This window comes from Vulpes vulpes, chromosome 13 (assembly GCF_048418805.1).
Source record: "Vulpes vulpes isolate BD-2025 chromosome 13, VulVul3, whole genome shotgun sequence".
Taxonomy (NCBI): Eukaryota; Metazoa; Chordata; class Mammalia; order Carnivora; family Canidae; genus Vulpes; species Vulpes vulpes.
Genome location: NC_132792.1, coordinates 138607249 through 138729144, shown reverse-complemented (window position 1 = coordinate 138729144; position 121896 = coordinate 138607249). Strand labels below are relative to the sequence as shown.

Sequence of the window (121896 nt, the reverse complement as noted above, 5' to 3'; positions counted from 1 at the left end):
TGGGCCAAAGGCAGGTGCTAAACTGCTGAGCCACCCAGGGATCCCTACTTGCTACTTTTTAAAAAATGTAGGGGCACCTGGGGGGCTCAGTGGTTGAGTGTCTGCCTTTGGCTCAGATAATGTATTCCAGGGTCCTGGGATTGGTCCCACATCCGGCTCCCCACAGGGAGCCTGCTTCTTCCTCTGCCTGTTTCTGCCTCTCCTTCGATGTCTCTCTTGAATAAATAAATAAAATCTTTTTAAAAATGTATATTCTGTGCCAGGCACTTTACATAGAATAGTAATCACAATCACTTTACAAATGGAGAAACTGAGACTCAGAAAGAAGATGCTTGGAGGAGGATATACGGCTGAGAAGTGGTGAAGCTGGAAACCTATATGCCCTTGTTACATACTACCTGCTTCTCCAGCCTGGTCTCTCCACATTCTCTAGCTCAAGCCATAATTTTAGTCATATCTGACCATTTACAGTGTCTTGAACATGCCACATTCTCTCTCCTGTGCTCCTTTGCTTGGGACTTGTTTAGCTGTGCCTTCTGTCTGCTGACTTCTTCCTCTTCTTTCCTCTGGGAGGCTCTCTTGAAATGATGCTCTCCAGCTGGGGTAGGTTGACCTTCCCCTGTGCTGCCCCAGCCCCTTTGCAGCCCACTGTCACAGGACATATCACAGGCATCTTTGATGCCTAATTAAATGTGCCTCGCTCCATTAGATGGTGAGAGGTTCAAGGGCTGGGACTGTCTTTGTAGTGGGAGCTGCCATTTACTGAGTGCTGTCATGTACTCCCTTCCCTTGCTTAATTCTCAACCACCACCTGAGGTGGGGATTGCTGTGCTTGCCTCCCATATGAGGATATGGAAGCCCAGAGAGGATAAATAACTTTCCCAAGGTCATCATAAGTAAGCAGCTAAGTCGGAATCACACATAAGTACGTGTGATTTCAAGGCCCCAATTCTTTTTGCTTTGCTATGCTAGCATCAGACCTATCCATGATGCTCACAGCTCAGCTGCTGGGATAGAAAGACAGATAAATACTACCTGAACAAAGAAATTAGCAAGCTAATACAGGTTTATACGACATTCTCTGGGAAAACACACGGAAGGGAAGAATTTGTTCTCCCTCGGGGAGGAGGGGTTGGAAAAGCTTCATAAAGTTGCCAGAATGCTTGGGAACTTGTAAACTGGTTCCATAATTATAGTTTAAGATGGAAAATAGATCCCTGCATCAAATACTGGTGATTAGTTTTGGGGGCCATGGCAGCTATTTGTTCGGGCCACCACTGCTTCCAAATTGGCCCGTCAGGGTGCCAGGAATTTTGCCCAAATGCCTGCTGGTACCTGCTGAAGTGATGGCTGGTAACCAGGCAACCCGGTCAGCACATTGTTTCATTAAAATCGTGTGTGTGTGTGTGTGTGTGTGTGTGTGTGTGTGTGTGAAAACTACTTCACATAATCACAGTCTTAATCTCACATATGATATTTTAAATCTAAATGAAAACCATCCATTTTCAAGCTTATGGCTACCTGGAGTAGGGTAGTAACTCCTAATCATGAGTTCCTTGCCTGCTCCTGTCTCTCAACTGCACACATCCCTGGAGGCTGCTGTTTCTATATTCTCTCCTTCAGGGAGTTCCTCTCTTTTCTAGGCTAGAACTACTGTAAAATTCCTATAAAATTAAGCTTAAAACCACAAGCAAAGCATGGCTTTAAAACATACGATACAAAAGCTTCTTTGTTTGCTCTGGAGGAGGATGTGGGGGGAGGCACAGTGGGCAGCTGGTACCCAGATACCGATGTCGTGGCTCGGGCATCAGGCAATCCAGAGGTTTCCCTAACTGGCTCCATTTCCTAACTGTGGCCTTGGGCAAGTTACTGACTTCACCTCCTTAAGCCTACATTCCTGATCCATGAAAGAGTGAAAATAATAGTATACCGTAGCAGGATGATTGCAGGACTAATGAAATCATGCAAAAGCACTTATTGACTGGTTTGTAATGTTACCAATAAGCGCTAGTTGTAATGATAATTATTATTACACTTAACAATGGCAGGATGAACTAATCTGGGTGACAGTGATTTGCAACCTATGAAGCTCTGTGAAAATGTGAAATAGTATTATTATGGTGTCTAGTGTTGAGTGAATGCCAAAGAGCTTGGTAGAAAGAGAAACAAGCAGGAAATCAGGAAAGCTGGATCCTTTTTTTCTCTTTCTAAAGGTTTTATTTATTTATTTGAGAGAGAGAAAGAGAGTGCACAGGAGCAGAGGACAGGGTGTGGAGGGAGAGGGAGAAGCAGACTCCCCACTGAGCAGGGAGCCCAATTCCAGGACTCTGAGATCATGACCTGAGCGGAAGGCAGGTGCTTAACTGACTGAGTCACCCAGACACCCCAGGAAAGCCAGATCTTAATGCTACTCTTGCCATTAACCCTGCACTGTGCCAGTCTCTTCTGAGCCTCAGCTTTCTGGCTTGTAAGTAAAGCAGTTTGATTAGATTATCGTGAGATCAATCCCAGCTCTGAAATTCTATGATTCCATGAATATTGGAGCAAATAAGTGACATAGCACAGCTTACACAGTTTTTGGAATAGAGTGGAAGGTCAATACATACTATGTGGTTCATGCCTGAGGTTGATAAAAGTTAACCCCAACTGCAGCAATCAGAAAGAGCAATCTGGGGGAATTCAGTGAAAAGGCAAACTAATCTGCCACACCTCGGGAATCTTGGAGGACATTACTGTGGCAGAAAGTAATAATTTCTATCATCTATAATGGCAATACTAAACTCAAAAGTAATAGTTTCTATCTATAATGGCAATACTAAACTGAGACACAGTCTCTATTACCGAGGAGCTGACAAACTATTGGATAAAGCATTATAATGGTGGGGATACCTTTACACTTTCGGCATAATCCTGTATAGTGCTAATATTGCTCATATATTATTTGTCCATTGTTCTGTAAAAATATAGCTGCTTGTGTATTCACCTCTGACTTTGCTTCTCCACCCTCAGCTCTCCAGCAGCTTCTGGATGTTAAATATTATCTCTTCATGTGAGTGGTACCAGAAGGAAGAGTCATATATTACTCTTTTACTTCCTAGGAGCCCCTTGAACTGGTTTGCAGGGCAGCTCTGGATTCTTTCTTATTCTTTTCAGAGGACAGATCAGTTGAGATATGGCTGTTTGGCCTGAGTCTTCCCCAGGGCTCCAATTTTATTTTTCCTGTCCACTCTGCCCTTTGGCCCTCAATTAAGACAAAATAACCAGAAATGATAACAATAACAAGACAGTGCTGTGTGGTGGCAGCACTTCGATCAATCCATGGATAGGCTAAATATTTCTTTTGCTACTATAGCAACTACTATTGAATGCCTTGTCACTTACCTTTGAAACTCTTTGGAAATGTGGAAGTGGTTTTGCATGTAAATGCTTAAATCACCTCATTTAGTGAAGACACTTTCATCTCCCTCCAAGATTCTTCTTAAAGAGACTTTTACTATTTTTTTCAGATATCATTAGAAATGTAGAATGCCATATTGATAGATTTCCCCCAAACTCACTGATTTTCATACTCCCTGAGAGTGACAAGGATATTATGAAAACCACAATAGAAAAAATTTCCATAAAAATACTTAATCAAAAATAAAAGACCTGATGCTTAAAGATACTTCCAATTATCTGGAAAATTGATGAGATAATTGAGTGCTCATTTAACAATTTGTTAGATAAACATGTATTAAATGCCTAAAAGTATTGTATGTGCAGAGCCCTTCAAACATAAAAGAGATTAAGAAATGGTTGCTACTTTCAAGGAGTTCAATTAAAAATTGCTTGCTTTATATCTTGTACAAATACCTAATATTTTATAAAACATTTTCCATATGTAGCAACTCATTTCATCCTCAGAACAATCAATCCTTGTTTCACACTTCATAAACTTGAGGTTTATTGTTGCTCACTGTTATTTGGCAACCAGAATGTTCATTTTGATTCCTGGTTTGATTTTATGTGCCTCATGACTAAGAGTTCACAAAGCATTCATTGGAAATAAAGTTTTTTCATCTTCTTGCTGTCTAGTCCTTGTTCCTCTTAGGTTTGAGTTCCCTCCTGAAAGTGTCAAGGGCTAAAATGACTTTTCAAATTCTCTGGCAGGGACCTCTACTGCACACCTGTGGTGGGGACCTGGTTCTTGAATTCCTCTCCCTTTTTATTTTTTAATTTTTAAAAAGATTTATTTATTTATTTATTCATGAGAGACATAGAGAGAGAGAGAGAGAGAGAGAGAGGCAGAAACATATAGGCAGAGGGAGAAGCAGGCTCTTTGCAGGAGCCGGATGCAGACTTGGTCCTGGGATCACAATCTGAGTGGAAGGCAGCCACCCAACTGCTGAGCCACCCAGGCATCCCTTAATTTTTAATAATTTTTAAGAAATTAAAAAATATTTTATTTATTTATTTGACACAGAGAGAGAGAGCATAAGCAGGAGGAGGTGCAAGCAGAGGCAGAGAAGCAGGCTCCTCGTAGAGCAGGGAGCCCGATGTAGGGCTCAGTCCCAGGACTCTGGGATCATGACCTGAGCTGAAAGAAGGCAGACACTTAACTGACTGAGCCAACCAGTTGCTCTTTGGATTCCTCTCTTACCCAAACTTCTAGACCAGAATTCAGGAGTACATTGCTACTTCATTTTTGCTTTCTAATTTCCCTTTATTCCACTCCTGATCATTCCTTCCAGGTCATTTGCCATCTTGGACTATTTTCTACCAAAAGGTTGAAAGAATTGGGCAATTCTGGATTTATCCTGTCCCATGCTTTCATGTAGAGAGGAGGAAACTGGGGCCCACAGCCATCAGTTGTAATGCCAAAGCCACACAGATAGGTGGTAGAGCTGGACTTGAACCTGAGAGGCTATGTTTTTTGACCAGATGTCTTTTAAAGGCATCAAGGTGTGTTTAAAAGCCATCTATCAAATGATATACTGCTCTTCCTCCTCGGATTAAGAGCTTCTTTTACCTTGCTAATATGTAAACATTTGGTTATTGTTACAACAGAAATCTACCCAGTTTTATAATGTTTCACAGATCCCATGGTTGTGTTTTTTCAGAGTATACCTGTTCACCAAGGAATTAAGTAGTGACTGAGTCTATTACTGAGCATCTACTATGTACCAGGCATAACAGAGGCATCAGGAATATAAAAACCACCAGCTTTGGGCCTGCCTTTAATTGAAAGTATTCTTTAGATCCGTGTAAGATCATTCAACTGTGGATTACTAGTAACCAAATAATTTTAGTGTAAATAGTCCTGCAAATGTGAGAAAAATTAGTAACAAGAAGAACTGAGCTCCGGTAAGGTGTTGATGCAGTCCTTGCGGCCTTTAACCCGAACACTTAGGATTTCGCAGTGCAGAGGACCCAAGAAGTGCTATTCGAATGTCACCAACCGTGGTTTTATTTTTATTTATTTATTTATTTATTTATTTATTTATTTATTTATTTATGATTTTATTTATTTATTCATGAGAGACATACAGAGAGAGAGAGGCAGAGACACAGGCAGAGGGAGAAGCAGGCTCCATGCAGGGAGCCCGACGTGGGACTCGATCCCGGGACCCCAGGATCATGCCCTGGGCTGAAGGCAGGCGCCAAACTGCTGAGCCCCCAGACATCCCCACCAACCGTGGTTTTAAAAGTCTCCTGGGGGATCCCTGGGTGGCTCAGCGGTTTAGCGCCTGCCTTTGGCCCCGGGACGTGATCCTCAAGTCCCAGGATCGAGTCCCACGTCGGGCTCCCTGCATGGAGCCTGCTTCTCCCTCTGCCTGTGTCTCTGCCTCTCTCTCTCTGTGTCTCTCTGAATAAATAAATAAAATATTTAAAAAAAAAAGTCTCCTAAATTGCTAGTAAACTGTCAAGAGCGCCGTTCTTGTCCATCCCGGCCGGTCTATTCCCTTGATTTGCCTTGTTTCCCCTGCAGCGGCTCCACCACCGGCCCCCCCCCCCCCCCCCCCCCCCCCCCCTCCGCCCCGCGCTCTTGCACGCTCTTCCGCGGTCCCCGGGGGCCGGGCCACCTCGGGCCACCCGTCGCGTGACTCCCCGCTCCGGACCATGGCGGCGGCGGCTTGGGGCCGGCGCCTCCCTCGGGCGTGGCTCCGCAGCTGCGGCCCCCACCGCCCCCGAGCCCCAAGGGCGGCCGGGGCTCCCCCAGTGACGCGCCCCTCGCTGTGTTGCAGGAGCGCGGGCCCGGGCCGCGGCCGTCACTACCGCGCCGCACTCTGCGTGGAGCCCAAGCAGCCCCTGGCCGTCGAGGAGGTGGGCCCCCGGCCTGTCCGGCCTCACGAGGTAGGGGGGGCCCCCGGGACCCCGGGGCTCGCGGTCACCCTGCCCGCGGCCGCCACGCACACCCCACCCGGCAGGCCGCGTCCTGCTCGGAGTTCCCGAGTGCTCGGCTAGGGGGCGCCCGGGAGCCCCGAGCGCAGCGGCCTCCTTTGCCCCCCCACCCCCCACCCAAACGTCGGCCTCTTGCCCAAGGCCCCAGAGCTGTTGCCTTAGAAACAGACAATTCTGAGTCGCACACGACTTCGCGTAAGCACTTGCAGGGGGTTGCTTCAGTACACATAAATGGACCCCATCCTTGGCTTCCGCTTCGGTGTCAGCATTTAATGATCTGTCCTCCCTCCTCTCCCAGACCAGCCTGTCACGTCTGTCCTGTACTTCTGAGTATGTGCCTGGTGCCCTCCTCTGTTGTAGTGCAGGGATTTGGGGTGGGGGTATTTAGGATCGTGGCCATTTCCAGTGAAATGTGGAGGTCACTTTGGCCCTTCCGGGTAACCCCTCTGGTGACACAGTGTCACCTCGAATGGAGAATGAGAACCTCTGGCAAGGTCAAGCAAGCAGTGAGCCTCAGTGTCAGGGGTCCCTGATGAGAGGGAGCCATGCAGCTTCAGTCCTGAAGTGTCACTTTGCTAGCAGGGACCCTGTTGTGAACTGGATTATTTGAGCAGGCATATGATGGCAGCCGGTCTGCTTCCTGGGATTCGTGTGCTGAAGGAGGGTCATTCTTGAATTGTCCTTGAATCGAGGTGCAGCGGCTTGAGGACCTGTGTGCGCCACACATGTGTGTCATGCACACAGGGTGCACAGGTTGAAGGCTGGGCTTCTGGGTTCTGGTATTTGCCCAGGCACTGCCTCGTAGGAATTAGCTCAGGAGAGTTGGGTCTCTGTGAGTTTACTCACCATCAAATCCTCATGCTCTGGAACGGTGCCTGGCACATGGCAGACACTCAAAACATCGCTGAATGGATGCATTTTGTCCATAGAACTATCTTCTCACCAACATGGCTTCTTCTGTACTAAATTGGGAATGTAAGCAAACAAATAAATGAATGTCAGTGATTCTCTCTCTCAGCCTTCGTTTTCTCCTGTTCTCGGCCCTGTTCTCCCTCTTCAGCCTGTGTCACAATCACCTGGGGCTCGTTAGAACAGATTGCTGAGCTTTGTCCCCAGAGTGATTCCATAGATTGGGGTGACGCCTGAGAATCTGAATGGCTAGGGAAACTCCCAGGTGACACTGAAGCCAGTGGTCTGGGAACCAGACTTTGAGAACCACTGGCTTCCAGGGTCTAGAAAAAGTGCTGGCTACACTGTGCAAGGCTGCCTCTGCTCTGGCATGGGCCTGAAACACAGAAGCTTGAGACCTAGAACTGGCCTCCAGGATGGTAGCTGATCCCTAGAAAATAGCTGGTCACGTTACCCCTCTGCTTAAAACATTTTATTTTATTTTATTTTATTTTATTTTATTTTATTTTATTTTATTTTATTTATTTTATTATTTTTTGCTTAAAACTCTTTAATGGCTTCCCACTGTTCCTACTGTGAAGACGCAGAGCCTCAGTAAAGACTACACCCCACTGGATGGTGTGGTCTCTGCTCTGTAGCCCTAGCCCTATCTCTTTCACCTCTTTGTGCTCTAAGCTCGCTGGTTTTTCTTTTGTGCCTATCACAGGACTTTTGCACATGCCATCATAACAAAAGGCCAGATGACCCTATTATGCACTTTCATAGCACCATGTATTTCTCTCTAACATTTTGTGTAAGAGTTGTAATTTAACACACAAAGCATCACAGTTACTTGGCTGATGTCTGACTAATCCCATCCAAGTACTAACCAGGCCTACCCATGCTTAGCTTTCGAGATTGGATGAGATCGGGTGTGTTCAGGTGGTACGGCTGTAATCTGATGTCTGTCTCTCCCACAGTCTTAGCTCCATGAAGGCAAGAACCTTGTCCATTTTGCTTCATGATTACATACTGGCACTTAATTCAGTGTTTGGCATATAGTAGACATTCAGGAAATATTTTGGTGCAGTTGAATGAACTTCGTCCCCACAGACATGAACTCTGCTTTGTTGCGGTTTCCTTTTTTTTTTTTTAATTAAGGATTTTATTTATTTATTTGAGAGAGACAGCAGAGCAGAGCTGCAGAGGGAGAGGAAGAAGCAGGTTCCCCACTCAATAGGGAGCTCAACGTGGGACTTGATCCTGGCACCCTGGGATGACCACCTGAGCTGAAGGCTGAAGTAAAAGAGAAAGCACCCAGGCACTTTCTGCTCTTATGTTTCCTTTGCAGGTCAGGGTTGATGTCCATTTCTGTGGAGTTAATTTTGCTGATATTTTGGTCTGCCGTGGTCAGTATCAGGAAAAACCCCAACTTCCTTTCACACCTGGTGAGTATGAAGGGGCCAAATGACTGGTTGGGAAAGAAGCTACAGAGTTTTCAGAACCGTGTGCTTCATCACTGGTGATGCTTGCCTGTTGGCAGCGATGCTTCGGCTTTGTCAGCCTCGCCGCTAATTAGAAGCACTGGATTGTGAGCCCCTTGAGGGAAGGTTCTATGACTGTGTCGCCCCTGGTTTTATGCCCTATCTTAGCATTGTGCCTGGCTCCTAGTAGATGCTCAACAAAAACTTTATTTTATTTTTTAAAAATATTTTATTTATTTATTCATCACACACACACATACACACACACACACACACAGAGGCAGAGACACAGGCAGAGGGAGAAGCAAGCTCCATGCAGGGAGCCTGATGTGGGACTCGATCCCAGGTCCCCAGGATCACACCCTGGGCTGAAGGCGGCGCTAAACCGCTGAGCCATCCGAGCTGCCTTCAACAAAAACTTTAATGATGCATAAATGAACAAATGAATTTTTACATATTGTGTTCAGCAGAGTTCTGATCAGAATCCTTGGCCCTCGTCATTCCCTTACATACCTTGTTAGTGCCTCAGTTTTGTTTTTTCACTGAAGGGTCATAAACATCTGTTTGCAGCTAAAACTCTCAGTCCTCACAAACACATTCCTAAAGAAACCGAATATCAGAAGATCAGAAAGAAGAAAAAGAGTTTATACATTTCTAGCAGTCCACTGTCTGATTTTAATTATGCCCAATCTGATTACATTTAGATCTCAAGTATGCGGACAAATGACTGCTTTTTGTTGCTGGAATTTAGTTAAAGAGAGATATAAGTATAGCCTGTTGTGTATATAGTACATGTATATTTTATACAGACATATACTATTAAGGATACAGTGATTGCAAAATAGTTGCTGTGTTTTGGCCTCAGGGTGTTTGGTTGTGTCTCAACATTTGGAACCATTTCCCTCTGTATTTGCTGACATGCTGGATGGGGAGAAATGTCATACTCAATTGAGTTATTCCTCTGGCAGCTCAAGTGGGAAATGTATGATCGTTAAATTCAGAAATTTTGGAGGTGAATAGTAAAGAGCGGACATCAGTTCATCCAAATTGAACCAAGAACTTTATGGATAAATATAGTTCATCCCCTTGAGGGCCTCATAGTCCACAAGAGGAGACACAGAAACAGATAAATGTAATATGATGAATGTTGTAATTGGGGTACTGTAAAGAGCCCAAGGCCCCAGTGAGCAGGATCAAACTTACTTGTGTATCTGTGATTCTGTTTTTGCCCATTCTTGAAATTTTCAGTTGTGTCTTGGTAAGAATGGGACTGCCATAGCTTTTCAGGTTGTGATCATTAAATCTTAAGTTCCGGGCAGCACCCATGGTCCAGCGGTTTAGCGCCGCCTTCAGCCCGGGGCGTGATCCTGGAGACCTGGGATCGAGTCCCACGTTAGGCTCCCTGCATGGAGCCTGCTTCTCCCTCTGCCTGTGTCTCTGTCTCTGTCTCTCTCTCTCTCATTCTGTGTCATGAATAAATAAATAAAATCTTAAAGAAAAAGAAATCTTAAGTTCCCTTTCCTGTGTTATGGGTAGGATGTTCTTCCTTGAGGGGTGGGGGGACACTAAAACCATCTCAGCTCTAGAAAACGGATAGAACGGCCTGTTGATCAGGCTTTTCCTGCCTCTGTGGAGCTGGGCTTTCTAGATAACCTAGTGTTTAAACCATTTGTTTTAGGAATGGAGTTTTCTGGGATTGTATTGGAGACAGGCACAGATGTCAGCACAGTGAAAAAGGTAAATGAGTGGAAATCTAAGGAATTGATGTGTGTGTAGCTATGAGACATGTGCTAACCTCATCTATAGCCAAAGGATCTTACTTCTCTTGGCCTTTGCCAACAGACACCAGAGGGGAAACCGAGATGAAGGGGGAAGAAATGAATTCTGAATTGGAGGAAGGAAGCCAGTGGAAGTTCCTGGCTTCGTAAAATCTTTTATTACTAAAGAAGGCAGTACCTTAGTCTTCAGTCACTGAGAGGATAGAAAATTCTCAAATTTCAGCCTCTTGTGAAAAAAATTCTGGGATTCTAATTTACTTCAACTTTTTCCATACTCTGTCCTGTCCAGAATGTGCTCATAACATCTTGGCAGCCCGGTGGGGGTATTGAGAAAATGGTTGAATTATTTACCAAACATTAACTCTGAATAAGTGATTATGGCAAACCTATGTCTTATGGGGTCAGAGAGAAAGATTTTCTTTCTTTCTTTTTTTTTTTTTTTTTGATTAATTTGGGAAGAGGTAAATGGCAAGGCCATGCATTTGAACAAGCCCTTAATGGTATTTTCTCTTCAGGGAGATCGAGTTATTGGCGTGAGTGGCTTTAATGGTATGGCTGAAGAATGCATCATTGACCAAAAGGTATCCCTAGCTCTCAATATTGATGCTTGGAGATTTTTTTTTTTCTCATTTCTTTTCTTTAATCTCCACCTAGCTCTCATTCCTTGTTACCCTTCTCTCCCCCTTCTTTGTATTTGTTGTCTTTGTGTTTGTTCCTCAGCCAACACTTCTTTCAAATGCTAAACCCTTTTCTGTATCCGTGTGACAACCCTGCACAGAGCTTTGTTTGTGTGGAGCGGTGTGACGAAGAAGGGCATTTTGTTTTCTGAGTCCTGGAGCAACTGACTGGCTGTCCCATTGAAGTATAGGTAGTTTTGGTAGAAAAACTGGTTTGGGGCATTGAGCTGGATATAATAGGTTTCTCCCGGACGTGCAGCTTGTGAAAGAGATAGTCCTGGGAATGGAGCCAGCCAGGGTGGTGGGCTAGGGTTGCGCAGGATGTGAATGGCGGCCCCTAATGGTGAAGAGTACACAGTTTTTCCCACAGTTTTATTGAGGTAAAATGTCCATAGAACCATCTCTGAATGGGTTCCATTCTCTGAAACTTGATTCCTTCCTAAGCCAGATACTAGCCTTGGGATTTGTGAAGACCCATACACCCAAGTTTTGAACTCTGTCACAGCTTGCTTGGTTTTGACTTCCGGTGGCTTTTGGTTCCTGACAGGTTTGGTTCATTGACGTATCAGTCACTCAATCAGATCGTAATATTTACTGAGCAGCTTTTTTCTTTTCTTTCCTTTTCTTTTAAAGATTTTATTTACTTATTCAGGATCACAACCTGAGCCAAAGGCAGATGCTCAACCACTCAGCCACCCAGGTGCCCCTACTGAGCAGCTTTTATGAACAGGTTACATGTGCTTAATCTCTAAATTACTCTTATCTCTTTTTATAGACACTGTGGCAGATTCCAGAAGGAGTCTCCCTCCGAGAAGCCGCTACCCTGCCTGTATCCTATGGCACTGCTCTTTTGGCTCTGGAGCATCGGGCATGCACTCAGCCTGGGTAAGAGGCTGTGTAGACAAGCCAGAGCTAGATGGTATCTCTTTCTGATATCAGAAGTGCCCAGCAAGACCTTGCCCCTACCTTTCCCCTCCCTGACCTTTATTTTTTAACTTTTTTAACGATTTTATTTCTTTATTTGAGAGAGAGAAAAAATATGAACTGGGGGGATGGGGCTTGGGAAAGGAAGAAGAGACTCCCGCTGAGCAGGGAGCCTGATACAGCACTCGATCCTGGGACCTGAGATCATAACCTGAGCCGAAGGCAGATGCTTAACCTATTGAGCCACACAGGTGCTCCTCCCCTCCCTGACCTTTAGCTCTTGTTCAGCTTGGGTGAGGAAAGGCCAAAGGAAGGTAATGACCAGACGGGTCTGGTGACAGCGGGGTTATCTTTTTGTCTGAGATGGAATGGTGGACTATGAAATTGGCCAATATGAATTTGGAGAAATACCTCTTTCAAACCTGGCCACTCTGGAGATCACCTCCTAGAAACTCTTACATGTGAGAGAGTTGGTTTATGTAAACTTGTTTCCATCTGGTTTTATTTATTTATTTTTTTTTTTAATTTTTTTTTTTCCATCTGGTTTTAATGGAATCCTATGGTATTTGTTCTTGTGAGGCGTGACTGGGTGTGCCTACCGGTGGTATTTCAAACTCAAAGGTGCAGTGGTTTCCTACTTCACCTGAAATATATGCCTTTTGCCCTTTTCAGAGAGACTCAGAATTGCTCCAGAGAAGTGACTTTAGTTGAACTGTGGCCATTCCTTGATCACCACCATCAAAGATGCAGCAATGTTTAGTATGAGAATGATTTTAGGACGGAATTTCTGAAGCAGACATTGGAGTGGTAGCTCAAAGGAAGGGTTGCTCCTGGCATGATGAAGAGGTTCCCTAGAGGGATTAAGGAATATTTTTCCTAGGAAGTCTTCAGCCCAACCAAATTCTCACCAATCAAGCAGTCACAGACATAACCCAGCCCTAACGTCTAGAGAATGGGTCTCCATGAAATGTTGAATGAAATGGCCTTTAAGTTCTCTTCTTGCTTTAGAGTGGTCATGAAATCATATGATTGGATGATTTTTGAAGGTTTCTGAAGTAATGCCCACCTTTCTCTGGCAGAGAAACTGTTTTAGTGACGGCAGCTGCTGGAGCCACTGGCCTTGCGGTGATTGATGTGGCAACGAATATTCTTCAGGCTAAGGTACTTGCATGGTAGGGTCTCCATTAAAAAAACCCACAAAGCACCACACCTCCAGTTTTCAAACACAGAATATATTCATTTGTTCATTCATAAATATCATAGGTAAGGCACTGGGATATAAAGTAATCCAGAGTAGGGTCTTGCCATCTTATTTGCATGTGGACTGGTGAGGGGACCTGGGAGTAGATCATTCATCCTTCCAGTTACTAGAACCTGGTGAGAGCTGACTTGCTTCATGGCCCCTGCAGATTCTGTTCCCTTTCCCTATAATGCTCTTCTGAACTGTCTCCCCCTGCACTTCAAAAAAAATTTTTTTTAAATATTTTATTTATTTATTCTTGAAGACACAGAGAGAAGCAGGCTTCCTGTGGAGAGCCTGATCCCAGGACCCCAGGATCACACCCTGAGCTCAAGGCCGACTCTCAGCCACTGAGCCACCCAGCAACCCCTGCTGGACTTCAAACTTAAACTCAGATGTCATTTCTTCAGGGAATTATTCTTTATCCTATAGGAGATGTTAATCTCTCCTCCATCCCCCTGCTCCCCCACTTCCCCAGCTGTTTGTAGGTGGTCTCCTAGCATGCTATACATCTCTCTTTCGTGGTATGAACCTCAGTGTGTGGTTTATCTTTTACCTGTGTCATGATTGGATTAATGTCTCCCTCCTACTCAACTGTAATCCCACTGAAGGCAAGGACAATGTCTGCATGGCGCATTACGGTAGTCCCAGCAGCTGGCATGGTACCTAGACCATAATAGGCACTCAATAACTATTTCTTTTCTTTTTTTTTAAAGATTTTTTTTAAAGATTTATTTATTTATGATAGACACAGAGAGAGAGAGAGAGAGAGAGAGAGAGAGAGAGGCAGAGACACAGGCAGAGGGAGAAGCAGGCTCCACGTGGGTAGCCCGACGTGGGACTCGATCCTGGGACTCCAGGATCGCGCCCTGGGCCAAAGGCAGGCGCCAAACCGCTGAGCCACCCAGGGATCCCCTTTTTAAAAAGATTTTATTTACTTATTCAGGAAAGACACAGAGAGACAGAGGCAGAGGGAGAAACAGGCTCCATGCAGGGAGCCTGATGTGGGACTCGATCCTGGAACTGCAGGATCATGCCCCAAGCTGAAGGTGGATGCCCAACCGCTGAGCCACCCAGGCACCCCGGAGAAATAGTTATTGAGGCACGATCAGCTTGGGGCATGATCCTGCAGTCCCGGGATCGAGTCCCACATCAGCACTGGGTATTATGCTATATGTTGGCAAATCGAACTCCAATAAAAAAATATACAAAAAAAAAAAACCCAAACTATTTCTTGAGTGAAAGAATAAATAAAGAAAGACCGAAATCTCTGCAAGGACATCGTTCTGAGGTGGTAGGTGTCAGATAAGAAGGATTTCTTAGAGACAGCAGACATTTAAGCTGACTTCTGAAGGACTGGTAGCAGTTGAATAGAGGAAGGAAGGAAGGGAAGGCCATTTCAGTGGTGGGAGGGCATATTATCAGAAACATGGGATCTTACATGATGCGTTCCCTGGAATTGCAAAGTAGCGTCTATGGAGCAAAGGGTCTGTGGGAGAATGGTGGAAGATGACTCTAGGGAGGTGAGCAGAGACAAGATCAGGAGGTACTGAAGGATTTGAACCCTTAGTGGAAGCTATCAGGAGGTATGAAGGACTTTAAACAAGGAGGTACATGGTCATGTTTGCATTTTGCCAAGTTCATTCTGGTAGCAATGGGGATGCAGGATAGGGCAAAGTCAAGGGTAGTCTGGAGGCAGTAGGGCAGTCTCTTGGAGCAATCCAAGCCAGTCCAGTGGTGATGATACTTGACCCAAAGCACTGGAAGCGATGAATTGAGAGATACTAAAGTAGAAGAAAATAGAGAGTTTGATCCTAATACAGTTGAAGGAACAAGGAATTTGAAGCTAGTCTGACCTAGGTTCAGATTCCAACACTGCCTCTAGCTTAATTGCTTCGCTTTCCTCTTTGGTACAATAAACCTTTCCTCATATGGGGTCGTTGTGGGAATATTGAAATTACACGTGCAATATGCCTGTTAGAGGGCATGGCATGTTGGTAAGAATCTCTTAAAAAGGATTCCTGTTATTATTAGACATTGAGTGGGAAGGAGCAAACTAGGTTAACTTGTGGATTTGCCATTTATTGCAGTTGAGAACACAGGAGGAAATGGTGAGCTCAGTTTAAGTATTAAGTGTGAGGTTTCTGTGGAACATGCAGTTGGGATATCCAGAAGGCACCGAGATACCCAGGTTTGGAGATAATTGGATTGCTCTGGAATTTCTTCAGGTGGTGTCTCTCCTGTTTTGCATTAAGTTCTTTTTGGGAAGGGCATATGAGTTCTGAAAGCAATTTTAGATACCAAGAAGCTCTCCATGGAATATTAACACATTTCATGTCAAAGCAAGGGCTTTTAGCACCTCTCAGTGGGGAGACCAAAATTAGTCTCATTGTCTAGAACTGCTGACTATCATTCCTAGGAAGATAAAATTGCACCATTTGTTTTGAATAGTGATAGTAGGTTAAGTAGAGAGAAAAATTGACTTCAATTCAGATATTAAAATTAATCCAAGCTGTATTTTCTTGAGTAGCCATAATGGTTTATGTGTGTGTGTTTTTTTTTTTTTTTTTTTAAGATTTTATTCATTCACTTGACAGAGAGAGAGAGCGAAAGGGAGCGAGCAGAAGCAGGGGGGAGCAGCAGGCAGGGGGAGAGGGAGAAGCAGACTTCCTGCTGAGCTGAGAGCCCGATGCAGAGCTCCATCCCAGGACCCTGGGATCATGACCCTAGCCGGAGGCAGATGCTCAACCGACTGAGCCACCCAGGCACCCAGCCACCCAACCATAGTGGTTTTAAGCAAAAGCAAACAACAACAAAATAATAAAAATAACTTTAAAAGTGTCATCATGCCGCCCACTTGGAACAGGTTATTTTGAGAACAACCTCTATTCACAGCATTTCATATTGCTTTCAAAGTGCCTCCACACCAATTATCATACCCCTGATCCTGACAAACCCCTGGGAGAGGAGTAATGTGTTTATTATCCCTATTTCACAGATAAAGAAAGTGAGGCACCAGGGGATACAATGGTTTGTGGCAGGTCTCAGTGGCGCCCTTGTGAGAATCAAGATTGGTGTCAAGTCCCTGACCCTAGCCTGGTGTCTGCCCTCTGTGGTGCTGTGTGAAGCTACTTGAGGGTTCCTCTGGGGAGTACTTGAGGGTGGCTTTCAGTTTCAGATAGTTATGGGTGAGTTTGCAATCTTCTAAGGGCACTGATGGTGCTGTGTGTTTGAATGCAAGTTCTCAGTGTCACCTTGGGGCCAAACTGCTCAGGCTGGTGGGTGCTATCCAGTAACAAGGTACCTCTAGGCAGTGCTTACGTGTTTGAAGCTTTTCTGGAGGCTTCCGAACCCCACACAGCCTCACAGTCTGGCCCATGGTCATCCTTGCCAGGCGTTAAGCATGGTTTTCTCCCAGGGTGATGGAATGGAAAAGCATGGGCTCTGGAGTCCGGCAGCACCACTGGGTTTGAATGGTTTTCTACCACCTACTTCCTGGCTAATCCTGAGTTAATTACGTAACCTCTAGGTCTGTGTCTCCATCTATAGAATGGGAGTAATTATACCTCCCCCATAATGTTCTATGAGGCTTAAATAGAATAAATGATTGTGTATGTGCAGCAATAGATTCAATTTATCTAACACTTTGTTTTCCAAATGCTTTACGGACAGTATTGCATTTGCTTTTTAAAAATAAATCTTGCTTTACGGACGAGGTAATTGGAGCTTAGGGAAGCTGGTGGACAGCACAGAGGTTAAAGGTATGAAGTCTGGAGATGGACAACCTGGGGTTGGGTCCCAGTTCTGTTTCTCATTAGTTGTGTGATGTTGGGCCTCCCATTAGTTATGTGACCTTGGGCAGGTTCCTTAACTTCTTTTGCTTTAGTTTCTTCATCTCTAAAATGGGGGATGCTAATAGTGTGTGTATCTTTGGGCTACTAAGACTAAGAGAGTTATTAATATATGCAAAGCATTTACAATAGTACATGGCACATAGTAAGCTTTATGTAAATTAGTTCCTATTAAGTAATTTGTTGTAAGTGACACTGCTAGTTAGTAGCAGAGCCAGAATTTTAACTCAGGTCTTTCTAACTTCAAGATCTTTCCACTGAATTGTTTTTACCCTCTGGGAAGCCTTCTGAGATCTCAAACTAGGTTGGATACCTCTCGTTTGGACTTCTGCCACCACCTGTACTTCCCCACCATCACACTGCTGTATCTTGCTATCTTGACTCATAGCAGGTACTCAATAAATGATGGTTTAATCTATTTTTGGGAAAGACTTTCTGATTATCTCCTGAACCATCTCCCAGCTAGACTCATTGGGGTTCCAGGATTCCTGGAAATGTGGATCCCATGGCCAGTGGGTGTGGAGGGCCAAGTGTGATGGTGCTGTGTGTTGGCCCTGATATGTAGGATTGGGGCTGGTCCTAGGGCAGCAAGGTCACACTGTTTTTTTTTTTTTTTTTGTCACACTGGTTTTGTTGGTTATTCCCTTTGGTTGAAAGCTGGGTGGGTAGGATGAGCCTCTCTTGGTACATATCCTGGATCACCAGAAGCTTTGTGTTCTCTATGCAGGTGATAGCTGCCGTCGGAAGTGACGAGAAGTGCCAGCTTGTGATGCAGAAGGGCGCGCAATCCGTCGTGAACTATAGTCAGGGCGGCCTGAAGGAGGCTGTGAGGAAGCTGGTGGGCAGTGTTGGGGTGAATGTGGTCATCGACACAGTGGGAGGAGATGTCTTCCTGGAGGCACTCCGCAGGTGCATGTGATGGTCTTTCCAGAGGGGGCTGGACCTGGGGGTCTGCTAAAGCCTTTTCAGACCTGTCTTCCTTCTAGTCTTACTTCTCTTCCATTTTAGCTGCTCACTTTTCTTGTAGGCATTGGCTTCAACGAGAACAGCTGAGTGGGAGGGTGAAAAGGAATAGAAGCAGAGGGAAAATCAGGAAATGCTTAAATATAGAAAAACAAGATATCCAGCTGGAAAATATCCAAAAAATGACTGCAGACTCTCTGGTTGGCAATATTGAATGCTTTAGAAATTATGCACGTGTTAAATTCAGCTATGCCAGCTCCCATTAACTACTTTATATATATATATATATATATAGTGTGGGTAATTCTCGGGATCATTGTTCAGATGTTAGAATGACCTGAGTGGCAGGCCCTGGTTCACTATGCACCAAAGTACAGACTCTTTCTTTCTTTCCTTTCTTTCTTTTTTCTTTCTTTCTTTCTTTTTTCTTTCTTTTTTCTTTCTTTCTTTCTTTCTTTCTTTCTTTCTTTCTTGTACAGACTCTTGATCTCACTGCTTTCAGAGGCAGCCAGCAGTGTAGGTATCTCCTTGATTTGTTTTATTTAAAAAAAATCATTAGAGTTTTAGTGTATCTGTTGTATCCACACCAATTCTCATTCTGTCTTTTTTTTTTTTAAGATTTTATTTATTTATTTGAGACAGAGAGAGCACAAGTGGGGGGCAGGGGCAGAGAGAGAGGTATAAGCAGATTCCATGCTGAGCGGGGAGCCCAATGTGGGGCTAGATCCCAGAAACCTGAGATCATAACCCTAGCCGATGACAGACACCCGACTGACTGAGCCCCTCTCATTCTGCTTTTAACCAGGGACTCCAGAGTGTTCTGATAATACTAGTTTCATTTCTCATGTCATCCTGGCAAGCACAATTTTGTGGTTTATCTCAGTTTAAAGTGGAAAAAACAGAAGCAGAGAGAACAGCTTTCCTACGGAAGGGACCCAGTTGGCTCTAGGGCCACTGAGCATCACTGTACTGTGCTTGGTGGTACTGTAGAATTGTGGTACTGTGCTCAGAGAAGCAAAGGAAGGATAACGTTGACTCAGTGGGGAGCCAGGCCAGAGAATTGCTAACTCTTATGCTCTTCTTGCCTTCTGGGTAACGGGTAATAGTGTTATCACAAAGGCTTCTTGTTTTTCTCTAAAGAAGAAAAGCAAAAGGCAAAAGCCAAACAAGAATACATATATTCTTTATCAAAGATGTTTACAAAATTATTTTATTTTTTTAAAAGATTTTATTTATTTATTTATTCATGAGACACACAGAGCGAGAGTCAGAGACACAGGCAGAGGCAGAAGCAGGCTCCATGCAGGGAGCCCGATGTGGGACTAGATCCCGGGATTCCAGGATCACACCCTGGGCCAAAGGCAGGTGCTAAACCGCTGAGCCACCCAGGAGTCCCTACAAAATTTATTTTTATAACTTCTTACTTAGTGTGAAACTGTATAGTGCTTCTCATGGTAGGTTGCAGAAAACTTGCATGAATTTTTACAGATTCTTCAAAATTCTCTAGAGCAGCACATAACTTAAGGAGTCCTAAAGTAAGTCTTTGTGTGAAGCACATAATGCTTCATGAAAGTGTCTATCTTCATTCCTGCTTCTGAAGTTCGAAATCTTACAGTGTTTGTAACTCGCTTATTTCATTTAGCACAATGTCCCCAAAGTTCATCCATGTCATAGCATGAGACAGGATTTCCTTCTTTTTCAAGGCTGAACAATATTCTATTGTATGTATATAACACATTCTGTTTATTCATCTATCAGTTGGTGGACGTTTGGGTTGCTTCTCCCTCTTGGCTATGGTAGATAATGCTGCTGAGAATGTGGGAGTGCAACTATGTCTTCAAGGCCTTGTTTTTAATCATTTTGGATCTAGACCCAGAATGGTATTGCCGGATTATGTGGTAGTTCTATTTTTTTTTTTTAAGATTTTATTTATTTATTTTAGAGAGAGAAAGAGAGAGGGTACACTTAGGCAAGCAGGAGGAGGAGCAGAGGGAAAGGGAACAAGAATCTGGAGCAGACTCTGGGCTGAGCAGGGAGCCTGATCCCATATGGGGCTCTGTCCCAATACCATGAGATCATGACCTGAGCTGAAACCAAGAGTCAGATGCTTAATCTATTGAGCCACCCAGGTGCCCCTGGTAGCTCTCTTTAATTTTCTTTTTTTTTTTTTTTAAGATTTTATTTATTTATTCATAAGACAGAGAGAGAGAGAGAGAGAGAGAGAGACAGGCAGAGGGAGAAGCAGGCTCCCTGCAGGAAACCCAACGTGGGATTCGATCCTGTGGCCCCAGGATCAGGCCCTGGACTGAAGGTGGCGCTAAACTGCTGAGCCACCCGGGCTGCCCTCTCTTTAATTTTCTGAGGAACCTCCATACTAACACTTGGTATTTTCTGTTGTTGTTGTTTTTATGGTAGCCATTCTGATCAGTGTGACTATACATTGCTAATTTTTAAAATAATTTCTATTCCTTGTCCTTTCTTGCCTCAGCCTGGCATGGGAGGGCAGGATCGTGGTGGTGGGTTTTGCTGGAGGAACCATTGCTTCTGTGCCCGCCAACCTTCTGCTCCTGAAGAATGTCTCAGCCATGGGGCTGTACTGGAGCCGATACAAAGAGCAGAACTTTCCCATCTTCTCCAGAACCCTGTCCTCAGCTCTTCAGTACTGCCAGCAAGGGCGCATCCAGCCACACATCGGAGCAGTTTTTAAGCTGGAGAAGGTGAGATACTCTGAAGGGATATGATGTGGCTAACGCCAGGACATCTCTGGTGTCAAGTTACTGGATAGTTTCTCTCTGGATTCCATAAATCCTCCTTTTATGGATTGAAAAGGTACAAACACGGTGCAGAATTATGGGGTCTCACAGGCTGCAGGGGGACAGGATTTCTCCTTGTCTTCAGGGTTGTGTGGCTGTTGCTTCAGGCCTCATGAGCCACCTGGGAAACTGAATTTGCACCGGCCATAAAGGAGCTAGATTTCAAGGGCTCTACCTCCGTCATTGGTTTCTTAAACAGAAGGACGTGATAGAACTTTAGAAAATAATTTACCCGTGTTTGTATGAACTCTGAACTCCATAACATACAAGTCTTAGAAGGAAGCATTTAACTTGACCTTTGATTTTAGAAAACAGATGCTTTAAAGTACAGCCAGATGATCTAAGCTGAGGTTCTGTGAACAAAACACTAAATCATGCCCCGCGTCATAGGACTGTAATTCATCCATTAGTCACCGTAGTTAATTTTGTTGGCTATGCACTCCCTTTCTTCATTCCCTCTCAGCCCCATTAATGTGGCTTAAACTTCCTCCAAAGTGTAATTGCATATGCAATATAGTTGTAAATGTGAATCTGTTAGGCATTCACTGTGAAGTCCTTTTTTTTCTTTTTGGTTTCATTTGTTTAATGCTCAAAAAACTGTTTTGGTAACTCCAGTCAGCTATCCTTGGGCGCAATGTTTTATTCATATGCAGATTCGTGGGGCCTGGAGCTGAGCTGGCAGTGCCAGACTTCCTTGCTCACCATGGCTTCCATTTTTATGTTTTTCTCTAGGATGGGGCATATTCTCAAACCTGGTTTACTTTCTTCCTCCTCCTCTTCCTCTTCTTCTTCTTCTTCTTTTTTTTTTTTTTTTTTAAGATTTTATTTATTTATTCATGAGAGACACACAGAGAGAGGCAAGACACAGGCAGAAGGAGAAGCAGGCTTCCTGCAGAAAGCCCAGTGTAGGACTCGATCCTAGGACCCTGGGATCACACCCTGAGCCAAAAGACGCTCCACCACTGAGCCGCCCAGGCGCCCCTGGATTATTTTTCTAATCACTCACGTTGAAGTTCTCTCTTCTCTTAAACATGAATTAGCTATTTAATTACTGACTCCCTGTCAGCTTCTGTTTGCCCTGCTCCTTTCCATTGACTGCTCGGAATGTAGGGTTTTTCTGGTCCTTCCCAGCCTGCTGACCTTCCTGCTGTCACCGGGCCCTCTGAAACCATTCTCCCTAACGATTTCATCTCATTCACACACCCTCTGTTGACTATTTCTTCTCTCTTTCTCTCTTTTTCCAGTTTGTAAACTACTTAGAGGAAGGTAGTAGAAGTGGCAGCTCCTATACATTTAGGTGCATACTGAGGGTCAAGCACTCTGTCATCTATTTTCTCATTTCATCTTCATAATGCTCCCTTGAGGTACGAACCATTTTTATCATGTTTTATAGAGGAAGAAATCAAGACTCGTGGAGGCTAAGAAACCTGCTTGGTATTATGTAGTAAGTGACAGACCTGGAATCCAGGCCAGGTGGGTTTGACACCAGATTGGGTGCCTTATGGCTATATCGGACTCTCCTCAAACAAGCCAGGAAGTTGCTTCTTACAAACCTTATTCTAGAGTATAAAGTTTGTCCATCTATCAGAGAATTGTCTATGTGAAAGAGCTATCTTACAGTTAAAACAACCAAAAACCTTGAACTTTCCAAGCACTACCAGAATTTATATATTTTGTTCTTTTACACTGAAGATGACTAAGGGCACCTGGGTGGCTGAGTCGGTTAAATGTCTGCCTTCAGCTTAGATCATAATCTCAGGGTTCTGGAATCAAGCCCCAGGTTAGGCTCTCTGATCAGTGGGGAGCCTGCTTCTCTCTCTGCCCATTCTCCCAGTTGGCTCTCTCTCTCAAGTAAGTAAAATCTTTAAAAAAAATAAAATGAAGATGATTAAATGAATGTAAATAGTTAATTTCACTTAACCTGGGTAATATTTTTCATGTAAATCAGTTAACGTATTAGAAAAAACTATCAGAACCTGCCTAGACTCAGAAAATGACCACTGTATATACGTAAACAAGTATATACATATAATGACCAGAGATACCAGTGCTTTCTAGCTTGATTTTCTCCTGAATCTATGGGCTTATGGATTTGACCTTGATAGTTGATATTATCAGTAGTATAGTATGAGTACATACTTTGTACCATAACCTACCTAATAGACATGAGGTATGAACTTCCATAGCACTCAGTGCTTTTTCTTTGCCTAATTGTCATTGTTCAATGCTTGTCATTCCCATAGACCATAAACTCCATGTGGGCAGGGGCCATGCATCTCCTTGTCTCCAGATGCTGGCAGGTACTCATGTATCTGTTGAATGACTGATTAAGAGTAGGGGGCTATCAGGTCAGACCACCTGAGTTCAGATCCTGACCCTAACACTTGACTGGCTATGGGCAAATTGCTCACATCTATGTGCCTTAGTTTCCTCATCTGTAATGGGGGCAGTGATAAACTCTGTCTACTGAGGTCTTTGTGAAGATCAAATAAGATAACACATATAAAAGTACATAGCAAACACTTAATATATTGTTTACATTTTTTTTTAAATTTATTTATGATAGTCACAGAGAGAGAGAGAGAGAGAGGCAGAGACACAGGCGGAGGAAGAAGCAGGCTCCATGCACCGGGAGCCCGATGTGGGATTCGATCCCGGGTCTCCAGGATCGCGCCCTGGGCCAAAGGCAGGTGCCAAACCGCTGCGCCACCCAGGGATCCCTTAATATATTGTTTAAAGCAAAACACCTGGCCATGATAAAATACAGAGTTGAGCTTTTTCAGTTCGCACGAAATGTAACACATTTATGTTAACATTTCATGGGCAGGAGTAGAGAGACAGTCTTTAGATTTTGAATTTTAACTAGAATTTATTGTTTTCTGAAGTGTTGCATCTGTGCCATGATGGGTAGGCCATGAATGAGCCCCGTGATCTGTTCAGGAGATGGCCTTATTCAGATGTGCCAAGTCTGCTTTCTGTAGGGAGATGCTCACACACGTCTCAACTAGACATACTACTTACTCCTCAGAGATCTGAACTTGTTTATCATGTAAAGGTCAGGTGAGGTCACTACGTGAATAGATTTGATAGATAGAAATTGTTTACTTAAGTTTCGTGAGTGTATCTGTGGAATATTCTTTTTTTTTTAAATACTTTATTTATTTATTCATGAGAGAGGCAGAGACACAGGCAGAGAGAGAAGCAGGCTCCCTGCAGGGAGACCAATGCTGGACTCAATCCCAGGACCCCGGGATCACACCCTGAGCTGAAGGCAGACATTCAACCACCGAGTCACCCAGGCATCCCATTCTGTGGAATATTCTTAAAAATTAAGTTACTTTTTAAGTTTAGGTAATGTATTAATTTGAATCCACTATTCCATACCTATTTTCTGGGGTTCTCCATACTTGCCAGCGACACCTGTCCCACGCCTTGGCCACTTGTCACACTTTTCTACAGATGGCTCACATACTTATCCCTGCTGTCATATAGCCAGACCCTTTCCCTAAGACTCATCTCCTAACACTTGGTGGTTGCGTGCTTTCTCTGGCAGGAGGTCCCATCCTAGGCAGGGCCTCCACTGTGTCTTTCAGCGGGTGGGAGCTGCTGCAGACCTGGTGCACAGTTCTGATCTTAAGGAAGCGCTGGCTTCCCCAGAAATTGGATGTGGAGGTCTGGGTAATGCAACTGGGAAGTTGTAGATAGAGTTTACTGCATGGGACAGGATTTGACAAATGAAAGACAGGAGACAAATTGCTGCCTTTGTTTCTTCTAATAGAGTATGTTGACATGCAGTGGGTTCTATATGACCTCTCTGGAGAGGTCCTCTAGCTGTATGTCCCCCCGGAGCTGTGACCAGTTCAGGATCAGTAACACACACCTCCTTCCTTGATTCACTTCACCTTTTCCCTCACCCTTGTCTCCCTGGGATTCCAGTGAAGCATTAGGGCATAGATTTTTTTTTTTCTAAAGATTTATTTATTTGAGAGAGCAAGCAGGGAGAGGGCCAGAGGAAGACAGAGAATCCCAAGGAGACTCCCCACTGAGCACAGAGCCTGACCTGGGCTCCATCCCACAACCCTGAGATCATGACCTGAGCCAAAATCAAGAGTGGGACTTAACCTACTGAGCCTAACCAAGTGCCCCTAGGGCATACATTTTGACTAAGCTCTATTTTCTTTTCTTTTCTTTCTTTTTTTAAGATTTTATTTATTTGACAGAGAAAGCACAAGTAGGGGGAGTGGCAAACAGGCAGAGGGAGAAGCAGACTCCCTGCTGAGCAGGGAGCTCCACTTGAGACTTGATCCCAGGACTCCGAGATTGTGACCTGAGCTGAAGGCAGATGCTTAACTGACTGAGCCACCCAGGTGCCCCTAGGCTCTATTTTATTTATTTTTATTTTTTTTAAAAGATTTTACTTATTTATTCATGAGAGAGAGAGAGAGAGAGAGAGAGAGAGAGGCAGAGACACAGGCAGAGGGAGAAGCAGGCTCCATGCAGGGAGCTTGATGTGGGAATTGATCCCGGGACTTCAGGATCACACCCTGCCCCGAAGGCAGGCGCCAAACCGCTGAGCCACCTAGGGATCCCCTAGGCTCTATTTTCTAAGGAACCAAGGCTGACACTTAGTTTTGAAGATTTGTTTACATTTGTGTTTAATAACACATGGCTTGAGATTTCTTTTTTTAAATGTTAGGTTTATTGAGATATCGTCTACATTTGGTAAAATTCACTCTGAGCTTTGACAAATACATGTATTCATGTAACTACCCCACTGCAGTTGAGATATAGAACATTGCCATCACTCTGAAAAGTGCCCTTGTGCCCCTTTGTCATCAATCCCCTTCTCCTATCCCACAGCCCCTGGCAACCATGGGTCTGTTTTCTCTCCTTGTAGTTTTACCTTTTCAGAATGTCATATAAATGGAGTCATATAAGAGGTAGTCTTTTCAACCTGGCTTCTTTAAAACCTGGCATAATACTTCCGAGGCTCACCCATGTTTGTGCATATCAATAATTTGTTCGTTTTTTTTTTTTTCTGTACTGCTGAAGAGTGTTTCATTGTGAGGGTGTTCCACAACTTATTTTTTCATTTATCAATTAATAGTTGCTTGATTAGTTTTTTTTAGTTTTTAGTTTCTGGTGATTATTAATAAGTCTTCTATAAACCTTCATGTGCAAGTTTTTTATAGACTTTTTTTGTGTGTGTGATTTTAGGACTGGAGTTTCTGTGTCATGTACTAAGCATAGGTTTAACTTTTATAAATTTGCATACATTTAGTTGGCTTTATTTACAGAGCGGTTTCATTCCTCCCAGTCTCTGATGGTGTCTAGCTAACGTCATTAGGTAGAAATGTCCATTTAAAAGAAATCTATGCAGAATCCTACAAATAACAGATATCTATGCTCCTCAAGAAGAGGCTTGACTGTATCCACAGCTTTCTCTCCTTGCCTTGTTACAAGTGCTTCTGGCGCTGTCTCTACTGTCCAGGTTTTGAAGACACAGCCACTACTATTGCATTCCTACCAAAGCCGTACATAACATGTGGGGTTTCTATTTTTCAGTGTATTCTGAATGAAAAACTGATGCTCCAGCGTACATTGTTTATTTGTACACTTAAGGATTTTATTTGTACTGATTTGCTACTATAGATTTAACTTTTTTAAAAAAAGATATTTATTCATGAGAGACACAGAGAGAGAGAGACAGAGACACAAACAGAGGGAGAAGCAGGCTCCATGCAGGGAGCCTGACTGGGACTCGATCCTGGGACTCCAAGGTCACTCCCGGGCCGAAGGAAGGTGCTCAACCGCTGAGCCACCCAGGCATCCCTACATTTAACTTTTAATAAATTACCAACTGCATATCAGAGAGGTGGTATTACTCTGCATTTCCACCAACAATATTAGAGTCTAGTTGTTGGGCATCTGTCAGAACTTCATACTGACAGATTCTTTTCCTTAACTTTTGCCATTCCAATAGGTATTTAGGGGTATCTGATTGTGGGTTTAATTTGCATTTCTCTATTGAATAATGATCTTGAGCATCTTTTCATATGCTTATTTGTCATCTGTATCTCTTTTTTGGTAAACTGCCTTGACTGACTTTTAAAAGATTCAGATCAACTGGTATTCAAGCAGTGACATGATGAATATAATTCAACTGTGACTGTGTATCACTAACAAAACATTTTTACCTTTTAAAAACAATCCCACTCAGTCCCAGGTATATTCATTCATTCATGAGTTTGTTTTATTTATCAACATTCACTGGGTACATTCTGGATGCCAGTCAATAAAAACTAAGACTTAAGGAATTCCTTTGTTTAGTCGGGAAGCTCTCAGGACAGGGTTATGATAGGGGGAAGAGCTGGTTTCTAAGGAGGCGTGAATCAGCACGGATATATTTAGGGAGCCATAGCTTACTCTGATTATTCCTCCTTGATAAGGTAATTAAAAATTCCAGCAGCGGCACCTAAAACAAAAGCAATATCCTCACCCGTCCTCACATTCCGGGTTGCATATCTCCAGAGACAAATTTAATTATAGCTTCACCCACTGCGAGGGAGGGTTCTGGGAACCAGTCTCTGGATGCCTCTGGGGAGCAGTATGGAGCAGCTTCCCTCTCCGTGGCACAGCCTGTAGAAAACAGAAGGAGCAAAATGTCCCCAGGCATCTGAATTAGCTTTCAAAAGAATCTGGTCTAATGCCCTGCACTTTCCTTCTCAGTTTCTCACTCAGAGCCTTATCACACTTATTAAACATCCAGTCCTTAAGGGCACTGGTTGTTTTCCCAGCCCAGATAGAAACCACAAGGCAGAAAGGGGACAGAGTTGGGTTATTTTTAGAAGCATCTACAGTCACAGTGGAAGTGGCAAATGGACATAGAAATAACAGAACAAAAAAAAAAAAAAAGAAAAGAAAAGAAAAAAAAAGAATAAGAAAAAGAAAAGAGAAGAAAAAAAAGTAAATAACAGAACACCTGAAAAGCAGGAGGGAGAATCACGGATGTTCAAAATTATGAGATACCCAAATCATGGAACAAAAAGTTTATGCTTCCCACCAATATTACCCTCCAAAGAAGTTAGGTAAATGTGTGCTACATTTTTATAAACATTTACATGCAAAATGTTTAAAAAGTAAGCTCTAGCATTTAAAGGGACAACTTTTTTTAATGTGAAGATTTACATCTAGGAGATTCCTTATTTCTCTAGGATGCTGGGTAAAAGAAGTGTCACTATCTTGAATCATGCTTGCTTTCCAAGTGTTTTCTGTCTTTGGGCTGTGACAGATCTCTGGGAACAAGTGGCTTCTACCTGACAGGGAAAGATGCGGCTGTGAGTCACCTGGAGCTGTGCCTCCGAGTGATTGTGATCGACAGGGCAGGGACGCGTGTTTCAAACCATGTGTCTTAGACCTCTTTCACCTCCTTGGAGTGTGTCTAATTTACATGGATTGGAAAGGTCTCTGTAAGGTACAAAGACCTGCAAGATAGATGTTTTTGAAACCAGAGATTTCATGCTGCAGAGAATTGATTTCTTTGATTGACTGATTGGTTTCTCTGTTGATTTTTATTTGGTTACCTTTTTCTATGCTTTTCTGGGGAAGGATTTCAAGTGGGGAGGGTTGGTTATTCATATTCCTCATTTCAAAGCACATTTGCTTTGCTGGACCTTTGTTTTTACGCGTGTGTATTTCTGGAGGTCTGTATTGACTTCTTCCCTTTATCCTCACTGCCCACTACCACCCTCTGCACTTCTTCCTCCCCGCCAACTTGTTCTCTATGATGTGTTTGGTAAATACCCTTGGATTTATATTTCCTTGTAAAACATAATGTTTTTGTGTGCTAATTGATTTTCAAGCTACACAAATGATTTAACAGCATAGGGTTGTGCTGTAGGCCTTATTCTGTTTCTTCATTTCTCACTCAGTGCTGTCTTTTTAAGATCCACCTGTGCTGCTGGTGCTGTATCCAGTTCATTGCGTCTCACTGCTGCATTGGGGACTGGGGTGTGCACCTGCCATAGTTTACAGATCTGCTTCCTAGTGATGTACTCTGGGGTTGACCTGATTCCCTGCCGCCATAATCAGCACTCTAATTCACAGGCTCACAGTCAGGACTTGTGCAAAGTTGCTTTGGGAGTATTTTCCCAGGAGTAGGGTTGTTGGGTCACAGGATGTATGCATACTTAATTTGACAGCAAACTGCTCTCCAGGCTGACTTGACCAGTTTATGCCCGTGCCAGCAGTGCATGTGGATTCTTTTTTTGCCACCCTGTTGCTATGTAACATTGTCCTACTTTCTAATTTTTTCCAAACTAATAGGCATAAAGTGGCATCTTGTGATTTTAATTCGCATTTCCCTGATTTCTAATCAATGTAAGATTTGGTAAACATTCAGGTTTAGCAACTTAAGCCCTTCATGCAGTTTTCTACAGGGCTTCCTGTCCCTTTCTAGTGCAGAAGTTCCTTTATAATCTGTAATTCTCAAATTTTACTGGGCATATGAATCACCTGGGGATCATGTTAAGATGCAGATTATGATTCGGTAAAGGTGGCTGGGGACTCCAGATTGTGCATTTCTAATAAGCTCCTAGATGACGCAGAAGCCTATGGTCCTTGAACTGCCCAAGAGTAGCAAGGTTCTAGATGTTAGTTTGTGACTTTGCAAAAGTCTGTCCTTCCAAATTTGTCATTTCTCTGTCACCTTTGTCTATATTTAATGTAATGAAACACATCGATATTTTGTCTTGTGGGTTAGTGCTATTTGGGACATGTTTAAAAAGTCCTGTCATATCTGGGTGCAGAGTGATCTTCATCTCTATTTTAAATATTGCTTTATTTTAGAGAGAGAGAGAGTGAGTACATGAGTGGAGGGAGGGATAGAGGGAGAGAGAATCATAAGCAGGCTCCCTGCTGACCATGGAGCCCAACGCAGGGCTTGATCCCAGGACCCTGAGATCATGACCTGAGCTGAAATCAAGAGTCTGCCTAACAGACTGAGCCACCCAGGCACCCCTCTCTACTAACTTTATACTTTTATTTCACACTTAAGGATTTAATCCATCTGAAGTCACCTCTGTATTGGATATAAATCAGGTAACCAAGTTTTATTTTTCTCCTTGTAGTGAGCGAGTTTTCCTGGACCAGTAGTTCATTGTTTCTCCATTGATTCATGTGGTGCTACCTCCATCTTATTTCAGGTTCCCAGATACACTCTGCTTTCTTTTCTATTTCCTTGATTCAGATTTCTGTTCCTATAATAGTATCATACTGTTTTTATCTTTGTAGCTTTGAAGTATATTTTAATATCTGGAAGGGTCACTATTCTACCACAGTTGTTTTTTAAATTTGATTTAGCTCTTTGGGAATCTTTATCCTTTTAGATAAATTTTGGAATAGATTTATTTAGTTCCTAAAAAATATCTGGCTGAAATTTAGAATGGAATTGGATTGACTTTATATATTAATTTGGGGAGGGATATTGATATTTTTGCAATGTTAGGTTGTTTCATTTGTGAGCAGGGATATATTGCTATTTATTCAGATCTTTTCAAGTTTTTAAATCTTAAAGTTTTTCTCCATAAAGTCTTGTGGATCATTCTTAGTTATGTTAATTATAAGTACTTTACTGTTTTTGTTGCCTTGGAGAGCACTATTTTATTTCTGTTATATTTCCTGGTTGATTATATTTGATACAGAGAAATGTCAATAATTTTTGTTAGTTGATCTCATCCCTCACAATCTTGCTGACTTTTCATATTTGCTTGTCTGTGCTTTGACTAGTTTTTCTACGTAGATTATTATGTTGTATGCAAATAATGACACTTCTATTTTCCTCCATTCTTTTCTTTTTCCAATTTTAATTTTTTGCATTTATTACTTATTAAGAATCTGGAGATTTGGGGAACTTGGTTGGCTCAGTGGTTGAGCATCTGCCTTTGGATAAGGGTGTGATCTTGGGGTCCTGGGATCAAGTCCCACATGGGGCTCCTCATAGGGAGCCTGCTTCTCCCTCTGCTTATGGCTCTGCCTCTTTCTCTGTGTCTCTCATGAATAAATAAAATCTTTAAAAAAAAAAGAATCAAGAGACTTTACTTTTTCAGCAGTTTTAGGTTTACAGAAAAATTCAACAGAAAGTAAAGAGCATTCTCATGTATTTCTTCTATCACCCAGTTTCCACTAGTGTTAACATCTTGCACTGGTGTGGTACATTTGCTATAATTGACAAACCAATAGTGATACATAATTATTAACTCTAAGTCCACAGTTTACATTAGCGTTCCCTCTTTGTGCTGTATAGTGGTATAGGTTTTACCAAAACAAATGTATGTCATGTATCCAACATTACAGTATCATATGGAATAGCTTCAGTGCTCTAAAGGATCCCTTGGGCACCACGTTTTCACCCCTGCTCTCTACCCTGACCCTTGAAGGCCCCTGATCTTACCGTCTCTATAGCTTTGGCTTTTCCAGAATGTCATATGGTTTGAATCATATAGTATGTATCCTTTTCCGACCGGCTTCTTTTACTTAACAGTATGCACTTAAGGTTCTCCCATGTTTTTTCGTGGCTTGATAGCTCTTTTTTTTTTTTTTTTTTATGATAGTCACAGAGAGGGAGAGAGAGAGAGAGGCAGAGACACAGGCAGAGGGAGAAGCAGGCTCCATGCACCGGGAGCCCAGAGACACAGGCAGAGGGAGAAGCAGGCTCCATGCACCGGGAGCCCGATGTGGGATTCGATCCCGGGTCTCCAGGATTGCACCCTGGGCCAAAGGCAGGCGCTAAACCACTGCGCCACCCAGGGATCCCAGCTCATTTTTTCTTATCATGGAATAAATCCCATTGCCTGGATGTACCATAGTTTGTTTACTCATTCTCATTCATCTCAGTTGCTCCCGAGCTTTGACCATCTTGAATAAAGGTGCTGTAAACATTTGTGTGCAGGTTTTTGTGTGGACATAAGTTTTCAATCTATTACCTAGGAATGTGATTGCTGGATCCCATGGTAAGATTATGTTTAGCCTTGTAAGAAGCTACCAACCTGTCCTTCAGAGTGGTTGTACCATGTTGTATTCCCACCAACAATGAATGAAAAGTTCCTATTGTTCCACATCCTTGCCAGCATCTTGTGCTGTCAGTGCTCTGGATTTTAGCTCTTCTGATAGGTGTGTGGTGGTATCTTGTTCTACTGTGCATTGCTCTAATGACATACGATGTTTAACATCTTTTCATGTGCTTTTTACTATCTGTCTTTAATTGATGAGCTGTCTGTTCAGATTTTTTGCTGCTTTTTAATTGGGTTGTTTTTTTTGTTGTTGTTGTTGTTGAGGGTTTTTTTTTTAATATTTTATTTTGAAGTCATTCCCACACCCAACATGGGGTTCGAACTTACAACTCTGAGATCAAGAGCTGCACATTCCATTGACTGAACCAGCTAGGGAATCCATCTTATTGTTGAGTTTGAAGAATTCTTTGTATATTTTAGATACAAGTTCTTGATTAGACATGCATTTTACAAAGATTTTTCTCCCAGGCTGGAGCTGGTCTTCTCATTTTCCCAAGTGTGTTTTGCAGACAGAAGTTTGTAATTTTATGATGTCCAACTTAAACAATTTTTCTCATGCTTTGGTGCTCAGTGCCAGATCCAAGGTGCCTTGGACTTTTTTCCCCTGTTTTCCTCTGGAAGTTTTATAGATTTGCCTTTTCCATTTAGGTGTAGGATTAATTTTAAGTTAACTTTTGTGAAAGATGTATAGTGTCTTGATTCTTTGTCGTCGTCGTCATTTTCTTCTTCTTCTTCTTCTTTTTTTTTTTTTAACATATGGAGGTCCGATACTTCTAGCAACATTTCTTGAGAAGGCTTTCTTTTCTCCATTGAATTCCCTTTGCTCTTTTGTTAAGGATCAGTTGCCTATATTTGTGTGGGTCTATTTTTGGACTCTAATCTGTTCCATTGATCTGTTTATCTATTCTTTTGCCAGTATCACACTGTCTTGATTACTGCGGCTGTTTCTTAATTTATGTTTTATAACATTATTCTTCTAAAAAATAGGATTTGAGATAGATTGCAACTTCAGTTACATTGGAAACAGGACAATTTTAATAAAAAGATAAAAGTTGTAAAATATTAAACTATTGATTTTTCTGGCAGTGGCTGCATTCTTTCAAAAACTAGAAGACAAAGAAATATTGCAAAAGATTATGGACAGGCCTGGAGGCTTTTTACCTGCTGTCATTTATCTGACATTATTGAAAATTATACTTTCGACCGAAAAATTCTGAGGTTGGGTTATTCATAAATATTATTGTTTTCCTTTGAGTTTGTGGTGATTAATTATTTAGTTAGTATTGCATAGTTAGCTGTATATAGTTCATTGGAGACACATCTTAATATTTAACGATTTTAAGATTCAGACTACCAACAAATGCTTATTGCAATATGCGAGTGTGACCACTTTTTTTTTTTAATTTTTTAGGTCAATGATGCCTTCCTTCATGTGATACAGCGCAAATCCACGGGCAAGGTGCTTATCTCCCTTAAATGAATCCTTGCCTCAGCAGCAAACTCAGCATGTCCAAATCCAAATTCATCATCTTTCCAAAATACCTCATTTCCCTCCTGTGTTTCTAAAGGTGTTACCACTTTCCTTATTAATCCAGGTTCAAAGTCTTTTAGAGTCACCTTTGATTCTGTTTTCTTATTCCTTGTAATTAGTGTGACATATCCTTTATTGTCCTAACTTGGATGTCTGAATGTGAAAGGATGCTATTTGTAATTAAACCAGGGAAGCCAGGGTCCCAGGCAAAGCAGGCTGTATGGTCATCCTGTTCATAATGCATCAATGGCCAGGTTCTGTCATCCCAACCTCTAAGAGAATCTCTCACATCCATATCCTCTTTCCCATTCTGCCTAATTATGTCTCATTTGCTAATTCCAGTAGCTTCCTAACTGGCTTTAAACTACCGCCCCACTCCTCCATCTTTGTTATACATTGTTGCCATGGTGACCTTCCCAAAGGACAGCTGTGACTGTTTTTTGACTCAAAACCTGCAATGGCTTCCCATTGTCTACATGGTGGAGTTCAGACTCTTCGAGCTAGCCTTTCTTTATGCCCTTGATTGTGCCTGCTCTGCCTCACAGCCTTATGTCACACAACACCTTGGCCTCTCTGTACACACTTACAGAGATTCCTGCCAATCCTCCTTTGCTCTGCTCAGGCGGTTTCCTCTACTTCCTTATCTTTGTCAAACATAAGCCCTCCTGACCTCCAAGGCTGGCCTGTCACCTCAGGAGGGTGCTCAATTCTTCCCTTCCACCTTCCTGTAGCTTTTCTCTCAGGATTTGTCACATTCTGTCTTGCACCAAAAGGAGCAGTTGGTCTAATAGAATGAACACAGGATTCTGTATCTAAGATGTGGGTTTGAATCCCAGTCTCACCAGTTCAGAGGTGGTTACCGAAGCTCCAGGAGCCTTCATTTTCTCACTGGAAAGTAGATGTTACAGTATCTACCTCATAATGTTGCCATGAGCCATACATGCAGTGATTGGGCAAAGTACCTGGTGTGTGGTAATCTATTAGCAAATGCTAGTCACTTTTCCTTCTTTTTCTCCTCTCCCAATGTAGCGTTAAGTTCCTCGAGAGTAGGTACTGTGTCTGATTCACCTTTGTATCTCCCACAATACCTAGCACAGTGAGTTACCCTTATTAAACACTCAATAAATTGAATTAATTTTAAATTATATACAAGTCTAAATTGTGGGAATAAGTTAAGAATATGTTACCTTGGTAACAAGCCAAATGTCCATCCCAGAGGAATGGGTATACCGAATGTGGAGTAGCTAAACAATGGAATATTATCTGGTCTTTAAAAGAAAGGACATTCTGACCCATGCTACAATATGGATGAACGTTGAAGACACTATGCTAAGTGACATAAGCCAGTCACAAAAGGATGAATATGGTTTGATTCCACTTACAGGAAGTACTGAGAAGAGTCAAATTTCTAGAGATAGAAAGTAGAATAGTGCTTGCCAGAGCCTGGGGGAGGGTGGGCGACAAAATGGGGAGTCAATATTTAGTGAGTACAGAGTTTCAGTTTGGGAAGACAAAAGTTTTTGAGATGGATGGTGGTGATGGTTGCATGACAATGCGAATGTACTTAATGTCATTGAACTATACATTGAAAAATGGTTAAAATGGTCATTTAAAAAATCTTATGTATGTTTTACCACAATAAAAATGTAAAAAAAAAACCCCACAACATATTACCGTCACACCTAAATGAATACATTCAGGGAAGAGAACAGAGAGTGTGAATAGAGTGTCCAGCTTAGGCTGAAATAAGCTCCAGTCTCTGCTCACAGTCTCTGGTCTGTGGGGTGAAGCCCTCTACACTTGTTGATGCCAAACTTTGTTCTCTACTCCTCCTACTCTGTGAGTGATATTCCCAAAAAACAAGAGTATGGGATGGTGATAAAAGAGATGCCTGACACCACTACAGGGATAGGTGTACTTTTACTTATTCTTCATGATGTTTTATTCCAATAAATGTGGTAAGAGGCTTTGTTTTCTGAGAAGTACCTCAGGCCATTTGGAAACACCTGTCTTCTCAGGATCTCACCAAAAAAGCTTCTGGAAGAATTGAATTGTAAAATAAGGAGTGAACATTTGGGGAAAGAATTTGAAACTCAGAAAGTAGCAGAAGGAGGGAGAGGGGAAAGCCCCCTTGGGTCTCTTGTGGGCCATGTGGTACTTCTGTGAGGGTCAGAGCCCATGCTGCTCCTCTTCCACACCTTCTGGGAGCTGTGTGCCCTGAGGTTCCATTTAATGGTAAGCCTCTCCTTATGCTTCCCCCCAACCTTACTTCTTCTTAAAATGAGCTATTTTGTATTTAAATGAAAGTTGGTTTTCAAAAATATCGAGACACCAACTCTGAGGCCAATTTTAAAATTTCCTGACATCCTTTGGGATAATTGAAGACATGCTGGACAGACCCCAGGAGAAAAGGGAGACAAATCAGGATTGGGACAAGTGCACAAGCACAGCCAGGAGCTACCTTTCCCTCTATTCAGAGCTGATCAGTTGGTGTCACTAGCAATAAAGATCGATTGTCCTCAGCCCACTAATGTCAAAATGACTTAGATTGAAAGAGGCAGTCATTAAGGTGAGTGAATTTCATCGGGTTTAACAAGTATTGGTTAGAACCTCTAATGACCTGCTCTCTGCTTGCCATATTCCTGCTTCATTGGAATGATTTGATTTGAAAGCATTTGACTCATATTTTAGTCATCGTTTGGTTTTTCCACCATCTGAGCCATTAGTCTGAAAAAAGAATCAATGCGGCTCCAAGTGACAGCACTTATTCTATATTCACAGACTCCCCAGCTCTTCCTTGCAGGCTGGCTGCTGGAGAAATCACTCCCACGCACCTACCTCTTCTTTTCCACTAACTGTGGGTCTGTCCACCTGCAAGCACTTCTCTCAACAACCCGAGTGAGGTTTTGTGCTATTAGCCATGGATTCATCTTGTCTATACATTGCCAGTATATTTGCCCTTGCTCCTAAAGCCACATAGGTTGTGGCTTTAGGAAGCTATCTTGTCTTTAGAGCTATGGCAAAGACCAAAAAGATTTGTTATTTAGCAAGTGAAGAGAAATAAAGGTGTCCTCACATAACCACTTGTATTCAACCAAAAAATTAAACTCAGGAAAATGTACGCTCTTATTTCTTTCACTTACTTTGTTTCTCAGATTGTTTAAGTGAACCAATAAGCAGTGATTTTTCAAAATATTTATTGTTTATGAAAGTCATGTGAAGGGAAGCAAATTAAGCAAACAAATGCTGGCATGTCTCATTATTCTCTTCCTTTGGCATCTTTGCCACAGCTTATTGCTGGATTGAAGCTCTGTTCTGCAAGTATGCTGGCTTCTGGAACTTTGCTATTTTTGAGGAATCCCATACAAAGTGATTATTATTGTTTTTATTATTATTTTTTGCTGTAACTAGAAACCGTTTCCTAAACTTTAGTGAATTGTCTCATTTTTAAAAATGGTATTGTTAAAATCATGACATGAAAAATGTCAAATCAACAAGCAGTTTATGGATAGAAATTATTCTGTTTTTCTCTAGCTTGTCTTATTCTCATTCTCTTATAGCAGTTTCCCAATGGTCTTGCAGGCCCTTTAAACACATACACACCTATGCATACATACAGAGGTAGTTTTTTTCTTTTTAGAATTTATTTATCTATTTATTTGAGAGAGCGAGAGCTCAAGTTGGGATAGGGAGGGGCAGCAGGAGAAGGAGAGAGAATCCCAAATAGACTTCACACTGAATGTGGAGCCTGATGTGGGGCTCAATTTCATGACCCTGAAATCATGACCTGAGCCGAAACTAAGAGGCAGATGCTCTTAGTTGACTAAGTGCCACTTAGGTGCCCCCAGAGGTTTTTTTGTTTTAATTAATTAATTAATTAGAAAGAGAGAGAGTATGAGCAGGGAGGAGGGGCAGAGGGAAAGGGAGAAACAGGCCCCCTCTAAGCAGGGAGACCAATGTGGGACTCGATCCCAGGACCCTGGGATCATGACCTGAGCTGAAGGCAGATGCTCAACTGGCTGAGCCCCTGTTGTTGTTTTTAAAATAAAGGCATACATAGATTTAAAAAATAACTGATCATAGTATGCACAGTGTTGTGTAATGTACGGCTTTTAATCAGTAATATGTCATGAACGTCATTCCATATTAGTAAATATAGATGTCTCATTCTTTTTTTTTTTAAGATTTTATTTATTTATTAGAGACAGAGAGAGAGATAGAGAGAGAGAGAGAGAGGCAGAGACACAGGCAGAGGGAGAAGCAGGCTCCATGCAGGGAGCCTGATGTGGGACTTGATCTCAGGTCTCCAGGATCACACCCTGGACTGCAGGCGGCACTGAACCACTGCACTACCGGGGCTGCCCAGATGTCTCATTCTTTTTAACAGCTGCTTAGTGTTCCATAATGAGGATGTATATTTATGCAACCATTTCCTTAGTGGTCTTATTCATTTATTCACCTTGATGTAATAAACATGGTTGTGCCTCTATGTGCCAAGCTTAGCACAGCACAGGGCATATATGATGGTGAACAGAAGTTTACAAATCTAGTAGAGGAGACAGACATTAATTAAAACCACAAAGCCATGTCAAATTAGTGCCCTATAAAGTATAATGAGGGAATGTAACTCAAGGAGGTCATGAAAGGTATCTCTGAGGAAAAACCCTTGAGACTGAAGATGGAGGCTTCTAGAACATTTAATTCTAGGAATTTAAGTAGGCAGGGAAGAATCTTGTAGGGCCAGCCATGTGGCAAATGAAAGCCTGTGAGTGAGAGGGGCAGACAGAAGGGGAGTGGGGCTGGAATGGGAGAAAAGGAAGCAGGTGTTATGAGATGAGGCTGCTGGCAGGCCCAGATAAGGCAGGGACCTGTGAACCAGTTATGGGTTTGTGCCCTGACCTTAAAAAAATGTGATGCCATGAAGTGCTCTAAGCAGGGGTGGGGTAGGAGTGGCATGACCAACACAGCATTTTGGAAGAATCCTCCTGGCTATGGTGGGGAGAGAGTATTGGAGAGGAACAGACCAGCTAGGAATCCATAAAAGTCCAAATGGAAGAGGAGGCTATCTGGGACTAAGGTGCTGATGAGGGGAAGGAAAGAAATGGAAGGATAGAGAGCTCTGCAGAAGGTAAAAGTGGAAGAACTTGGTATTAGATTGGATATAGACAGGATTGGTGGAGGACAGAGGGAGGAAATGTCAAGATGATTCCTAGCTTCCCAGATAGGTACTTGAGAAGAAAAAACATCAGAAGAGAATTGGGTTTTGGCAGTGGCAGGGGATGTGATAAGGTCAGAAGATGAGGTTTTGTACATACTGAGACATCCAGATGTCAACTATGCAATTTTATGTATCTGCTCAGTGCTCAGAAGAAAGGTGTGGCCTCTCAGATACAAATTTGGGTGTCATTTGCATGGAGGTACTATTGATGCCTGTGATGAGATTGTAGAGGCAGCATGGAGAGAGAAGGGAAGAGGGTCCAGACCAACCGCAAGCATCCTTCCTCTCAGTGAGACTGTATTTTTTTTTTAATTTTTATTTATTTATGATAGTCACACACACACACACACACACACACAGAGAGGCAGAGACACGGGCAGAGGAAGAAGCAGGCTCCATGCACCGGGAGCCCGACATGGGATTAGATCCCGGGTCTCCAGGATCGCGCCCTGGGCCAAAGGCAGGCGCCAAACTGCTGCGCCACCCAGGGATCCCAGGACTGTAGAGTATTTCGTGACTGCATGGTGGACCACTGAAAGAGAGTTAGTTTGAGAGGGATAGTTTGGTGATTTAACATAAATCACAAGAGGTTATCAGGAAGGCTGTCTTGCACAGTGGATAAAGCATCATTCTCTCAATGGAGGACCAGTGACTCAGGCTCTAATTCCAGCGGTTTGACTTTGTGCTAGACTCATCTTTACAATCTTATCATGTCAAAAATGAAGATCATGATATGTTTTTTCTACCTTGCATGGTTCATGTGATGGTCAAATAAGATCATGTATGTGAAAGCACTTTGTGAATTGTCGTTCTCCTAACAGATTGGGAGGTTGTCTAGTACCTGTGTGTTCAAATTCATTTCAGAATTGAAGCAAAATGTATCTTTTTTCAGCATTTGTTGGGCTGACATGGAGCAAAGGAATGGTTTGATTTTTTAAAAGCATCTCTCAAATATTTCTGCACTCTATTTTAGCTGAAGTCATTGTGCTCTTTTATATAGAATAATGGACAAAGTGATGCACGCCTGATGATCTGATGTACCTCAAAGACATACAGAAGCAGACAAGGTCTAGAGAAGGACACCTAAATTGATCCAGAGGGTAGAAAGGGTTCTTTTGTGAGGGATGATAAAAGAATTAGGGCTCTTCATTCTGGAAAGACACAGGCTGAGAGGGGAAGATGATTGAAATTTTTAAAATAATGAAAATCATAGGATAAAAATATGAACTTATTAAATCCCAGAGCTAGGGACAACTTTATCATTTTAAAGAAATAGTTTTAGGGCAAAGTAAAAATAGCACTTTGTTACATAGGAATAGTACACATATGGAACTTACTACTCTTAAAGATTGCTAGGATCAAAATCGAACATAAGAGAAAGATGTGTATTGGAAGATGGATTCATAGGAGATTATAAAATGAAATTAAAACAATTTGGGCGGTGCCTGGGTGGCTCAGTTGGTTAAGCATCTTCCTTCAGCTCAGGTCATGGTCTCAGGATGGAACCCTGAGTTGGTTTCTCTGCTCAGTGGGGAGACTGCTTCTCCCTCTCCCTCTGCTCCTGCCCTCTCTCTCAAATAAATAAATGAAATCTTAAAAAAAAAAAAAAACCAAAAAAACAACTGGGTAAATCTCCCTGATCTTGGAGGATGGCACCATAGAGCATGGCCATGAAGTTTTCCTGTACCCATCTAGCGTCCTTGTCCAGATCAAGATTCCTGAGTGGATGTGCCAGAGAGGATAAAGCATAGAGTTGGAGCTCAGCTGGCCTGGCTGCAAGTCTTACCTCTCTGACCCTAGGGAGTCACTTCTTTTTTTTTTTTTTTTGTACCTCAGTTTCCTAATCTGCAAAAAGAAAAAAAAGGTAATATCAACATTGAAACCTGCCTAACTATTGTGAGAGATTCAGCTGAAGGGATGTCTGTGAAAGTGTTTTGTAGTTGGTAAACATATTCATATGGGCATGAGAATTTCCACTTTTATTGTTGCATTGCCAATTCCATTTCCTTTAGGTGGGTTGCCCTTCACCTTGTCCTTCCTGAATCGGGCCTCATTAGGGAGCAGTGTTTCCCAGCTCAGAAAAGAAGAACTCAGAGGGCAGGGACAATCCCTCGTCCTTGAGGAAAGGGGACAGTGGGCAGATTGCTCTTCTTTCACCCCCTTTTCCTCTCTGAAGGTGGAGAAGTAACGATAAATAATAGGTAAGGAGACCTTTAAGCATCTTTCTCCTTTGGATGTTTTGGGTAGTAAGATGCCACCTAAAAACTGGGGTGTTCTTGCCTGGCTCAGTTGGTAGAATATGCGACTCTTGGTCTCGGGGTTGTGAGTTTGAGCCCCATGTTGGGTGTAGAGATTAAACAATGAAATCTTAAAAAAGAATTGAGAACAAACAAAAACCCTGGGGTGTTCCAGTGACTTCGAGGGTTCTTGCAGATCTTAGGAAAACTAAAAAAGATGAGGACAGGGCCGAGTGAGAAAACCATGAGGACTGTTTTTTTAATAGCATCTATAGGTTTAGAATTTAAGGGAGAGAGAAAAGTAACGATTCTGAAATTTCCTTTCAAGACGGCCATTGCAGTTGGCTCTGCCGGAAAGCCAATGGAGAGCTGGAGGGAGAGTGTGTCTTGCCTGGAGGGTCTTCTGGATCTCATGTGTATCCCTAGGGAATCTGACTTTGGCAGAGGAGATCCAGGAACAGCAGGAAGAGAGAACTGATAACAAATAACCTTCTTTTTTAAAAAAAGATTTTATTTATTTGAGAGAGAGAGAGAGAGAGAGAGAGCATACAAGCAAGGGGAGCAGCAGAAGGAGAGGACATAAGAAGAGAGAGAGGGGAAGCAGACTCCCTGCTAGGCAGGGAGCCCAATGTGGGGCTTGATCCCAGGACCCGGGGATTGTGACCTGAGCCAAAGGCAGACGCTTTAGGCATCTGAGCCATCCAGGCGCCCCATCAAATAACTTCTCGGCAAATATGAACTACTTTGCCTGGCTTCCAAGCACTCCACCATACAACCTCCCCTGACCTCATTTCCTATAAGTCCTAGTGGAAGGAGAAAGGCCCACAGCCAAGACAGCTCTGGATTTGAATTTTGGCCTCAGCACTAATTAGCTGTGCAGGCTCAGCTTCCAGTCCACAAAATGATGGTAATAGTAACCCCTCTATCCTTGAGTTGCAGTGAGGTCAAATGAGGTTATATTTGTGAAGCACTTAGTCAAGAGCCTGGCACATCATGGGCCCTAAATAAACATCGGCTTTTGTCATGATCTATCAGTCCTCTCCTCTAAGGAGATGGATTGTTAGATGATGAGCTCCGTGAATGTGGGGACCAGGATGGGCTTTGCTCATGTGTGTCTGGTGCACATACACAGCGCCCAAAGAAATGAATTTCTTTGCACCAGGCTCCCGTCATTCCCTTTCCATGCAAGTTATATCCATTCAGGACCCCCACTGAAGGCTCATTTCCTCTGTGAAACCAGCTCATTTTCATCTTGTTCTCATAGAAACTCCCATAGCACACAATGTAGCTTTAGAGAGCTGTGGATTTGCATCGTTGTCTCATTGCATGGTTTCTGTTAGTCTTAGCCTCCAACGATGTTCAGCATTTAGTGAACATTTGCTATGATCAGGGTCTTGGTTTATACATAGATACAACTAGCAAATAAGTTCCTTAGTCTCAGGACCTTTATCTGACACTTTCCTCCCCGCCTGGAACCCCGTGTAGGAAAGTGCCCTTCTCACTATTCTTACATGCTGCTTTGGGCACGTGACACAGTGGGACCTTTCACTTTGAGGTCCTGGGAGACATATTTGCTGGCACTTAGGGTTTCTTCATTCCTTGTGTCTTTGAGTTGATGTGAAAGCTGTGCAGGGGGGTTATATTATGGCTCATTTGTCTCAAAAAACATAAAGCAATACCCAGAACATTTTTATTTCTCATAAGAGCATCATTCACATGTCAATCGGTGCCACTTTCACATTATAGAGAATAATTGCTTTCCTTTTGTCCTGAAATATGCAAAAGCTGGTGGTAGAAGCTGGACGAGGTGCATTGAATCCCTTTCTCCATTACTTCTTTGAAAAAGAATCAAGGGCAATGTCTTTTTTGAAGGCAGGTCTGGGGAAGTAGCACCAGCACCTGTACATCTCCTGCCTTCAGTCTTTGCTCCTGTCTCGGGTTTACTTTCTGATGTAGATTCCAGGCCACCGTTCTCAGTGCTGATGGAGCCAGGAACCACCGTGACCCACCAGGGACGCCTCCCTGCAGCTTCGAAGTCAGGGGCTATAACCTAGCTGTTCCCATTGAACAGCTCCCTTTTGACTTCAGCTTGTAAAATTTCTGATACTTTTTTTTTTTCATTTTTATCCTCTCCTTTTCTTTAAAGGTTATTTTTAAGTTAAAAATAACCATAAGGAGACCTTGTGATCCTCTTCTCACTGCCCCAGATATTTTAAGAGCTGGAGGAATGACAGCAGCTCATCATCTGGGGATACAGGCTGGCTCTCAGGAGCCAATTAGCCAAATGTAATAATAAAATATTCATCCTATTTCCCACACATAAAACACTCTCCTTGTTTTCTTGCCAATCCAAACTCTACTCACCCTTCAATGCATTGTACACAAAGCCATGGACTTGAGGATAAAAGATTGGGTTCAGTCCCTAACTTGGCACAAGCTGTCTGACCTTGAGCAAGTCGCTTTACGTGTGAGGACCTTGGTTTCTTCCCCTGGAAAACTGAGATGCTGACTGCCTCGGAGAGTGAGGATTGAAGACTTTGGGTCCAGCCCAGTGCCTGGGGTACACAAAACAAATTCCCAGGAAATACTTATCAAACTCCAGAAAGCCCGATTTGAGTAACCCTGGAATCATTAATTTCTCCTATTTGGAGATTTCTGTATTACTGAGCCTATCTATGCCATACAATTTAACAGTTAACTGGAACTTGTCTTTAATATGTGGCTCTAGTGTTTTCACATCCTTAACTGGTGGATAGGTTCTTTGCAGGATGGTGCCACACGTTTTATTTTTCTTGTGTCAATGTTGCAATAATAGGTACTTAGTCCTTGATCATTGATTGATATACATCATCCATCTTACTAAATTTGGGTTCTGTAGCATACCAGAGGTTATTTCCTTTGTCTTTATCTCTCCAATTTCACTGCCTGATGCTAATAGTGAGATGGTAGGAAATCTTTTAGGCTTTCATTATCTTGTCAATTTTTAGCTTCTCATCAAATGTGTGCTATTCATTTGTTCAGGATACTGCTGACCTGCCATAAACACAAAGTTTTTTGAATTGCTTATCCACTATAAGGATGGGTTTCCACTGAATCAGCTTTGTTTTCTCACTCAGACAGAGTTGAGGACAGCCCACCAAGCTACATATGTGTCTGGTGAGACTTCCCTTTTTCTGCCCTGGAACTGAGGTCTCTAAAGCAGGCCTATAGCTTGCCCTCTTTTGTGGTGACAGGCTCTCAGTGCATTTAAAGAGTTATTTATTTGGTAGAGAGAGCGAGTGAGCAGGGGGAGAGGCAGAGGGAGAGAGAGAATCTTGAAGCAGACATCCCACTTGAGTGTGGAGCCTGATGCAGGGCTCAATCTCATGACCCTGAGACCATGGCTTGTGCAGAAATCAAGAGTTGGCTACTTAACCAATGGAGTCACCCAGGTGCCAATGGCTTTAATAGCAGCCCCAAGAGCACGTATTCTTTGGGTAAGGACACTGCCTCAGCTGTCACATCACCTCCATGAATGGTTGTGGTTCAGTTGTGTACCCCCAACAAAAAGGTGTGTTGAAATCCTAGCCCTCAGTACCCATGACTATGACCCTTTAAAAAAATATTTTATTTATTTATTTATTCATGAGAGACATACACACACACACACACAGAGGCACAGACACAGGCAGAGGGAGAAGCAGGCTCCATGCAGGGAGCCTGATGTGGGACTTGATCCTGGATCTCCAGGATCACACCCTGGGCTGAAGGCAGTGCTAACTGCTGAGCCACCCGGGCTGCCCCCCATGACTATGACCTTATTTGGAGATAGGGTCTCTGTAAATGTAATCAAGTTAAGAAGAAGTCACACTGGATTAGAATGGCCCTAACCCAATGATTGCTATTCTTATAAGCAGAGAGAGACTTGGACACAGAAGAGGATGCCCATGTGAAGACAGGCACAGAAACTGGGGTGATGCAGCCATGAGTCAAAGGCTGCCAGGGGTTTATGGGGGCCACCAGAACCTAGGAAAAGGCAAGGACAGATTCTCCCCTAGAGTCTTCAGAGGGAGCATGGCCCTGATGATACTTTGATTTCAGACTTCAGAACTATGAAAAAATAAATTCTTATTATTTTAAGCCACCAAGTTTGGGATAATTTGTTACAGCAGCCTTAGGAAACTAATACACTACCTAAGAGTCTAAATATAATACAAAAGGGAGGCTTTAATTAAAGACAATTACCCATCTTCCCCTACAAGGCCTTGCTACCAATCCCATCATATCTTGTGATTACCCTTGTGATTCCCTCAATCCAACACTCCTGGGCCTCCTTCCCCACATGGCTCTGTACAGATCCTTATTTGGCTTTATCTCCCACCCTCTGACCCCCACACCCTCCCACTATGTCCTCAACCTCTTCTCTGAATGTCCCTCTCACCATTCTGCTCAGACTGATACCCGGCTCACTCCTCAGGACGTGGACATACCCCTCAAAAGTCCAGGGCTTGATGGTAGGGCAGATGTCGCTTCTCCTCGTGGCCACTCCTGGACCATTGTTCATCCCTGAAACCTCCCCACCAGCTCTGAAGGACAGGCCATCCATTTTCCATAAGCCTCTCACGTTGGGACAGCCAGCAGTGTGAGGTCACTCCTTCAGTGCAGCCTGGACCCTGCTGCCTCACGTCCATGCTTGTCACCACTCCTCTGTCCTCACTCGTGATGGCTGGCCTGCTCAAATCAGTGAGCCCCAGCCCTGGCTGCCCTTTAAAATAATTTGGGAAACTTTTAAAAAAACCTCAGGCACTGCCACCCCTACCTCCCAACCAGTGGAGGAAGAATTAGAGGATCAGAGGTCTGTGTGTATTTTAGGAGCTCCCTGGGTCATTCTAGGACATGGCCAGGTTTGAGACCACTGGTACAAGTGATCGACAATGCCCTTTCCCACCTCTGCCAACTAGTCTTTCAGTAATGCTCTGTGTTCCTCATGAGTGTACTCGTCCTAATACTAGTACTAGTACTTGTCGATTTCTGGCACCCCTCTCTGGCCGCAGCCTTCTGACTTGCAGCTCGCTCCCTCTGGAACCCCACTCCAGCCATTGTTAGGTCTCACTAGGTCCACCAGGCCATCATCCCCATACCTTGTCACTGTGCATCGTGGCTCTCAGGCCTTGCCTTCCACCTCAGCCGCCTGAGTCCATGGAGTAAGCTCAACTCCGTTGCCTCTTTCCCCTCTCTGCCTTTACTTGGCAGCCCCCCAGGTCTGCTAACACACTACTCACCTACTCGTGTTTGCATCTAAGCACCAAATCTCCAATGTGGCTGGAGAAAAATGCACAGCAGGCTTACTGGTCTTAATTTTATGAGCTCACAGCTCAAGTGGATTCACAGTGCTGCCGGGCAACGCTGTCTCATTTCTCCAGTTAATTCTCTTCTCTACTCTTTGAGAGGCTCTTTCACACTTTTCCTCTCCAAATCAGCTCCCTCCAGCATCCAACTTTCGCACTCCTCTGTTAGGCCAACCTCATTGCTATCTCAAGACATTTGCACTTACTGTTCTCTCTGCCTTCCACACTTTTCCCCAGATCTTGTCGTAGAACACCCCTCACTGGATTTATCTCACCTTCTCAGGGAAGTACCCCTGCCTCTTCTATCTAAAATAAGCCTCCCACTTTGACCCTGACACTCCATCCTCTGCTCATTCTTATTTTCTTCATAGCACTTACCATCTTTTGATATTACATGATAGATTTATTTTTGTTTGCTTATCTGTCTCCCTCACAAGCATACAGGCTTTATGAAGGCAGTTCCCTTCTTTGCTTATTGTTTGTTTGTTTTAAGATTTTATTCATTTACTTATTTGAGAGAGAGAGTGAGGGAGAGCACGAGTGGGGAGTAGAGGGAGAAATAGACTCCTCAGTGAGCAGGGAGCCCCATGTGGGGCTCGATCCCAGAATCCTGGGATCATGACCAGAGCTGAAGGCAGATACCTAATAGGCACCTCTGTTTTTTTGTTTTTAAGATTTTGTTTTTAAGTAATCTCTACACCCAACATGGGGCTCGAACTCATGACCCCAAGATCACGAGTTGCACACTCTACCGACTGAGCCAGCCAGGGGCCCCTGAAGGCAATTCCTTTCTGATCTGCTGAGTTCATGTCTAGATCCCCAACACCAGGTACAGTGCCTGGCACACAGTAAGCTCTCAATGAATGAATGAGTGAATGAATAAACAAAAGAGTGGGTCTATGTTGTATAAATTTGAATACTGACTTGGAAGGGTGTGGAAACAGTCTGGTTTGATCAGTGCTAGCTGTGGGACACAGAGTGCATTATTATTCACTCTCTCTAAGCTTCCATTTTCTTATTCGTAAAGAGGGGAGCATCTCTCAGTTGGTGAACAAGCGGAGATACAGGGAGAGTGGCATGCGGGGAGAGTGCATGGAATAAATAATAATAGTAATAATTAAATAATAATAATAATTAATATTATTATAAACCATAGACTGCAGCACTTTTCTAAGTGCTTTACCTGTAATGATTCCATTGCAGTTGACCCTTGAACAACATGAGTTTGAAATCCACTTATCTGTGGATTTTTTTGGATAAATACAGGTCAGTGCTGTAAATGTATTTTCTTTATGATTTTCTTAATAACATTTTCTTTCTCTAGCTGACTTTATTGTAAGAATATGTATTGTAATACATATAACGTACAAAATATGTGTTGACTGTTGTTGGTAAGGCTTCTGGTCAGTGGTGGGCTATTAGTAGTTAAGTTTTTGAGGGGTCAAAAGTCATATGTGGATTTTTGACTGCACAGGGGGCTGAGGAGTGGGCACCCTAACCCCTGTGTTCCTCAAAGTTCAACTGTACTCTTCACAACAACCCCTGAGGTACTTAATACTAACCTCATTTTACAGATACAGAAACTGAGGTCCAGGGAAGGGAGATTCAGTGATTCCCCTGACATCAATGGATCTAGAGAGTGGCAAAGCCAGGACCCCAGCTTGATGGTGTGGCTTTGGAGCCCATGCACATAACTGTTGTGACATACTACCTCTGCTCAAAATCTTTTTTGCATAATCTCTCCTGGGGAGTTCAAGATGTTTTCCCATCACTTGGCTCAGTCTTGTGGTGGGTAAACATAAGATTTTTGGTCTGCTGTATATAAGTAATTTAATTTAAGGGACAGAGCTTACAGTTCTTTCAAGCAGAAACATTTGTACTTGTTTTCTGCCATGAATTTTGGTTTAGCAAAGTCAGAGCCAATACCTCCAATCTGCTGCTGATATTTGAAAGAATGTGCCTAGGAGACCCAAAAGGTATGTATTTGGGACATAATAGTCATTGCATTTTTCCACCTTTTATTCTGTTGTTTAGTTATATACAGATAGGTCTATATAACTTCCCCTATTTACCCAAGATGTCTGAGCCAAGGAAACCGCAGGTTTATGAATATATGGATGTATGCTTTTTGCACATTTTCAAAATGTGTATTTTTTAAGTTGGGGAAAATGAGACTGTAGGATTGCCTTCAGATCAGGGTCATGAGTCCTGTGTCACTTAAGGCCCAATATGGCAATAATAGCCTGAACAATAGAAGTATTCTCAAGTAAGAAAGCTCATATTTTGAATATTCTCATCTATCTCTTTTAGCACTGATTCCCCCCCACCACCCCCCGCCTTGAAATTACCTTACATTTCTCTCCCTCTCCTGATCTCTTACAACATTTACTACTGACATTCCACATTTGGCTTATATTTACATTCTGCTTTTTATGGATATCTATATGTATCCTTCATTTCATATAGTTGAAAGATTACTATCAAGATAAAAGACAGTAAACAAATTGTGAGACAAGATGGCAAATGCAGTTGGTATTTAACTATCCTTTGCATAAATCTAAGGAGGTGCTGTTTGCATACGAAGCAAGAATATGGTAATTAGGAGTGTCTTCTCCAGTTGTGACAAGTCATGTTAGGCAGGCTCTATTCTTAATATTTATGGCATAATGTTGTGGAATGATCTCTGAGAATCAGAGACCTAATTTCTACTTGACCTTGGACAAGTTATTTAACCTTTCTGACTCTTTTTCTGTCTAAAATGATGGGTGGAATTAAAAATCCTTCTAGGATTAAAAAAATTTGGACTCTACTGTGGATTTTTGTATTTGAAAGTGAAAGAACATTTCTTTTTAAAAAGTTGTTTTTGGGGCAGCCCTGGTGGCTCAGAGGTTTAGCACCACCTTTAGCCCAGGGTGTGATCCTGGAGTCCCGGGATCGAGTCCCATGTCAGGCTCCCTGCATGGGGCCTGCTTCTCCCTCTGCCTGTGTCTCTGCCTCTCTCTCGCTCTGTGTCTCTCATGAATAAATAAATACAATCTTAAAAAAAATAAAAACTTCTAAATTATAAAAAAAAAGTTGTTTTTAAGACAATTGTATAATTCAGCAATTTTACCTAAATCGCTTGCTTTTGGGATCCGTGGGTGGCGCAGCAGGGCCTGCCTTTGGCCCAGGGCGCGATCCTGGAGACCCGGGATCGAGTCCCACGTCGGGCTCCCGGTGCATGGAGCCTGCTTCTCCCTCTGCCTGTGTCTCTGCCTCTCTCTCTCTCTCTCTCTCTCTATCATAAATAAATAAAATAAAAAAAAAATCGCTTGCTTTCCTCATTTAAATTTGAAATCAGGAGATTCCCCAGTTCCAGGGTAATAAACACAAACAATATATGCCTTCTGATTCATCCATATATCTACTTGCTACACAGCCCTTGTGGTGATGGGACGTCTTGAATTTTCTATGATTTCTCCAGTTAAAAAAAGCTCTGTGTTATTGTTTACATAATTAAGATAATTTAATATCTAAATATATTCATATATTCTCACTTCATTTTAATTCAGAAAAGGTGGACAGTGACTGCATCACGACTTTTTCCATGTTTTAATTATGTAAAATATGTTGGTTATTTGGTCACTGATCAATAAATGCTCCTTTCCCACTTTCTGGCTCTGTTACTGAAATGTGGGGATTGGTTGGTCAATTCCAGCTTCTTTCTTTTTCTCTACTGGCATGTTCCTAAGTGATTTCTGGCCACCCCTATGCACATCACCTGAGAGTATGGATCACAGCACTCTCGGCAATATCTCTGTGCGTGTGCTCTGGAAATTCCTTCTGCACTACACATCACAGAAGGGTGAGGAAGTGAGCCACCACCTCTGACATCAACCTCAAAGAGAGGAGGGCTGTGTGAGGTCTGGGTTAGAAAGGTGTTTTATATTTCTGTTTGGCATGGCTTGTCTGTTCCAGAGAAGCACAGAATATCTTTAGAATTCTTGAATGTTTGGGGGACACACAGAGAAAAAAAAAACACCCCAAGTCTATTTAAGATTCAGCACAGGGGCTGAATAGTTCAGCCTCATAATAGTTCAGGCAAGATACTATTTGTTTTTATACAACAGAAACAGCTTTATTGTTTCTTCTGATTATAAAAATGAAAAGTTTTTCCTTGAAAAAAATTGAAGCATTGGGCACCTGGGTGACTTAGTGGGTTAAGCGTCTGCTTTTGGCTCAAGTCATGATTCTGGAGTCCTGGGATTCAGCCTCGAGTCAGGCTCCCTGCTCATCCGGGAGCCTGCTTCTCCCTCCATTCCTCCTCCCGCTTTGTGTGCTCTCTCTCTCTCTCTCTCTCTCTCTGTCTCAAATAAATAAATAAATAAATAAATAAATAAATAAATACAATCTTTAAAAAATTGAAGTATACATAAAATGATGAAGACTGAAATTAAAGTCAGAGGGCATTCCAGCACCTGAAGACATCTAATGAACACTTTTTTTTAAATAATAAATTTATTTTTTATTGGTGTTCACTTTGCCAACATAAAGAATAACACCCAGTGCTCATCCCCTCAAGTGCCCCCTTCAAGTGCCCGTCACCCATTCACCCCCACCCCTTGCCCTCCTCCCCTTCCACCACCCGTAGTTCATTTCCCAGAGTTAGGAGTCTTCATGTTCTGTCTCCCTTTCTGATATTTCCCACACATTTCTTTTCCCTTCCCTCATATTCCCTTTCACTATTATTTATATTCCCCAAATGAATGAGACCATATAATGTTTGTCCTTCTCCGATTGACTTACTGCACTCAGCATAATACCCTCCAGTTCCATCCACGTAGAAGCAAATGGTGGGTATTTGTCGTTTCTAATGGCTGAGTAATACTCCATTGTATAATAAACCACATCTAATGAACACTTTTTAAACTTAACATGTACTTCTCCTTAAGCACACACATCATTCACATACAGATAGTTTTACAGGAGTGACATAAGCAAGGCTGCTTATCATGAAGTCTTTAAAAAAGTTACTTGTGGCCCTTATTCATTGCCCTTACCCATTCTCTCCCTCAATCAGAGGAAGTATTTTAACTGCCTGATATGTATCTTTTGTACTTTTGTCTATGTAGATACATACTCATATAATTATATATATATATAATATATAATGTTATCCCATTTGGGGTTATTAAAAGATCTCTTCGATGAAAGGGAATATATTATCCCATATTATATATATATTGTATATATTAAATATTAATATATTAAATATTATATATATTAAATATATATATATTTTTTGGCTTGGTTAGTATGCCATAGAAACCCCTCCATGTGAACTGCTACAACTCTTAATGTATTATTTGTTACTAGATATTCAAATATTCCAAGACATAAATGTCTCCTAATCTAGTAAACCAGTTTCCTATTCATGAGCATTCACTTTCTCATTTTTTTGGAAATGAGATCTACTTTTTTTTTTTTTGAAATTTACTTTTTTGAAATGAAACTCATCTCACTCCAAGCTCATGATTTCTTAATGAACTAAGATCTATCATACGGATTCAAAGTCTCTAAATCTCACCCTTTCACTTTCTAACCCCGACTTCTTTGGTCAGTTGTTAACTTGCTGATCATGATTGTTTATAAAGTCAACCTGATAATCAGACACACAAAGGAGTATGTGTGGTTTCTCTCTCTAATCTGAAGTAGTGGCTTCTTTTATTAAGACCTTCTCATTATGGTGGTCAGATCATGTTTCCAGCCTCAGGATCCACACAGAGAATCGTTCCGTTGGGAAACTGCTGCTCAGGCAGAATGGTTCTGGGCGGCTGACGTGGCATCACGGTTTACAGTGTCTGCCAGCTGTGAGTAACAGCAGTCATGATGGGATATAGCAGCAGCAGCAGAAGCAGCAGCAGCTCCTGAGTTAGGGGCAAGAGATGTAAGTACTTATTTTCACCATTAACCAAACCAAAGTCAAACTGAAGAATGCTAAAGGGGAACACAATTCCCACCAGAGACTCTTCTAGCAGATTCGGTGAGAAACATTTGGTCTCAACCAGAGTAGAAAGGCACCAAACTGGCACATGGTTTTTCAGCAAAATGAAGAATCTCACAGGGTCTTGTTTTACAAAACAAACTTCAGCTGTGGCTGATGCCACGTTCCCACCCCTTAAAGTACCTGCATACTGCCGTGGGGGCTGTCCCCCATGGGATGGCATGTGTTGCTAATGTGCAAAAAGAACCATGGGATTTCAACTTACATAACAATTTTAGGCAGGTTTGATTATGGGAAGATGAAAAGAGCCTCAGCAGTTACAGTGTCTGGGGGAGAGGAGAGAACCTCTTAAATATTTTAAGGAGGATTCAGGTTAGTTAAAGCCGACGTGGAGGCAACGTGGAAACTTCTGTGTTCTCAAGCTCTGACTTGGGGTGTGGTGTCTGCCAACCCAATGACAAATGAAACCCTGGCATGGATCTTTTAACCAGAGGTGGCTCTACAGCCCCTGTTCCCAAGGCTTCCACCCTGGAAGGCATGTCCGGAGTCTCTGGTGTTTCCGAGTTCATAAACCAAGTGTTTATGGGTTGGTGATTTCTCTTTCTTTCTGTTGAGACCTTTAACTCTGATGTTTAGCTCTGTGTGACACCTCATGAATGACCAGTAGTGGTCCACCCTGAGTGTGGTTAACTGACCAACAGATATTTTTGCTTGTCACCTCTATGCTGGGCTATCTAAGTGAATAATATGGAAGAGGTTCCTGGCCCTGTGGAGTTTGCTGCCCAGCAGGAGAAGCAGATGTTATGAAAGGATGAATGAACAGTAGGTGGGGAGTCAGGAGACCTGGAATCGGGTCCTGGCCTTGATCCCAATGAAGCAGACGGCACTCAGGGCACTTTGGTTTACGTGCTAGAAAATGAATGGGTTGGAAAGGATAGCCACTTCAGTAATTGATTCCTCACCCAGTGTGAGTTTTTCCCTTACTGAACAGATTTTCACACGGCCTTGAATTTGTTCCATATCCCATTTGGGAATGGGGCAGTATGGCAGGGGCAGAGGGGGGTTACTTTCTTTATGAAACATACCTCACATATCACCAACCAGGCTTCATCAGATTGTGATTTTCTGTAACAGAAACTTGAAGGACAGTATGATGTTGGTAGGAGAAAAGGTTGCTTCCAAGATAGAAGTCCTAAAGGTAGCAATTGCATACAGACTCATCTTAAATATCTTGAGTTTCTATTTTCAAATGGTTATTGATTAGAACAAGTACCTTTCCAACTGCTGCTAAGTTTTCAAGGGACAAGATACAGAAGTCGGACACTAAGGAAAATGAAAATTGCTTGAGATAGGTGTGACTCTCAGGCTGCAGCTTGAAAGAAATTAAACTGAGTAAAAAATAAGCCAGGCTGTGGCTTCAAACAGAATAGAAAATAACCATTAAAAAGAAGAAGAAGAAAGAGAAAATAGAAATACCCATCATTTGTGACTGAGTGCTGCATCCTCTCATCGTAGTGTGTGCAAGAAACTTATCATGCTCATTAATTTTTGGCTTTGAAAATTGTGGGAGTTTCATTGACATACTTTTTAATAGAATGATGGATAAAATCAATTCCTTTTATATAATTAGTATGCTTTTTTTTTCCATCCTTGCTTAGCCTAGCTCACAAAATTATCCACACGGACACTCAAGCATCCCTTGCTGCCCTCTCCCTTCTGAATGGCATAAATGTACTTCCTGACCCCTCAGTAATCCCTTCTCTTAGGCTATGAGCTCCATATCCCTTGTCCTGGGGGACCATGTCCATCAGTCATTCATTCCTTTTTTTTACCCCATCTCTTCTGTCTCTCCTCTAACTGGATTTCCACTGTAGTGTCTCCCATTTATATCAGTCAACCAACCAATCAACCAGCCAACCAACCAACCAACCAACCAACCAACCAATCAGCCAATGAAAACCCTTCATGGATTCTCCTTATGTCCTATCCCTTTTCAGACCCATTTCACCAACTCTATGGAATCCAGGGGATGCTTTCAAGTTCTTATATAACTTGATCTCTTACTATATTTTTTCTCTTTACCTCTTCCTCTTTATTGACACACTCTCCTTTCTTGACTTTCTTTTATTTTTTTCTTCCAAGATTTCATTTAAATTCAAGTTCGTTAACATATCTTGTAGTATTAGTTTCAGGAGTAGAATTTAGTGATTCATCACTTACCTATAACACCCAGTGCTCATCATAACATATGTCCTTAATGCCCATCCACCATTCAGCCTTTCACCCCCCTGCCTCCCCTCCAGTAACCCTCAGTTTATTCTCTATGGTTAAGAGTTTCTCATGGTTTGCCTCCCTCTCTGTTTTGTTTTGTTTTTAAAAACAATTTTATTTATTTATTCATGAGAGACACAGAGAGAGGCAGAGACATAGGCAGAGGGAGACGTATGGGAAGCCTGATGCGGAGCTCAATCCCAGGACCTGGGTATCATGACATGAGCCAAAGGTAGATGCTCAACCACTGAGCCATACAGGTGCCTCTCCCTCTCTGTTTTTATCTTATTTTATTTTTCCTTCTCTTCCCCTATGTTTACTTGTTCTGGTTCTTAAATTCCTCTTTTCTTGACATTCTTGATGCTGTTCTAACTTACGCCTTCTCAATTCTCATGAACTTGTCTTTCTCTGACTTTTACCTTAAGCTATTATTATTTTTAAAAAATTTTAAAGTCTGTGCTCTTCTTTGACAATCTCATCCACATCCATAATTTTAATTATGACTTGTGTGCTGATAACACCTCAATCAAAGCACATAGAAATCTTCAGGAAAGGAGCAACGCATAAACAAATAAATCCCACCCACCACCAATTTGAGTTCCTGCAGGCTTCCCTCAGGAGCTCCCAACTAATTCACTGCCTGAGACATCTCTGGTACATCGTCCTGCTGGCAACTCAACTTACTGTGGCCACCTGAACTTTCCTTTCCACACAACACCTGCTTCTTCCAGTCAAATACAGTTCAGTCTTGATCAGGGACATGACCAGGCCAGAGCTGTGTAAATCCAATTACCCTCTAAATTTCCTTTATTTTGCTTCCTTGTTCTCTCTTGAATCTGATGCCTATTGCCTGCTCACATCTGCCTTTCCGCCAGCACTTTAGTTTGGCTTGCATTGGCCTTAACAAGGAAGGTGTTGGCAACTGCTTTTGAAGGCTCACCCTGCCTTCAGTCTGACACTCCCCAGAGCGTTCTTTACATGGCAACTTGTGGGATTTAAAAAAAAAAAATGCTCCTCATGGTATTCAGCAAAAATTCCAGATCTTCATGATTCATTTCCAGCTTGGCCATATGGGCTCCTCTCTCCCATTCCCCTGAATGGGTATTAATTACCCTCTAATCTGATTGAATATGGTGGGCCACCAGAGCTTGCCCAGCTGAACATTCCCTCTGTGCCTTTGTACTTGCGAATTCCTCTTCTGGAACCATCCCCATGTCCCAGTTCACCCTGTCAAGTGCTGATTATCCAACAAGGTTCAGTGAGCATCTCTACCTCGGGAAGCCTTACCTGAGTTGGCTGTCCTTCTCAGATTATATATTAATATTTGTAACATTTATCACATTTTATTAAAGTGGTTAATTTACTTTATTTGCCTTTCCGGTTGGTGGTGAAAATCTAAGAAACAGAATTACGTCTTATTTCTGTATCCCAAATGCCTACAACAGCATGAGGCACATAATTGTTATTCAATAACTGTTGTTGAATGAACGAATTGTGGACAGATGGCTGCCTGCACCTCCAGGTTGGTATTCTATTATCTCAGTCAACTCAATGGGAAACACACTTCTTTCTCAGTCATCCAAGCGTCAGTTCGAAGAGGATGCTTCTTGGACATGTCCCTGGGCACATGCTAACTGCCAAATGAATCACTGTGGCCAGAGAGCTGTGAGACTGTTACCATCCAGGTATGAATTCTGTGTTGATTCTTAGAACGAGGGAGGGGGTCAGTCCCATACATGCTATAGAAACAGAGAAGGCAGGGAAGCTCATCAAAGAAAAACTGATGATTTATTACCAGAAGCCAGGGGATAGGATGGTGGGCGGGCAGAAATAGCAATGTTCACCCTAGTGTGTGCAAACAATCCAGGTGTTGGGGAGAGCTGGGGCAACAGTCTGCTCTGTGAGGCTGGCTGAGGCAGCTGGGACATCCCTTCAGTCTCAGCTCTTATCACAGCTGTCTGAGGCTGCCCGAGCTGCTCTGACGTTAATTCCATAGACTGGCTGGATTATAAACAATGGAAAATTATTCCTCAGTTTAGGAGGCTTGGCAGTGTAAGATCAAGGTGCTGGCAGATTTGGTAAAGGTCTGCTTCCTGGTTCATAGATAACCTGTGTCCTTGTGTCTGTGTCCTCACATGGCAAAAGGGGTGAGGGAGCTCTCTGGGGCTTCTTTCATAAGAGTATTAATCCTGAGGCACCTGAGTGGCTCAGTCAGTGAAGTGTCTGCCTTTGGCTCAGGTCATGATCCCAGGGTCCTAGGATTGAGCCTTGAGTGGGGCTCTCTGCTAAGCGGAGAGTCTGTTTTTTCCTTTCCCTCTGCTTGCAGCTCCTCCTGCTTGTGCTCTCTCCCTCTCCTTCAATCAAAAAAATAAAATCTTAAAAACGAAAAAGAGTTCTAATCCCATTCAAGAGAGCTCCATCCTGCGACCTAATCACCTCAAGGGCTCTATCTCCAAATACTACCACACTGGGGATTAGATTGCAACATGTGAACATGTGAATTGTGGGGGGACACAGGCATAGTCTTCAGCAACTTCTCTTTGTATTCTAACCTCTGACCACCCTGCACATAAACCCCACTGATGATATGCTGAGTACACAGGCCCTCCTTTACCCCCGAGCCCTTATCCTATCCATCCTTCTGTGGGGAACACATTCTCTCTTGCTCTCCTTCCCTTCCTTCTAGGCTAATATAGTCAGTTTCTCACTCATTTCTTGGTTATTAAGTAGGAGTAAGGACTTTTTTTGGGGGTTCTTTCTGTGTAGTCTTTCTGCCTTTTTTTTTTTTAAGATTTAATTTTTTATTTGAGAGAGGGAGAGAGAGGGAGAGTGAGCAAGAGTGCAAGAGCAGAGGGAGGGGGGAAGCAGATGCCCCCCTGAGCGGGGAGCCTGACCACACAGGGCTTGATCCCAGGATGCTGGGATCATAACCTGAGCCAAAGGCAGATGCTTAACCCACTGAGCCACCCAGGTGCCCCTAGTCTTTCTGCTTTATTAGAGAAACTATGTAGAGTTAGCTTACATAGGAAAAAAAATTTATTACAACAGATACTGGATTAATATTTGTCTAACATATCATTTGTTGAATGATGGGAATAATTTTTTTTTACTCTGGGGTAACGCTATATACCCCAGTTTCACTTAATGACATCATTCATTCAATAAAGGACATTTGGACCAGTACCAGGTAATGGTGGCATAATGTCAATGTCATGGGGCATAAAAAGTATTGCATCTTTAGTGAGAAAGGAAATGTTCTCAGGAAGCTTGTACAGAAACAACATCACAGAAGCAATGTTGGGAAAGGCATTTAAGTATTTACTCAGCATGCCGAGAGTCTCCAACATTTGTTTATGGGATCCTCCCAGAAAATAATGAACTTTGGGCCATCTCCCTTGTGATACCTGCAGACATCTCTGCTTAGAAAAGAAACTTCTCCATCATGTTGACATACCCTTCAATGTCCTCCAGAAACTGAAGTTCAAACTTTGTTTTTTGGCATCGTAAGTGGCTTCTATGGAAATTGCCCTGATGTGCTAAATTCAGCATTAGAACAGCACTCCTGGGGATCTTTGCTATATCTGCAGTCACTTATTCCAAACTGAGAGAACAGGGATATGAGTGCCACTAAAATATGTGTGTGTTTACTGACGCTCTGCACAAGCATAGGCTATTTCTGTCCACAGAACAGTGGGCAGAGGAGGAGAACCAGCACCTTTATTGACTAACAAATGGGACAAGGAGAAAATACTGAAATTAATCTTTGAGTTCTTATTTTTTATGAATATATATATATACACACATATATATATATCGGATTGAATGACCCTATTTACACTGACTGCATTGAAGATTATAACCATTGTATTCTCATGGAATAGATTTTTAAATAATTGCATTTTTGCCTTAAATGTGCCACAGGGCTCTTGCTAACCAGTGTGCTTTTCTGAACAAAGCTTTGACCAGAAGTCTTGTGGTTGATTTTCCTCCACTTGATGACATAATGACACTGTGTGAGTTTGCTGAAACCTCTTACCCTTTCTGGTTTGGTTTTTATTGTCTCCAAAGGGACAAACTCTTTACTGATGCCACTGGGTAGTGAAGACCATGAGCCAAGGATGGGCATCTCTGGGGAAGACAAGCTATGAATGTAATGGATAACCATGATGAAAGAGATGGCAAAATAAATGGAAACCAATAACCTCAGATTAGATTCTAAACCAATAATAAGGAGCAGCTAGGATTAAACACTAGATAGGAACTGCAATGATGAACACTCAGCTCAGTAAGAACATATGCCCTGAACAGCCCAGAAGCTAAGTCTACCGCTATGCTCTTTTAAACAACAATGTCAACAATAAGCATTTGTCAAACACTTGCTATGTGTAGGTGCTGTGCTAAGTGATTTTCCTAGGTATGCATGCATTTACTCATCAAATATTAATCGAGCACCTATGACATACCATGAACAGTACATTATCTCATTTATCCTACAACAACCTTGTGAGGATATCCATTATTATACAGTCATTTAACAAATAAGAACCCTCTTCCTGAGAGGTTAAGCAACTGGCTTGAAGTCTCCCGGCTGGTCATGGAGATACTGGGGCTCAGATTCAATTCAGAACGCCAAGCCTGAACTCTTCACTGCTGTTCTGTACCATACTCATGAGTTTGGCTTGTCACACCTTTAACAGAATGTAAGGAACCTAAAAGAGGAAAGGCAAAGTGGGTTTTTTAAAAACCCACTTCCCCATTTAACAGGCACTTTGGTGTCTGGTGTCTGTCTGTGTATCATTTTATTTCACCCACATTACAGCCCTGTGAGGTAATTTCTAGACTTCATTTAAAGATGAGGAGGTCTTCTATAATATCTAGAAGATATGATATTTAATATCTTCTATATTTAATATCTTCTATATTTAATATCAATGATTCATATATACTACCCCCCCACCCCGCCAAGGCACATGGCATGGGAAATGGCATAATTAAAACTAAATACAAATTTCAGTTCCTATTTTCTTTTCCCTGGGCCTTTGCTGCTCAAAATGATTGAGGGAAGGAAATTTTATAAGGAAGTATCAACAGGACTGGGGCTATGTAATCTGGGGAGGAGAAGGCTGCTGAACGCCATGATGACTGCTTTCCCCTATTCAAAGAGTTCGAGAGTTTGAGTCACACATGTGTGTTATACATCAGGGTTTTTTGTTGGCTCTGAAATATCGGGATGTCTTTTTGTAAGGAGACTGAGGATCCACCTTCACTGGACAGCCAACACTTCCTGCCCCAGGTAAACAGAGAGAGAGTTGCTGAGCTCCTGGGTCCCTACAGAGTCTTATGTAATAGAGAATCTGAAGCCAGCAGGAGAGTTTGGAATGGCACAGGTCTGTAAATGCAAAGAGCTGAATACAAGCAAGGACTTGGCCTAAGTCTCCTTGGCTTAGATACTGCTTCACCTGCAGGGATGGATGCTTTCTAGAGATTTCTTTCCAACTCATCAGTTATGTGTCTGAACGTCTGCTCTTGTTCAGAATGAGTCTCTTCAACATTTCCAGCAAATGGTAGGGGTGATCTGGGGGGTGCAGGGTACATGCGTGTGACTATGTGAGTGTGTGTGTGTCTATTTGTCCCATTGCAAGTATGAAATTTCTTTGAAGTCTCATGCTTCATAGTAAAAATTAATACACATTTGAATTTTAGTCCTTAATATTCAATCATACAATATTAGTGTCTAAAATTAAAATACATTTTAAGATTGCATATACAAAAAAACTGGTGCTTATCCTGTGGCATCCTCCATTGTCCCTGGGGCTGCAAGTACTTTGGTGTGACAAGCACAGGGCTGTACTTTATCAAAGTTTCTAATTCTGATGATCTCACCTCAATCCATTCTTTTTGTCCTATGTGGCATTTGACATAATTTCTCTATTTTCCCCTGATCTCCTGGCTCAGTGGGCAGCCCTGGATGAAGAACCTGTGGATTTCCCAGCAGTAATGGATACTCAGTTAATCCCTTACTGATGAGTTGCGCAGAACTGTTCTTAGAGGCACTGTATTAGCGTTTCCAGGGAAATAATAGTTAACATTTATTGAGCATTTACTATATGCCAAACACTTTGGAAGTACTTATCTAATTATATACCCTTATATTAACTCTGTGAGGTCACTTCTATTATCATCTCCATCTTACAGATGATGAAAAGGAGACATAGGATAGAACATAGAACTTGCCGAGGTCGTGCAGCCAGCAGATAGTGAAGCTGGAGCTGAGATTCACTCCCAGGTAGGCTTATTTTGGGGCCAAATAAGTTGTCCTGCTCCTCTAGGGAATTTATGTCCTATTAGCCTTGCTGGCTTAGAGGATGCTCTGAGGATATTACAGCCCTTTGTTTTGTTTAGTGGCGTGTGAGTCACATCTGCCTGTTGGCACTTGATGTGAGGTCAGAAGTCACAGCAGCATCCATCTGCCACCCATTCATCCTGGTTTGGGGGCATTGATAAAATGCAGGGGGGTAAGGTGAGGGGAAGGTGGGTCACCTCTGCCAGCCAGGGCTGATAGGGAAGAATGGAGTCTTTTTTTTTTTTCTTGAGTGATGTACTTCTTAGCTCTTGGCAGCAGAGGTGGATGCGGGACGGGCAGGTTTGCAGGCAGCCAGGTAGGTGGCATTTCAAAGTGTTCATACACAGTGTTCTTTGGCCCTGTAGGAAATCTGCTTTGTGCCCTAACCTTTACTTCTAAGGCTGTGGTGAGAGCAACAGTCCCCGGATTGGCAGGGTGGCTTATGGTGTCTGTGCCAGTCTAATTGTCTCTGGGCCTCAGACCATGTTTTCCTGGCACACGAACTTCCTGATAACTGGTACTTCTGACTGGCACATGCTGCTCCGCATCTTGCCCGACGCCCGGCTTACCTGAAGGAAGGGGTCACAGCCTTGGCAGCCAGAGACTGGCCGAGGCCACGAGCCCCGTATCTCCAAGGCTGACTCCAAGCGGTGGCTTTGCTGGAGTCCAGAGGCTGCTCTGCACTAAACCTTCACTCTCTGACTTATTCTCAGAAACAAAGACAGGAGATTCTTTATTTTTATTTTTTTTTTTATTGGAGTTCAATTTGCCAACATATAGCAAAACACCCAGTGCTCATCCCATCAAGTGCCCCCCTTAGTGCCCGTCACCCAGTCACCCCCACCCCCCGCCCACCTCCCCTTCCACCACCCCTTGTTCGTTTCCCCGAGTTAGGAGTCTCTCATGTTCTGAGAAAGGAGGTTCTTGCTGACGAAAAGAGGCTCAATGTCTCAGAGTCTCAGATATGGTTGGAAATGCAGGTGTGGGTGTCATCCGTTCATTCCCACTGTGACTAGGAGGTGGTTTTTTTTTTTTTAATTGTGATTTAATATTCTTTTTTCCCCCATCATCCCATTGGAGCGTGTCTCTTAAGTATATGCAGAGACCTCAGCTTAACAAGGTGAGCAGATTATTTGCACCTGTTTCTGTCTCATCTATGTCCCACATGCCCTTTAACCATTCTCTGGCCAGTCCCTTGAACTTACTGCTCCAACATTCTCTTTTCCTTTCTCTAGAAACTCCACCTCAATGCTTGGTTCTATGCTCAGGATGTGAAAACTACTGGTTAGAATCGAACACTGTCAACTTAAGGTATCCACTCGTCTGTAAGAAAAATCTTTACCGAGCCTGTGTCATGTGTCAGGCACGGGGCTGGGCACTGCAAATGCCCCATGGAAGAAAGTACAGCTAGTCAGGGCACCTGTGGAGCTTCAAGCTCATCTAGGTGTCCAGGAACAGCTGCATTTCCAGCCCGCTTTTTCCTCTGAGCACCCATGCCTGTGAAAGCCCACTCCCACCTTCGACATAGGAGTCAAGACTCTTACCAAATGCTCCCTGCTCTCTAGCCAGTGGAACGTGGCAGTCTGTTCAACAGAGGATTCTCCATAGCTGGTGCCTTTATGCATAAGTGTGTCCCCATCTGTGCCCATCTCCCCCTCCCTACCCCTTTCTCAAGGAAGAGGGGTTCCTCCTCTTAGCTAGGTTCACTTTGTGCTCCTATACTCCAGATCCCATTTAACCAGGCTCTTTGGGGATCTGTGCCTTCAGGAACTGTGCTTCTTTTCTGTATCTCCACGGGAATCAGCATGTAACTCTCTTTTGTCTTGTCTGCACTGACCCGGATCTTCCAAGCCGAGGGCCCCATGGCAGCCCCAGAGATTGCCTCTGTTCTTCACATCTGGGCTTCTAGCTGGAGGGATTCTCCCGGCAGTCTCCTTTTCCTTTCCATTCTCTGCATAAGTGACTTTTGTGTCGAAATCCTCAGTCCCTTGTCCATAGTTCTACTGAAACTGTTCGTGTTATGATCACCAAATTTCCTGGTTGTTAAATTCACTAATGTGGAGAACATTTCCACTTGTTGCCTTTCTCAACATTTCCCTGAAGTTTGGCATTGTTGACAACTCTCCTGTGTTTGAAGCCATCACCTCACCTGGCTCCTAGGACACCATCCAGCCCTGGCTCTCCGCCCACCTTTCCAGCGCCTCCTTATTCTCCTTCATGGCCTCCTCTTCTGTATCCAGCTCTAAGGTGTTGGAATGCCTCAGAGCTCCTTCCAAGGACCTGTTTTCTAATTCCCAGCATTTTTAAGGCAATACTACCCATGCCTGTGGCTTCAATCACCCTGCCTCCCTCCTCAGACCCCTGTCTTGAGCTCTAGACTCTCAATGTCTACTACTTCCTGACCTTCTTACCTTTGCCAACAGGCCCCTTAGTTAGCAAGTCAAACACAGAAGGCATTGTCTCCCCACCAAACTGGCTCCTCTTCCAAGATCATTATTTCCTCAAAAAAGGCAGAGTGGTCCCCTCTCTACAGCCTGGAAGCTTAGAATGTCCTCCACTTCTCTTTCTTCATTTTCTACATTTAACAGAGTATCATTTCATACCGATTCTATTTTATAAACATAAATACATATATGTGTACATATGATACACACACACACAGAGTCTCTGTATGTATATTTTATTTCTCCCCTCTCCTCCATGTTTGAATGTCTACTGCTCCACTGGAATGAAAGATTCTATACAGCATGATTATATGTTATTTATCTTTATCTCCCATGCATGTGACAACATGGGCATATAGAAGATGTTTATTTTTTGAAGATTTTATTTATTTACTTGACAGAGAGAGAGCACAAGCAGGCTGAGCAGCAGGCAGAGAGAGAGAGAGAGGAAGAAGCAGGCTCCCCACTGAGCAGGGAGCCTAATTTGGGGGATCTCAGGACCCCAGGATTATGACCTGAGCTGAAGGCAGATGTTTAACAGACTAAGCCACCCAAGGTGCCCCAATAGTGAATGTTTAATAAACATTTGTTTAGTGAATGAATGACTTCTGTAATCTTTCCAGAAGAGCAGACTGAGCATGGTTAACCAATCTTGGACACTTTAGGGAGTTACTATCCCATTTTAGCATAATTGTTGCATATGGGTACATAATTTTTGCTGACATGACAATGACACATTTGGATAGAGTATTGGTTAAAAATAATGTTAGTTGATTTTTTTCTTTAAAAATAACATGTTAATGGTAGGAAAGTTAGGAAATATGGACAAGGAAGAAGAGAGAAATAAAATATCCATAATCCTGTGATCCTGACAAATAATTACTATTAACATATTGACATAGGGCCTCTCAGTCTGTTTGCTAAATTTTTACTTTTAATTAAGGAATGGGGTCAAGCCTGGGGTATGTCTCAGCCACTGGGCTGTCCCTTGCAAGAGTAAGCAGTCACTAAATCATAGTGCTCACAGCTTCATGGCAAATCTGACCTGGATCTAGGTGGTTGTTCACATCCTTCAGCATTAGTCCGGTGGGGAGAAATTAACTACATTATTAGCACTGATGATGCTTACATTAGACAGATGTCAAACCTGGGTACTTATACCCATGTGAAGCAGGACTTCTATCAGTGGCCTGGCATTTGGATGGGGAACAGAAATTAGGAAAGGAAATTCACATAAATTAGCAAGTAGCCCAGGCTCCAATTCCAGTGGATAGTTGGAAGGAAGAGCAGGAATCAGGCACGAGGACAGGACACCTGGGGAAGGGGGTAATGTGAAGATTGTAGCTGTTCCAGCATGAGAAAGCCTATGGGATCATACGAGGGTATTGCCACCAGGACTTGGGGTGACAGGACTAATTTTATCTCACTTCCTGGTGGAGATGAGTTGCTAATCATGTCAAGTTGGACAGATTTGGCTAGAAAAACCAGGAGGAATTGAGCTGCTAGGTTGAAAGATTTAGTAACTTTAAGTATGTGGGGCCGGGAAAGGCAGAGATCGATAAATCCCAAACCTTTGCACCAGTGAGATCCCACCACGATCTATTTCATTCCATGACCCATATAACTGTTGTATGCCATATGTTGATAGAAAATAATTAAAGCTAATTAAAATTAATTTTGGTTGGTGAGCATTTGAAGAGTTTCATAATAACTCTTGAGATAATTAGAGATGCTTGGGGATGTCACAAAAGGAGCATTTGGAATAACTGGGCTAGATGTTTAAACCAGAAATGTGCAATGAAAGCTAGGAACAGAATGGTAATTCTGTAGTTGAAAGCACACTGAATCAGGAAGGAGGACTTTGGGGTTGTCCTCAGTATGCTGCTAAGATGGCCCTTTGAAATCACCACCATCTCCTTGCTTTGTAGCATTTGAGAGTCTCTGTGTAAATCCTCCCACCATGGTGGATTCCAGATTACCGATGGTTTAACTACTGGCTCACACAGTTCCTGAATGTCTAAGAACCAGCTCTTGAGAGCTCGGTGCAAGGTAACTCCAGCATACCACGGTAATCCTGACGGAGCTTCCAGTTACTTTTGTGGTCTTAGGTAAATCAGTTCATTCCTTGGGATATTAGTTTTATCATTAGTTAAGTGAAGTCACTAAAATAACCTCAAGGTCCCTTCCAGAGTTAACATTCCAGTAATGTAGCTAGCTGGTCTCTAGGCAAGACTGGCATCATGTCATAAGCCACAAGAGTTACCTCAGGTTTTCACGAATGTTATTGTGATCCACTGGGTCTGTCATAATCAACCCTCTTCTGATTCCTGCTGTAATGTGTGTCTCCTTTTCTACTGCCTCTTCTCAGGAGGATTAAAAATGGCAGTGCAGCCAATGGCTTACCACGAGGGGGAAGAAACCATTACCTCGGTCAGAGAATTCTACACCCAGCTGTCAGGCCCTAGGCATCTGTTGAGGGTCTGAGACAAAATCTTATAGTTTAGGTACATTATCTTCTCTGACCATTAGACCCACCTAATGCAGTCTTCTCTGGAACAAGTAATAACATCATGAGAGGTTAATTTGCTCCGGCTCTTTGAAGTCAAGGACTGTGTCTTTCATAGTTATATGTCTCAAGCCCTGACACTTAAGAGGCCCTCATTAATGTTTGTTGAAAGAAATAAGTGATTTGCGCCTTTTTAGAGCAAACTCTGAATTTTATCCCCCCAACTCCAGAACTTTATTGAGCTATAGTTGAAATATAATGTTATATAAACTTAAGGTATATAACATGATGATTTGCTGAATTTTAAAATAGTAATTCAAAAGTGGACATAAGCTTCTCTATGTTTGCCTGAAGAAATGTATTTCTTAAATGTGAACAATGATTTTCTTTTTGTAATAGAAAACTACTCAGTGCCTTCAGTTCAATATTGGCCATTAAATTTGCCTTCCATCTGTTGCTACAATTGATGCGCAACTAGAACCCCAGCAAAGAGAAATATGAATGAGAAAACCCCAAACCAGACAAACCAGGTGTTTACTACCCACCAGTGAGTGCTTGCCTGCCTCCACCAGTGGAATTAGCTCATCTTTTTTGAAAGGGAAGGATCATACTTATTTATAGAGCATATATATTTCTAGATCATGTGCCACTTTACCAACATCTAATCCTCATAGTGACTCTCAGAAGCTAAGTATTAGCCTTCCTCTTTTATTTATTTATTTATTTTAAAGATTTTATTTATTTATTTATTTATTTATTCTGAGAGAGGCAGAGGCACAGGCAGAGGGAGAAGCAGGCTCCATGCAGGGAGCCCGACGTGGGACTCCATCCAGGGTCCCCAGGATCAAACCCCGGGCTGCAGGCAACGCTAAACTGCTGTGCCACCAGGGCTGCCCTTCTTTTATTTTTTTAAAAAAGATTTTATTTATCTGAGAGAGAGAGAGAGAGAGAGAGAGAGATCATGTGGGGGAGGGGAAGAGAGAGGGACAGGGAGAAGCAGACTCCCAAAGGAGCGGGAAGCCTGATGTGGGGCTCGATCCCAGGACTGTTGAGATTATGACCTGAGCCGAAGGCAGACATTTAACTGACTGAGCCACCTAGGCACCCCTCTTAATCCTCCTTTAGAAGGTGAGCATTAGAGCCAGCAGTGACAGAGCCCTGAGTCAACACCCCAGAGGTGGTGCACCTCTCCCTGGGCCAGGCCGCCTCAGGCTTTCTGGATTTCCTCCTCTTGCTGTCTCTGTTCCTTGTTTGCTCTGGGATTTGGATACAAGCAAACCGGGCTCAGTCAGTGACCAGGCAAATAGAAGTACAAGCCTCCAGCAGGTTCTGAGCAAATTCGCAAAGTCAGGCCTGTCCCAGACGGAGGTAGTTGGGCTGGACTTTGCCCTAGTGAATCAGCTCCATGGAGGCTGGGCAGTTGAACAGGTAACTAACTGGCTGTAGGTCTGAAGGCCAGGTAGGTCTTGGTAGATGTGGCACACGGACTTTGACATTCTCCAAAGAGGAGAGAGACAGTCTCGGAAGGAAGCTGTGCTGAAAGAAGATGGGAAGCCACCGAGCAGGTGTGCGGGGACACTATCTCCCTTGCTTTCTTTCTCTTGGCTGTGCTGTACTGTCACATTAGGAAAGACAATTTCACCCTTGCTGGGGCTGGGGAGGGTCACTTAAGTGAATGCGAAAGTGTGGCTTGTCGCTGTAGATGTGATGCCTCCACTTTGAGAATCTTGGGTGCTTTTCATTTGGTGTCCTTAATTATAACCTGAGGTCTAACCTATGGGAGTTGATATGTGAGCAACAGAATAATGTGATTTCAGTGGAGAGATAGGGTATTGTGTCTTTGTGGTTGAAGGAGGGCTGTCGAGTGAAAACATCTGGGGACAAGGCAAAAGAGGCTTTCTTCTTGTTGAACTTTCTTGCATCTGAAAGGTAGGAGTTTTGTGGACCTTCAGGAAAGACCGATGTCCCCCTTCACTGTGTTGGAGCATTTGGCTTTTGCTGGGATTTGCTGGAAAAGGCTTTCAGTGTACCTGATTGTTTTCAAGGGAGGGGGCTGACACAGGAAGGAAGGTACGAATTTTTCTGAGCTGTAATTGATCTTGAGGTGGAAGGTACTTCTGCGCCTTGCTCTTCTCATATGTTCTGCTTACAGCTCTTGGCTCATAGCTGTGGACCCTGGATCCATGGCATTCAAGCGGAGTGGTATCTTGATTTCAACATATACCCTTTGACCTTTTGTTCTGATACAATTTTGTTTTTTTTATATTAGGCTGGGAGTTTCTGGAGTGGGAGCAAGTTAACTGTATTTTATCAAAATCTTTCAACCTAAAACAGTTCCCAAGGGAGAAAAAACATGGGGTCTGACTGAGCTAATATATTTCTCCTGACATTAGAGAATCCCCAAGTCACCAGTAAGGTCTGATGTGTGCTTTCTCTTTGGAGGCAGCTGGATGCAGGTGCTCCTCTGTGGTACAGGGCAGAAGAACTTGGAGGGCATCATGTCTTCAGAGGCATTTCTCATGTTGAAGAATAAGAGGGGAAAATGAATTTGACACTGGGAGAGACTTCCAGATTTTAAAATTTCTATCCAGGAAGATTACTGAGGCATGGCTGTCTAGTTTATTGTGAGAACAATCCCAAACTTGACCCCCTTGGAGGATGGGCAGGCATAGCCATATAATAGGGCCTCATTCTTCTAAGAGGATAATTTAAGGATTCAGAAAAAATGTCTCTCAAGGTCAATTTAAACTTCTTTTTGTTTAGGAAATGTCTTCATCCATTCATGCTGCCCTGATCTTGTCTCTGATAATACTAACTGCCATTAAATTGAGCAATTACTGTATACCAGGCAGTGTACTGGGCACTTTTTTTTTTTTGCAAGTTATCACTGACTTGACTGTAATCCTGCAAACTTGTCCTTATCATCCCTGTTCTGTATCTCAGGGAAATTTAGGCTTGAAAAAATTAACTAGCTAATAAATGGCAGAGTTAGGATTTAAACTCTGGCATAGCTCTAAGCTCACCTATTTCTCTGACAGCAGAGCACCTCCACAGTAATGGTTGAGTGAATAATTGCTGGTGGGATAAATGAACGAACATGTATTTAATTGCAATTCTTTGATAGTGTTTTGGAGCTTTATATCTGATTGTTCTGTATCTCCCCTGCCTCTCACATCTATTGTTGCTCCAAATATACTTTTTAATTTTTAAAGCAACATCAATATAATTGTCTAGCCTGTTATTTACTTCATGTGTCTGCTTGACATTTTTCCCCAGATATCTCTATTAACAGTGCCTGTGTGTTTTGTTTTAGATAAAAGATTTTGAGGACCGTAGGTACTTTTTTTCACAAGAACTAATCAATCATCATGTTTGGAGATAGGCCTAAAATGGTGATTTTTTTTTTTTTTTTTTGTCTGCAGGAAGATAAAATAGCTACACAACTCACTAAAAACACGAGAGAAATTCTGAGGGTCAGGGATGGAATTCTGGGCTCCCCAGTGGCCACCTCAGCCACAGGGGAGGGCCACGGCTCCAGCAAAGGATCCAGACCGTGGGCTTCGGAGAGACGGAATTCATCGGCCCGTTCCTCACTTTTGGCACAATGGAGAGAGGTATCACCAGTGGCAAGATCCCCACAGGAGCCCCCTGCCACAGCAGGACCCCAGGACAGACCGCCAGCAGCCCCGTTATGCGTCCAGGCCTGGGGAAAGGCATCAGCCTGTGTCCGGGGCTGACTATTACAAAAGTGGTTATCCCAGCCAGTTGTATTCAAGGTATGGTTCTAGAAGCTGGAATTCACCCAACTCACCTCACTTAAGTGCTGTAGCTTGTTCTTTTCCTTCTTCCTTTTCCTTTTATTCCTGCTCTTTTTCTTCTAGTTCCTTCTCTATCCTAGTACATTGACTTAGTTATAAACCCTTTCCTCTCCCAAATTGGATTGAGGTGACCAACAATAATATTTCCCTCCTCTCTGTCCCCTTGTGGGGCTTCTTAAAGAGGCTATGACAGTGTGACTGGGTGTTGGGGCCAAGGCAGCTGGCAGAAAGAATGGTGGATTCAAGGCAGTAGATGAGCCCTTCTTACTCTGGGATGGCAAAAAGGTAATATTTATAGATTACGGAAAGGTTTGTCCTGGGAATTCCTCTAAAAAGGTCTTTTCTTTTCTTTTCTTTTTTTTTTTTAAAGATTTTATTTATTTATTCATGAGAGACACACACACAGAGAGGTAGAGACACAGGCAGAGGGAGAAGCAGGCTCCATGCAGGGAGCCCGACATGGGACTCGATCCCGGGTCCCCAGGATCACACCCCAGGCTGTAGGCAGCACTAAACCACTGCACCACCAGGGCTGCCCTCCTCTAAAAAATTTTGAGTGTTGTGAGCATAGACACCACCAGCTGGTGGTGGTGCAACAGTGCTTAGGGTGTGCAACAGTGCTTAGGGTGTAATAGACACACAGAAAAAATATGCGTTGGATGAATACATGGGAACATTTTAAAAAATGAAATCAACCACAGAGAAAGCAGATAGAACGTTGCAGTCTCTAAGTACAGAACAAAGAGGTCTCTGAGGTAATTCTAGGGGAATCTGGAATTCCTGTTCCTGAATTCTAATTGTTAGCAGAAGATTTAATATTTTATGAAATATTGGAAGTCATCTACGTTCCACTTCAGCTTTTCCAGGTGGGTGATAATTTGCCTGCCTACAGATTTAGGCTTGAAATTATGACAGTTATTGTAAAGCATCGGTTCCTATGAGATGCTAAAGAATTACTAATTGATAAAGAGACTAATATGACATTCCTCTCCCCGATCTTTTTGTATTGTTGAATTCTCGAAGGAAGGTATGTTAAGGACAGAGGCAATAAAGGCAATCAGATTCAAGAGAGTCCAACATGACTTCTTTATCTCACTTCCATCTGTACATAATATGCATGGGAATTACAATGGCATATTTGGTACTTACACCTCATTTCAGGAGAGGGTATTCTAGGATAATATTAGGGTAGGGGCACCAGGGTGGCTCATTTGGTTGAACATCCAACTCTTGATTTTATCTCAGGTCATGGCCTCAGGGTGGTGAGATCAAGCCCAGCATTGGGCTCCACATTCAGCTCAGTCTGCTTGTCCCTCTCCTTCTTCTCTTCCCTCTACTCTCTCTCTTGCTTTCTCAAACAAATAAACATATAAAAAAATATTTTTTAAAAAATCAGGGCAGGGTTTTCTAAGGTAACATCATGTATTGTTGGATGTATTGGAGGAGTAGGGGAATCACAGGGAAGGAGAATGAGACACTGGTTATGGTGTTGCTATCAACAGCCCAGGCTTGTTCTGAAACAAAAGCCCTGTGCTCGCTTCGGCAGCACATATACTGAAACAATGGCCCTACCGGTGCTCTGATTCTGGATCTTCTGTTTATAGGATCTAGAATGAAACTGTAGTTTTATTTTATTTTATTTTATTTATTTATTTATTTTTGAAACTGTAGTTTTAAAGCGGGTTCTAGACAGAGGTGACAGTTGTGTCTTATGAAGGTGTCAAGTCCTCCACTGGTTTCTCACCTTACCACACCCATCCTTGACTGGCTGGCTTTCTTTTTGGTATTTTAGGGCGGGCATTGAGGATCCATATCAAAGCTATCATTCTTCAACCCTAAGGGAAGAACATGCTTATGGACATTATTACTACCATAGACACCCGCAGCAGCTACAGGAAGAAAGAGGTATGGAATAATCTCCGAAGAGCTTTTGGGATGGTGCTCAGAGCCTCACCCTGGCTGTCATGCTTGGCTGACATAGAGCCCCTCACTTGCTTCTTTCTTGGCCATGTGAGGCCACAGCAAAGATACTACTGCTAGATGTCTTGAGGAGAAGAGATAGAAAGGAATCATTTTTCTTCGTACATGTCAGTGATAGTGCTGTATCTACCATTACATTTTCAGTATTATGGACAGTTTGCACTTCAATCACAGTTTTTTCTTCCACTCCTCCTTATAGCCAAGATTATAGTCTCTGTCCAAGGAACAGTGAAGGCAATTCTTGACAATGAAGTTGTCTAGGGTGTGATTGGGTGTGATGAGTCTGACCATCAACGACCATGACAGTGGCAGATATGCACTCACAGGAATTTATACCCTTTACCAATAGTAGGGCTTTAGGGATATGCTACTGGTGCTTCTGACCTGCCAGCCAAGGGAAATCTGTTTCAACACAGAAAACACACACACAGGATCCCGATGGTTGTACAATTGTTCTGAGTCATGCTACTTGGATCAGGGAGGACTGAGGGGCATCCTGTTGACTTTCATCATTAGCTCTCACTTCTTCATTTTATCCAATTTGGCAAATATGTTTTTATACCTACGGTGTTCCAGTAACTCATCTTCACAGCTGGCGGCTGTCTTTCTAAACTTTTAGGAATAGGAAGTGACTGTCTTCATTTTGCTTCCTCTGAGGGTGCAGTGCCAAGGCGAGAGAGTCCTTATATCTGGCAGGAAGATCACCGAGATCAAAAGTACCTCAGTGAGCATCAGCATGAAAACCAGAATAGTCCGTAAGTGTGAAAGGAAAGGCCAGCTCAACATGGCTCGGCCAAACTCAGACTAAGTTGGGCAAGTCTTATGGCATCCCAGTGCTTGTCTCTATCTCTAGAATGCTGTCTGCTGGTTGTGGAGTAGCCCAGAGTGGCCCAAGCCAGCTTTAAGTAGAGTCTTAACATTGACAGGAGACTCCCAGACTTGGGATCACCTGAGTTCCTGTTGAGGTTGCATAAAGTCCACCCTATAGGAAGGCCTTAATTCTAGGTTGGCCTCAGAGCAAACATGGTCTTGCAGAAGTGTTCAGTTGGGTTCTGGCTGAGGCTGGGGAGTCTCTCCTCCCCCCCATCCCCTGGGATAAGGAGAGCAGAAAAGAGTCTTTTGCACAAACATCTGTCCTGGTGCCCTTAGGCCTGGTGCTTTTACCTTGTACAACCAACTGGCCAACCCAACTGCTCTGATGTCAAGTCAGTTCAGGCTGTAAGGCTGCAGGGACCAACCCTTCTCTGCGGGCTTTGGAGTTACTTCTAGTGACTGTGCTAGGGGACCCAGGAGCTCCTGTTTTTCTGGAATCAATAGATTGGGGGAGAAAAGGGAGGATAATGCTTTTCCCTGTGGCACACAGGCCAACCCTAAACTGCCCATGCTTCGCAGCTGAACAGCCTCCAGGAGAGAGCAGCTCAGTTTTGCTGGCTCACCCAGGAACCCCCTTACCTGCTCCTGTCATTTTGCTTCAGATCCAAGAGTCAGAACCCTTATAAAGACAGCCCTGCTTCTAACACTGGACAGGAGAGGCCTGGGGACATGATTCTGAAGAGTCTGCTAACTGGAACCCAGAAGAATGAGGTAATCTGAAGTGACATGGGGGCTGGTGGGCTGTGACAGTACATCACAACTGACACCAAAGCCGTGGCAGGGCAGGGGGCCCTTAGGAGGGGGGTGTCCGGTGACCAGCAGTCTGAGGGGTTCCATCTGCCCCTCTCTGCAGAGCCTCCTCCTTTTTCTGCCTTCCTGTTTCAATCTACGGGTCTGGGGCCCTGATCTGTCCCTTTTGCATTTTTGTCAAATTGGCTGGACCAGGAAGTGTCACCCAAGTCACTCCGAGGTGCTGAGCAAAAGGAGAGGCTGTCACCAGTACCCCAGGGGACTGGCAATTTAGTTTATTCAGGGAGTGAGGAATTGCTGGAATCTTTCAATTCGGGTCTGAAAAGCAGAGTTGAAACCTTTCTTGACTCTTCCAACTCTCTCCTCTGAAATCCTACTGGGTATACCAGCCAGACCACAAAATGGAGTTCTTAAATTTTTTAAAATAAATTTTTAATTTGAGAATAATTTCAGGTTTATGGAAAAGTGGTAAAAATACTGCTGAGACAAGCTCTTGATTTTTGACAGTCTTATATTACTTTTGTTTCCATGATGAGATCTGTCTGCTTTTTGAGAACATTTTCTTCTGTATACCTAACACTTAACAGGGCAGGGCACATGCTATGTAACATATGCCCATAGGAACAGCAGCCAGACATGAGAACAGCCCTTTACAGCTTTGCATCTATTGTTTCATCCTCCTGGGATATAAGTTCCATGAATTTCTTGTACACCTGTGTCCCCAGGGAAAGCACAGTGCCTGGAGCATAGTAGGTGCTCATTAAATAACGGTGAATGAATACATGAGTAAGTACTTGAAATCTATAGGACAAATATGATTATTTTTTCAAAGATTTTATTTATTTATTCATGACAGACACAAAGAGAGAGAGGCAGAAACATAGGCAGAGGGAGAGGGAGAAGCAGGCTCCTCTCAGGGAGCCTGATGTGGAACTTGATCCCTGAACTCCAAGATCACGCCCTGAGTTGAAAGTAGAGCTTAACCGCTGAGCCATCCAGGAGTCCCGACGAATATGATTATATTACAGATGGGAGTCCTGAGCTCAGACAGCTTAAATCATTTTTCCAAGGTCACAGCAGGTATTGACAGAGCTGGGATTTGAAGATTTATTTTATTTTTAAGTCATCCCTACACCCAGAGTGATGCTTGAACTCATAACCCCAAGATCAAGAGTCACATGCTCTACTCACTGAGCCAGCTGGGTATCCCAACAAAGCTGGGATTTGAATTCAGGTCCCCTGGCCTCTGTGCCTACACCCTTTTCTTTCTTATTCTTTTTTTTTTTTAATGATTTTATTTATTTATTCATGAGAGATACAGAGAGAGAGAGAGAGAGAGAGAGAGAGAGAGAGGCAGAGACACAGGCAGAGGGAGAAGCAGGCTCCATGCAGGGATCCCGACGTGGGACTCAATTCTGGGTCTCCAGGATCACACCCTGGGCCACAGGCAGGCGCTAAACCACTGAGCCATCCAGGGATCCCCTACACCCTTTTCACTAGGCCATGATTCGTTGATCAAACGCGCACTTCTGTTCCCTGCAACACATCCACATTAGATGTATTTATTTGAAAGTTTTGATTTTGTTGCTTTGAAGGAACACATGGGAGGTCCATCTGTCTGAAAGTGCTTCTGATTCTTCCCATGTGTTTTCATTATCTTTAACTTCCAGCCACCACTGGCCGACGAGTCCAACCTTCTCCAGCAGCATGAGTCTGGCCTCACCTCCAGCGCCTACGAGCTCAGTCAGTATATAGGAGATGCCTCTGAGCTGTACAACCCCATGGCACCAGCAGCTTGGAGTCCAGTTCAGGCTGGTGGGTACTGAAGTGATCTGAGCAACTGGTTAAGTCTGGTGAGAAGAGGGCTAGTTGGCAACCTCTTGGAAAGTCACCCTTCCTCTGTACTTCCAAGAGTGGATCATTGCCTGCCTCATTTACTTATGCAAGTAAATGCTCTTCTCTCTCCTGAGCAGAGAGGCCATTTTGGCTCTATTTTTACCTTTTCTCTTGTACTAGAGATTGCATCATAGGCGATTCTTAGAAGGGAACACGGCTTCTAGCCATCAGGGTCAGGCTGGGAGAGGAGACACTCAGAAATACTTTAATGTAACAGGTGAAGAAAGTGAAGACCAGAGTCAGTTTGATAAAGCAAAGGCAGGCCACAAAGCAAGGTTGTTTTGTTTGGATGTAGGACATGTCATGAGTACTGGGGTTATGAGAGCCAGAGTCCCCAGTCTCTTGCCATCATGGGGGAGTCTGGGCCTGGTGCCTTACCATTTGGACCAAACCATTGAATCCTTACCTTGTATTTTAACATATTCTGAGAGGCTTAACTCTGACTTGGAGCATAGGCTTCTTTTAATTACCCCACCCACCCAGAGTCTTATCTTTGCCCAGGTGGAATTTGGGTAGAAACACGTCTGTGGTGTACTTCTAAAGATAAGTAGTAGCAGTAATGCTAACAGGTCCCCCTGTGTCTATTGGTCAGAGAATGTCTCGGCAGCACGTCCTAAGGAGCCCATGAAATTCTACATCCCTCATGTGCCTGTGAGTTTTGGGCCAGGAGGTCAGCTGGTGTATGTGAGTCCCAGCTCCCCCAGAGATGGACAGACGGCCCTAGTTGAACTGCACAGCATGGAGGTAAACAAGATTCTGTGTTGCAGAAAGCTGGCACTTGGCTTTGTTTCGCTTTGCCTGAGCCTGGGCATCTCCGGGAATGGGATGCTCTTGTGGGGAACTGGGCCATGCCCTCCATGGATTGGGGCATGTATTGTGAAGGAAAGGGTAGGAGTCTTCTCTCAAAGAAGTGATACTAGATTTAAGTTTCTTCTGAGATGCTATTAGCTCACTTTCAGCAACCGGAGAACTCACTTTAAACCTCCTGTGTTCTCCACAAAGCACTGAGCCACATCCCAGGACCACAGCCACGGGTTCTGATATTGGACTTCACTGACAAGAATTGGGTGGACGTGGTCTTGAACGCCAAATCTGATTTTTCGTTCCAGATTATTCTTAATTATTCTGAGGAGCAAGAAGAGCTGAGGACTTTCTCAGGACCCCTGATCAGGTAAATTATCTTAAGAGCTGCCAAGTGAGGGCTTTTGAATCTACAAAATCTGCCTGCCCAGATCAGCATTTTGGGGATTTGCTCTTGGCTTCCTTGAAAGAAAATATCTATCCCCTGTGGAGCAGAATACCCTGTGCAACAAGATAGAGACAAATGTGGCCTGATCTCTTTTGACAAGCAACTGGAGAGTCGAGGAGCAGAAAGAAAAATTAAGATTAAAAATCTGAAAACAGTTCTATTTTGCAGGAGCTACAGAGTAGGAGGTTTTTGCATTCTGAGTACTGAATAGATACTGGTAGAAAGGTGGTGCATAGCCTGGGAAATTATAGACAAGCGGATCAGAGTGGGAAAACGATTCTTGCCATTTTCTGGAGAAATAGCGCGGTGTGTGTTCCTGGATGGTGTGCAAGTCTGCCCTCTGTAGGATTGAGCTAGTATTGCTTTTAATTTCCTAGTCCTATTTCTTTTTCTTTTTAGCAAACAATATTATTTAATTGGTAACAATGGAAGAGAACAATAAATGACATTATTATAATAAACATCAATACATATTTGTTATATATATGTGTGTGTATATATATACATATACACACATACAAGTTGAGTGATTCAATATTCTAAGTCATAAAAATGTCCTAGTCCCATTTCTGATTGATATTCAGGACATGCTACCCTGGAGAGAGTCCTGGCGGGAGTCAGAGGACCCGGGTCCTTGACCGGAGCATCCTACTAAGTAGAGGTCCCATGGTGGACAGATCAGTTAGTCCTCCCTCAGCCTTAGGGCTCTCTTTATGTAACACCTCTCCATCTGCTTTAAGTGTAGGAAAGCTGTATGTATATCATCGCTACTCTATAAACTTGTTCTTATCCTGAAACTTTCCCCTCCAAGAAAAACCCATAGTATTATGACAGTTTCTTCAAGTAAGAGCGTTGAATCTCTTTCATGCAGGCATTCGGATGTGGGGTAGAGCACCGAGCTGGGGGTGTGGACACTAGGGGGCTGATCTAATTTATTGCATGACCTGGAGCAAACAATATTACCCATTTATTGAGCACTTTAGTATACCCTGTAACATTTGCTAATTCCTTTTATATGGTGGTGGGGTCTTTTTTTCTTTCATTATGCCTATTTTAGGGGGAAAAGCAGAGGTTCATATGGGATAAGAACCTTATATAAGCTGAGAAGTGGCAGGCTGGATTTAAACCCAGAGTTGTCTGACTCCAAAGTCTCTGGCCTGCTGCCCTATGCCATCCCTGGGCCTTAGTTTCTTCATCTATAAAAGGGAGAGGGACAACGAGAGACTCTCTGAGGTCCCTTCCTGTTTTACAAGGAAACTACAGACTCAGGCTTCTCTCTCAGCCACCCCCTCCCCCGGCTTCTGCTAGCACCCTCACAATGCAGGAGCCTGTGGTCCTGTGCAGGTAAAGAGTCTGCCCTTCACTCTTTGCTCCCTGAAATCTCTCCTTAGGGAGGATGTACACAAGGTGGACATCATGACATTTTGCCAGCAGAAAGCAGCTCAGAGCCGAAAATCAGAGACACAAAGGAGCAGAGATTCAGCTCTACTGTGGCAATTGTTGGTTCTCCTGTGTCGGCAGAATGGGGTAAAGTATTACGGCTCTGACAGGTGTGCAGGTGCAGGCTGCATTGAAATTTAAGTCTTCCCTGGATAGAGAAGATTCGGCTTATGGCGTGATTGTAATGGATAATGTCAAAGAAGCAACAGATGTCCCTAAGGGAAGAAGTTGCTCAGATGTTAACCCCGTTTGCTATTGATAACCTTTTCCCTGTCCTTCTCCACTGGCCTGGGGTTATTGTGCAGTTGGGGTTACTGTATGAACCACATGATACACCTACAAAGGTATGTGTATTTCTGGTCATCTCTGTGGCTCCCAGAAGGCAGAACATATCATGAGAGTGAAGCTGAAGTTTGAAGTAACAACAATTCAAGAAAGGACGGTCTTGTGTTTGCATGTTGGCCTCCTCACGGAGAGGGCAGGTGCATCGGCGCCTGGGCTGCCACCATGAGGGCGATAGGATTCTCCCTCAGGATGACCCTCTTTGCCTTTCAGTCCATGGTGGGGTCTGACATCGCTGAGCTGCTGATGCAAGACTGCAAGAAGCTGGAGAAGTATAAGAGGCAGCCGCCGGTGGCTAACCTCATCAACCTGACCGATGAGGATTGGCCTGTGCTGAGCTCAGGGACCCCAAACCTGCTCACCGGGGAGGTTCCCCCCAGCGTGGAGACACCTGCACAGATCGTAGAGAAATTCACTAAACTGCTCTACTACGGAAGGAAGAAGGCAAGTGTGGCCCCTCCAGGCTTGTTTTTAAGAAGTAACCAGGCCCCCACCCCCAATTATAATGAGTAATATTCATCCATTTTATAGCACTTAAGACGTTCAGAAAAGTACAAAGAAAAAATTATATAGTTTTACCATTTAAAGATAACATCTGTTAGGGACGCCTGGGAGGCTCAGTCAGTTAAGTATCTACCTTCAGCTCAGGCCATGATCTCAGGATCCTGGGATTGAGCCCTGCATCTGGCTCTCTGCTCAGTGGAAAGTCTGCTTCTCCTTCTGCCCCTCCTCCCACTCGTGCTCTGTCTCTCAAATAAATAGATCCTTAAAAAAGATAACATCTGTTAACATCTTGATATATTTACTTTTGGCATTTTTCCATGCATATATATTACAAATAAAATTAAATTACATATAAAATTATTTCTATCTGTTCACTTAAGATTATATGATGTAATACTACCATGGCATTAAAATGTACCATTTAAAAATGTTTCACTTTATGAATTATAATATTTTATTTATCTAATTCACTGTTTTTGAATATATAGGCTATCTACAATGCTGTCACCCATTATAAATTATACATTTTGAACATCTTGTTATATAAATCTTTGACTTATCTTCTTAATTTTTAGGATAAATACCTAGAATGGAACTATGGGTTAAACTTGTAAAAGTTCTTTACATATGCACTAAATTAGCTACCAGAAAGTTTGTTTCCAATAGTGTCCCCACCAGCTATAGCTAATGTATGCCTACCAATATTGAATACTTCAATTCAACAGATGAAGTGATGCCTTGTTTATTTTTTGATATGTAAATTAGATAATAATAATCTTTATATTATTTATTCAAAAAATTTATTTGAGATGTATTTGAAAAAATTCTGGGATATTTAGTGTGTATGATGTGATGATTTGATATACAAATATCATTGGGTATCATTTTAAGTAGTCTCTATACCCAGTGATATATATAACATACATAGTATATTATATATACTATGTACATTAATATTATACATATTATATATATAAAATTATAAAGTTATATATTATATTATATATACATTTTAAGTTTTATTGATTTAAATAATCTCTACACTCAATGTGGGGCTTGAGCTCACAACCCTGAGATCAAGAGTCAGATGTCCTTCAGACTGAGCCAGACAGGTGCCCAGACAGTAAATGCATTTGGTTTTGTAGGTCAGAGAGTCTCTGTTGCAACAGCTTAATTCTGCTATTGTCGAGTAAAAGCAGCCACAGATGATATGTAAATGAATGGATATGGCTGTGTTTTATTTATGGACATAGATTTTGAAATATATATAATTTTTGTGTATAATGAAGTATTCTTTTTAAAAAATTTTTTCCCCAATCATTTAAAAACAGGAAAAGTTATCCTTAGTTGGTGGACTATACCAAAATAGGCAGTGGGCTGAATTTGGTCTTCAGGCTATATTTTCCTGACCCCTGCTCCTTATAACATGTAAATACTACCTTCATTATTTTTTACAGCTCCATAGATTCCTAAAGATAAATGTGATTAATTTAACTAAGCCTTGATAGATTGACATATAGATGATTTGCAGTCTTTTGCAATTACAAGTAACACTGTAGTAACAACCAATGTCATTTTGCTGTATAAGAGAATATACCTATGATTTCTAGAATAGTTTCTGGAAATGGAAGTGTTGAGTCAAAGGGTATATGGCTTGGAATTTTGAGAAATAGTGACAAATTACCTTTTTAGAGGTTGTGCCAATTACTCTACTGGCAATATTTGAGAGTGCCTATTTCTCCATTCTCACCAACTTAGTGTTTCCAAGCTTTTAGTATGTGCCAATCTGAGAGGTTAAAAAATATAATTTAGTGTAGTTATTTTCATTTCTCTTATTATAAGTGAAATCTAATATCTTATAGTCTGTGAATTTTTTTTGTCATGGATTTTCTACATTTTTCTGTTGGATTTTTGATCTCCAATTTATTGATTTGTAGGAGCTCTTTACTTTTTAAGGACTCTCTCTATAAAACTACTTTTTTGGGGTGATATTTAGAAAGGCTTTCCTACTTCAAAATTAAATTTTGAAAATAAAGTTCAAGTACTTTTGTAGCTTCACCTTTACATTTGAATCTTTACTCTTAGTTTATTTGTATGTGATGTTATATTTTATTTATTTTTTAAAAATTTTATCTATTTATTTTAGGGAGTCCGAGTGGGGAAGGGACAGAGGGAGAGAGACAAGCATACTCCTCACTGAGTGGAGAGCCCAATGTGGGGCTTGATCCCAGGACCTTGAGATTATGATCTGAGTTGAAGTCAAGCACTTAACCTACTGAGCCACTCAGGCACCTCAGTGATGTTATATTTTGAATGAGTACAAGACATGAAACTCAGTGAATATCAATGGGATCATATGATAGCCATCCCCTGTTCACTAAATAGTAGGGACCTACAATTTCAGCAATGATTTATTTGTTCAGTAAACATTTATTGTGCAGCCACTACTTCTAAGGCATTGGATCCAGTGGGGGACACAGAGATAAATCAGTAATAATCTCTTTCCTTAAGAAAGATTAAATAATAACATAACAATAACAAAAGCAAATATTTAAAAAAATAATTTCTATGTATCAGGCACTTCCTTACCATCTTACATGTATCATCTCATTTATCTTCATAGAGGCCCTGTAGGTTAAGTTCTTTTTTTTTTTTTTTTAAGATTTTTATTTATTTATTCATGAGAGACAGAGACATAGGCAGAGGGAGAAGCAGGCTCCATGCAGGGAGCCTTACGTGGGACTCGATCCTGGGTCTTCAGGATCACACCCTGGGCTGAAGGCAGGAGCTAAACCACCAAGCCACCCAGGCTGCCCTGTCAGTTAGGTTCTATTCTTGTTTTATGTACTTGCAAATGAGGAAAGTTACTGAGTAATAAAGCAGCCTGATGTCTGAGCTCGGGCTCCAATCATCCCCTACACAGCTTGTTTCCTTAGACCCAAAGGTGAGCAGGGGATAGAAAGAGTATTCTGGGAGTTGAGAGCGGCTCATGAGCTGGAGACCAAAATATCTCTCATATCTTTATCAATATTTGACTGGTGCCTTGTTTCTGGCACTGTGTGAGATTAATATCAATGTAATTTCTCAATTTCTTCACTTATTCTTAAATTATATTTTTGGAGATGCAAATTTTTGAACAAAGTCATGATTCCCAACCAATTATTAGTAATTCCCTTTAAAAATACTGTTGTGAAATATGAAACATATGAAAAGAGTAACTCAATGTCATTTTTCCTTGTAGCAGATGTGAGGCTGAACTTCCTAATGGTGGTTGTTTAAATTTGTTCTCTCTCTTGAAATAAGATAGTGTGGGAGATATTGAGATGATCAAAGAAATTTGCACCTGGAGGTGGAGTTACCTCATTAGTGACTTCCTGTCCAGAAATCACATTATTTTTGAGGACTAAGGAAATTATTAATACCAGGTCAAAACCTCAAATATAAATTAAGCTCTTATTAAATAATTCTGAAAATTGAATGAAAAGATGAGTGTGAGTGTGTCTGGTATGTCTGTGTTAAAATTTGCAGCTTCTAACTGATCTCACCAAGTTAATGGTGTTATTAATTTGGCATATGAATTTGGTAGTTAACAAACACTTGATAGTTAACAAGCAATTAGTTATACTATTAGGTGGAGCAGGTTAACCACTACATATACTGTCCTAAACATAGTAGCAGCTTCTTTCTATTCACATGGGAGTCCTGGGCAGGTGAATGGAACAGGGGGGCATCCCTCCTCCATGGAGTAGTTCAAACAATCAGCATGGAGGAGGCTGTACCATCTGAGCATCTTCAATCCAACCATCCAGATGGGGAAAAGGGCATGGAGGACTAGGCGAGGGGTTTCTACGAGCCAGACTGTGGAAGTGGCACACATCACTTCCATTCCTGTTCCACAGCCTGGAACTCAGCCACTTGCAGGTGCAAGGGAGGTGGCAAAATGCAGGTCAAGAAGGGGAGCATGTTTTGCTGGGGAACTAGCAATATCTGCCACAGTTGCAAAAAAGAAACTGTGCCCCCACAAATATCATCTTGCTGCCTGTATTTTGAGGCTCAGTCCTTGGGGTGAGGTGTTTAGGTTCATAAAAGCATCATGTGATATCCGCTAAAGAGATAAGGCTAACTGGAAACTATTTGAGGGGCAGCTAATAGCATAATGGATTTGATTAAGTGAGGGCTGGAGAAGGGACATCTCAGAAATATGTGCCAGTTGGAGCCCATTTACCCCCTGATTTTTGTTCCACTCGCAGATGAGGCTCTGGGTCTCCCTGGGAGCCTAGCCTCTGTGGCTCAGGGGTAGCAGTACCCAAACACCGTTGTATTGAATGTGACATGTTTTTGTTTTCAGGAAGCCTTGGAGTGGGCCATGAAGAACCACTTGTGGGGCCACGCTTTGTTCCTTGCCAGCAAGATGGACCCAAGGACCTACAGCTGGGTTATGAGTGGGTGAGTGAGCTGGGCGCTGACAAAGGAGACCACTGGAGCAGAGACTTCTCCCCCAACCCCCAAGGGAGGGGGTGGTGGGGAGAAATGCAGGATGCTCTGGGAAACCCCTACACCAAGCATCCTTCCAGTTTCTCTTTTCTGACCCAGATGTAGGATATCCCTCCTCTAGGTTCTTATAACCTAGACATAGACACGTTCTTTCTACCTGCTTGCTAAATAAACATTTTAATATTTCTCAGAGTGTGAGTTTACAAAAATTCCATAGGTTTCTACAATCTGGCAGTTCTCTTTGGGAGAGGCTATTCTAGATAGTTCCATAGGTGAGGGAATAGGTGACCCCTTCTGGTGAACTGACAGGGGCTTAGTTAGGAGCTGTCTACTGTTTAGTCTTGCAGTGGGGAATGTGGGTACTGAGAGGAAGGTAAGGATATGGGGAAACAGGAGCTGTGCTAGGAACAGGTTTCATAGGACTGGGAATTGGAGGCAGCAGCCTTCATCTAGGGCAGAGGGACATGATGAGATTGAAGGGATGTTTGGTCAGAGATGCTGGCACACCGAGACCGGGACGACACAGGATGGGAGGTTGACTACAAGGCCAGAGGTTTGGAACAAGAAGGATTACGTGGAGAAGCTGGGTGTAGGGGCGCTGGAGAAGGGTTTCTGAGTAAGCCCGTTGGGCTGTAGCCAGATCCATGGGAGAGCAGGGACAGATGTAGGGGGGAGGTAAGGAGGGCTGGGGGACCCTCCTGTAAGGGGCAGGCTTGGATCAGACAGTGAGAAGGACAGTCCCTCAAAATGTTCATCTTCCTGTGTTGGTTGAAGCTGTGAAGCTGTGAAGCTCTCAGCTTTAACTCAAGTTTAAATTGGCCATAAATTGGCTGTCGGGCAGTTGGCTGGGAAGATCACACCTCCCTTCAAGGCTGTCACACTCCCCTTCTGCACCCTGGCGTCCATGGATTCTCTTTTCTACCCCAGTCCTCAGTCTTCGCAGGACTAGGAGCACCTCTGCGCATTTCATTATGCTCAGCCTGGTGAGGAGCACTGGAGTTTTATTATGAAAAGCACTCCGAGCTCCCAAGGCAAGGGTGCTATTAAATAAAAGACCGTGTTCTGAGGGATGATTTTCCTTTGGGTTTTGGAAATGAACATCCCACAACCCCACGTTAGAGCATACATCTCTGCAATAGTTTTTTGCCTTGGGCCATTGATTTTTGATGGGGCCCAGTGAATTGTGAAAAATCTCTCTTACTGAGTGTGCTTAAATCTCAAATCAGCGATAGAGCTTATTATATCCTTGTTAAGCATATCCCACGGTTTGTCATCAGCAGGATCATTTCTGGTCCCTGTTCTACGCCTCTTTGGTTACTGGAAATGGCTATTTAGTGCTTGTGAGGAAAAGCACTGCAGAACCAGGCTCGTCTTGAGCCAGAGCAACCAGCTCTGAGAGCTGTGGGCAGGGCACGAGGGGGCTGCTTCAAAGGAGTAGAAGTCAGAGTGGGTGATCTGCTGGGCAGGGGGCCCCACAGAGGGGAGGTTTGGGTTAACTGCTGGGGTTCTCCAGGGATCTATTAAATGTTGGGGTATCATTTTCATGACAAAGAAAGCCTAGGAAATGGTTACTCCAGAGTTAGGGTGTCAGTGCCAAAGATCAGGAAATAACTCCCAACAGTGAGCTCAATGTGGGGTGTATGGTGGAATGAAGATCTTGCCAAGCCCCCCAGAAATGGGATGTAGCAGAGGCACAACTGACAAGCAAAGAGAAATCCATGTTCCAAAAGAAGCTGCTGAAATCAAATAGAAACATACGGGAGTTTTGCCCCACTGGCAAGAGGTAAAAGGCTCTCTTGGCTTGGCCACCATTAACGGTCACCTCTCTCTCTGCAGCTTCACCAGCACGCTGGCTTCCAATGACCCCCTGCAGACCCTCTTCCAGTTCATGTCGGGGAGGATCCCCCAAGCAGCCACGGTACTCCTTCAATACCCCAGCATCCTAGGGCATTAGAGGGTGGGGAGCGCTTGGGAATGAGGTGATGACTTTAGCAATTTTTATTTTGAACTTTTTTTGGGGGGTGGGTGGGGGAGAGAGAGAGAGAATCTTAAGCAGACTCCCCCTGAGTGCAGAGCCTGATGCAGGGCTCGATCTCACCACCCTGAGATCATGACCTCCCCGAAATCAGGAGTCAGACTCTCAACCAACTGAGCCACCCAGGTGTCCCAAAGGGTGATGACTTTAAACTAAAAATAAATAATAATTGTTTGTTAATCACTTATCGTGCACTTGGCCCTGTGCTGAGCACTTTGCTTCATATCGTTTCAGTTAATGCACAGAGGTAGGAATTCTTATCACCATTTTGCAGATGTGGAAACAGGTGCAAAGGTGTAAAATGACCCGAGATCACAGAGCTTGGAGAAGCGGAGCCAGGACTGGCTCAGGTCTGTCTGATTCCAAAGCACGGCTGCCTGCTTTGCATGCATGCATAGCGAGAGAGCCCAGTGTTCCCAGGCTTCCCGGAGCTAGGTTGCCCTTCTTTCCCACCACTCTGCACTGAGCTGGCAAAGCTGGATATATTCGATTTTACATGCTGTCTAGAGTTGGATAGAGCTCAGAAGTCCCAGACCAGTTTGATGGTTTTCCTATGAAAACAGACTTGATCTTTTTGCCCCAAAGAATCCTTCTTTATCCTTGAAGACAATAACTTTACTGGGATTTCTCTTAGTGTTGACTGTCTGGGTCAGTCATTTTTCTTGGCGCAAAGCATGCTCTTTTAATATCTACATTCATATTGTGCAGTTCAGGAAAGTTTTCTTGAATTATATCTATCTTCAATATTTGTTTTGTTCCATGTTCTGGTTTTCTTTCAGGAATTCCATGTATGCACACTTTCATATATCTATGAATATGTACACATACAAATGCAGATTATATGTCCTTTTCTCTTTAATTAAAAACACTTTTTTGTTTTCTTTCCTTCCTCCTTCCCTCCCTCTCTTTCTTCTTGTCCTTCTTTTCTTATTTCCATCCTGTGTATCCCTTACTGTTTTTTCATCAATGTCTCTTCATTTTTGTGCTCTTGCCATTTTCGTCTTGATTTCTTTGACTTTTCTTCCACTTCTTCCCTGAGTTCTGAAGGTCACATTTACCTCTTCCTGTTGTCCACAGTCTCTCTCTTGGGCTCTTATAACTCAGCTTTAGGTCCTTGCTTCATAAGAAACTGTTTCGTTATTTTACTTAAATTCATGATGAAATGTTTGGTGATACTTCTTTATTTGTTTTGTGGTAAGAGTTTTCCAGTGAGTATTCTTTCTACTTTCCATTTATTTTTTCATGTTACCGCCCTTCTTTTATCTGTATAATGAATTTGTACAGATTTTGTGCATACTACTTGACAGGAGTCAAGTCTTCCCTGGGCCAGCTGTTTGTGGTAGGTTTGTGATGGGGAGGGGCCAGGGCCATGCTGCAGGCTACCTGGCATTTTCTGCATGATAAAGAGTGTTCAGTGGGTATCTGTGTAGGCTTTGATTCTTCCCAGGCCAGCGGAGATGACTGTGGGATCTTTTCCTTCTGGAGTTCTCTCTCTGCTTCCTTCTAAACTCACCTCTTTTCAATCTCTACTACTTTTGGCAGCTTTTTCTTATATTTCGAGGTTGAGTTTTTGCTAACACCTAGTTTTAATGAAAATGGACTCCACATTTTTGCTTTTTTTGTTCTTCTTGCTTGGGGACAATTCTTAGAAAAGAAAAGAGAAATGATGAGTTTCATGCCCCATCGTCAAGCCCACTGGCTATATGGGAACACAGAGTGCTCACAATTCAGCTGAATGGCTGTGCACAGCTATGAAATTGCATCATGTCATGAAGCAGGAAATGATGTAATCAATTTACGGTCCATTGGGTCTCCCTGTGATGGTAGAGTTAGCTAAATGCTCCCTGCTTTTAGGTGAGAAAACTGAGAAGTCAGAGGTGATATGCCAATGCACATCTTAGTGCAAACACTAAGTATTTGATCTTAGTGTTTGAGTTTCCTCACATCGTGGCATCCAGTAAAAGGCCAGTCTTTACTTACTTGGAATGAGTGGGAAAAGCATGGCAACCAGAAAACACAGATGTGGGCTTCTATCATGGGTTAAACCAGAGTGTGCTCCTTGCTGCTCTGTGGGCTTGGCCTTCTTAATCTCAGAATGTCAGGTTTTCCTATCTCAGAATGCCAGGTTTTCCTCTTTGTGGGCATTTTGATGCCTCACCAATAGAGTTATTGTGAAAATTACAGGAGGGAGAATATCTGAACACATATCAACCACCATGCTTGACCCACTGAAGTTAGTTAGGTATTTGCTGTCTCTCGAACACTTTTTCTCTCCATAGATCTGTTTTACAGTGGGTTTTTTCAGATCACCTGGGGGAAGAGACAGAAGAATGACTTCTAAGTGTTTGTTCTTTTCAGCAAGGATTTTTCTTTTGCTCATTCTTTTCGCTCCAGCAAGAAAGGGCCTAATTACATGGGGATGATAATAGTACCCAATGCATGTGATTGTTCACAGGAGAAACATTTAGCACCAGGTATGGTTCATGGTCAGAGTGCAGTGAGTGAGAACTGTTCTTCTTGCGATTGACTATCATCATCCCCCTCATTCATGTTGCATCACCCAGATAAACAAAGAGTAACCACTAAGTGGAGTTGGTTAAAGCATCTTTTGTTCCTTGGGATAATTACAAAGACCAAATAGTTACGAATTGTTCTGACTTCCAAATCTTTGTGATTACTGTCAATCTCTTGCTCTACCCATTCTATGTAACAAACTAGAAGATGGACTGACTGGTCTGCAAATCACCTCTTTCCTTTGGCTGGGTTTTCATCTGTGTGTGTGTGTGTGTGTGTGTGTGTATTTGCACCTATGTGTCATTTATAAAGAGCAAACTAAGTGCGAAGCACTATGCTATGTGCTTTTTTACCTAGCTATCTTATTTTATTGTCAATACTAACCCTGTTAGGTTGAAATGATGATCTCTACTTAAGACATGAGGAAAAAAGGTTTGAGAAACTTGCTCAAGGTCACACAGCTAGTGAGAAGCAGGACTCCAAGGGGTGCCTGGGTGGCTCAGTCAGTTGAGTTGCCCATTCTTGATTTCGGCTCAGGTCATGCTCTTGGGGTCATGAGATCCAGCCTCACTTGGGGCTCTGCGTTCAGCAGGGAGTCTGCTTGAGATTCTCCTTCTCCCTCTGCCCCCCACCCACAATACCTCACCCCTGCACATACCTGCTCTCTTTCTTTCTCTCAAATAAATAATAAATCTTAAAATTAAAGAGAGGCAGGACTCCAGTTGAATCCAGGGCCTGTTTGTTTCTGTGATGTTATATTGTTTTTTTATTGATATTTTCTGTCCTGAAATCCCCCTATATTCAAGAGAAGGGAGGCCCAAGCCCCACCCTTTGTGTGGCGTTTTTGGCTCTGTATGCACCCTACTGCCCCCTTGTGGAGCTCTGCTGCCGCTGCATTGTCACCAGAGGGAGGAAGCATAGCCCTCAGCTGGGAACAAGATGAATGGGGTCTGGGTGCTGGGCTGGGCCACCTGGCCTGTCTCATTCTTCAGGTGGCAATTGGAACTCGACTTCTAGGGTTGTTGTGAAAGTTAACTAAGGTGACGGGTGTGTAAGGCCTTTGTAAAACCAGAAAACACAAGCCATTTGGAAAGTTATTAAGGGGCTTAGGGCTCCCCTGACTCCTAACGGGCTAATGTGGATGCTTCCTAGGAGTCAAGGATGTCTTGTCTCCCTTCTCCCACTGAAACATCAGGGTTTGATTGTGTTTTTCTGGGTTTTGTCCCTCGCTGTTGGGATGGGGTGGGGCAACCAGGAAGAAATGTGAAAATCAGGAAGTGATCAACAGTGTCATTTTATTTACCTGTTTCCTGATATTCCTGTGGATGTCCCCATGAGCACGTGTCTGTGTCCCTACCCATCCTGCCAGGAGTCTGACCCTTTAAAAGGAGATCTTGAAATCAACGAAGGGCAGCACTGCGGGCAGTGCACGGGCACATCCCCAGAACTCCAATCTGGGAGACCAACCACTTTTCTTCACCTACATCCTGGCCAGTGCTATCATGATCATTTGTCTCCCATTTTGCCTGTTGTCTTTCAGTGCTGTGGGGACAAGCAGTGGGGAGACTGGAGGCCTCACCTGGCTGTGATTCTGTCCAATCAGGGTGGGGACCTGGAGCTGCACCAGCGAGCGATTATCACCATGGGGGACACCCTGGGTAAGCAGAAGCCCGCCCAGCCGCCCTCGTCTCCTCTCGGGCATCTCCAGGCCAGCTTTAAACATCTATCCCAAAGCTTTAAGGCGCTATGCAGGGCCTGCCTGGGTCTGTGCCCTCCGTGTTTGGGGAACTCCGGGGAAAGGAGCATCTTTCTTGCTTCTCCATTTCCCAACATTTTTGCTGCAGGCCAATGCAGGCCAGGCCCCTGAGATTCGAGATTCAGGTTGTGCTGCCATAGGAAGCAACTCTCAGCAGCTGGCTTTCTATCCCTGGTCAGATCGCCCTGAAGATGGAGTTAACACATGGGGAACCTCGCCGCCTATTATGGTTGGTTGCACGGCGACCCAGCACAGACAGGAAACTCTATTTTTGCCCGAACTACCCTGGGGAATTGTGTGGTTTGTGTTCTCTCTCAGTGAACGTGGCCTTATAAACACTTTGGGGTTATCGGATGTTCCAGATCAGTGGTTCTCAAATTTGGTCCAGGGGAAGAACATCCAGAAATCATGACAGTCTTTATAAACTTTGTGACATATCGCTCTGTTAAACCTGAAGTAGCAGTACGTGGGGTTGTGGGCCAAGTCGGCTGGCAGGCTGCTTGGCACCGTTAGAAAGGGGGGCAGGTTTTGTTTAGTCCTTCTTAGGTGCCAGGCACTGTGCTGGGTAACATACCCAGTACTTAATTCAATTTTGAGGTCATGGGAAATGTATGGGAGAACATTCTGGAAATGGGAACCCGTGGGTAATTATCATGATTTTTGTGAGCTCTGGGAAAAGTTTCCTATGTTTGATTTCTGCAGGAGAAGCATTAGTGCCCCCAAGAAGCTGAATTTAAAAACTGCTACTCCCCACGGCCCACTTCTTTGCTCAGGTGTATGCACCTGTTCCTTTTCACTCCCAGGAAGGGACTAACATGTTTAGTAAATTCCTCATCACAAATACACGAGGGGAACAGGAATTAGTGACCTATTCTGGCCAAAGAGAACTGAAATGGAATGTCTGAAGCCAAGAATGTGGGTGGGAGGGGGGTTGTGGTTTACTGCCTCTGACTCCTGAGCCCTCCACTCCTTGACTCCCATGAGGACTCTCCCCTGGGCACCCTCCCCCACCAGCCTGCCGTGCCATCTCTCTCTCATCCTGCCCAGAGAGTGGGCCCCCACACGGCATGCTCCATGACTGGGGCTGGCTCTCCTCCTCCTGCAGCTGGGAAGGGACTGGTGGAGGCAGCTCACTTCTGCTACCTCGTGGCTCACGTGCCCTTCGGTCACTACACCGTGAAGACTGACCATCTGGCCTTGCTTGGCAGCAGTCACAGGTACGTGGTCTTCTGGGGATGGGAGTGGGAAGGATGTTTTCCAGGGGATTGGTTTAGCCCTTGCTGGGTTTCACGTTTTCCATTTTCCTGTGTGAATTTCAGCTACAGCTTCTCCCCTCTTCTGGGTCTTTTCAATGCAGGGGTCTGGGCAGGGAGGTGCCCAGTGGGTGCTGCATCACACCAGCAGGGGGCCTCAGGCCCCAGTCCTGCTCCCCAGAACTGTGCTCCTGTGCCTTTGGGGTGTATTGTGCCCCTCTGACCACTGGGTGGCACCCTGGCTCCATGACCAGAGGTCACCTCTTCTGACTTGTCTGAGCAGTCAGGGCGGCTTGCCTCTGTGTTACCCAGCCCTGGGCCTGTCTCAGAGTCGGCCCTGGGCAGAACTGGAAATTGGAGGAAGTTTATGTTTACTCCTTACACCCCTACACTGGCTTGGTGCACAAGCTACTCCAAGTCCCACCTGTTACTTATTCTTTGCTGGCCATCACATTGGGCTTTTCACGCAGAAGGATCTTAATAATCCCATAGGCAGTAAATAATATGGACAAAAAGACCAGCTTGCTTCCTAGCAGTCCTCCATGTTTTGGGTCTCTCTTCTCCACACCCTGGTCATAGTTAAGATTTCCTAGGCTCTCTTACATGGTGCCAGTCATTTTATTTGCACGATTTCCTTTAATCAATACAAAGTTACCCTATCAATAAGGTATGTTTTAAATCTTCTCTTTGTATAGGAGGGAAACCAAGACACAGAGAGGTTAAATAATTTACCTAAGATAGCACAGCTAGTGTGAGGTCACCCTGGACTTGGAACCCAGACCGTCAGGCTGAGAAGCCCTTACATTTATTCATTCATTCATTCGTTCGTTTATTTTTAGTTTAAATTCCACTAGCCAACATATAGTGCATCATTAGTCTCAGAGGCAGATTTCAGTGATTCATCAGTTGCATATAACAGCCAGTACCCTTCACCCAGTTACCCCATCGCCCACCCACCGAAGCCTGTTAACTGTTGTGCCAAGCTGCCTACCTCTAGGGAACGTACAGTCTTACCGCCAGCTCTCTCCGATCGAGGCCTTTGATGGCATATAGTTGGCTTGTCACATCCCATCTGTGCCAAATGCGGCAGTAAATGTGTATGGGTTAATCCGTCTCCCTCTTATACTTGTATCGACCAAGGGCATTTCTGGAGGTAGCCAGGGGTGACCCTGATTTCAGAGACGGAGCTTTTTGTTGGGGCATGTGGAGGGGTCTGGCAGCCCCTTGGATCACAGTTGCTCAGCCCGCTTCCTCCTTGGCTGAATGGACAGCCAGCATAGGGACTGCCATTTGATTTTTGGCCCCATTCCCGGCCACGCCTTCCTTTATCGGGGCTCTTGGGGTGCCGCATCACTCCCTCTTCTCTTTTGTTCAGGCCAGGTGTGGCCTCGTGCAGGTGCGCGGTCTAGGCCTTCAGGGCACTAGGTTAGCTCTCAGCATCTTTAAGAGGAGCACCCAGTGCCCCTCCGAGGTGGGAGGGGGAGCAGCTTGCCTTAGGGGACCCTCCAGCAAAGAAGGTGGAGGAACCCGCCTTCCTGCCATCCCTGCTCCCAGCCCGGGTGGTGCAGGACACCGTTCCCCGTCCCATCCCCAGCCTCAGGGAGGTGGAGCGAGAGGAGGCAAAGCACTCACTCCGGAGGAGGCCGAGTGTCTCTCCAGGCGGCCGCCGGGACCAGCCCAGGGCAGAAGCCCCACCGTGGATGGGGCAGCTGGTGTCGCCGCCAGGATGTCCCCGCCCCCCTCCTCAATTTCTTTTATTATTATTCCCTGGTTGTAGTCAAGAGTTTTTGAAATTTGCAACCACCGAGGCTATCCAGAGGACGGAAATCTTCGAGTACTGTCAGATGCTGGGCCGCCCCCAATCCTTCATCCCTTCTTTCCAGGTAACGGACCCAGGGGAGCCCGCCGGCCGCCGCGTTTCCAGCTGTGCTCCTCGGCACGGAGGGCGGGGCCGGGTCCCCTGCGCTCGGGGCCCCCGCAGCTCGGGCGCAGGGTGCGGGGCGTGCCAGGGCCCTGGAGGGCTGCCTTGAAGCGGCCGCCCTGCTGGAGGCCCGGGCCCTCGCCGGCCCGGAAAGCGCGCGCCCTGGGGCCGCGCTCTGCTCCCCTTGCCCCGGGCCGGGCGGGCGGCCTGCTCGCTGCGTCCCCTCGGCCCCGCGCGCGCTCCCCCAGACGCCCCGGCCGCGCCCTGCTTCCCGCCCCGCAGGGCTCTCGCCGGCAGGGGGCGCGCGGGGCTCGCGTCTCTGCTCTGCGGCTCGGCTTGTGCCCAGCACACACACTCACACCACAACACAGGCACACACCCCATAACATGCACACACACTCACACCCCACAGCACACACACTCACCCCATAACATGCACACACACTCACCCCATAACATACACACACACTCACCCCATAACATACACACACACTCACACCACAACACATAGGCACACACACTCACACCACACAGCACACACAGTCACCCCGTAACATGCACACACACTCGCACCACAACACCTAGGCACACACACTCACACCACACAGCACACACACTCACCCCATAACATACACACACACTCACACCACAACACACAGGCACACACCCTCACACCACAACACATAGGCACACACACTCACACCACACAGCACACACACTCACACCACAACACATAGGCACACACACTCACTCCCCACAACACACACACTCACCCCATAACATACACACACACTCACACCCCACAGCACACACACTCACCCCATAACATACACACACACTCACCCCATAACATACACACACACTCACCCCATAACATACACACACACTCACACCACAACACATAGGCACACACACTCACACCACACAGCACACACAGTCACCCCGTAACATGCACACACACTCGCACCACAACACCTAGGCACACACACTCACACCACACAGCACACACACTCACCCCATAACATACACACACACTCACACCACAACACACAGGCACACACCCTCACACCACAACACATAGGCACACACACTCACACCACACAGCACACACACTCACACCACAACACATAGGCACACACACTCACTCCCCACAACACACACACTCACCCCATAACATACACACACACTCACCCCGTAACATACACACACACTCACACCACACAGCACACACACTCACACCACAACACAGAGTCACACACACTCACACCCCACAACACATAGTCACACACACTCACACCCCACAACACACACACACATCCACAACACATATACTCACATACATAATCACACCCCACAACACACACACTCACCCCATAACATACACACACACTCACCCCATAACATACACACACACTCACACCACATAGCACACACACTCACACCACAACACATAGTCTCACACACTCACACCCCGCAACACACACACTCACCCCATAACATACACACACTCATACCACACAGCATACACACTCACACCACAACACATAGTCACACACACTCACACCCCACAACACACACACTCATCCCATAACATACACACACCCACCCCATAACATACACACACACTCACACCACACAGCATACACACTCACACCACAACACATAGTCACACACTCACACCCCACAACACACACACTCACCCCATAACATACACACACACTCACACCACACAGCACACACACTCACACCACAAGACATAGGCACACACACTCACACCCCACAACACATAGTCACACACACTCACACCCCACAACACACACACTCACCCCATAACATACACACACACTCACACCCCACAACACACACACACACCCACAACACATACACTCACATACATAATCACACCCCACAACACACACACACTCACACCCCACACCCCACATACTCACACCGCACAACACTTACAGTCACACACACACCCCACAACACAGTCACACACACACCCCCCAACACACACACACTCACACCCCACACCCCACATACACACTCACACCTCACAACACTTATAGTCACACACACACACCACAACACATAGTCACACACTCACACCCCATAACACACACACTCACCCCATAACATACACACACATTCACACCTCACAACACACACACACTCACATCCCATATACACACTCACATCTCACAACATACATACACACACATTTACACTCCACACCCCACATATACCCTCACACCTCACAACACATACAGTCACACACACTCACACCCCACAACACAAGGCACAAAACCAAACCTTGAAAATGACTGAATTAGTTATGATAAGGGAAGTGACCCCATTAGTATCTTCTTCCAGTGTCTTACCGAAGACTGTCCTTCCCCAGCAAAGCCGTGCCAGAGCAGCTCCTTCCAGAATAGTCTTCTCATCTCTCTCTCATCTCTTTGGTCATCCCACCTTTCCGTCACCTCTGGGCTGAGGGTGAGGAGATTAGTGAGTTTTAGTAAGTGTGCTTTAGGTGCAGGCATTGTGCTCTTGTGTTTTTAGAGGATTGTTTCTCATCCTGTGAGGTGGGCACCATTACCCCCATTGTGCAAACGAACAGCAGCTCAGAGGAATTCCGTGGCATTGGCTCACATCTCTTGCGTACCATTTGTTCTAAGACCTTTATGTGGTTTATCTAATTGAATCTTTACAACAACCCAGGGGTAAATTGTATTATTAGCCCCATATTATAGTGAGGAAACTGAGGCACGGGCAGGTGGGGTGACCAGCCCAATTTGGCACACCAGCGTGGAGCTGGGATTTGACCTTGGACCTGTCTGGTTCCCAGAGCCTCATGCTCCGTCTTGCTCTGCCACGTATGCTTCTGCGAATCCTTGCCAGCCCTACGCCTGAGTCCTTTCTTCTTGAATATGTCCCCCCCTCTGGTGCCTGGTCCTAGGGTCTGCACCCACCAGGGTCTCCAGATGGGTGGGCTTCCTGGGAAGAAGTAAGTTGTCTGCGCATTTCCATGGCGACTGGGTCTCCTACGGAGACTGCGCTGATGTGACTCTCATCCCTTTCTCAACAATGCAGGACCTGCAGGCTGGATTTGAAATTGTGCCCATAGCCAGATAGAATGCCCCAGATAGGATGGCACGAGGCCCTCCTTGATATTTGGATGGCAGAGTTAGCGAAAGCTGGCAGTCAGCTGACTTCCAGGAAGTCTTATCTACATTTCTCTCCTTCTGTCCCGGCCTGGGTGGACGAGTCACTGGCCCTGTTCCTCTTCACAGGTGTATAAGCTCCTTTATGCTTCCCGTCTGGCAGATTATGGCCTCGTGTCCCAGGCCTTGCATTACTGCGAAGCCATTGGCACGGCCCTCCTTAGCCAGGAAGAGAGCGATCACCCTGTGCTATTAGTGGAACTCATCAAGGTGAGTTTCTCAAAGGGTTCTCTGCAGGTGTTTTATCTTCGGTGTTCAGAGAAAGCTATTGTAAAGCAGCTTAGACTCTGCATCCCATCTCTTTTGAACATGCTAGAAAATTGGAGCCCATGGCTATCTTTGACCACATATGCATGCCCAGGTGTGATAAGCAGAGTCCTGACACCGCACAAAGAAGCAGGCAATGGGCGGAGGGTGGTGGGATCGGGAGCCTGGAAACCAGGCGTGTGCTCTGCCAGAAACTTGTTCTTGCAACTGCTTTTCTGGGACAGTAAAACTGCACGTTACGGAGAACCGTTCTAATTATAAACTCTGGACTTAGAAAATATAGTTTAGTGATTAAAACAGGAAATGATCCTTATTAAAATGCTTTTAAATGCATGGAATATTTTATCACATGTGGGATACGTTTTAAAAAGAAAACAAAAACAAATCAACTTTTAGTTCCTGGGGAAGAAAACAATCAGGCAAATAGTTGTTCCAATTAACTAAAGAAAAATCCATTAGCTGGAGAGTAAAACAGCAGCCTACTGTCAATTCTTGCTTTGCTTTAGATGAGTGTTGGATTCTGTAGCCAACCAATGTGTAGTGCCGGGCCCCCTGGCCCTGGAGTGTCCGCCCGCAGGCCGGCGGTTGCAGCGAGCTCAGGGACCCAGAATAGGGGGCCTGGGAATTTTGGGACTCAATGATGGAGTAGAATTTTGCAAGACAAAGTAGTCCCTCGACCATCCCTTGGAAGCTGGTTTGAATTGCAGACTTACCCCAAAGATACAGATGCAGTGAAATGCTGGGACACACTGCTTAGCAGCAATGTCCACAATAGCCAAACTGTGGAAGGAGCCTCGGTGTCCATCGAAAGATGAATGGATAAAGAAGATGTGGTTTATGTATACAATGGAATATTACTCAGCAATTAGAAACGACAAATACCCACCATTTGCTTCAACGTGGATGGAACTGGAGGGTATTATGCTGAGTGAAGTAAGTCAGTTGGAGAAGGACAAACATTATGTGGTCTCATTCATTTGGGGAATATAAAAAACAGTGAAAGGGAAAAAAGGGGAAAGGAGAGAAAATGAGTGAGAAAAATCAGAGAGGGAGACAGAAGGTGAGAGACTCCTAACTCTGGGAAACGAACAAGGGGTGGTGGAAAGGGAGGTGGGTGGGGGTTGGGGGTGACTGGGTGACTGGGTGACTGGGGGGCACTTGATGGGATGAGCACTGGATGTTATGCTATATGTTGGCAAATTGAACTCCAATTAAAAAAAAAAAAACAAAATAAAAATGAAAAAAAAAAAAAAAAAGAAATGCAGACTCTTTGGCCCTACTCAGAATTCTGGGATCAGAATTAGCATTTTAACAATAGCCCAGGCGGTTCCTGGGAGCACCAAGGTTTGGGAAGCATTGTTAGAGCAGACAGTTGCAGGGACGTAAAGCTGGGTAACGACAGTTTCTTCTTATATATCTTATTGACCATCTAACACCAAGATGGATTAATTGCTTATTTATGTTGCAATTTTGGGAAGGTAGCTGCTGAATTGGCCACCCGTCAATTAATTATCCTTTGTAATCTAATTTGCAAAGGAGTTAACACTGTCCTTCTCTTATTCCCTTATTGCCTCTTTCCCCATGTCTCTTTCTCCTTGTCTCCTCTCTTACCTTCGCCCCTGACCCGGCTGGAAACCTGGCACAGCTAGCAGAGAAACTGAAGCTGTCAGACCCCTTGGTTGTAGAGAGACGCCGTGGAGACAGGGACCTGGAGCCAGACTGGCTGGTGAAGCTGCGCAGGCGGTGCAAGGAGCTAACGGTGAGTGGGCTGGATCCGGGCCAGGGGCTGAGACCTTTGTTTCTCTCTTTGCTTCCCCTAGGACCCGGTAGCCAGGCACTGACCTTGGCAAATCCCCAACCCTGTGGTGAGCCGTGAAGTCCCCCTGCACCCACGAGGCACAGGTTGACCTGGGAAGGGATGGCACTCAGCCTCCCAGCCACTGCTCCCCTGACTCTGGTGGAAATGGTTTCCTGTGTCTGCCTGTGACGCCCTGGGGCCCTCTTGCCGATCTCCCTTGCCACCCTTCTCTGTGGTCCTGGAAGATGCATTTTATGACCATTAAAGCTTTCATCTCTCTGTTAGGAACAATGGATCACAGTGGACCTGTGTCACTTTCATGTAATGTAGGGCAATTGCTTAAAAGATTTCCAGGCCTTTCGTTTTTGTTCTGACAAGTGCAAAAGCTGCTGGCAGTAATTGTAACATAATTGGAACAGGGCTACCTCCATTCTCTTTCTGCCACCGTCTCTAAAGACAGGACAGGGTGGCCTGACTCCCACCATGCCCCGTGCACATGGGACCCTGGGCCCCACAATTTGATCCCTTCCACTTTCCCTTTCTTGGGGAGACGATGGATGGCGTTGGTTTCCTGGTCCCTGCCAGCTCTGAGCAGGGCTGAGGCCTGGCTCCTGCTCTTGTGCCTCACCCAAGAGCTCTCGGCAATCAGGTGAGGCTCCCCTACCTCACCACTCCCTCTGAAGTTTCCTTTGGGCTTAGTTTTTTTTTTTTTTTTTTTTAAAGGTTTTTACTTATTTATGAGAGAGAGGGAGAGCACACATAGGCAGGGGGAGAGGGAGAAGCAGACTCCCCACTGAGCAGGGAGCTCAATGCAGGTTTCGATCCCAGGATTCTGGGATCATGACCCGAGCCAAAGGCAAACACTTAACCAACTGAGCCACCAAGGTGCTCCTTGGGCTTAATTTTTAAACCATTGTTCCCTGTTCTTGCTTTTCTTTGTGTGGCTTAAAGAGATTTTACTTTATTTCGAATAGCACAAGGTAACAGGAGATGCTGCGGATCCTCATTTTGCTCACTCAGACACTTCGGGAGCCAGAGAAACAGCAGGTACCTGTGCCAATGACCTGACGTGTGAAGGGCTGACCCTCAGGACCTGATCATACGAGACACAGAAATGAGAAAACACTCGCCTTGCCCTCCCTGGAGCACGGCCTTGCCCTCCCTGGAGCACGGCCTTGCCCATATAAATCTGATCGGTTGGTCCAGGCACCTTCTTTCCCTACAGCTCTGGCCCGCATCAGGCATCCTGACCCTTTGAAGTTCCCTCATTATGGGAGTTTCTGCCTCACGTTCAGGCTTTCACACTCATTGTAGCGTGTTGTGATCTCACGGTTTCGCCAGCCCTAGTAGCTTCTTCCCAGCTGAATGTATTTCTTGAGGCCACAGATGGTGGATGTGGATTGTTCATACTTCATGTAGGTGTTGAGGACATAGGAAGATTGATTTTGAGCTATCATTTTTGAGTTTTGAGCATTCAGTTTCTACACACAGGCACCATACATTTCACGATGTTTTCTTTTTTTTTTTTTTTTTTTAAGATTTTATTTATTTATTCATGAGAGACGCAGAGAAAGAGAGAGAGAGAAAGGCAGAGACACAGGCAGAGGGAGAAGCAGGCTCTATGCAGGCAGCCTGATGCGGGACTTGATCCCAGGTCACCAGGATCACACCCTGGACTGAAGGCAGGCGCTAAACCGCTGAGCCACACAGGGATTCCCCCATTTCACGATGTTTTCAACACATCCCTCCTTTCCCTTCAGGCTCCTTCTGGGCATTGGGTTGGGGAGAAAGTATTACCCCCAGATGGTTCTGTGCCCAGCTACCCCCTTCCTATGGTGGGGTCAGGACAGGGTTTCATCTCTTTACTTCTAGCCCTTTCCCACCCTTTAGCACTTCCTTCACGGGTGAGCAAGGGGAGGGCAAAGAAGGCAGGCCTTGGTTTCTGTTTCTCGACTTTGCTGCTCTGTCATGGAACCTGTGAAGGTCAGGACTGGAAGGGAACCAGGCTGGGAGTTTTTGAATGATGTTTCTCCTAGGAAGCAGCTATGTCTCTTATCACCCAGTTGAGCATGTGGGTCAGCAGCACCCCAGCCCCGTGACCTTGGGCCGATCACAGCCCGTGTCTAGACCACGGTCCATCTCATAGGCCACATGGAGGAATGCAGCCACGCTCGCTTCCAGGGCCAATGCTCCAACTCTTTAAAAGCAAGCCCATCATGTCTGTGGTCTGATTCAGGTTTTAACTGGAAGCTATGTTTCAGACACCCAAATCCGTTAGGAAATCCTTTTTTAAAAATATTTTTTTATTCATGAAAGAGAGAGAGAGAGAGGCAGAGACACAGGAGGAGGGAGAAGCAGGCTGCCTGCAAGGAGCCTGATGACCAGAACCCTGGGATCATGACCTGAGCCAAAAGCAGATGCTCAACCACTGAGCCACCCAGGCATCCCAGGAAATCCTTTAAAGGAGAAAGCTTATCCAAAGAGTGTGGTGTTAAATGAGGCGATACTATCTCTTCTCCCAATATGCTTGTTTAAGGCTTGGAGATCATACACGGTAGTGAGGGAAATCATTTTGTAAACTCTAAGTCATAAGCAGTGAGAGATGTTACATCACACTCATGGCAGCCACATCAAGCGGGCTATCTCTGTGACTTCTTTCCAAAGGGGGCATGGGCAGGAATGGTCCTGGTGTGATGGGTCCATTCTGATGCCACATTGCAGGTCTCAGTTCCTCCTTTTGCTCTATGTCCTCAGAAAGCACTTTCTACCATGATCTTTCGGGACATCCAAGCGACTCAGAAGCCCTTGGGGACGGCTCAGCCTTGTGGCCAACACTGGAGCAGATGGGCCCAGCCCAGCCCAGCCCACAGCAGCCCTTTCTCTACCAGCCCGGCTCCCACCCAGCAGGAGGAAGTGTGGGGCAGATGGGTGTCCCAGTGCCTCTTTACTCGGTTGCCGGGACCAGTGGTAGCCTGGCAGAGGTAGTAACTCCTGGAGTAGGAACCTGGGAGGAAACCCAGCAGATGCACCCACCCCCTGGTAAGAGCTGTCAGGAAGGCTGGAAACCTGGGGGCGGGGGGGGGGGGTGCGCTTTGAGGGGAGGAAGGAGAAGAGAGAGGTGGGGTCAGAGCCGATAAGCCCTGAATGGTGGGTGCGGCCCCACGGAGGGCCTACTACTCAGCAGGCCTGGGGCTGGTACTTTGCATGCCCCGGAGGGACATTGTTTCCTTCCTTTGTGGTCTGTCCACTGGGAAAGCATAACAAGGCCAACAATAGTTACTGTCCCTCCTCTCAATGCAGAGTCCTTAGAAGAGAGGAAGGAGAATGACAGGGACATGAAGCTGTCATACTGCACCTGAGAGCTCACTGTCAGGGGTTGCTAGCAGAGACCCACTCTTCCGTCCTGCCCCCAAATGAGGTGATGGGAGACAGAGGGGCTTGATGTCAGGGCCCTGATGAGCAGGGCTGAGTGATACCAGGGGAGTGCTGGCAACCAAACAGGAGGATTAGATCTTAGACCTTCTAAGATAATGTCCTGTCCAGGACAGGAGGCTCAAATGGAGGGGAAGGTCAGGAGGATCCCTGTGATCTAGATCCGTGTGGCCCTGGTTTCCAGGATTCTGAAGGAATGGACTTGGTTCTAAGTAGAGGTCAGGTGACCAGCATGCCTTGGGGCGGCTGGGATCGAGAGGGTTGTGCATGTGGACTTGGCGTTTACGTGACCCACTCGGGATCATGGGCTTGGACCTCCAGCTACTTTGCGATTAGAAAAGCTGACTGCGTCCCCTTCCTTCCTCAGGTTAGAAGGAAAAAGCACAAGCTCCAATCACTGTATTTGTTTGTGTTTTGTGTCATAGTAGAGAACACGGTATCTCAAGGAAGTTTCCAGCATCCTGATGGTCAAAGGGTCGTTTCCAAACCGCAGGTGAGAGGACAAAGCACAGCGGATGCCAGTGCCTACTCTGATGCTTCAGGCTTTCTCCAGTGGCCCAGACTTCTTAGCCTTCCTCCACCTGGCTCTAGCTGTCCCTTCCACACTGCACCTTGTTTCTTCTTGTTTCTTTCTATGCCACATCTTGGTGGTGGGAAGGGGGGCCATGTTCTTGTTCATATTCAATCCTACCAGCCAGTGTCCATGGGGCGAGGGGCGGCAAGGCTGAGTTTCCTTTTGGCCTTAGAGACCTCTCATATCCACTCCTCACCTTGCACCAGGCCCCACCACGCCCCGCCCTGTCATGGGAGACTCTGGATGTTTATGTCTTTATTGTAATTTTTACCTCACTGTTTTCTCAAGAAGGATCAATGGCAGCTGTGTCTTTTCTCCTCAGTTAGGCTAGAAGGCCGTGGAGGATGTGGCTCTGTCTCACTGATCAGGCTAGCAGCTTCCCAATGGATGCACCCTTCTGCCAACAATGGGTATTTGAGCTTTGCCTGGCTTGAAGGGTGCATTGTATACCTTTGATCACATAAATAGTGGCCACTTTGTATACATGTCTCAAGTAGTAGGTGCTGCAGGACCTCAAAAACTTCCATGCTTTCCTTGTTTTTTCTGACTGAAAAAGTAGTACATTATTGTTATAAAAAACTTAAAAAAGAAAAAGCATCATAAATAATCACATATCACTCATGTTTCTAAATGTGTATATAAAATTTTATTTCATTTTTTTAACACTATTAAATGAGGTTTTCCATATCATTCATAAATGATTTTTAGTTATTTTTTTATTTATTTTTCAAATTAATTCTTTTTATTTTATTTATTTGAGAGAGTGAGAGCAAGCGAGCACACGAGCAGAGGGCAGAGGGCAGAGGGCAGAGGCAGAGGGAGAAGAAACAGGCTCCCTACTGAGCAGGGAGCCCAACGTGAGGCTCAATCCCAGGAACCTGGAATTACAACCTGAGCCAAAGGCAGATGCTTAACTGAAGGCAGAGTCACCCAGGTGCCCCACAAATGATTTTTAATATTGATAGATAAAGTCCATTGTGTGAAAGCACCATCATCCATCCATCCATTCATTCATTCATTCACAAATCCCAAGTTCCTACAACGAATGTCCCCAGCATGATCCCTGGGGACACCCAAAAACCAGACCAAGCTTGCTCTCATGCCCTTCTGTTTAGTGAAGTTGATGGCAAATAAACAACTGTGTGCATGCAAGGTTTTACTTTAGATGGGGTGGCCAGGGAAGGTACCCCTGGGGAGGCCTTGATCAGAGGTCAGAATGAGGGCAGACAAGAGCCAGGGGAATGGGCATGTGAGGTGGAGGGAATAGCAACAGCACAGGCCCTGAATGGGACCGACTTGGTGCAGGGAGGAAAGAGCAAGGGACCCATTGTGTGTAGAAAGTGGGGAGAGTGGGCTGAGAAGCAAGGCCAGAGCTGTAGAGAGAGGCCGGATCACACAGGGCTTCCTAGGCCTCAGTGAGGAGCTCCAGGTTTCGTTCATCATTCCCACATGGTTAAACATTTCAAGTGTGTCTCTCTTCCTTTTCTCTCTTTCCTCCTCTCTCTGTGAATTCCCTTCCCTTCCCCTCGTGTATAAAACCCAGTGGTGGGCATTCTAGTGATGGACGCGCAAGCCTTGTCTATTTCTTGAATTATGCAACCAGGAAAAATTCCTAGAAGGAGAGTCCGACTGCTTAGGTTTGGATCCTCGCTCTGCCATGTACTGGCTGTGTGGCCTCAGACAGGTTGTTTAATCCGTCTGTGTCTTAGTTTTCTCATATGTAAAATAGGATGATAATAACCCACCACACAGGACTGTTGTAAGGATTAAATGAATCACTCTACATAAAGTGCTTAGAATAGAATTTACTACACATTAAGTGCTAGACTCAAAAATTGAAGCTTTTTCAATTTTTTGGGAAAGTATTTTCCAAAGGTTGTACCGATTATGCTTTTTAAAAAAAAATATAAAATGTAAATATACTAACATTTACATCACACAAATATCGTGTGATTCTGCATATAGGAGGTACCTAAAAGAGGCAAGTTCATGGACAGAAAGAGTAGAGATTACTAGGGGTTTCTGAGGAGGAAAAATGAAGAGTTAGTGTTTAGTGGGCACAGAGTTTCTGTTGAGGTCAATTAAATGTTCTGGAAATGGAGATTAGTGGTGGTTATACAACATTGTGAATGTACTAATGCCACTGAATTATACACTTAAAGATGGTTAAATTGGTGAATTTTATGCTATATATATTTTACCACACACACAAATCTAAAGGCCCATGGGCATATTTTGCTTCCCACTGGTGCATTTTGCAGTTGATCGTGAACAATTTCTCTGGGAATGAGCTCTAGGATGAGTTAGGGTCGGTGGTTGGGTGTGTGGATCCCTATGGGGTGTTTCCTATCTCACCTCTTCTCCACCAGGAGCCTTCCACATCCTCTGCTCCAGGCCTCAGCACAGTTCTGGAATGCTAACGCGGGGAGGTAACACTGGCCTAAAAGCCCATCAGATTAGGGATGACACAAGGACTGGGATTGGGTTCTGGCCTTGTCTTGAGGCCTTCAGCACATTATTTTGCAGAGCTAAGCCCTCTTTCCTCATCAGTAAAATGTGATCCTGTAAGGCCATCCCACAGATTAACTGAGTGGGGCTGGTGACAGAGAACATGTGACTTGCCTTCATAACCTGTCAAGTGCCATAAAAACGTTAGTTCTTATTTTCTTTAACTCCAGGAGCCACTGATTCCCAGATCACGAAATACTTCTGAGAGTTCCACTTCTTCAGTCAAGGAGGAGGAGGAGGAGTCTTCCGATGAGGCAGATAAAAAATCTTCCCAAAACCCGACACAGAAAGGAAAGCTAGGAGATGTGAAAGAGAACACAAAGGTGGAGGGTCTCGTTCTGTTGCCGCTGTTCCCTTTCCAAATGGTGGTGGTGGGGTGGGTAGGGTTGGGAATCTGGGCTTTGGCTGGGCCTCCACCGTCATACTGGAGTGGGCCTGTCTCCTAGTCAGTGGGAGAAGCACACCTGGAGGCCCTAAATCTCCTTCTTTCCCTTCCAGAGCTCAGGGTTTGGCTGGTTCAGCTGGTTTCGCTCGAAGCCCACCAACAACGCATCTAGCTCTGGAGAAGACTCATCCGACAGTCCCAACTCTGAGGTAAGTGTGAGGGTGTGAGGGCAAGGACTCTTCCTCACTTGTGGGCCCTTTGGAGGAAGTTTCCTCAGAACCTCTGAGGCCCCGAGCTGGCATCTGGCAATCGGCAAAGGCCAGCTGGGTCTTAAAAATCAGGATGGAGAATATTAATTTTAGGAGGCCAGTAGTTGATTATTGAGTAGAAGAGTGGCACTAGAGTTTTGGGGTGGCAAGTGGAGTTTCGGGGTGAGTACCCAGCAGCAAGGTCAGAGGTTGAGGCAGCAGTTGTGGGCACTGTGGGAATAGGGGCAGCCGGCATTTGGTAACAGTCAGTACCCCTAACACGGCCTGTCTTTCTCCACTATGCAGGAGACCTCCAGAGCATCTTCTCCCCCTGAGGCTGGCCCCGGCCTCTCACTGACCTCTCTCCCAGCGCCCCAGTCTCTGCCAGGCACCAGCACCTTGTCTGGGGCCACAGGTAACACCAACCTCATGTCCTTTGGGCTGTCTGTGGGCTCCCTCTGCTCCTCAGGTATTGGGGGTGCCTTCTAGAAGTGGAGCCTCCTCCGCCCTGAGCAGTGAAAACGGCTCTGTCTGACTCATTGCTTTCTAGGCGAGGGTGAAGTCGGAGGATCAGCATCCAGTGCGGGAGCAGCCGAGGGCACTGGGAGTGGAGGCCTGTCTGGGCCTGAGGTGAGCAGCCCACAGGCTGGAGCCTGGGGCCCAACCAGATGCCTGTGTGTGCCAGGACTGAATATTCAATGTGGGCTGGAGGTGCCATCCTATGAGGGACTCATGGGGAACTGGAGAAAGCTTCTGTAGTAGTCCGCCAGGGCCATCATGACGAAATGTCACAGACTACAGCTTAAACAAAGTTATTTCCTCACAGCTCTGGAGGCTGGAAGTCTGAGGCAGGGGTTGGCAGGGTTAGTTTCTCCTGAGGCCCCTTTCCTCGGCTTATAGATGGCCATGGTTTTCACATGGTTTTCCCTCTGTGTGCACCTGTGTCCAAATTTCCTCTTCTTATGAGGACACCTGTCATAATGACTTAGGGCCCTAGTGACCTCATTTTACCTTAATAACCTCTTTATTTAAAAAATTTTTTTTCAAGGTTTTAAAGTAATCTTTACACCCAATGTGGGGCTTGAACTTACAACCCTGAGATTAAGAGTCACATGCTCTACTGATTGAGCCAGCTGGGTGCCCCCTTAATCACCTCCTTAAAGACGCTACCTCCAAATACATTCGGGAGTACTGGGGTTACAATTTCAACATAGGAAGTTTCAAGGAGACATAATGTAGCCCATAATGACTTCTCCAGGTGAAGTCTAGAGAATTGCCTCTTTCCCTGTCCCAGAGTTCACCAGTGTCTTTGGCAAGGACTGTAAAAAGTTCTTGATGAATTGTCCACATGGTATGGATTTCATGCCGACTGCCAGGAAAACATTTTTATTTTCTTATGGTTGGGTTAGAGCACTCTTGTAGTATTTTAGGCCTTTCAGAGAATATGATACTACTTTTTATGATGCTACCAATATAACTGTGGCTTTTTCTTCTTCTGAGCTTTAGGCATTGCCTCTGCATTGCCTCTGCATCGCCACCCCAGACCCAGGGGTTGGCGGTGTCCACTTGAATCATGTTTGTTTGCTTAAATTCCCCAAGGTCTATCAAGAAACCCTTTTCATCTGCATCCCTTGACCAAAGTTAACGCTCAGGGAAGCCCTTGATGTTCTGGAATCAGAAGCGGTGATTGATAGGGTTTTTCTATTATTTTCCATCACAGGCTGTTTCCTCTGAGCTTTATTTCAACCCTGGTGTTCTGCTTCCCCCAACCCCTTTGAAAGGAAGCGTTCCTCTCTACAACCCATCTCAGGTACCCCAGGTAAGGGATCCCTGAAGGAGAGAGGTTAGGAGTACAAATTTTGGATGAAGGCGATCCAAGGTTTCAATCCTAGTTTGCCACTTACTGTATGTGGGCTCTTGAGCAATCACTTACCGTCTGTAAGACTCAGTTTCTACATCTGGAAAGTGGGGTAGGCAGTAGCTACTTCAAAGTGTAGGTGTGAGGATTAAATGGGAGCATGTGTGTGAAGGGCCTCACACACACAGAAAATGCTCAATGTCACTTATTAATACCACTCTTGCCCTTTCACAGGTCTTGAGTCTTTGAGAGACACATAAGTATTGGTACCAATGGTGTGGAGATACCATCACTCCATCCTGGGGGTGAGGGGATCATTGCAAACTTTGAGAAAAGCTACACTTCCTGCTCTTCAGTGACTTGGGGCAGACTGACTGCTCTCATGTACTCATTTGGCCTCTCCTCTTCATAAAATAGAATTTCTTTTGCCATATTTAAGAGGTGAAGGTGTTGGGTGAAAGTAAATAATTAGAATATCACTACAGGAAGCCAAATGCAGCTTGAGTGTTCTAGACTCAGGATGCCCTAACTCAGTCCAACCAGCCAGCCCTAGATGGAGTCCTTCTTGGGGCTAAAATCTCATGCAACATTTGTTCTGTTCCAGCTCTCCATGGCTACCAGCCTGAACCGACCGAATCGCCTAGCTCAGCGCCGCTATCCAACCCAGACATGATGAGAATGGTCACCCATCCCAGGCTGGTCTCCTTCCTTGATCTGCAGCCCCTCTGCCATATTGGGCCCCCCAAAAGGGTCATGCTGGCCTATTGCCTCTACTAGGACAGGGTCTTCCAGGACACAGCTCAGTCCAGTCTCTTAACATTAGCTTCAGAATGATGGCTGGTACTACACGGGCTGGATGGAAAAGCTGGGTAGAACAGCAGACTGGAGGGGAGCAGAATGCCATGGTGGGAGTATTCAGGGTGACAGCCTCAGATCCTCAGGAAAGTCAAGCCTAAGAACCCCTCAGCTGGAATCAATGATAACCCACTGGGCTCTGTGGCAGGCAATTATTCGGGGGAGGTGCCCAGAGCAATTTCCATGACTAACGTTGACACATTCCTCAATCTTAGTTCTAGACCAATTCACGGCTCTAGTTAGCAAAGTTTATATACTGAAACTTGATTATTGCTTCCCGTCAGAACTCCCTCCTCAGTGACATTTCAGCAGTTTCCCTCTTGGTCCTAGTTTTGTGCACATTTTTATGTGCTTCAGATTAATTATATTTCTCTCACTTTCTTAGCTGGTCCTATTTTTTCACATTCTGGCATCTGGCTATCAAGTTAGATTGCTGTAGGCATCATATTGTCATGGTAACTACCGAACCTAATGATGCAGATGGATGGAACATCAGTATAATAAATGATGGGAAATGTTTCCTAAAAATTCACCCCTTCCTTAAGAGAGGAGGAGGAGTGCCTGATAGTGTTAATACCACCCTTCCTACCTCAGGCTTTTGCAAATGGATGTTTGGAGGGTCAGTGCAGCCAGAGGGAGGAGGGGGACATCTTGGAAATTTCCAGTTCTCTTTTCAAACCCAAAATAGGGATGACTCTTGCTGTTTGTCAGATTTGCTGCAAATTGCTCCTCACAAAGAACATTTTTTTTCTATCTGTAATTGTACATACAGGTTTTGTACTCTAATGTACTACAGTTCTGATGTGGATAGCGATTAAAACAGATGATTTTATAGCAAATGCTTGTCTCTGGCTGATTTTTGCAGAGGGAGAGAGCACACTGAACACACTCTTCCCTGAAGTGCTTCTAATAACGGTTTCATTGTGTGATAAGGTGCGTGCAGCTGGAAAGAGCCCTTTGTTAATGGAGAATCTGGGGACTGATCCTCTTAACTTCCAAGTCTACTCTAATGTTATTTTTTCAATTTAGAAAATATGGACAAAAGCGCCTCTGATGCAAATCAGTCACTCCATTAACTAAATACTGCATTTTCTGTTCTCTGAAAAGTTTATTCGTCTCTCAGATTAAATTAGGAAATGTATGCATAAGTGTTTTTTGGACCAAGAAGGCCCTCGGTAAATGCCGTTTCCTTACTTCCCCTAAAAGACAGCTGCTCCTGCCATTTGGTGTGCTGACATCCAGTGGTGGCATGATGGTGGCAGCGTGTGAGTTTCAGAGGAACCAAGTGGTTTCAACTTGGATCTCAGTGGATTCACAGTTCATCTCGTAACCTTGAGCAAGGTTATGTAACTGTCCTGTGGTTTAGTTCCCTCAACTATAAAATGAGGATGCTAATTACGATAGTAGGATAGTCCCTACCACGTAGGGACATCCAAGAATTAGTCAAAGTCTTAGAAAAGCACCTGCTACATGCTACCACTAGATGAGGGTTTTTCTTTCTTTCTTTCTTTCTTTCTTTCTTTCTTTCTTTTTTATTTATCTGAGAGAGAGAGTACATAAGGGAGCACAAGCAGGGGGAGCAGCTGCTGGAGAGGGGGAAGCAGACTCCCCACTGGACAGGGAGCCCAATTCAGGACTTGATCCCAGGACCCTGAGATCATGACCTGAGCCCAAGGCAGCTGCTTCACTGACTGAGCCACCCAGGTGCCTCTATATATACAAATGTTCTTAAAAAATTATTAGTAAACAACCTAATAGGTACAGTATAGACTGCCTTGTTGCCTACCAAATTAAACTCTGGGTCTTTCATTCACAGTATAGGTAATGGAACAGTAATTTAAAACTACTTCTTGGGGCACCTGGGTGGCTCAGTCAGTTGAGCGTCAGACTCTTGGTTTGGGCTCAGGTCATGATCTCAGGGTTGAGCCGTGCATCAGGTTCTGTGCTCTGTGGGAAGTTTGCTTGAGAGTCTCTCTCCTCCCTTTGTTCCCCTCTCTGCTCACAGGCACTCTCTACTAAATAAATAAATCTAAAAAAAAAAAATCCCTACTTTTCAATAGGTGTCCTTATTACCAAGCTACTTTCTCTTCCTGCATCTTATCTGCCACCAATGCTAAGTCATGTGGCTTAGTGCCCCTGGGAACAATGACAGAAGGTCAACCCCATAAAAAGAACCTCTTTAGAGGAGAGTGAGGACCAAAGAGGAAGGCAAAGAATCAGATGCCTGGGTACTCACTTCCTCCTCCCATTGGAATAATTCCTGCAAAATCAATGACTGAAGCATCACCAGAGCCAGCGCTGAGCTGAGTTACTTCCTAGGCAAAGGGATATGCAGCAGTGAACAATGTTTCTGAGGGCAACTCAGGGGGCTTTATGCACTAGAAAGGGAGGAGGTCATGATATTTATGCTAATTCTCGATTGACAGCTCGTGCTCTGCAAAGTCAGGCACATCCATTAATCTGTATATGGTTGGCTAAAACAAGTCCTGTTGCTCCTTGGGCAGGAGACAGCCCTCAGCTGGGTGCAGGAAGGTCTGATGAACCGGTCACTCAGAGTTCTTGGTTGTTTATCAGCTTTTTTTAGTCGTGGTGATGGTGGTGAGTTTGCTAAAGGTCCTGATCGTTTTACAGCTTCAGCTGGCAAAAGCCAGTTGTGAACAAAAGTGAGTGCAGCTGTGAGCAGGTAGCATTTGGTTTTCTTTAGAAGGTGAAAGCTTGGGGGGAGCAGAGCAGGTTGTGAGCAGAGCTGCTGGGATGGGGAGCCTGAGAGCACGGGGCTTGGGGTCCCTCCCTCATCCTCAGGGAAGGCCACCTGGCCAGCCGGCCTGGAGGAGCAGTGGGCCTGGCAACCTCCAATGTGGCTGGAGAGTCATGGCAGCTTGGCCTCTGGGATGGCCCTGGCCTGAGACAGAGCTGCTAGCTCCCTGCAGCCTGGTGTACGTGGATGCCTGCAGAGAATGACTGCGCAGTGTCCCTAAGGGTCACGGGGAGCCAGTTGTACCCCAGCAGATCCAGGTCGGGGCTGGGCCAGAGCAGCCACCCGCGCCCTGTCAGCCGTAGGCCTGCTTTCCCACCACAGGGAGCCATGTGGGGAGAGAGAACAAGCCGAATTCTCTAAGGGAAGCCTTTACCAACAGACACTGCTTGAAAGAGAAGAGCCTGAGACATTATCAGTTGGCAAGTTTGTTTTCTCCTCCTCTTCAATGGGGTGTGAGCTTGGAGGAAGAAACGGAGAACAAAGATGCTACATCTGCCTTAAACTGAGTGGTGAGATGTGCAAACTTGAGATCCTGGAATATACGTATAATTTAATATTTATATGAAAACACTTAAACTTAATGTTCGGTAATTTGGAAGAGAACAAACCATTAAATTCCATTTACGTGTCTTTATCACATATCACCATTCCAGGCTTCCGTCTAATCCCCTTATATGGCTGTAAAATTGCAAACCAGTCCAGCTTCCGCAGCCACCTATACATCCTCCCCTTTCAGCCTTAACTCAAGCTTCAGGTTGCTCAGGATCAAAGCCTCTGGCTGCAAGCGTTTCTTCCCCCTGGAAGTCTTTTTTTTTTTTTCCTCTTTGCTCTCTTCCTCTGGGTAACCAAGACGGAGAGCAAGAGACTGCATCCACCTCTTCACTAAAATCAGAATATTTTCTTCCCAAGAGGAAATATGCAAAACTGTCTACTGCTTGAAGAGAACAATAGGTATGTAATTAGGGTCTGGGCACTCACAGAAGTTCTCCGGGAGAGTGGAAGGGAAGAGACTTTTCTCCTCTTCTGTTTGCCATCGTAAGCTGGAAATTGCAAAGAGGGTGATCTGCACACCTAGGATGCTTGGGCACTCACCTGAGTTGGCCACTAAACGTGGTCCCCAGCGCAGGCGGCTCTCGTGAGTACTTGAACAAGGCATCATCCTTTCGGGGTCCTCCAGAAATGGTTTCATAATGAGATGTGAAGTTATTTTGAGTGAGGATTAACAGCGTATTAAAATGTTTTATTACAATCTCGCTAAGTAGAGGAATCTGCTTTCCGTACTTTCTTCCTTTTTGTATGAATCTCCAGGTAATAGCTCTTCACCGGAACTAGGTGAGCAGCAGCCCAACTGGACTGACCTAATGCTTGTTCCTTGAGAGTGAGGTGCTTTCCTGGTCTTTATCTATCTTAAGAGCCGATTAAGTATCCAATTTTTAAAGAATCCCAAGATAGGGGGATTCCACGGCTGCCCTTGAGGCAGCCCAGACTTTCACACCCTTGAACATTAGGAAATTATCCCTAATACTTTATGCCCAAATCACTCATGTGGCTCTTTAAGATACTCGGCTGGTCCTCAGCAGAGATAGGGAACAGCTGCTTCCTACCACCTGTGCCCAGAGCTCTTTCACATTCTGGAAGGCCATTAAATCCAGTCTGAGCTTATGAAATGAAGGTTCACAAAATGGGGTTTTCTTGCCTAAAATTGGGGATATAACTACCTAAAAGCTTGGAGTTTCCTGGTAGTTACAATGGCCAGGCATCCTGAATTCAATAATAGTAATAGTATTGGGTACTTACTTGCGTCAGGTACTGTGGTATGGATCCCACAAAGTGTCTAGTATTATTGTAACATATTATAGGTGGGGAATCTGGAAACTCCAGAGAAATTAAGCAATTTGTCCAAAGGCACACAGTTGTAAGGAGGGAACTGGGGTTAGAATCCAGGTAGTCTGAATCAAGTGCTCCGAATTTGGGTTTTTAGCCACATTGTCCCTGGACACACATACATACATTTATTTGCTCTATTATTCATCAAATATTAATTGAATGATGTTTCAGGCACTGTACTGCTTTCCCAACAAAATACTTTTGACACTTAAACTACTCATTGTCTACTGAGGGAGACAGACACATAGACATAGAAATTACTACATAATGTAAGAACTTTTACCCTTAAAAACATGTTCAAAGAACTTAGTACTTTGATATCCCTTAATAACGTAGGGGTTTCATCTATTGATATAACTTAGGGGCTTAAATGTAATATGTTCTAATTGTACCACCTTTCGTAGGCTAAGATCAAAGGTCAGTTCACTGCTTGTGTATAGGAGAGCAAATCTGTTAGCCAGGTTTTTTTTTTTTTAAGATTTTATTTATTTATTTGACAGGGAGAGAGAGAGCGCGCACGTGCGAGCGCCCCAAGTAGGGGGAGTAGCAGGCTCCTGGTTGAGCAGGGTGCCCCTCATGGGGCTCGACCCCAGGACCATGACCTGAGCTAAAAGCAGACACCCAACCGGCTGAGCCACCCAGGCACCCTGTTAGCCAAAGTTTAAAGTGGCACTTAGGGTAGGTGTGCAGGAAGTCTGAAGGAACAAGAGAAATAGTGCACTGGGATCACAAGGACCATGGAGCATTGGCATCTGAAAGAGAGAATCTGATTTAGACTTGCCAAGACTGTGGTATGGATCCCACAAAGTGTCTAGTATTATTGTAACATATTATAGGTGGGGAATCTGGAAACTCCAGAGAAATTAAGCAATTTGTCCAAAGGCAATTTGTCCAAAGAGTCCCCTCTGGCTTCTTCCTGCCCTTTGCAGGATTCTGAAGCAGGAAAAGACTGAGTATTGCAGGAGAACTCTGCAGAGAAGGCTGCCAGGTGGCGCATGTGTGTGATTTTGCATGTGGACATATACAGGGCACCATCCCGTGAAGATGCCTTCTCAATTTATCTCTTCACCTAGGCTCCACCCCCACCTTTGATTTCCTCTTCTTCACAATTATTGTTTACTCCCAAGAGAGGATTATTTAGAAGCTTCTTCATTACACATCATCCATGTGGCTGGTACTATGTAGATGCCCATGCAGTCCCACTTACTAGAATAGGATGTAACAGATCCTGTGTCAATAAATACAGGCATTTGGCTAGAAAATGTTAGCTAATTTTTTATGTTCCTGCAAACTGGGTTCTTGGAAATCTAAAGTCTTGACTTTTAAAACTTGTCTCTGAGTTCTAGGAGCCCATTTGGGAATGTAAAAGATGATCACTGTTTCTTGATTTAATTTTTCACCGTTCTTATGTTCTACAATCATAATTTAGGATCACAAGGAGACTTTGTTGTCCTGGAACAGAAATAATTCGAGTTTTGGGCTTCAAGGTTTCATTGCCATTTCTTTGGGTATTTAAATAAATACTCAAGAAGTAAAGAATTAAGCAGGGCCTCCTGGTTATGACTTCTTTTTAAAAATAGGAGACATCAGATTTATAGATTTATTTATTTATTTATTTATGTATTTATGTATGTATGTATGTATTTATTTATTTATTTATTTGAGACCCAGAGAGAGAGGCAGAGACACAGGGAGAAGCAGCTTCCCTATGGGGAGCCTCATGCAGGACTCGATCCTGGGACTCCAGGATCACAACCCGAGAAAAAGGCAGATGCTCAACCACTGAGCCACCCAGGCTAAGTGACCAAGGATATAAAAGTCATGACTTTTTAATGTAAGTTTTCAGCTTCTTCTCTTAGCGGTTGGCAACAACTCCTATCCTTCCTTCCCGTAGCCCACAGATGCTGTTTGCTATCCCGGTAACGTATGTCAGTTAATATCTTGAGTCAGGATCCTGCTGCATGTACTTCGTGGAACAGGTATATTGCCAACAAGTTACAGATACGCTGACATTTGCTAAATCGGTTTTTAAATGCACTAGAGTAGTTTGCAATTTAAAGGTAGTTGGTGTTACGCCACCTAAAATAAAGAATTATTTGCGAAGGAAACAATCACTCCCGACTTAACACTCTGTAGAGGCTGACTTTGTAGTCTTGGGGAAGGCATTGTAGCAAGCGTAGGAAGACTTTCAGTTCTGGGCTCACAACCCACTGGCTAAACTGGTGACTTGACATGAGTTAATTGAATTTCTCAACGTCCCCAAAATTCGTAGTCGAAAACTCTGATCACCCATCCGATGAACATTATTAAGGACTTCCCATGGGGTAGATAAATGAAAGTCAAGTACTAGCTCTCAGAATGCACAGGTGAGTTGGGAGGCTAAGTGACCAAGGATATCCCAGGATAATTGTTGCCTTAGGTGCTGTTGGTGTGTGGCTCTGATTCTGCCTCCCAGGGAGGTGATGGGGAAGGTTCTGGAAGAGGCAACTTTATCACGAAAAGACCCAGCCCAGAGAGGCTGATCAATTTTCCTAAGTCCCTTTAATTAAAGTTCTGATTTCCAGGCTGATGAGCTTTTCCTTTGAATATGAAAACATAATTTAAAATGTAAAGCTTTTTTGGGGGCACCTGGGTGGCTCAGTCTGTCTTCAGCTCAGGTCATGATCCCAGGGTCCTAAGATGAAGTCCCGCATGAGGCTCCCTCCTTTCCAGGGGAGCCTGCTTCTTCCTCTCCCTCTGCCTGCTGCTCCTCCTGCTTGTGCGCTCTCTCTCTCTCTCTCTCTCTCTGACTCGCTCCCTCCCTCTAAAATTAATAAAATCTTAAAAAATAAAATGGAAAGCTTTTTATTATTGCATTAGGGGTGTGTTTGTAATAATAAAAACAATAATAATATTTCATGCTAGGCATTGATGCAAGAGTGTAAGTTTACGTGTGTTTTTCATTAAATTCTCTTAACATACAATGAAGAGGGTATTTTGTAGAAATGAAGCACAGAGTTCCAATAACTTGTGTGTAACGTTGCACAGCAAGGATGGAGCTGGGAAAGCATTGTGCTTGGTGCCTCTTCTTTAATCCTTAAAACAACTCGAAGAGGTAGATTTATTAGCCTCACTTCCTAGGGGAGGAAGTAGAGCCTCAGAGGTTAGTAACTTCCTTGAGATCACACAGTTCTTGGAGGAGCTAGGATTTGAACCTAGGTCATCTGGCCCCAGAGCCAAGGCCCTTACCTCTTGTTTACTTAGTTTAAGATGCTTGTGCCTGTTTTGCAAACCCCAACAGGACTACTGAACCTTGTTCCCAGCCTCAGCCAGGGGGAATCTCTGTTCCTCCGTTTCCCATCTGCAACTGAGGGATATTACTCATTATCTTGTGTCTATTTTCTCCATTAGGCTTGAGACTTCTCAGGGACAGGTGAGTAACTTACTCATCTTTAGATTTCCTGCACCTTGCATAATGCATATATGCCTTATAAGGGCTCAAAATTCAAAATAGACCTGAATGAATAATTTCCCATCATGAGAACCTCAAAACTGTTTAAGAAAATACCCCCAAATGACTTCTGGCCTAGAGGTTGCTGTATGGGGGTCACCTTACTGTTTGAATATGATCCATCTCTTAATCTCTAGAAGCTGAGATAGGGCCCAGTATATAGTAAATGTAAAAAAGAAAAAAATCTGTGAATGAATGAATGGTTTTGTAGGGGAAGCCAGGGGCACAAATGAGAGGATCATTGCAGCTTTTGAGAAGCTGTCCACGGGAAAGATGATAGATGTTTGGAAGAGGGAGCCTGGCGCCCCTTGCAGAGACCCCCAGGCAGGCAGCCTTTGTGGCAGCTGACGGAAGAAAGGTGCCCCCGCCTGAGGTCAAGGCAAGTGATGTCCTGCATTTACAAATCCTCATTTGATCCTCAGGGGTGCATAATTTTGGCAGAAGCATTTCTTGGTTTTGAAAGCTACTTCACCCCTTTACAACCTGTGTAATTGCTGTTGGAATGCTTTGCCCCGGTAGTATCTTAATTAGGTCAGATATTATACCAAGGGCTTTAACTTAATCCTCCTGCATCTGCAATTCTAAGGTCCCATAATCTTGGCACTGCCAGGAAACATTCACATTTTCTAGATGTGGGACACGCTGACCCAGAGCCTGTTTTTGCTCTCTTCCCCAGGGGTGGGGGTGCTGAGGGGACCCAGGAGAGCTAAGTGAAAGGAGATGTATGTGCCAAAAGAATCGCCTAAATTCTTCTAAAAAGAAAATCCCATTTCTGAGTTCCCCTGCTCCAAGCACTGCTTGGATATTGCTTGGATAATTGCAGGATCCAAGGCTCTTTGCGTTTAGTTAAATTATATACTTTCGCACTCTGTGCATTAAAAAAAAGCCACCTTTTTATTATCTGCTTTTTACCAAGCAGAACATGCCCCTAGAGTTACATCCTTCCTCTCCCCACCATGTCACCCAATAATGAGAAGTAAGCCATTTGCCAAGAAAACAAACACAATATAAAAATTACACAAATACATAATCCCCAACCCAGAAGGAAAAGAGCAGCTGCCAGCTGGCAGTTTAATATTTATCCAGAAGAGAAGGTCCCCAATAGGCCGTAATTCCTCCGTGGGACGGGGGAGGTGGCGGGGAGGTCAGTGATTAGAATCACCCGAACAGGCCTGGTATAAATAGGGATATGGTGGAAATCACATGGGCCAGCTCAGTGTGGCTGTCCCCACCCCCCCCCACCCCCATTTCGGGTGCATTCGGGAGGCACCCAAGGAGACCATCAATCTGTCATGTGAAAGGAGAGATGAGGGTGGGGAAAGGAGGTAATTGGAATTGAACTTGGGACTTTCCCTCCAGTGGGAAGGGTAGCTAGAGAAATATGGAGCAGAGCCATCCCCAAGGTAAGGTCGATTGGGGCTTTTGCCCCGGCCTTGGGGAGCAGTGTGGTGAGAAATGAAAATCTGCTCTGGCTATAACATTTCAGATCAGCCTCTTTGCTAACTCCTGATCTCATCCTGGGTTGGGATGAGAAGTTTACTCCTCCCGCCTGAGAGATGCACTTTCCGTGGCCTCAGTTGACTCAGGGCTCATGCTGATTTATATATAACTTGCATCTAATTCCTTAATCAAATGCTCTTGGAGTGAATAGAAATTCCGTTATTAGAAATTGTGCAATGCATGAAAGCTAGTCAATCTTCCATTTTATTGATAAGTTGGAATTTTAAAACAACTATACCCGTCGGTATGATGGTTCTTTCTAAGAAAGAGGCAGTTAACGGAGCTGTGTAAATCAGAAGTGTCCTGAAACTGTGGTTGGGGAGACATGATAGGGCAAAATGTCTACCAATAAAGTGGAGTATTACAGCAAATTACCCAGTTTATACATGCAGGCAAAGCTTCGTTTCTCATGCCATGTTTGAGAGCCAATAAAGCTTGCAAATGTGATGGGAGACACTATTTCTGCCTCTGTGCAGCTGTTTATCAGCAGCTTTTTAACACATTTTCACATATTAATGAGGTGGCATAGCGGTTCCAGAATTAGAACAGTGGGATGTATCATTGTCTGCCTTATCTGAAGAGATGCCTGCTGTCGGCCTCGTTACCAGGGTGTGCACAATGGAAATGGAATTTTGGTGGGTCCTGCGTGTGCACATGGTCCCTCCTTCCCCATGCCCCCAACCCCCCTCATCTCTGACTCTGCCAGAAGAGGCGCTGGCACTGGGATTGGCTGTGTTGCTGCATTTTGCAACTTTGTCTCCTGGTTTCATGATGTCTGTGTCAGTAGGGCTGGAAACTTCCTCTTTGCTTCCTCATTTCCTAAAAGACCCTGGCATTCAGGAGGTGATCCATAAATGATGAATGGATGAATGAATGAATGAAATGAATGAGTGGCTAGCTAGATAGATGCAAGTGTGTTTTCCCCAACTGTACTTTAAGAAAGAGAAAAAAAAGAAGCGTCCCCTCAGTGCCCACCCTCTGTAGGCACAGTTTACCTGTCACAGTGGTTCAAGAAGTAGACAGCACGGCTTTCCTCGTATTTTCATATGAATGGCAAAGTGGCAAATGAGAGCTCTAAGAACTGTCGGAGGCATAGGGAGCACTTAAGGCAGAGATTCCCAAACACAGGCCTGGAGCTGTGGCCGAAACGGTGCAAGGTTTTCACCAGCCTTCAAAGAAATGAGAAAAACAAGCACAATGTAGCGCGTTTGCATAGAGCTTTATGAATTTTCTGTTACATTTCTGCGATTAGGTCTTTCTACATTATTTGACATTGAAATGCCCTTTCTCTTATAAAGTTATGGTAATAGACAATAGCATTAAAAAAAATGGGGATCCCTGGGTGGCGCAGCGGTTTGGCACCTGCCTTTGGCCGGGGGCGCGATCCTGGAGACCCGGGATCGAATCCCACGTCGGGCTCCCAGTGCATGAAGCCTGCTTCTCCCTCTGCCTGTGTCTCTGCCTCTCTCTCTCTCTCTCTCTCTCTGTGTGACTATCATAGATAAATTAAAAAAAAAATGCCTTTACTTGCCCAAACCAAAAGTTCCTGAGTGTCTGACTTTTTTTTTTTTTGGTTGTGGGGAGGGGAAGTTTAATTGTTCTGTGAAATCCAGAAGTCTAGAACCATTGGTTTAACTTGTCTTTGTCCCTTTGAAAAAAAATATTCACTGAAATCATCTCATGGCCTTAAGTGAGATGCCAGGCTACTTAAAAAATTGGCTCATTTCAGCAAATGATAAGGCAAGTCAAGTACTAAAGTATCTCTCTGTCTTCTCTCTTTGGAGCAGGGATCCAGGCTGGGTCACAGGAATCTGGTAGTAATGCCATCACTAAGCTATAGGAGATTTCTTTCTTTCTTTCTTTCTTTCTTTCTTTCTTTCTTTCTTTCTTTCTTTCTTTCTTTCTTTCTTCTTTCTTTTTCTTTCTTTCTTTCTTTCTTTCTTTCTTTCTTTCTTTCTTTCTTTCTTTCTTTCTTTTTTAAGATTTTATTTATTTATTCATGAGAGACACACGGAGAGAGAGAGAGAGAGAGAGAGGCAGAGACACAGGCGGAGGGAGAAGCAGGCTCCATGCAGGGAGCCTTGATGTGGGACTGGATCCCAGGTCTCCAGGATCACGCCCCGGGCCAAAGGCAGGTGCCAAACCACTGAGCCACCAAGGGATCCCCAATTTATTTTTTTTTAAATAAAGTTTTTATTTATTCATGTAAAAAAAGAGAGTGAGCATGAGGCAGGGAGGGGTAGAGGGTGAAGAAGACTCCCCGCTGAGCAGGAAGCCCAATGTGGGGCTCCATCTCAGGGTCCTGAGATCATGAGCTGAGCCAGAAGCAGATGCTTAACCGACTGAGCCACCCAGGTACCCCACAGGCAATTTCTTAGATCCAGGTCAGTCACTATGACAGAGGAGCAGAGGCCAGGATACTAATTTCTAATGCATTCTTTTCTGCTGCAGATGTAGCTGCTGCTTTGCCTTTAGGTGGGTCCTATATGAGCCCCGACTGTGCAAATGCAGAGCACCTCTCTGAGCAATGAGGATTCTAGTTGGTGTGAATTATGGGAAAAGAAAGCTCTGCACAGACACAGACACAGGAGACATCATGTCTCCTTTCTCCAAATTCCCAAAGCTCTCACTGTCCATGCCACACAGCATAGCACTTGGTTTTTATACTGTCATCTCTTGTGTGTTTATTATTCTTATCTCTCCGAAAGCCTAGGAACACATAACTCAAATCATGTTATTAATTGAGAAACTTTTTTTTCTTTTTTTGAAAACACAATCTTTTCTGGAGGCTGTTGGCCACTCGTGGTCCTACACATGATGGAGATGTGAGTTTCTGTTGACCTGGTTTCCAGCCCTGGCTCTGTGACGGATGGATGACACTGTACGAGTGAGTGCTGAATCTCATATACCCCAGATCTCTGTCACTGAGAGGGAATGACAGTACTGACCTGCCTCACAGGGAGAAGTGTCATACGCATTAACTGCCTAATGATGCTAATGCTCTTCGAGAATATAAATGTGAAACATTATCATTATGGTTAATGCTGGTCTTCAGTTTTTAAATTTTTTCCTCAAAGGGGAGAGGCAGAAAGATTATTTAAAGAAAGAGTGAATAGAAGGCTACAGTTTGTGCTTAATTCATGAGTGACTTTGATCAGAACGGCATAAGCAGTGGGAATGCGGTCTTGAAGTCCTGAAGGTAATTATTTTTACTTCAGGGCATGAAGTCTTCTCTTTCTCCTCCTCCCATCAGGGAAAAAAGAAAGAAAGAAAATGCTAGGGAAGCTAATGCTCTTAAAAAATAAGATGATTGCTCTATGTCAGGTCTAGAGATAGTGTTTGCTAAAGCTCCTGCTACAGAAGAAGCCCAACCGAGTAGACAGGGACTGGCACAGAGCTGGCCTCTGCCTCTGCCATCTCGCCATGGAAGGAGCCAGAAGCCAGAGAGGCTACAATGATTTTGTTTTTTAAAGTCCCTTTAGTTTCTTAGAATTTTCAGAGTAAAAGGAGAGCCAGTAATCCCTATTTCCAGTGTCCTTTCTACTTGTGACAGACATTCATGGTTCCCCAGTTGTGCGAGTTTCCTCTTGCTGCTGTAAGAAATGACCATAAATTCAGTGGCTCAAACCAACAAATTTATCATCTTACAGGTCTGGAGGCCAGAGCCTGGTGGGTCTAAGGGGGCTAAAATCAAGGTGTTAGCAGGGCTGGTTTCTTCTGGAGGAAAGGAGACTGTTCCTTGTCTCTTCCAGCTTCTGGGGGCTGCCTGGCTTCCTTGGCTTGTGACCACATCATTCTGGCCTCTGCTTCCTTTATTACATGGCCTTCCCCTCTTCTCTATCAGGTCTCTCTCTTAATCTCCTTTTTTTTTTTTTAAGATTTTATTCATTTATTCATGACACAGGGGGTGTGCAGAGATACAGGCAGAGGGAGAAGTAGGCTCCATGCAAGGAGCCCAACGTGGACTTGATCCCAGATCTCCATGATCAGGCCCTGGGCTGAAGGCGGCACTACTGCTGAGCCACCGGGGCTGCCCCTTTGTCTCCTTCTTAAAAAAAAGAGTATTTGATTACATTGGGCCCACCTGGATAATTTAGAATAATCTCTCATCTCAAGATCCAGGCCAAGAAAATGCCAAGTGTAAGAGTCCTGAGGTAGAGCATGTTTAGTGTGTGAGTAGCAGTCAAGAAGCCAGCATGCTGGGGGTGATGCAAGGGATGGGGGCAATAGGAGAAGAGCTCAGAGAAGCAGATGAAGGCAGGTGGCTTAGGATGTCTCTGACCTCTACTCCAAGTGAGAGGAAAACTCCTGATGGGTTATGAGCAGAGGAATGACTGACATGACCCTACCTAATACTTT

General features: G+C 44.2%; 2 protein-coding genes across 11 annotated transcripts; both read left to right on the top strand.

Moving 5' to 3' along the window:
- The first annotated feature begins 6057 nt into the window (after positions 1-6057).
- LOC112921844 (quinone oxidoreductase-like protein 2) lies at positions 6058-34746 on the top strand. Its single transcript, XM_026001240.2, has 9 exons — positions 6058-6333; positions 8621-8717; positions 10432-10490; positions 11047-11112; positions 11984-12093; positions 13212-13293; positions 17951-18132; positions 20675-20903; positions 33480-34746. The coding sequence occupies exons 1-9, from the start codon at positions 6100-6102 to the stop codon at positions 33546-33548; spliced, it is 1128 nt and encodes a 375-aa protein (XP_025857025.1). The 5' UTR covers positions 6058-6099; the 3' UTR covers positions 33549-34746.
- Positions 34747-52177: 17431 nt separating this feature from the next.
- Positions 52178-108741, top strand: SEC16B (SEC16 homolog B, endoplasmic reticulum export factor). 10 transcript variants are annotated; one of them, XM_026001242.2, is made up of 28 exons: positions 52231-52307; positions 56211-56320; positions 60831-60921; positions 69351-69704; positions 71539-71651; positions 72391-72481; positions 73202-73310; positions 75020-75164; positions 75838-75989; positions 76355-76416; positions 77886-78021; positions 78490-78720; positions 83129-83226; positions 85111-85192; positions 89364-89481; positions 90685-90796; positions 92610-92715; positions 96047-96187; positions 97890-98003; positions 99017-99089; positions 100797-101081; positions 101900-101967; positions 104727-104879; positions 105055-105150; positions 105496-105604; positions 105740-105819; positions 106910-107008; positions 107652-108741. In XM_026001242.2, the coding sequence occupies exons 4-28, from the start codon at positions 69409-69411 to the stop codon at positions 107718-107720; spliced, it is 3138 nt and encodes a 1045-aa protein (XP_025857027.2). In that variant the 5' UTR covers positions 52231-52307; positions 56211-56320; positions 60831-60921; positions 69351-69408; the 3' UTR covers positions 107721-108741. The 10 variants fall into 10 exon arrangements, with proteins under 10 accessions (XP_072589200.1, XP_072589203.1, XP_025857027.2 ...); XM_072733100.1 differs by lacking the exon at positions 52231-52307 and having other exon boundaries at positions 72384-72481; XM_072733099.1 differs by lacking the exons at positions 56211-56320; positions 60831-60921 and having other exon boundaries at positions 52178-52307.
- The last annotated feature ends 13155 nt before the right edge of the window (positions 108742-121896 follow it).

Bases quoted from the DNA above. Each gene is read 5' to 3' on its own strand.
- SEC16B (XM_072733097.1), top strand. From the start codon at position 69,409: ATGGAATTCTGGGCTCCCCAGTGGCCACCTCAGCCACAGGGGAGGGCC. The intron at 73,311-75,019 runs GTAATCTGAAGT...TTTAACTTCCAG, and splicing joins CTGGAACCCAGAAGAATGAG to CCACCACTGGCCGACGAGTC. The intron at 76,417-77,885 runs GTAAATTATCTT...ATCTCTCCTTAG, and splicing joins TTCTCAGGACCCCTGATCAG to GGAGGATGTACACAAGGTGG.
- LOC112921844 (XM_026001240.2), top strand. From the start codon at position 6,100: ATGGCGGCGGCGGCTTGGGGCCGGCGCCTCCCTCGGGCGTGGCTCCGC. The intron at 10,491-11,046 runs GTAAATGAGTGG...TTTTCTCTTCAG, and splicing joins ATGTCAGCACAGTGAAAAAG to GGAGATCGAGTTATTGGCGT. The intron at 13,294-17,950 runs GTACTTGCATGG...TTCTCTATGCAG, and splicing joins CGAATATTCTTCAGGCTAAG to GTGATAGCTGCCGTCGGAAG.